At 39.5% G+C, this 144,179-nt stretch overlaps 1 pseudogene; it reads right to left on the bottom strand.

Annotated features, from left to right (window-relative positions):
- Positions 1–7,428: 7,428 nt before the first annotated feature.
- On the bottom strand, positions 7,429–8,904 carry LOC137265006 (calphotin-like; annotated as a pseudogene).
- Between the last annotated feature and the right edge of the window lie 135,275 nt (positions 8,905–144,179).

Here is a 144,179-nt window from a genome sequence, read left to right as displayed (position 1 = left end):
ATACACCTGCTATATTACATCATGACTTGCGTGAAAAGGATTATGCAGCGTTTTCAATCACCGATCGATGGACACCTTTGAATAATGACAGTTTGTTTTCAACTGGTCCTTGTCAAACCGAGGTACAAACGAAAGTGCATAAATGGTGTCTCAGGATTATATTAAAGATATATAACATAAAATGTTTTATTGTGATTCACAGACGTTGAGCACATGTAGCCAAAACACTATTACCAGCAGCTGGGTAAGGTCACTGCTTACATTCTGCTACCGTAACGCCAGACAACAAACAAATAATTTAAAAAATAATGATAACAGCATTTGCAAACGGCGCATATATCCAATCTTGACCTGTTCATAATGCACAAGATGATTATGATGCAGACAACACAAGCTGCTTGTGAGGCACAAGAAGGTTAATGGTTACATGACTTATCCCACCGGGTACCCATGTTCTCTTGGGTGAATTACTTGTATGAGTGTATGAGTGACAATTGTATGAGTGACAGATGCTGGTGGTAAGGGAACACCTGGTGTCTTCACTGATGTTAATGATATTTTCAATAATTTTCAATAGCTGAAATATTGCTGAATGCGACGTAAAGATAAACTCACTCATTCACTCAATGATTTTCACCAGTATTTTGTCCCTTAAAATGTCTGCGGATAATTGAGCCTGATTATTCTATTGCGTTTTACATTTACTCTGAAACTGCTAAATAACTTAGTAATCACACTGAAAAAATCACGTTATAGTCCATGTGAAAAGATACATTTTACTGCGTTACCACTAGGAAATGAAGTAATATTGATTCGTTTCCTCACTAGAAGTGTAGTCGATAGCAATAGGAAGCAAATTATAAGTTGCCGTAGCTACAGAGAGAAGAAAAGAATACTGTTTGGAAAATATAATAGGCTTGAAATCTGATTACCATGATTGAATCCGTGAATTAGCCAAAATACGCAGACACTAAACCTCTCACTAAAATCGTGAGGTGTTAAGAGCTTTTAACGCAATAGTCATAAGTGTATCTACGCATCTCGATAACTGGTTGATTGATTCTAACAGGTTTTAATCACAGTAGAATGCACATGCGCGATGGGAGGTTTTGATGTTATTTCTGTTACTTGTTAGACATATTAAACAAATACAAAATGTGAAGGGAGTGAGTGAGTTTAGCTTTACGCTGCTTTTAGAAAAAATCCAGCACGATCAGAAATAGGCCTCACACATTGTACTCATTTGAGGAATCGAACCCGGACTTCGGCGTGACAAGCGAAAGCTTCAATCACAAGGCTACCCAAGCGCCCCTTATTCATTCTGAAATATTCCCAGAAAATGTTGGACGTTAAAGAAAAGTGGTGATGGAAATTACATGAAGAAATCGCTGATTATTTCTGAGTGGGTCACGAGAAATGGGATTAATATACTATGTCCGTGAGGGGAATGGAACCCGAGTTTTTGGCGTGACGACCAAACGCTTTAACCACTAGGCTAACCAATCGCCCCCTTACTAAAGTACTGATAAAACCAGGTTTTCACGTAAAAATGAGCGTGTCCTGGTCTAAATAGTAAGAGCCAAATTCTTGATTGTCCCGTTTTCGATGACCCTATTTGTGTGGAAGTCATTCGGGCGTTTATTAATATTTACCGAGACACATGGAAGTGAACGAGGCGAACAGTGTAAACAGATGTCTGATAGCCACGTGTCTACCATGAGTTCAGTGTTGTTACTGCGTGTAAGATGATTCTGTCATAGGAAAGGAAAACTATCTCATTTGCTCACCATTGCCGAACTGTTATTCAGGCAATTGAACATGATCTCGCAGACAGATACAGTATCTCCGCGAGTGTTTAACCGTAATTTGATGCAGATGACTGTAATGAAAGCATGTAAATATATGTGTGAGTACATTTAAGGTTTGAAATTTCATGCTTTTCACTGCTAGTGGGCATTCAGATTTGCAGGAAATGTTAACTAAATTGGATCATATCTATGGCATCAACTGCCAGCTACCTTAAACACATATACTCAACAGCAATAAAAACGTAATTTCTCCTATAAGGAGCGAACATATGGTAACAATATAGAAAATTAGAAATGGAACCAAAACATTATTTAGTTGGTCCACAACACGATCTGTGTTACTTCTGTAAAATAAACCTACGTCTGGTCCACAAGAAAGACCCGTAGATATAGCAGCCTTGTGAAACGCGAACCTGATGTACAAAGTCCCCTTACAAGATCACGTCACAATCTACAAGTTAGACTCTAACTGTGAGCATATATTCGAAGCAATATTTTTGAGAGAAACAAGATGGAACGGTTAGCTTACAGTCTTACAGTTGAAGGGGTGCTGAGTGGATGAATCGCTCAGTTATCAAGCATAAAATCCGGGTTCAGTTCTCCACAAGGGCACAATGCATGAAGCCCTATTCTGGTGTCCCTGGGCGTTATTGCTGGAATATTGCTAAAAGTGGAACAAAACTAAACTTACTCATCAACTTACAGCTGGAACATTATCGAGTGCCACAACACACCCAAAGACGTTACCGCACTGGTAGCCCTCAAATCATTTGAGGAGGTAGGTTCTGAGCTGGTGACGTATTAATGGCCGGATACTGCCAGTACAAAACACCGTTGTGTAATGTCAGGACCAGTACAGTTCGAGTTATCCGATGTTCAACACAACCGGAAAACGTACACTAAAGAATAAAACACGCATCGACCAAGGTTTTACTTCAGGATAAGTATAAGTTGGACACAGGAAGTCCTCTCGACTATATACTGAAGGGCAAAGGACATAGTGAGTGAGTGAGTGAGTGAGTGAGTAAGTTAATATTTAACGTCACATCGGCAGTATTGCAGCTGTATCGTGACGACGAATTACAGCAAAACCACCAGAATATCATAATTATAATTAAAACTAACATTACAATAAAACCTGGCTATAGATCGCCAACAATTGAAAATAGAACAAAATACTAGGGACCACGGGTACTTACAGTACCTTCATGGACCCTAGTTGGATTTACACCATCCCGACCACCGCTGGCGATTGTAGGAAATGCTAGCCAAAACTAAAATAACAAGAACACTACGTTAAAAAACTCGAAAGACTTAAATTAACATTGAATGTTTTGGGACATTCGTACCAAATCGAAGACATGAGCACGATCCCTTACTTTTATGAGATATGCGTTTCCTTTGCTGTTCTGTGTATTTGGCAGATGACAGTGAGCTTTCAGAAACATTCCAGATACACCGCGCGGGACTCCATGCACTGCACCCATTTGGGAAACAAACTCGGATATTCCGCGTGGCGTGTGGACAGTTTATCCACCACCCCTTTCCGATTACACGGATATTTATGTACAACGGATTATTATTTCGAAAGAGTTTATTTTAAAATTGAATTCTCCACCAGTAGAACTAACAATGGGACTACATCACATTAATATTCGAACACAAATAATTATTCAGATGATTCAGCATTCAAGTATATGTTGTTACTGCGTTTCAAACCTCATTTTAATTACGCATTGTCATTCGAAACTTTACATTTTCATTGCAGATAGCATTAATTCTATATTCGAACTAATATTTTTATTATCATTCGAAATAGGATTATTTAATTACACGAAGGGAATCCATTTCAAAACGTACATTCGACCAGTGTAACCAAAACAGAAGAATTAATTTTAAGACTACATTCCGTTTCCGTGCGGACTTTATTAAAACAAAAAATTTCAAACCGTAGAATAGGCCACAAGTCATAATATCTTCTTGCCCTACTGTTCTGGTCAAATCGATATGAAGCGACCCATAGTATATCAGTGTACGTGGGCACAAAAAGCACGAAAATACAGGTTACTGATTGCTTCATAGAACCATGTAATAATGTTCTATTTTAGTATTTCGTAAAAAAAAAGATCAATGGAGAAACGGAGAAGGCGCTGACAGGGAAATAACACGGAATCCCAATCGCTGTAGCAATCTTCAAAGTATGCGGGCGTTATTGAAAACAACACTTCCGTTACTAAGGAAAATCCCACTATCCATCAAGACTGTAAAGCATTGATTTTTGCCAGATTGTTATCATTTCAATTACACATTATTAGGGCAACGGTCATGGCACTGTACTTTGAAAGATCACGTGTGAAACAGTTGATCATTAAATACAAACTTAAACCCATCACAGATATAAAAAAGATCAAGAAAAATATGAGTGTCATTTAGTGATACACATAAAGGCAAGAATTGTATGGGATGCAACTTCTTCTTTGTGATGGAGACGACGAAAGATATACTCCTTTATCGGGCGAATGAAAAACATGCAATATTGTTTTTTTGTACAACGAACGCATGAAAATAATGTAGTACTCCTATAATGTTTTTCTATGTCACGCTACCAGGTACAACTCTCAGGGGAGTCGAAATATTAGAAAGAAGTGCCAGCCACGACCATGTTAGTGTCAGTTTAACTGGATATTAAGAGGAGTTAGCGGCGAGCAAAGAGGTCTTCTATTCTCGTCAAATCCATACGATTCAGTCGTGAAGTTACAAGCATTGGCTTTTAACCCCGAAGAATGGAACTGGCAGTCCGTTATTAATAATCCACACACTCCCGACGTGTTACCGTTGTCAGGGGTGACATTGTCTCGCATGGCTAAGGGCTTGTATTGGTTCAATTTGTCCCGGTAGGGAAGCTATCACGTATTCGTGCCACGCTGACTAAACTTGAGACTCACAAATTCAGAGACACCATCCACGTGTCAAAGTCTGCTTTTTGCATGTACCAGTGACCATGCAAATACTGTTAGCTTGTCCGGCGGGCTCCACTACAAGAATTCAATCAGTTTGTTTCAGAACATACCGGGCGATGAACGGGCGTCTAGGCACGTTAACGTTGGTCTGATCTTGGAAAAGTATTCGTTGATGGGATTTCGACGTGAAAAGCATGAAAAACATCATGTAAGCATGTATTAGGTCTTTTTACGGACATCAAATCTTGCACTTTGCCATTGGCTGATGGAGGTACTTTTATCTCAAAAGCCCATACTTAACACCTAATTGTGGAAATATGTTTTGGGTCAAATTCTTAAAAAGATTATACATTAGAATTTGAGTTGTTTTGTCTTTGGCAAAGGTTGCATGTATGAGAAGACGTTCAGTCTTTTCGTACTACGTAAATTATTAACAAACACATCAGCTTAATCTGTGAGTGGAATAGAGGTTACAAGCGTTCTTTCCAAGCTTAAAGTACATCCCAATTTTCAGTGTCGTAATGCAATTTGAAAATGTTGGATTTGTCCAACGTGTTGTCTGTTGCATTTAGATTTTTTTTATTGAAGTAAATAAAAGTCGACATTAGCCTGTTCAACAAACAAAACCTTAAAGGACATATATGCATGCGAGCATCAGTATTTTGAGGTAGTGAAGTGTGATTGCTAGCAGTTGTTGTATATTTTAATGTTATGCAAGATTGAAGGGTGGTATTCATTTACATTGCTTTTAACAATATTCCAGCAAAATCACGGCGGGGGACACCAGAAATGGGCTTCACACATTGTACCTACGTGGAGAATAGACCCCAGACCTTCGGCGTGACGAGCGCACACTTAACGCACTAGGCTATCTCACCGCCCCTATCCTGAAAGACATGATGCAGTGTCTGTATGGTCTGTCCAGTATAGGCAAGCATGTAGCGACAGTTCAGGTGATCCTGGGGCGGGGGTTAAAATGGTTAAAGCATTCGCTCGTAACGTCGAAGAGTCGGGTTCGATTCCCTGTATGGCTACATTGTGTGAGTCTAGAATACGAAGGCGGCAATGGAATTAGAAGGGTCGTCATGGGACTAAGAAACACAGAAAATAAAAATGCTGCCCGGATTAGGTCCATCAGCGGCTCTGGGATCCTGAGCTCATTGCGGCCTTCTGCATCACACAGGGTGCCAGAGAGAGCTCTGTTCCTGGCAGCAAACCTCCATACGTACCAATGTGAGGAAGGAGATTGGGATGTACCACGGTTGAATCACGAAAACAATGCAAAGTCGAAAATGCCCACGTATGATACGTTCAAGACACTTCGTTTACGAGGTTCGCATGCTTGCGATTTGTCCTGCATCTTGTTCATCTCACTTGTGACAAAAACGAGATAGCCAATTCTATGGCACAAGTAATTTGTTGTATTTACCAACCGCAACAAGGTAAGCTTTACTAGCCTGGATAAATCTGCGGCTGTATGACACTATTCCAAAGAATTCCATAATGACCATTTTCCAAGACGTCCGTGTTCTACCACGGATGAAGCTCAAGCACCACAAGAATCCTGCAGATAATGAATAGTTCTACCCACGCCATCATCTGTCAATGCACAGCTCCAGTGTGTCAGATAGTTTCGTCAAAATATATTGCATAATTTGCATGCCATATTTATTGTTTGCTGGAAAATCAATGTGACAGATTGACTGTTCTACATGGGAAACCCCATATCTGATATTTCAGTAGTGCTGTTATTGGCATACGTCCATAGAATAAAATTTCACTTTCCAAAATATTGTCCACTGAAGCTGCGATACGATACGACTTACGATACTAATTTTCTTACTCTAACACCAAAATAAATAAATAAATAAATAAAGAAAGAAAGAAAGAAAGAAAGAAAGAAATAGTACTTCATTACATTCCGCCAGCTATTTTCAATGTTCATTCGGAAACGAGATAATTAAGTTTATACACGGATTTTATGAATGTTAATAACACAAGAGCGCTCTGACAGACAGAGTTCTTCACGGAAACCTTTCTTTGACATATATCGCTATTCACCAATATTCAAAAGTTAAACACCTCTGCATTTCGGCCCATTTGAAGCATCGTATCGAGATATACGACAATGTAAAGGTTTGTAGCGATGCACTCTGTCAGTGGGCCATGACCGATGCATCGATGCATATCTATGAATAGTTATCAATTGTCAGCGTCATCCAAACGATGCGGCTTGTAGTGTGTTTTGTTCTTTCCTACACATTGATACGCAAATCCTATAAAACAGTCGTTCACGGAGCCGTTCCATGAAACAAATGAACCTCTCTGACGTATACTCATGAAAAAAAGTTTCGCAACACGTACAGTATTTACCCTCCATGTAGGAATTTATATTCATATCATGATTATGTTTGTTTTTTATGATTATTGTGACCCTTTAGTGGGAAAAATACGTTGATTTTCGTGCTAGTATTTAAGACGAGTATCATAAGCAACGATTGTACCCGTCATTAAGCAAATATCAACTTTCAGTCAACTGTTCTCGCTCTTCGATAACCTGGAAAATCAATTTATTTCGCTGCTGATACACAAATATATGACCTCCTCTGCTGACAACTGCTCAACGATGGTGAGATATTGGTGTGCACAGCGCTGGCATGTCACTGGGGGCTATTGCAGGGGATATTGGTGTGCACAGCGCTGGCATGTCACTGGGGGCTATTGCAGGAGATATTGGTGTGCACAGCGCTGGCATGTCACTGGGGGCTATTGCAGGGGATATTGGTGTGCACAGCGCTGGCATGTCACTGGGGGCTATTGCAGGGGATATTGGTGTGCACAGCGCTGGCATGTCACTGGGGGCTATTGCAGGGGATATTGGTGTGCACAGCGCTGGCATGTCACTGGGGGCTATTGCAGGAGATATTGGTGTGCACAGCGCTGGCATGTCACTGGGGGCTATTGCAGGAGATATTGGTGTGCACAGCGCTGGCATGTCACTGGGGGCTATTGCAGGAGATATTGGTGTGCACAGCGCTGGCATGTCACTGGGGGCTATTGCAGGAGATATTGGTGTGCACAGCGCTGGCATGTCACTGGGGGCTATTGCAGGAGATATTGGTGTGCACAGCGCTGGCATGTCACTGGGGGCTATTGCAGGAGATATTGGTGTGCACAGCGCTGGCATGTCACTGGGGGCTATTGCAGGAGATATTGGTGTGCACAGCGCTGGCATGTCACTGGGGGCTATTGCAGGAGATATTGGTGTGCACAGCGCTGTCATGTCACTGGGGGCTATTGCAGGAGATATTGGTGTGCACAGCGCTGGCATGTCACTGGGGGCTATTGCAGGAGATATTGGTGTGCACAGCGCTGGCATGTCACTGGGGGCTATTGCAGGAGATATTGGTGTGCACAGCGCTGGCATGTCACTGGGGGCTATTGCAGGAGATATTGGTGTGCACAGCGCTGGCATGTCACTGGGGGCTATTGCAGGAGATATTGGTGTGCACAGCGCTGGCATGTCACTGGGGGCTATTGCAGGAGATATTGGTGTGCACAGCGCTGGCATGTCACTGGGGGCTATTGCAGGAGATATTGGTGTGCACAGCGCTGGCATGTCACTGGGGGCTATTGCAGGAGATATTGGTGTGCACAGCGCTGGCATGTCACTGGGGGCTATTGCAGGAGATATTGGTGTGCACAGCGCTGGCATGTCACTGGGGGCTATTGCAGGAGATATTGGTGTGCACAGCGCTGGCATGTCACTGGGGGCTATTGCAGGAGATATTGGTGTGCACAGCGCTGTCATGCCACTGGGGGCTATTGCAGGAGATATTGGTGTGCACAGCGCTGTCATGCCACTGGGGGCTATTGCAGGAGATATTGGTGTGCACAGCGCTGGCATGTCACTGGGGGCTATTGCAGGAGATATTGGTGTGCACAGCGCTGGCATGTCACTGGGGGCTATTGCAGGAGATATTGGTGTGCACAGCGCTGGCATGTCACTGGGGGCTATTGCAGGAGATATTGGTGTGCACAGCGCTGGCATGTCACTGGGGGCTATTGCAGGAGATATTGGTGTGCACAGCGCTGGCATGTCACTGGGGGCTATTGCAGGAGATACTGGTTGTCATCTACTCACTATCAGCGGAATGGCCAGACAAAAGTCCGGAAACTAGTGACGTTAACCAACGTCAACCTCAATGTCAATCAAGTCACTACCTCAAAAGTATAACTGATAGATGTACTGTGCCATTATGCAAACATTATTATCAAATTAATAGTTAATAGTATGCACTTAGTACGTGTAGTAGCGGTGATTGGGGTAGTAGTCGTCGTCGTAGTAGTAGTCTTAGTCGTAGTAGTAGTAGCAGTAGTCGTAGTCGTCGTCGTCGTAGTAGTAGTCGTCGTACTAGTAGTAGTCGTCGTCGTAGTAGTAGTTGTCGTAGTAGTAGTCGTCGTCGTAGTTGTAGCAGTAGTTGTCGTCGTCGTCGTAGTAGTAGCTGTCGTCGTAGTAGTCGTCGTCGTAGTTGTAGCAGTAGTCGTCGTCGTAGTAGTAGTAGCTGTCGTAGTCGTCGTCGTAGGTGAAGCAGTAGTTGTCGTCGTCGTAGTAGTAGTCGTATTAGTACTAGTCATCGTCGTCGTTGTCGTAGTAGTAGTAGTGGTGGTGGTGGTGCTTGTGCAAGTATTAGGAGTAATAGCAGTAGAGTGAGTGATTAAGAGGGTATGCTTTTACGCCGTTTTAGCAATATTTAAACAATATCACGACGAGAGACACCGGAAATGGGCTTCACATGTTGCGATGTTGCGGGGAATCGAACCTCGGTGCAAAACATGTGAAGCTAACATTGTTTAACCATTAGGCTACCCTACCGCCCCTGGTAGTAGACGTAGTGTTGCAGGTAGTAGTAGTAGTAGCAGCAGCAGCAGCAGCATTAGTAGCAGTAGTAGTAATAGGTGAGTATGTAAAACGAAGTTTCGTTTCGTAACATTGTCTCGCTCTTACTAAAACATGCAACGACAAAGAAACATTATCCCTTGTAGGGCTATGTTAATGAAGCATTCTTTTACCAACTCGAGGCGCCGTTTCCATTCTCGATGGGCCCATTTCCTGTGCAGTAACACTGGCATATTGCCCGCATCCGTGAAAATCCAGCTAACACACAGATTATCTTATGAACAATAAAAACAGACATCTAAATCACGAACTATTTTCACATCACGCCTTTCATTAAAGGCGTGTTAGTTTTATGGTACACCGTAAGTTATTAAATTTCAGTTAATATTTCAAACGCAAAGTTAAATTGGATCAGACTGTAAAAAACGCAACAAAAGCGCCCGATATTGCTCACGTGATTCCGAACTTTTTTAAACAGCATTAACCGGTAATGCGCACTTAATGTGTAACAGAGTATGTTTGACAAGCCTAAGTGCTGTTCTCGCAACCAATTCACGTTGTATTCTCACATGGTCTGTCAGTTAAATGACGGTATTGCATAATGACAAGCCCCTTAAATGACATTTTATCAAGAAAATATTGATAGCGCTATTACTAATATCATTACTTTGTTAATTCCGAAGTTATCCCAACTCCCTTGACGTGTGTCCAGTCGATAAACTGACCACAAATCATCATAAACGGAAATCTTCAGTGTTCGACAAATTGTCAACTGTAACCTTTCCTCAGAAGAGCCCGCTATCGATAGAACGTCAAAGCCAATTATGGCTGATCCTGGGATACGTGTAAGGTCTGGGGGAAGTTTATACCGTCAGTGCAAAGTGGACGGCCGTGGAAGTGATTCTCACTGTATCTGTCACTCTGGTCGCATCTGTGGATGCTCATGGTGGTTTTACTGGAAAACATGGTTGTGAGAAGGTGTTTGGCCTTCAGATCACTATGCCGTGGTTCGATGTGAAAACCATGAGTTCAGGTGACAATTACATTTGATGAAAGTGTCGTTAACAGCGACGTGTTATCCAGCGCGGTGCCTGATGTCGTTTGGATGACGTTACGGAAAGGTCAGGGTCATCATAATCATCTTCAAAATATCATTCATTTCAGGTGGCTGGTTGTTTAACGCCACAATCAGCAATGTGGCGGTGGTCTATAAATAATCGAGTCTGGACCAGGTAATCCGGTGATCTACAGCATGAGCGTCTCAGTAGTGACTACCCCTCAAGTGTGAAACCATGTCTGCTTTTAGAAACTGCCTGTTCAATCGCACCATCTTGAATACATTGGACCATTGTTAGTAGTGCAAAACCCTTTTCCTATTTTCATTTGGATAAGAAATATTTAGAGACGATTTAAAATTATGGCTGTATTATGGACACGTGTTCATGAAACAATAAGACATAGTGATAACAAGCGCTGTTTGAGCATTTTCATCTAGTGCCATATTGATTGCTCATTGTCTATCTAATTTAGTGTGCTTCTGTTTACTGAGAGCCTATATTTAGGTGTGATGAGATCATACACTTGACAGTCTTAGCTCAATGAATTTGTGACTAGATTTAACAAAGCTTTTAACAATATTTCAGCTCTATCGGAGCGGGGGGGGGGGGGGGGGGGGCACCAGAGAGTGAATGAGTGAGTTTTATTTTAAGCCGCTTTATGCGATATTCAAGCAATATTACGGCGGGGGACACCAGATTAGGGCATCAAACCTTGCACCCATTTGGTGAATCGAACCTGGTTTTTCGGTGAGAGGACTGCACGCTTTAGCCAATAGGTTACCTCACCGCCCAAATCTGCAAAGGATTTAACATAATGTACCCATGTAACGAACAGAACCCGGACCTCTGCTTGACGAGCGGACACTTTAACAACTAGCCTACCTCGAAAGACAAGAACTTAAACAACAGTACGTGTATGCCGTAAAACCAAACTTTCTCAACTACTCAGATTCAGTGTTTGTTATAAAAACATTCACACTCCACAATATTTAATTAGTTTCAAATTGCCATTCTTAACTTATTTGGGTGTCACATTTTCAAAATTGCACCTTCCGCGTCTGGGAAATATGAAACTACTTTCCGTATGGTGGTTTTAGTAACTATTTTGTTTGAAAAGAATCTTCATCGAAAGCACAGAGGCGCATGAGTGTCTCCAGACGCTGCTCAAGGACGTTTTCGATGGAGAAGCGAAGTGAATTCCTTTCAATCTCTCGACCGTTATGCAGAAAGTAATAATACGATCACAATTGAGATTTTAAGAGGCATCCATAACTACCTAAACAGCACAATTTCCCCGTCTTCCAGTATCGACTCAAAACAGCAGGATTAAAGATTTTTATGTCATCCCTTATGGTTGATAACCATTCAATATATTGACAGAAATCCACAACCTTATATCGAGTCGGCAGCAATTAGGGCTCACCACACATTTCCCATTCAGAAAATCCTCGGCTAAGTCCGGCGAATGCAGATGTTCTCTGTTACATCCAAGGTATCAAGGTTCGATAAGAAGATTTTGATTACATCACACAAGGCTTGTGGAGCGCTATATTCAGTATCTACACGAAGCAAGAAGTAATTATCGGTGGGTTTTTCAACCCAAGACGGCTCGAAAAGGGAAATGGAATTTTTAATTGCATTTTTTGAATATCTGGAAAGGCAGTTTGTGATAAAGATGGAGTGGTCGCGATGTATGAGACGTGCGTGCTGTGTAAACCCTGAGCATGGTCGTTGTTAAATGACTAACATGACGAACGATGCTGCATATCGCTCAAACTCCTGGGGACGCAGGGGCCAATGGCAATACCTTCCGTGGCCAATCTGTGGCAAGCTTGTGGTGTTAGGCGATAACGAATACAGACTACATCAGAAATATCTTTACAAATACTCTAATGAAAGGCATCCCGTTCGAGCATCGTATCCATGTAATGAATCAAAGCTTGGAAATCGAAATGAGGACGGAAAAATCAGTAATTTAGGCATGAATAAATACCTTTTCGCTGTTATATCACGTCTGTTTGGATGTCTACGAGAAGAACGGAAGACAGAACCATTTCGGTCTCGTTTCTGTTAACACCACACTGCAGGGTCGGAAGCACTGGGATGGGACTAGGGGCATACACTCGGTCCCAAAAGTATCACTGTGCTTTATCCGCTCCATATACACAGTAAACCAGATGGTTTTTACGTCACGATGCCTTTGCTAATTGTGACAAACGATACTCGGTTTCTAAAACCTCTACCACTTTTTGCTCCAGTTCTAAACCTGGCGTTTCAAGTTTCAAGATGATGCAGTGTTATGTTATGCATTAGGGAACAAAACTTGTAATTTCATGTATGAAAAGGTGGACGACATTTGAAAGACCAGCAACATATTCTGAATGTTTGTGACCTGTGGTGATCCGAGGTTAGAATGTGTCTTCAGATCAATCCGAGTTGACATAACATCACACAGGCGGTATTTCTTGTGAAACGTGTTACACGTACAACACCCTACTCCAGATCTAAACATTGCATTAATATGCAAAGCAACGGTAGGGATTCAACTTCTATGATGACCTGATTTCTGGGAGCGGGATCCTTGACGATCCGGGTTAGAATTGATTATCAACAACCCATGTTTGTCGTAAGAGGCGAGTAACGGGATCGGGTGGTCAGGCTCGCTGACTTGGTTGACACATGTCATCGGTTCCCAAGTATGTACATGTATATCGATGTTCATGCCGTTGGTAACTGGATTATCATGTCCAGTCTCGATGATTTACAGACCGTCGTCATATAGCTAGAGTATCGCTGAGTTATTAGAAGTAAACTCACTCAGTGTGACTCAGTCTTTCCCGTGGAGTGTCCAGTGCATATCAAGAAGTCCGTGGAGAACCAGTACCAATACTTCAGTGACGTTAAACAACAAACCGACCATTCCCTGAATCTCTTAGCCGCATGGAATCCTTGCCAACCTTTTGACCTGCCTTGACACAATGAAGCGTTCTTGTGTTCCTGTCCGGAAGATTACATACGTGTGTGTATAACAGTAAACTCCTCACTGTCAGGTTGTGGTTACAGTTTCAGTCAGTGATAATGGGAGGACCACAGGCGGCCTGCCTCAACTTCACACTGCTGACGTTTCAGCTCTAAGGCTTGGTGTTACTGCCACTCCTGATGGTTCTCGAGCCCACCTATTGCTCTGAACTGTCTGGTGTATTGGATAGATATTCTGCTAAAACAGCGGAGATCGGTGGTTCGACCTTATATCTTATAAATATGGGCTTCACGCCTTGTACCCAGCGTGTCTTCAGAGTGACGAGCGAACGCTGAACAACTAGGCTACCCCACCGCCCCACAAAAGACGTTACTGGATAGCGCCTGTTCATCCTAGAACTCGACGTTAAAGTGGATACAACAAGCACTGATTTGTTCTTGTGCTTACGTGTCAGTGCATACATACATACATACGGTTTGTGCTTACCTTTCAGTGGCCAAGCATACAGTCAAGCCAATACACGCTTGTATTAGTACACGCGGACCTGTAAAAACAGGGGCGCACACACAAAAACACAAACATAGACACGCGCGCGCGCAAGCAAAATTACACAGATCTGGGGCGCTCTGGGGCGCGCACACATATTTGCGTGCACCTCGTGAAATTACCTTCAAACTGAAATTCAAAGTGAGTTTCAAAATTTGATCTTATTTGATTTAGCCTAGGAGGACCTTAGAGAGGAACATGTTGTCATACAGTAACCTCGAGAAGTGAAATGATTACAAAATTTTCGGTTTTTTTCCTCTCTCTGAAAAACATAACTTAACATTCCACCTTCGAGAACCATCTGACCCACGCCTTCTCCCTGACGAGAGAACGCTGAAACTATTAGGTTACCGACCGTTAACCTACAAACCTGGAGCAAAATATGCTCAAAACAGATACTCTTGCTTTTCATCACACGTAACTGACATTCATTGAAACAGTCATTGAATCAAAATTGCACAGTTCATGATGCCCAACACGAGGCTCTTTCCACCAGAATGTACCAACCGCCGTGAAATGGGCTTGAATACTGCCGAAACAATCAACTAACAAGTCATTTATCTTGAACTTGACAAGGGCGGATCCAGGAATTTGGGAGGAAGAGGTTTGAGGGGTGGGATGAGGGTGGTAGGGGGCTCGAACCCCGAGAAGCCCCCTCACCTCGTGGCTCCGCCTACACAATTTTATGTTATATAAAATCATTTTCAAAAGGGAACCGAACCACCAGAACTCCCGTTGGATCCGCCCATACCTGATGTAATCTTTGTTACTGATCTTGATGTGTCCCACCCCATGCTGCGATTGCCCATCCTTGATATATGTGTGATTGCCCATCCGTGAATTGATATGTCTGTGACTGCCCATCCTTGATATGAGTGTGATGCATGTCAATCTGGTTGAAGCTCTGCTGACGTATATAACTACATCGTCATCAGTCTTCATACATGCATATAGGATTTGACATTTGGACTTTTATTTCTTAAAGATGAAATAGACGCATTAACAATTATGCATACACACTCAGTGATGCTTAAAAGCTGCGTTGGTCTTTTACGCAGCGCTTGTGGCGACATAATCATTTTCTCGTCAAGCCCGATATGCATACTCAAACTTGAAATGGAATAGAAACACTGTATTGATCTAAATGTAAAATATGGCAAACGAAGAACAGGCTAATGAATGATGATGAAGGAATTCTGGCCAAATCAACGCTCTAAATGCTGAAAAAGAATTTCACTTACAGTTATTGCCCTTAATTCACTGACACGAAAGTACATTGTGTTCGAGGTTTTTCGCTTCTCGGCAAAATCATTCTGATCGCTGAGGATTCAATTTACTGGAAGTTTTTTTGCATATGGGTGATATATCATGGCGGCTGAACAAATGGTTATTCATGCCATAGGTTTGACTCCAAAATGCACGTACAAAACCTTAACCCGTGGCTTCCAGTTGTAAATGTTGGTGGTGATGTAAATCCAATGGATAATGTAAGACTTAAACTAGCATTGAAGGATGAAGGTTACAACGCAAGTGCCGATACCTCTAATTCCAACACGGATAAAAGATGCAGGACATATAATATGTTGACCTCCAATTTAATAACAGCAATTTACAGTATGGTCACCGATAATCTCTTATTTCATAGTGTTTAATGTAGGATTAAACAGAAGTGGGACAAAGCAGTGCGTTTCTCATGAACTCATTGTTCTCACTGTACGACTGAAAGTAAGGACATGGGCCTACATTTCGCAATTCCCATCACAACATGCAATCAATTTTATGATTGGCATGCGTAATTACTCTTGAGACCTGTTGTTGATTTCAAAATAGCGGCACGACTCTAACAGGTCCACAATAGCAATGGCTGTATGATGAAGTGCTGCATCCTGTCATGCGCAATTCAATACCAGCAAATCCTTAAGTGTCAAAATGATAGATGTCTAATTCAGAGGACTTAGGTCTGCTCATCCGGGTCGCTGAGTACAGTGACAGAATATGCCCTTAATGACCAGTAGACTTTCAAGCACGATGCTGGTGCAACTATCCTGACCTTTTCAGAGCAAACATATTTTTGTAAACAGTTCGGCGACACGAAAGGAGGACCATTACTCAAGGTGGTAATTAAAATTCCCCTAATTTTGTCACTTCTTTACAATGCAGTTCGATCCACCAAAATCAGTTCTCCTCTTCCGAGGTGATAGCTATTTCAACCTCGACTCGAAATGCATCGATTGGTGTCGGAGCATTCTTTCGTCATCTCCTTCAGCACCCCATTGGCTAGCAAAGCGAATTAACGAAGTCCTTGTACGATGAGCGGACAGATCTCCAAGCATCTCAACACGAAGGACTCTTTCAAACAGGCCCGTCAGGGTGACAAAGTCTCACAGGGTTCTTAACCACTAGCATCCAGTTTTCAAATTAAAAAAAATCTTTTGCTTCAATTCAGCATGTTTGGATATTAGATACACACCTAATTCTTGAAAAGGCATTTTAAAAGTTCTTTAAAAGTATTTCTTTTTTACCTCATCCGACATGTAAATTGATTTGTAAAAGATGAAAAATTACTCAGTAAGGACCATCCTTACAGAGCCTCAGTCAATCTTCCTCGGTGGTATCTTAGATACATTGTAATTCTCAGCACGTAGCGAACATTACAATATCCCTATTAAATACAATTGTTGAACGTCATATACGGCGGTCTGTCTGGTTTAGCTGATTTATACAACATCGACTAAAAACTAGTTGTTTTTGTTTTTTATGGAACCATTTGCTAAACGTAGAGCCAAAAGCAGCATAAAAAATCCAAAAATGTCGATCAAATCCTGGGAACAAATGAAAGGTATTAATAGAATTCCATTTGAGTAACTCGAAATAGCATCTACATCTCCTAAGGATTCCAAAAGCTGAGCTTCGTTTGAAAAGTAGGGGAAGTCAAAACGTAAAGCAGTTGTGTTTAAAGGATGCGTGATATCGGCTGAAGTGTGGCATGTTGCTATTAGGTCGTGGAACTGAAAAAAGCATTAGTTTCTAAGCGCACAGTTTCTTTTGGTTCAATTTAGAAAGATATTTGAAGGGGTTCCCTCCCAAGCTAAATAAATCTGAACGCTTACAAAGGCTGAAATATCTGCCCGTTTGATATGTATGTATGTATGTATGTATGTATGTATGTATGTATGTATGTATGTATGTATGTATGTATGTATGTATGTATGTATGTATGTATGTATGTATGTATGTATGTATGTATGTAAACTAATTAAACTGGCAGAAACTGATATTTGGAGTGACCGAAGCCCTTTAAATCTCATGTGGTATTCGCAATGGTACCACTGTTGACCGGGGGCTCCTTTATCGAAGCAACCTTTACTAGTTAAGCTTAACTCCCATTCTTTAACTCTGACGCGAACTGGAACCTCCGACGTTTTTATACTGCAAGTACACACTACATCCATAGGACCATAGGTGAGGCTTAGAATGTAATGAAGATATGAGAATGAGAGTGTATGACAAGAATCCACATGACATGAGTATGACATTGTTCATATGACGGAAAACTGATTTGAATGTGACAAGAGCCCGTATGACGGAAAATCGATTTGAGTATGACAAGCGCTGATAAAACGGGAGTGAGCACAAGAGAGCAAATAACGAAACGAAAAACTGATTTGAGTATACCTCGTGTCTATATGACCGAAAACTGGTTTGAGTATGACAAGCACTAATAATAAGGAAAACTGGTTTAAGTATGACAAGGGTTCATAAGACGGAAAACTGGTTTGAGTATCTCAAAGGTTCAGATGACGGAAACTGATCATGATTTGAGTATGGCAAGAGTTTACATGACTGGAAAGTAACATGATTGTCAAATGAGTCCATATGATGTAAAACTGGTTTGAGTATGACAAAGGTTCAGATGACGGAAACTGATCATGATTTGAGTGTGGCAAGAGTTTACATAACTGGAAAGTAACATGATTGTCAAATGAGTCCATATAATGTAAAACTGATTTGAGTATGAAAACAGTTCACGTGACGGCAAACTGATATGACTACGATAAGAATCCATATCACTGAAACCTAACCTTACTCCTTTTAAATACGTGATTGAAATTGTTTCATAGTATCATTATTTCAAGGGGTTCACAGGATTCTTGACAAAATGTTCTTTTTCAGCAACTGACAGCGCAGTCGTAACCAGATTTCCACAAATCTATTAAATTTTAAGAATATTTTCTAAAGTTTGATAAGGTAATGATCGCTGAGTGGTGTATAACTGACAGTTGAGAATACAAATGACTTCAGATACTTTAGTAAAAGCAGAAGCCCAGCTCCCACATTTAAGTAGAGGTCATGTCCTAGACATCTCGAGTTCGACAAAAGCGATGAGGTTGACTGTGAGCTTGATTATACATATCATGTATCAAATGATTTGTTTTGGTTGTTTCACATATTACAACCTGGAGTAAATAATCGATTCTGGACCAGGCATTCCACTGATGAAAAGCATCGATCTACGCAATTGGGATACGATGACAGCTACGTCAATGAGCCTGACCACCAGATCCCGTTAGGTGCCTCTTATAACAAGCATGGTTTGCGGAAGATCTTCACGGGTATTGTACAAAATGTATCACGGAGGGTAATATGCGTTCAGTGTAAGAACCCTTCACATATGGATCATATAATATTTTGACGTCCCATACCTTAAAGTGAAATGTAGTCGTGTTTCAAATAGAAACATTTGTTTTTCTTCTTAAATAAATACATTCGAGAACATGACACTGTTGTACCCTCTGGGTAAAGGTAGAGGCATAACGGTATGTTCCATCCGGATATTTCTGTCCACGTGCTGCACGTACTGTAACAAACTATTTGACCCAGCTTGACATATAGCTGTCATGACATGATCAGCTTTATCTGCCGACTTCTCAGTCATAGAACATGTCCGGGATTGGACGAAACGACGCCTACGGCAGAAATGTGCTCAGTTGACATTTACAACAACAGTCCCGAGAATATTTGCATTCATCTTGCGTCTCCTGTGCGACGCCTGGTTCGGATGAGTCTACGCAAATGATGGTATTTAAAACGTGATGCTTAAAGTATACAGTGCAGTGAGTTCCTACTCCACCTGTTCCAGAGCGTGTATTCTGTGTTTTGTTCATGAGTTTGATGTACAACAGCGATCAGACGAATGAACACATATTTCTTTCTTTTAACAAAATGAATGTCAACTAATCACAGCAAACATTTGTTAATCATTCGCACAATAGCAGATCACAGTCACAACTGTGAGTTTAATTCCATGCCGCTTTTAGCAATGTTCCACCAATATCACGGTGGGTACGCAAGGAATGGATTTCACACATTGTACCCATGTTTGGGCTTCGGCGGGACGACCGAACGCTTTAACTACTAGGCATCATGACAGATGCATAACGTCACCACAACATGTGAGCAAAATGTGACCGGGTTATCATATGTGATATAATCACGAAACGTGATAAAGTTCTTAAAGCAGGAACTCCATGAAATTTGTACGGGATCGGGTGAGATAATTATCTCATCTTTATCGATGACGACTGGTTTGTGCCTGTATTTAAAATCAAAGAACGACCAAGTCAGCTGGCGAATGGACGATTGAGGAGTTCCTACTAATTATCCAAATCCTTTCCATATCATGGACTATTTTACAAATGGTGCAGATAAGCCTTGGCATGCATCTTCTTTGACCTTCGGCAAGGTCAATTTTAATAGGAATACTGACTTCAGGAGGACGATTATCGGGAGGATTTTATCGACCGCAGCTTTCTAGTTGATTTTTCCAGAAAACCTAATTTAAAAATACTCTAGAGCATCATCAGAAGAATAGAGCCACGAGGCTCCGTAGTTGCTTTTTTTCTGGAAGAAACATGGGAATGCGGGAAAAAGAAAATAGGCCTAGCAGCTGAAGTGAAGTGAAGAGCAACGCTGTTTTTAAGATTACTCATATTTCAACTTTGTCTGTCTGTCAGCCTCTCTGTCTGTATGCGCTTGTACCTGTCCGGATTAATGACGTCACAGTGTAACTGAGCACGTTTCTGCCGTAGGCGTCGTTTCATCCAATCCCAGACATGTTCTGTGACGGAGAAGTCTGCAGATAAAGCTGATCATGGCATGACAGTAGTGCAATATTGATATCTCACTCAGACACAGTATGCATCCAACATGGCCCATCCTTGGTTTTATCACGCGAGTGCCACACAGGGTTACAAGTTGTATTCTTTGTATTAGTCCAGCCAGGTGATCGAAAATCTCGTAGATGGTCTTTGCACAGGACGACGGAGGGCACAAATAGTCATCAAGACGAACAATGAGTCAGTTTAGTTTCACGCCGCATCGTGCAATATTTTTAGCAATATCACAGCTTGGGACGTTGTGCCCATTTGAGGAATCGAACCTGGGACTTCAGGGTGACGAGCAAACACCCTACGCACTTGGCTACTTCACGGCCCCGAACCATCAATGAAACGGGGGAAGTGTAGAAAGCACCAAAAGGTAAAACAACATTCTCAATACATGCAAAACAATGAAAACAATCATACTGTTACACGGCTACGTATGTTATCGGCAATATACTGTGCACAAAAGCAATTTTTCATCATGGCCGACCACCGCTATGTCTAAACTAAAAACACCGTTGCTTGTCTAATATATACAAAATTTCAGATTCTGTTTGTTGAACGCTGTGCACAGCAATATTTCTCAAATGTGAAAACGAACCGATAATCGAGTCTGGATCAGACCTGCCGACTAATCCTTACACGAATCTCTGAATAGCGAGGTACATTTGAGCAACTGAAAGCCGTAAAAGCCTTTGATTACATTTGTAAAAGAAATGGACAGAAGGGCGTTTATAGCCTCTTGTAGCTATACCCAACAAACCTTTTCTTTCCGAAACACCATAAAACGATCTATTCACTTTCACTATGGACGCACTGTATTAGCGTTTTGGTGTAAAACATGTCTTGTAGTGATAGTATTCCATATAGTAGCAACTGAAACCACGATCGATGCGATTTTGTTGTTTGAAGAAAATACAGTTATTAAAAACTACATTATAAAGAAGGAATATAGTATTGTCTGTACTGCCAACAAAGTACTGATTTTGCTCAAATGTCCTTGACTATCCCCGTCTCAAACCCGACGTACCCCTTAGGAACACAATGGGTGCTCCCTAAAACCGGAAGTAAGTAATAAAGCTTGCAACAGATGGAACGTACCAAGTCACGCACAGGTAAGCTTTAGTATGAACGTATAAATATAAGTTTATTCTTGACGCTAACGTCAAATGACTTTTTAAAACTAAAACTGCACAGAATGTGAAGTGTTATAAACGGAATTAAGTTAGATCGTGCCCAAGGGACGTTAATATTGGGTGATAGATACCATCCGTTTCAAAACGAAATAAAATCTATGAAAGTGCCATAAGTCATTCCAGCCTAAGGACCAAATTGCATTACCAGTTTATAACATCATGATAAACACCACATCGGAGAAGTCCCAGGCGCTACGATATTTGACAGGTGCGTTTGTTTCGTAGTCTCCTACGAGGGAAATATGTGTTACCAATTCTGTCCAGTTTGTTTTTAGCAAAGTAAACACTTTATGGGAGTAAGGTATTATTCATCTGATTCAAACATTAATATGTTACCCCTTCAACCCTATACGTTAATGTGAAAACGAATCATGGATTCTGTGTGTGGCGGTTCGTATATACTATATCTCAGTTACTGAGATATGTTTACTGTGCTTATAAGCTTTTGTCAATTAAAGGTCACATGCAACGCAAAACACGGCTTTGCAGATTCTGATACCTTTCGGTATGCACTTACTGAAACAAATCGTCAAAAATGCCAATTCAACCTATAAAGTTGAAAAAACGCGATGAAAAAAAAGCCCGTGAAATCTGAGTTCAAACGATACTGTTTAATTATGCTTGATATTTTGGTTACATTTTACCTTTAATATAACATACATAACGCTTGATTGGATGTTGCAGTTTCAACAGGAGATTATTAAGGAGCGATTGGTTATTCCCGGTAAAATCAGTTGAGGACGTCTGCATTTCGCTTATCCCTAATACGTCGGGGCATGTGAAGATCAGGGTTTGAACTGAACTTCTGTAACCCATGCTTGTAATAGGGGGTGGCGATTAGGTTTTGGGTGGTGAGACTCGCTGACTTGGTTGATACATGTCATCGTGTCCCAACTGCGTAGAACGATGCTCATGATGGTGATCACTGGATTGTCTGGTCCAAACGTATTCACAGACCGCTGTCATATAACTGGCCAATCGCTGAGTGCTCTCTCACTTAAATAATTGGGTTTTTTTTAACCTGTGTCCCTTAAGCCGGTCATCATTTCCCAATTGAGTGTGTTGTTGCCGATGACATCAGTCTCTAGATTTTCTGCCAGTCACTGAACTGTTTGTGTTTAGCCACAATGTATCCGAATGAGATGTTAGACAATAAGCTCACTCGTCATCTTCATCATCATCATCATCATCATCATCATCATCATCATCATCATCATCATTATTATATAGGCACATTTATATATTAAACATACAAGATACCTGTTTACTTAAACAGGACGCAGCGGTGGTAATCCCTATCAAATCTCATTAACGTTTTGAAAAACGTACATAAAAGCACTTAGTAGGATATCCAATTAATATTATCCATTCATGCATTTTGTGAACATCTTTTAAGAAGATACCCCAATTGAGAGCCTGTCACTAAGAAACGGGGGAAAAAATCTCAGTCGATGTCACGGCCTTATCTCGCGAGTCTTCTTAACCGTGTCTCAATTTCATTCTATTTTCTCGTCGACAACATCAAAGAGAACACGGTCCATTCTGCGCCAAGCTTGAAGACTTTGAGGGTTTAGACATTTAACATCGAGAGATAAATGGGGCAGATTTAAAGGGGGTTTTCAAAAGAAAGAACATCTTTCCATCATAAATCTAAATTGAAACATTGCTACTGAGAACTGACAAATTCATCCAACGTAAAAATCAACAAAGCATCGATGGATCTTTTGGTAGTTTTCAAACATAATTAGATGCTGAGCAAAATGGAATGTTTTTATAAAAGTCAAGAAACCCCGGAATGAACATAATGATGACACGAAATGAGTAGACAAATAAAACGGGGTCGTATGGGGGATATAACGGCAGTCGACGGTGCCAGATGTTGCTGCGATAAAGCAAATAAGCTTCATTAGCGCTTTGTTAAGTGTCTTCATGGCATTTGAAGATATCGCTCTACCCATGAGGCAACGTTTTACACCTAAGAGCGTCGTTTTGGTTTTTTGGTTTTAAAATGAAAGGTATTGTTAATATAAGGTTAGTTTGATTGAATTACAAAGAAATCATTTATCCATTGTGAACGACGTGATTTAGTTCAAATCCAATTCAGTTAATACGTGCAAGCTGTGATGATATTTGAGGGGCTGACAGCCTTGTGGTTAAAGATCTTGTTTGTCAGGCCAAAGGCAGAGGTTTAATTCTTAATCTTGATATATTCGTGGATCTCCGGGAACTGAGATAGAGGGTGTGGGGATTGATGAAACGATTAAATCATATTCATCTTGTGTGCTAGAATCAAACGCATTAAATAAAGTCACATTCAAATTGTTTCATCACTGGATGAAACCACGTGTTTCTGAGCCTACTGACCTAGATTAATGCTATCCGTCGAACGTTGACTGGTCCACAATTGCTTGTTTCTTTGGAGTTTAAAGCAGTAATTATCAATATTCCAGCTTTATGTCTGTAAATAAGACAGAACCTGAAAGTCCAGTGATCAACAGCATGAGTACACAACTGGCATACGATGGCATGTGTCAACTTGTTAGCAAGCCTGTCCACCCAATCCTCACGATGATGAAGACCGACTCTTACACGGAGACGGATGCGTTCATTTACCAAACGGTCGAATCTTATCAAGACTCGATCACATTAGTCGCCTCTTATCAAAACTACGAAGGATGTACACAACGACCTTCACAGTTTCCACTGCATGCTGCATTTGAAAATTAGACACGACCAGGGAGTGTATCTGAGACATTACAAGGTATTCCTCTCTGGACAAAATCAAATGGATTTGACAACAGAGTTGCCATCAATAATATATAGCACAAAACAATGTGGACATAGTGCCAATGTTTGGTTTGGTTTGGTCTTCATATTTGGGCTTTTGTTTAGCTTTGGACAGCCAAATTGAAGGGATAGGCTCGAAGATGATCCAAAGTCAGGTACACTTTCAAATACAACTGCTATGAATACCTTTCATGACCAACACACGATAATAGATATTGACAACTGATCATTCGTCACAAAGCCTAGAGAACAGGTATCGCTCACGAAAGGGTCGAGCACATTCTGAGAAATGGACGGAGCATAAAGAAGATTTCACGATCAGTTTGGTTCTTAACATTCCTGTTTAAGATCCGAAACGCAATAGGTTCATCGTCACTCTCGTGGAAATTTACGTACTCTTTTAAGTAGATGCAAGTGATTTCGTTAATCGACTTTACATCCATGCATGTATCTAGAGACTAGAGCGTGAAAATAGTGGACCGAGCCAACATATCGGCATTAAACGTCTGTTTAATGTCACCATCGCAATACACGACAGCACCTTTGATAAATTCAAGATCCCGTACGTATCTACTACATATGGACCTTCCATAATTACACTTCTGCCAAAACGTCATAGAACTGTTTGGCAGAGAACTGTGTACAGGACGTCATTGTTGCTGTCAATGACTTTGTGTAAATTTAAAATGAACCTTAGTCAACGGAAAGGTACTACACATACATACATACACAAACACACACACACACACACACACACACACACACACACACACACACACACACACATGTGTGAACGCGACGCTTCACCTCATACATCTTTCTACACGTACTTCTCATTCTCATGATACTCCAGACTTGGTATAATTCAAACAGCGTCATTTGTAAATTAGATTTGTTCTGTAACTCTCTTAAGTGACCAGTAATCATTGATCTTTTCAATATTAACCTACATGACAGTTTCAATATTAACCTGCATGACAGTTCTTTTTCTGTAGCCCACTGACCACACTACACTGCACGGTAGAAGACCCAGAAAGAGAGAAATAGTCCATATTTGGTCAACATCAAGCTTGGTATTATTACATCCATATAAAAGTCTTGTCTTGATGAACTTTGAGCAACCGCCTTGAAGTGTTCTCGGCAATGTCTCCAAGTCATTGGCGCCGTTTCGTCAAGAATAGATTTATCAGTCCGGCCAAGAAATATGACAGACGCCATCAGCAGCGATTCCGCGGTGCCGCGGATGTATCTCATGAGGATGTGACGGAAAGGAGTGTGATAAATGTATTTACTCCTGTTGCACCATCAGAATCTCCTCAACCTCGATTTGCTCTGAAAAATTGCTCTTTAAATTCTTCCGCCATATTTTTGTATGGCGGTATCAGTGTTAGAGATTACTGAAGTTATTCCACCGAGTCTTTGCGTCAAAACTAATTTCATTTATTACTCTAAGGGGAAAAATATTAAGATGGAATTGCGATATATTGCGTCCTCGTTCTTGATAAGAGGCATGAGAATTCGCCCCGTGCAACAAAATCACTGCTGCTAAAAATACATTTAATTTACGTAAAACACTTCGTTAAATCTTCCTGGTGATTTATTAGTACCTGTGTACCTATTGCATGCAATTGCTTTTTCGACACAGCTATAAATTTGAGCAGTTATTGGATAAGGTTTTCGAAACCTTGCAATCCAATTTAAGTCTGATCTTTTTCTCGACTATGCTACCTCTTTGGATCTGAAGACACCTTCATGACAGGTCGTGCAAGACGAACCTTTCTAATCAGCCAATCATCATCAAGGCTTATATATTCTCGATACGAAAAGGGCAAAGCTTTCAAGCAAGAATGTCTTATTTCTGTCGCTCGGAATCGAACTAAAACGGCAGAAACTTGTCGTTTCTGAGCGCTATTACATGTAGATCAAAACGGAAGTACCATCGGTGGCATTGTCTGTGTTCTGTGCTGGGGGAAGGAAGTTTTTTCTTCACCTGAGCAGAAAACATTCGATCAGGCTTCACCTGACAAGCAACCTGATCAACGTCAAATATTCGATCTGACTGTTTGCTTGTTGTTTAACGCTGTACTCGCATATATTTCAGATACGGCAGCGCTCGGTGAGTAATCAAGCATGATCCCGACAATCCAGTGATCAACATCGTGAGCATCGATCTATGCAGTTGGGATACAGTGACATGTCAGGGAGTCAGACCACCCCATCTTGTTAGTCGCCCCTTATAACAAGCCTAGATTGCTAAAAAGCAGTTTTGATCCAGACTTTCATGTGTGTAAGGACAAACAGACAGTTATGAATTTCTGAAAATACATATCTTTAATGATTTGTCCCCAACACATCAATTCCTTATGTGGATTTTCTGGTACACATTTTGAATTTCATATACTGTTTCCATATTCATTTAACAAACGTTTCAAATGTCAAAAGTATATAAATATGAAAGTAGCGATCAGTAGTCCTAGTTTTGTATGCAACCGCTCGGAATCAATGAAAAGTGGAAATTAAGTGCTTATGAATATTCCTATATTCCATCGTCCCAGAATAAGCACTGTATTTATATTGCTTTGCACTGTAAAATGAAACTCTGTAGCATAGACCGGGTTCGGGGACAAACACTCTTAGTTGCTGATGGGATGCATATACTTGTGTAATCTAAACAAAGCGGACATACGGATTTTTTTAATGATCACTGTTCAATTCAGTTCAGGAGCGAAATGGAAATTTTATTTCTTTACACAAAAAACTAAAGATGAGTCCCATATATTTTAAACATATGGAATCCTTTACAAAACCAGCATTCGCTTCACGCTTGATACGTTTATGGAAATATAATTTCTATTCTTCTGAGAGCTAACGCCCTCTTTTTCTCGCGATGCTGTCAAGCTATCCCGTGAAGATTCGGGTTAGAATTGTTCTTTAGTAACCCATGGTTGTCGGAAAAAGTCGATTAACGGGACGGGGTGGTTACGCCCTCTGACCTAGCTGACACATGTGATCGTCTCCCAATTGCATAAATTGATGCTTGTGTCGTTGGACACTAGACTGTCTGGTCCAGACTCGATTATTTACTGACAGCCGCCATATAGCCGGAATATTGCTGAGTGTAAAAATCGCTAACTCACTTACTCACATTTCAAATTAAATACATGTCCTATCACTTGATAGTCAGTTCCTCTTTCCGAAGATACTGACACTTTCTACATCTAGAAAATTTAATAAACTGAATACAAACGTTAACTGTGCGGTATAGACAAGACCGAACTTCCCAGTATTATGTACACTTACCAACAGAGAAATAAGTACTTTTATGAATATGCTTATTACATAAACGTTCTTCCACCTTTGTTCATACAAAAACTGCCATATATTGCATCCATTGATAACCCGTACGAAATGCTTTGAAGTGTCTTTCATCGGAAAGAGCTGCATTCTCACAACCCGTAAAGGTGTTGTCCATGAGAAGAATCTATCACAAGACCATTTACACGCAGAAACGTCCATTCCACAGGGATTTCTACATTTGTGGAATGTTTGCTTAAAACACATTTCTTACATTCGTCCTTAAAAACAACCCAGTACTTCTCAACCCAGGAAGCACGAACATATTCTAAGCATAGAAACATCCGACACTCCTCTAGAACAAGGCACGAAGAAAGCGTTACAAGAATAAGGAACATTATCTCTTACACGCACAAACTGGATACTACATTTAGGGGAATGCTGAACGTATTTGTTTTAAGAAGAAACAGCTTATAGACACGTCAGATCATCGGATCTAATAGTGTTGTTGAAAGCTCCCCCGAATCCGAAGGTCTTTGTGAGAATATTGTACGACCAGATCATAATGAACGCTAGTACAAACAACCACGACCTTTTGGACCTTAAGCTGTATCATTTGGAAGTAAACTAATTTAGTTCGAATGGGTCGTCAGGGAAGCAGTACTATGTAAGTAATCTCCACGTTAACTTAGCAGTAGTCACAGGTGAATATGATTGCTTCCACTCGAAAGGAGTGAGTGAGTGAGTTTAGTTTTACGCCGCTTTTAGCAATATTCCAGCAATATCCAGCGGGGGACACCAGAAAATGGGCTTCACACATTGTACCCATGTGGGAATCGAACGCGGGTCTTCGGCGTGACGAGCGAACGCTTTAACCACTAGGCTACCCCACCGGCCCCTACTCGAAAGGAGCCGTGTACGTTTGGAACAAAACCCGAGAATAAAAACATGCTTTGTAAGAGACGTTTGTGATATTCATGAACGTGTTTCATAAATGAAATGAAATAGTCAAGTCACTTTCACTGACTTATCTGCCTGAATTTAAAATAAAGGAAACGAGTAAGACCGCCTCATGTTTCATATTCAGACCTTTTCATAAAGATTCGGATTCCCTGCTACTCATGGTCGTATGAATAAAGGGATGATTTCGACTGTCCAGATGTCAACTTCCAGTAAACGTCGAGCTATACACAGTCGTTTACATTTCACAATCTGAGATACGATCATGCAAGGAGCGTCATCTGAGTCCACCTGAAAAGTTATTCGTTATTAAGGTTGCAACATTTAAAACCCCTGTAAACCTTTCAAAATGCTGTATGACAATAGAGAAGTATAACACGAATGACAAATATGATGTCCGATGCTATTCTCATTTTCATTTGCACCACAAAATGTTCTGTCATATTGTCATGAAGTCAATCACTAGATTGCCTGATAAAGACTTGATTATTTACAATCCGCCGGCATAGAGCTGTGAAATGGCCGAGTAAAAATTTTAACAAACAAGCAACCAACCAAACAAACAACGCAACAAACAAAGAAACAAACGAACACATGCCGATAATGTGATCCCATCTAACACCTATTGAAGGAGCAGGTATGTATAAAAGCTTGGTGTTCCTCATGCATTACAGACATTGACTTCCATAAATTTGAATTCGCCCCAACTCCCATTATGTCGTTCACGAACTATCTTCATCAGAGTTTAAACATTACACCGCAACACGATTAAAAAGTATTTTCACGCAGAGACTTCATCACTATGTTTTTGATCGGATCAAATCAATAGAACACCTGTTACAACATGATTGGTTTCCAAATTTTGAGGTTTATTTGCTTGCTCGGCTAAATCGATTCCAACTGAAAATAAAAGTCGAAAGGTTAACAAAATATAAATCGTTATTACTGACAGCCGAAGGATGATTCGTGTTTGGCGAAGAAGGTGTCAATATTCAGCGTTAACACAACGGATTCTGTTTGTGCTTTAACGGCGCTCTCGCCAAAATGCCAAATGCATGATCATTGTCCGTAAATACCTAAGTCTGGATCAGACAATCAGATGACAGACAGGATGAGCTGCCCGCTCTTTATGACAAATTTGAGTTTTCAGAACCCATGGGGTTGAGTGAACACGTTGGGCTGAACTAGAATGAATGAATAGAAAATATAAACATTTCCAAAGATTTAATAGATAAAGAGACCCACCGGCAATTTAAGTAATTGTGATTGTGTGTGTGAGTGTGTGCGTACATGGATGTCTATTTGTGTTTTCATGTTCAGTTGGAAAGGGTTTCTCAATTTAATTTTATAATTACGATTCTGAAGTTTCATTTTCAAGAACAGAAATGTGAAACAATAATGTGGATCTGAAAGGAATGTTTGATACCTTACTCCACGTACACTGTACAAGTACTAAGTATAGTTTTACCCCTTTTCAGTGATGTGCCACTAACACCATGCTGATGGACACAAGCTATGGGCTTCACACCAATACCAATCAAAGGAATCGAAGTCGGGTCTTCGATTTGAAGAGTGAGTGAGTTAAGTTTTACGCCGATTTTAGCAATACTCCAGCAATATCACAGCGAGGATACATCAGAAATGGGCTTCACGCAATGTAACCAATTGGTCTATAGAACTCGGGTCATCGGCGTGAAGAGCTAACGCATTAACCACTAGGCTACCCAGGTGCCCCTCGGGTTGACGAGGAAAGCACTAATCACTACGTTACATCACAACTCCTGATGGGGAACCTGGAACGACTATAAGAATATACCACATACTTGTTACAATGCTGACAAGGGGATGTTTGTTTCGAAGAGTACAGTGTTGACAGTAGGCCTTTAAAGATTATCACAGATAAACTGACGATCGCATGAGAGTTCCAAATGAAAAATGCAAACATAAAACAAGACAAAGGCCGATAGCAACATACATTGTGATATATGTACGAGAAAATTGTCGCGTGAGTAAACGTTTCATTCCTTAAGTTCCAAATTCAGTTTGCGCTGTCTATGTAGCCTCAAGTAAATATCCCCATTCCAAGGCTGGATGTATTCAGGTTATCCTTTACTACATGTACAATAACACCTTATGCAGAATATTGAATAATGTAACAATTCACAAAAAATAAAGAAAGTAAGAAAAAAAATAATGTACGTCTGTTTTTCTGCCAAGCCGACATTGTTAACGAACAGTTGGGATCAATGTTACAATTTTCTTCCCAAAGAGTGCTGATTTGAGCGGTCTTTTCTAAGGTAACCTTACGAAAATTGATGTTTCGTGGTTTATATCCACTTTGCCTAGTTACTGCGAATTTAGAATTTCAAATAAATAATTTTTAAAGTATCATGCCGAAACAATGTTTGGGGGCTTTTTATTTGTGCAAAGGATGTTATGTTTCGTTATTATGCAAGTGGTGCCACTTAGAAAAGTCATTTCGTAGGGCAATTGATTATTTCCACAAACACCCAAGGTCCAACACGATCACACTACCTCCACCCACATAATATGAAGCGGTCAGACCGTGACTTAAAGTATGCAAACCATACATGAGAAATTTCGTTTCCATGTATAAATATAATGAGAAGCATATAGCGTTTTCGTTTTGACGTTTTCGGAGGTCAGAATGTCCTGTTCTTTCCACCGGGAACCAATAAGTCTATGTATGATATATTAGTTCAGATCAGACTTCAATAAAACCGAAAATGGAAAATGTCATGCCATTATGTTCGGGATTGACGTCTGGAGAGTTCCTGCAATTGTTATTCACTAGCAACGCTCTGTTTGACGTTGGAACGCGAACGATGGGAACCATGGGGAATATTGAGCTGACGAAACAGAAGCTAAGGTAATCAGGTCTAAATAAAGATTCCATGTTGCATGTCGTTATGTTTCTTAGCTGTACGGGGCGGTGGGTCAGCCGAGTGGACAAAGCGTTCGATAGCCATGCTGAAGACCCGAGTTTGATACCCACATGGACACAATGCGTGAACCCCAATTCTGGTGTCCCCTGCCGTGATATTCCTGGAATGTTGCTAAAAGTGGCGTAAAACCATGCTCACTCATTCCTATTCTTTGTAACTTGCAGCGGTATTGGGTGATTCCCGTTAGCGGCGTAAAACTAAACTCACCCAGTTTCTCTTCTGTGGTTTCAGTGTGCTTATAGGTTACACTTAGCGCTGAACAATAAAATGACATCAACGACACCTGATGTTCTCGGTTACGAACATTTCGAAACATTTTGATTTCACCCTATTAGCAAGTATGGAGCAAGATCTACATACATATATGTACGTAATGGGGTCGGTTATCGGTTTACTATGTAAAGGTAGTGGGGCATCCTTGTGTTATGTAAAGTGTTGGTTTGTCACACAGTAGAATAGGTCCGATTCCGTAAATGGCGCAGTGTGTAAAGCCAGGAGGGTGCTTATGGCTGGAGGACTGCTAAACGCTCCGTCATACCTTTGTCCTCCCAGGTGCAGATGCCTTGATGGAATTGGTAACATTTGCTCAGTCAACGGTACATGTGCAATTATTAGTATGGGAATGGATTTGTTCCGGATATTTACCACTGATCACACGCCCTGAGCATCTCTAGAAAATAACTCTAACGAAGAGATCTCGTTGATTATTGTCTCAAATAAGCCTTCGTTTTATGAACGCAAGACACACGTTCACCGTTATATGGCCGTTCACCGCAAAGCCCAAAGGCTGCTTTCCTAGGTCAACGTGACATGTCAATCTGCTTCTATTTGCTTTAGACAAATTGAATTGATATCAGTATTGTCATGAAACGTATTGTAATGACATCATATCAACCGTCTGGGTCAGATCTACAGAAGATAACATCTGAAAGCCTAGAACGTTTTGAAAACATCTTGAATGCGATTATGAACGTTACCAAAGGTCGACTTGACATTAACACTTTTTTCGAACTAAATTTGTTATTTGGATCATGTTCTGGAGCAACATGCTCAAACATAATCACCTGAAGGAACCTGGGTCTGTCACTGTAAAGACGATTACACTAACAGTGGGCTGTTAAATATATTCCTAACTGAAAAAGCAAAAGACCGCTTGAGGGTTGAAGTTGAAGTTTAGGCTTCACGGCCCTTTTATCATTATTGCATCCTGCATGTGCTGATGTATTGGACAAACATTCTGTTACACCAGGGGTGGTGGGGCAGCCTAGTAGGTAAAGCGTTCGCTCATCACGTCGAAGACCTGGGTTCGATTCCTTCCCCTCATGGGTACAATGTGTGAAGCCAATTTATGGTGTCTGAAGTCATAATTTTATTAACAGCGTCGTAAATAGAAACCTCACCAAGTCACTCATTGTTACACCATCCAGCATGTTAAGTGACACAGTTTGCTGGCCCCAATCTGAAGGATCCTGTTTTATCTACTAATGACATCAACCAGGCAGGGTAACAACAAGTAACATTTTGAATCTCTGTATGACAGATTGAAAAACCGACTCTATCCGCTCTTCGCCACTCAAGACGGACAAAAATCGAATTGAAACCATAAGTTAAAACGTTAGTAAAACCCGAGAGACACCACAGAACCAACAGAGTGTATACTGGGTTCAAAGGGGTCTTATCCAAAGGGGTCTTTTACACCATACTCAGACATACTCGAACAATATCACTGCGGGAACGCCAGATATACAGCACAGTTGAACCTTACAGGGAATCAAACCCTTGGCTAATGCGAGAGGAGGGGACGCTTTACCCACTAAGCTGACCCAAACATGCGGTTCCTATCTGAGCCATATTGTAGACAAAGTAAGAACATACATGTCAATGATATTAAGGAACTGCTAACTGCTAACACCCTGAGTGATGCTTTTATCTTGCGTTTTCTTCTTCACTCTAATGAAGCCAAGCCTTAGGAAAGCTGCACCGAGCCACCAGCTCTTTAACCCAAAGATCATAGTCGCAACGCGTGATGGAGGCCTCGACGTGCAGGATGCAACAGTTTGTCTGCACTAATCACGCCGTTCTGTCAATTGCGCAGTGCGTGGCCGCACAGTTGACGTGTTGCACCATGTATTTACCCACACTGCCAGTTCGTCTCGCGTGTACTCCATCACCGCAGCGCTTCGCCTTTGCTGACACGCTCAGTAAATTTAGTTCTGGAAAAATATTTCAGTTTTCATATAGTTTCAGATTGTATAGGAAATATTATTTGATGTTTGTTTTGTTGGCGTTGGACATGGCCAAATAGTTCATTTTTAGTGAGTTTTATATTGGAATGCTGTATAAGACATGCTCCTCGGTGTGGGCAGTATGACGAAGTACTTGTAAAAAACAACATGCTTTGGTGAGATTATGTCGGAAAATACGAGTATTAAAAGCATTAAAAGACAATAAAATGTCTTGCCGCGAGGACTGTATCGACCCTTATCAACTAACCAGCTCACATGCAAATATATATTACGGGGAATTTGTAACTTGAAATCATTCTAAGGTTTGACTAATGTTTTCTTCACGGTTGACCTGAAAAATATCGTTCCTCTGTTTTGGTGAATGTACTGGATGTCATAAAAAGTATACTATGTGAGACATGATTCTGAGTGTGAGGATTATTAAAAAGTATATGTACAAGATACCATACTTTGGCAAGAATATGTCAGAAAATACGAGTATTTAGAGAAAACATAATTAGCGATTATGTCGACCGTTGTCCACCAATCACCTCACATACAGATACGCTGCTAAAAGAAGCGTACCCGACGCAAAACCATAAACAAAGCTGACACTGTCGTTATAATAAGACAGTCACAGAATAAACACATATACTGCCATATACTGAACATAAACACATATACTGCCATATACTGAACATAAACACATATACTGGCATATACTGGACATAAACACATATACTGACATATACTGAACATGAACACATATAATGACATATACTGAACATAAACACATATTCTGACATATACTGGACATAAACACATACACTGACATATATGAACATAAACACATACACTGACACATACTGAACACAAACACATATTCTGACATATACTGGACATAAACACATACACTGACATATATGAACATAAACACATACACTGACACATACTGAACACAAACACATACACTGACATATACTGAACATAAACACATATACTGAACATAAACACATATACTGGACATAAACACATATACTGACATATACTGGACATAAACACATATACTGACATATACAGTACAGCATAAGATACACAATCTCATAAAAGTAAGCATTTATGTTTATGTCTTCTATTCAAACACTTGACAAAAACATTTTGGGCTGCCTAGATGTCAGTGCTATCCTTCCACAGTCCAAATGCATGTATGTGTTTCTAGAAATGACTGTCAGAGAACTGTTTATTGGATCAGTCTACTAGTATATTCTCGCAATTGTGTTTAGTGAAAGAACCCTAATCATGTGAATCTTAGACAGGTCCAGAATGATTTGGCAAGTCTAGACTGCCTCAGCTTCTCAAATAAAGGATTGTTCTTTTGCCATTTAGACTTGTTTCGTACATAGTAGTGGATTATAGCACATTATGGCACATTATAGCACATTATGGCACATTATAGCACATTATGGCACATTATAGCACATTATTATATAGTACGTTGTTGTCATTATGCTACGTAGTCTCTAACGTTATTCTCTTCCTGATTACACTGACAGTGTGAAACAGGTCAGAATTTTATCTAAGCAAAGGATCTTCAGACTTTTGTCTTGGGTGTGCGTGTGCGTGTGCGTGTGCGTGTACATGTGCGTGTATATATACAAACACAAGACAAAAGTATGAAGATCCTTGGCACAGACATAATTTCTTGATATCTATCTTAAGATGACAGGACTTTATATCCGGATTAATATCAGTCTACCACGGAATGTTCCCAGTTTTCAGTCTGGTTATTCGCAATATTAGCGCACAAGACGATAACGTTCTTCGCTGTCTAGGAAGAGCTATGATATCAGGTTCTGCCGCTATGCATACAGATCCTCAATCAAATAATTTGAGCACGGCTTTGAAAATATTGATCAAATATTAAAGTTTACATTTCCTTACATGACTGAAATAGCTGGTAAACATTCAGCCTGGGCTATACAAGGCTGTGCGTGATAGAAACACGGTCTCAATATGAAAATATTCAACGAGAATCCACGCAAGATTGGTAAAATGAACGGCGCTGTCCCAACCGACGTAATCGCGGGTGATTTCTGTTTGACAAATGTATTTTTCAACATAAATATATTACCAAGGGGTTCTTGGAGCCAATATGTATTAGTCTGCAGCCTTGACATTTGGTTCATTTACAGAAACAATCTGCAAGCGTGACTGTCATCTTTGAACGATCTGTCAACTGGCTGCAAGACTTCTTGTGGTTCGCAGAACTGTATGTATCTTGTCTCGGATAGCTGTAGAGTCATCAATTGTAGAGACAATATCTGTCTTTTCCCGACTGAAACCATGTTTATCAGATTGAGCGGGCTGTTCCGAATATGTTTGAGAGAGTCGTATGGGATAAAGAATGGAGAACTGGAAACACGAGCCCAGGAGTAATCGATTCAATCTTTTGTTGCATTTCCACAAGAGCTCTACGATTTATCAACACGACAATTTCATTCTATAATATATATAATCATAAATAGTTCCGTATATAATATGTTATATACAACTTCATATTGCTGCAGAAATGTTGGAAAGGGTTCTATTAAAACATGAATCATTGATGAGTATGGTTTCAAAAGCGAAATATTTAAAAAAATCATTTTAGAGAAGTCAAATTTAGTTTCTTTCGCAACACAACTGAAAGTTCATCACGGAACTAGTTCTGAGCGACAAGCCCTCGAGGGTACTTTCAGTTAAACCTGTGGCAAATATCACTCACTATACATTGACGTAGATAGGTTATACCCTTTATATAGAAACTTTTCCGTAAGTAAGTGAGCGAGGTTAGTTTTACACAATTGTGAAAGTAAAGCGCAGTTATTTCATACAGATCACCTTGGAACACAAGCCCCTTTTTGGAAGAACGCCAAGCTTACCCACCGACATACACACACATACATACACATGCACACACAAACACACACAGACTAAATAGTTGTTCCAAATTCACAGTATTGTTTCACATAAGAATTTTGTTTAATTAGACATGGCACAATAGCAGACTTATGGAAAGCTTAAATTTCACAAAATACTAAAGAACCTAAGAAGACGAGATCTGAAGTCCATATGTCTCAAACAATTCATAAACACCAGCATTTGCAAAGGATATACACGTTCCGAAATATGACATCCAACTTCTTCTTTTTTCTAAAATAAAGGAGCCTGACTTCAATGGTTTCCAACTTCAAACACTCAGTATTAAGAATTAAAGAGTGAGTGAGTGACTGAATGAATAAAAGCAAAATGGAAAGCAAGAATGAATGAATGACAAAATGAATAATACATTTGATACGAGACTGACTATTTGACAAATATCCGAAAATACGTAATGTTTTATCATGTTATTGGTTTTGTTTCATTGTGCAATCACTTCGTGAAAGTTAAAGGGACTGTCTCTATGAATTATAATTGGTTTTGTGTCATTGTGCAATCACTTCGTGAAAGTTAAAGGGACTGTCTCTATGAATTATAATTGGTTTTGTTTCATTGTGCAATCACTTCGTGAAAGTTAAAGGGACTGTCTCTATGAATTATAATTGGTTTTGTTTCATTGTGCAATCACTTCGTGAAAGTTAAAGGGACTGTCTCTATGAATTACAATTGGTTTTGTTTCATTGTGCAATCACTTCGTGAAAGTTAAAGGGACTGTCTCTATGAATTACAATTGGTTTTGTTTCATTCTGCAATCACTTCGTGAAAGTTAAAGGGACTGTCTCTATGAATTATAATTGGTTTTGTTTCATTCTGCAATCACTTCGTGAAAGTTAAAGGGACTGTCTCTATGAATTACAATTGGTTTTGTTTCATTCTGCAATCACTTCGTGAAAGTTAAAGGGACTGTCTCTATGAATTATAATTGGTTTTGTTTCATTGTGCAATCACTTCGTGAAAGTTAAAGGGACTGTCTCTATGAATTATAATTGGTTTTGTTTCATTGTGCAATCACTTCGTGAAAGTTAAAGGGACTGTCTCTATGAATTACAATTGGTTTTGTTTCATTCTGCAATCACTTCGTGAAAGTTAAAGGGACTGTCTCTATGAATTATAATTCTCCTTTGTTATCGGAGAGTATGTTCGGTAGAGTCGGTCTCAAATTACGCTGACTTTCATGTCTTTTGCCTACTCCGGAGCAGACTGCTGGTCCACTTTTTTGAATTTTAAAGATTTCTGAACTAATGACCATGAAATAGGACGGAAACTGACAGAACTTAACTGCAGAGAAAAGTGATAGTAGTAGAGATTAAATTCCTGTGTTTCCACGGTGTGCTATTTACGTGATTTCTAAACCCAACGGTTAAAGCGTTCGCTTGTCACGCCGAAGGCCAGGGTTCGATTCCCAACTTGGGTACCTTGTGCGAGGCCAATTTCTGGTGTTCCTGTCGTGATATTGATGGAATATTGCTAAAAGCGGTGTAAAACTACGCTCACTCACTCTGTATAGTTAACGTTTTACGTGTACCTTTGACGTTTTGCTTCCATTGCAAAATTCTCTCACGCACCAACTCAGTGGTGAAAGTTTACTAAATTTAATTATTATTGATTATTAAAGTTTTTCCAGGTTTCACGTACTTATAATACGTCTGTGTTGGTCAAATATGGTTCTTGTTCAAGTCACGAGATGTCCATTAACGTTAACATACTAAATAAAACCTTCGGTCACAATCCTAATAATCACTCAACGAAAATATCATATCACTTAAAGTCAACCACGTCGTATAAGAAACACTAAATTTCATTCCAAACCACTTGAAAACTTTTTTTCTGGCTATTATTATCAACCAAGGAAGCAATAACGAGCCTGGTGAAAGATTTACTTTCACTGCGTAAACAGCTGAACAGTTATTAGATCAGGAGTACGCATGCGCCAGTATAAAGCCCAAAACAGCTGATAAGCGTTAACGGCCTCGCGCACCTTGCAGACAAAGGTCACGGGCCGAAACGTAAACATACGAACCTCGCCGAGCTGCGCCAAAAGATAAGCACGTGCCTTCGTGTACTTCACCTCAGAACCCTACAGCTATCGGAGATCATAGCTAATGGGTAACGCTTCTTCTAAGCGATTTTTAGGAGTCTGTTAACGATGTTTTGATCGTTAATGCCTTTTCCAGGATTGTCCATGCAAACGAGATATGATCTCGTAGAAGATATGTATTGCTGTCAATAATTACTTGAATTTGTGTTGATGTAGGGTATTCGCTGAGTAGCGAAGACTTATAAACATGAATTATTTCGTTGTGTGTTGTCTACACTTCTACAGTGATGGGTTGATAAATGAAAGGGTTTGTCATGCGGAGTTAAATTTAAATATGCAATGTAGCCCCAAAGAAACTATATCCGTTGCATTTAGAAGGCAAAGAATGATGGATCAGTTAAAATAGGCAATGAAATCTGGAAAGTGTTAGATATTTATACATGGTGGTACAGAATTACATATACTCGTATATTACAGTCACAGACGTTTGCTACAATGTTAAATCAACAGGAATGGTCCCTAAAAACCAAGGATCATTGACATATGGAATAATAAGGAGCGAAAACTTAAATTACCAAATTACCGAAGTTGTAAATGGTTGTTGGTTAAAATTGATAGAATATTGAATGAATGAAAGGGTGAAAGAACGAATTAAGCAAGAAAAAACAAACGTAAATTAACGAATGGATGGATGGATAGATGGATGAAAGAATGAATAGAGACAGAAAAGCGAAAAATGAATTAATATGCTATCGAACGAACGAAAGTATGAATGAAAGGATGGATGAATGAAAGACGGAATTAAGAAGGGAAACGAACATGAACGAATGAATGTATGGCGAACGAATATACGAATCAATGAGTGAATGAATAAAACTCCAAAGGACAACCATGAGCAGACTAAATAACCTGCAAATACCAAAGCAGATCAAGGAGAAAATGGGATATGAGGTACTACTATGTTTATCTTATGATTAAAGGCTCCAAAGCCGTTCATGACTTCTTGTGTCAATCGAGTGGGAGGGGCACCGGATATCCCCTGTCGCGAACAGCATGCAAGAGATGATAGTATTCTCTCATGCTGCCGTTATCTACCGCAATAAACCCAAGCATCAGACAGCGGCCTGTACACACCACATTTGCCATTAAGCTCTCTTTATGTGAAGCAATAAATCAATCAATTTCCGCTTTAGGTAAGCGGAAGTACTTCTTTTTGTCGCGGTGACATCAAAACAGAAAATGAATATTTTGGTTAACGCAGAAAATTAAGATTTGCGAAATATGAAACGCCTAGATTGATGTCCTGCTTGTTCCTTTCTTAAGATAAATTGAGGTTACTTTACAATTCGGCGGTTTCAAAGAATCTACGATCTGCAAGACACATTTATGATGAAACATGAACGTAAATAACGATAGATCTCTTTCATAATGTTTTCGGTGCATACCTTAAGCCGAGAAAATGTGAGGAACGACTGGGTATTTTGATTCGGAAAGAACACACAATGCTATTTCCTTCAGTCATTTAGTATCAAGAGTCCTGTAAACATTTATGCCAATTTGGTCGCCGCAAAGGATTATTTTCAAGAATAAAAAATCCCTCGTTCTTTAGTATATTTTTAAAATGTGTATATCGCTCTACTGTATTTATCGTTCTATTGCATAATAATTGGCACTACTGGCGTTTTTACCTTTGATGTGACTCCTTTAGTATCTATTTGCCTGCACCCTTTCATGCTAGGATCTTTTTAGAGTATCACACACCCCGCCTCCAATGTACATATACTAAATCCCAAAAGATACGCATCTATGGGTTTCAGCAGGCTGAATTCACTCTGTGACTTATACATGGCTTTAAAAGCCATAGGCAGACCTACGTGTGTTTATATATCACGTAGGGAAACATAAAACTATAAGGGAGGAGTCCAAGCATGTGCCCGTGACGTCACTTCCTGTACAACCAAATATCCCGTACAGCGTGTGGTCTGCGCAGTTTCCTCCAAGCGGAACCAGGAATCTTCTTTCTGAACACCTTACGATAATCCCTGCCGATTCTATTGCCCTGATAAAAGTTCACGTAGACGTCTGTGTTGCTCGTCCCACAGATGCTCAAATGGAAAGAGATTCGCTAACCTTGACGGCCAGGGCGATACGGTAATGGCGTCCTGAGGTCCCAGGAAATCAGTACCGATCCGAGCTGCGTCAGGGCAAGGATTTGGAATACTGGAATTTGTGCCAAATCTGACTTAATCAATTCATCTCATTAATTCGCAGTAATTATGCTAATAGTCTGAAAAGTATTTGGCCGGTAGTCAATGGTAGTCCATTTCTTGTCCATTGTCGGTGTTCAAACGCCTTGTCACAGTAAGCACTGCCAAAGACAAAACTTTTCATGTCGGTGATCAAATGAGAATTAGAAAATTGGGAAATGTTTTTTTAAGACGTTTAGTTGTCAGAGACTAGTTGTTAGTCTATACGGAGTGAGTGAGTGACTCACTAAGTGAGTGAATGAATATGGCTTTACGCCAACATTCCAGAAGTGTCACGGGGGTACACCAAAACTTGACACATTGTATCCATCGAACCCAGGCCGAACTACCATGTTACCGCACCTGCTATGCGGAGACCGGATTAACAGTGAAGACACAAGACTTAATTAAATAACTCCCTTATCATGTGCCCCATAAATTAAAGCATTCTCATGTATTCTCGCTATTCCAACATTACACAAAAATCCAACATCACAACGAAGCTCTCTTCATGCATCATCAGTAGTAGGTCCAAGTTCAGAAATGAAAGAAATCATTTGATTATGTCTCACTCGCATATTAACGGAGACGACTGCAATGGCGAACAACTGCATCCTGAAACATTTCTGTATTGTATAACGAAACATTCAGACAGTCAGTCTTAATACTAAAGAGTTATATAAGGTTGATGAAGTCTTGTTAGATATCATGTTGCCGATGTATAACAGTAAGGAAATACGGTCAAAGAATGCTACTAATCAAATTAATCTTGAAAATTGCTATATTACAGACACAGATCAGTTTAACATATTTAATCAGGCAATTATAATTCTTGGTAAAGGTCATCGTATCAGGTTCAAACTCATTACAGTGTCCACGTAGTGGTTTTAGATTACAAGAGTTCTGGTGAGCAACTTCAAAGCGTAATTGGGAATATAGGTGAAATGAGAATTGATGGAGAATTTTGGAGGGAATCCCAAAAGAATCCTAAGTTGACCGAAAGAAGCCATCAAACTGATTGGTTGGTTGCCTCAATAGCTTGTCATCGTAACCCAGTGGTGTGGATAGTCATTCATAATATCGATCACCGGATTACGATTAGTTACAGGTTGACACTATATACTGCTGATCATCGCTGCAAACGACAAAGAAAAGGAGTGAGTGAGTGAGTGAGTATGGTTTTAGTCTGCTTTTAGCAATATTCCAGCATTATATAGGCGGTGGACACATTGTACATCCGGCACATACCATTAATTTTCTCCACCTTAACATGGGACGAACAAATATCGACAAACTCATCACATGAAGAAACTATTGTAGTTGCTGTCACTTCGTTCTTACAAGACCTGACACTTCGATATGATGGTTCGATATCCTAGTACACTGATTAACCAAAATATACATGAATAAAAATACGTTGTTGTCTGCCATATAAACACCGCTGCAAACCTAGAACATACTGCCTACACATGTCTGGATACTGCAGTTTAAATCTGTCAAATTCACATGAAAGGATAAACGCACAACCCATTGTGCTGTTATGATATATGAAATGTTTATGTAAATGCAAATGTTCGAGAATTGGTCATAAACACATGCACAAGCTAGTTAATTGCATCCTGCTCACATGTCACGCATGGACATCCTAATGTAGGAAATCAATTAAGGTACAATGGAAGCACTAGGAATTTGTAACGCAAATACCTCACGTTTTTAGGCGAAACAAAATCACTTCAACCACAACCCAACGCATGATGAAATGTGTGTTATTAATGAATAGTTCATGAATGCTTGATTGATTTCATATGCAAAGGATAACGATCAATATGAATTAGTCGTTCGCTCTCATCTCAAAACGGTTGCTATCAATTCCTTTGGTTTTTATGAGCTACGTGTGAAGAGAGGGAAGAAAGAGGATTTGTAACGCCTTGGGGTGTAGGAATCGTTAACCCTGTCATCAGCTTCTGAGAGAATGGTCCCTCAAAGAGTCGACACTTCAGAATCACAGGCCTGTGTGTTAACGTCTTGTATGTGAGAGTATCGCACAGCGGCGGCAAAAGGAACAGTTTCTTTGATCTGCGCAGTGCCATGTGTGATATTACCGTCCAGGTAATGAGTGATTTGTTTTCTTATAGAGGATTCAACGGGCAAATTGGTTCCTTGCTTCCGAAATGTTTGCAAATGTCGAATATTCTCATAGAAGAACTAAGATTCGAGCTATTATCAGATGACATCTGTTCTGTTTGTGAAGTAAATTTACACTGAACAACAAAACAGTTTTTTGTCAAGTTTTTAATAGAAGGCATAAACATGAATGCTTACTTTCATAAGATTTCATTTGTTTTCGAAACTTGCGTTTCTTTTGCCGTTCAGCATAGTATTTTTACATTTCGATTGATGAAGCCATTTATAGGTGATCTTTCCTATTCATGAATATTCGCGTATTGCACTATGGTTTTTTTTTTACATTAAACAACGTGTGAAACTAACACGTTTTAAATGAACTGACTGACGAATGAACTGTTGTTTTCGTCCGGGTCAGTTTCTCTAATAGTATTTTTTAAGTTGAAATGCTTATGACGAACTAGATCAGTGGACATCTGATTCGTGGTCATTTGGAGCCAGAGATTTGATAGAATATATTTTATTTATAGCCAATCGGATTGCTGGCTCCTTTTAATGCGAGGCATGCCGAGGCGTGTGTCGTCAATGGCGTTCGGGCACGACACAGACCTGTTTGCGATGACTTAATGTACGTGAACTCATTATGGGTTAGGAGTAAGTGGCTGCGAAGGAACAACAATTAGCGCGCTGACAGGTGCCATCAGTTCGGCATGTTTTGGTGCGTGTCGTTTGTATATGTGATGAAATAAACACTGTTCCCACGTATCAGTGAGTGACTTGGGTTTAACGCCCCTTTGAATATTATAACGGTAATTTCATCTCGTGTCTGTTAAATGTGTCCGATGCCTGCATCAGACGGTTATCGCGGTTATCGCTTTGTCGAATCCCACTATGGTTATGGTGCTGGCAAAGCTAGAAACCTAATCTGAGCGCGCAAGGGATCAAATCCATGCTCATAGGTTCCTGGCTTGCCCAAGGGGCGTAACGTTTTCTTGTGGTATCGAGCGTCATTGGCATGACTTAATGTTTACATTTCACCATGCACGTGAGGAGACAACGAGGAAGGACTGCATGTTGAGTGTTCGCTCTTAAAGACTTCAAGGCTAGTGGGGTACCCTAGTGGTAAAGAGTTCGCTTGTCACGCCGATGATCCAGGGTTCGAGTCCCCACACATGGGTACAATGCGTGAAACTTATTTCTTGTGTCTCGCCCCGTCATAATGATTGAATCTTGCTAAACGCGGTGTAAAACCTTACTCACACACTCACTCCTTGAAGTTCGTACTCAAGGTTCTACTTACGTCACAGTTACGGTAAAATCCGTTTCTCATGTCCGACTATCGGCATATTTCTGAAATACACCATATGCCCATGAACAACAAGCTCTGTCATTTATGTATTGCAGAAATAGACCAATCAAGCATTATAAATTAAATGCCATGCAGATATTTATTATCCATATAGAATCCACCAATTGAGAACGACATATATAAACCGAGGGGTCAAAAAGTGTTCCGAGTCTGTTTTTAATGTCCCTGCAATGGAACAGTTGTTACATTTGGTTTTCTGTATTCATCAATCATTGTTGTCCGGTCAATGCTCTCAAACACACGCAAACTGCCATTCCTTTTCTTTTCCAAGGCATATTCTTGCAAGGACACAGAATCATTCAGTTCAAAGAGAAACGTATATCTTTGCGTAATATTTGTTTCTGTAACATATAAATTTTTAAACTTCAGATCATACTCAACCTCCCCTTCCCAGGCAAGGAATATCAGGTGATCGTTTTTGCGCCTATATTTCATGGGAATTTGTTAAAAATATACCATATGTTACATCAAAGAGAAACGAAAGCATTAACCTTGTTTACTGTCGATATCCAAAGCCTTCATTGCTTAGCTGACAAGGAAAACAGCTTTGGAACAAAAAAAACCCCTTAGTACTAACATACGCATTGTAAAGAAGAGCCGCTGACGGAACTGAACCAGTTGTTGGTTTATCTGATTAGGTTTATGGATTGTAATGTAGAGAAGTAGGACGACTTCCCGTCAATAGTCGTGAGGTCTCATAAACGTAAGGGCTTATCGCTGCCAAAGCGTCTGGCAGACTTTTTTTTACGAAGAGCAAACTCACGATGACCAGTGGCTTGAGCGTGCGCAGCAACAAAAGATATCCAGCCAGAAAACCTATTATGGGGTTTGGCCGATACAATTGCAAGGTTCTTTTTAAACTGAATAGAGAACTGGTGTCCTGTCTTGTGTCAATGAGATGAAAGATTGTTGACACGATATAGTGCAGTTTTCCTCCATATGTCTAGCCGTGTTGGATGAAAGACGTCTATATAAGATCTACCCTACTGATTATGGTAACAGAAAAATAGAGCTGAAGGAGACAGGTGAGTTTGTTTGGATGAAGGATCAGACATATTTGATAAAATCTGAGACGAACCTGATCCGCTTGGGATGCCACGAGGAATTTTATCTTCAAACGATTTGGTAAAATGATTTGCGTAAGGTATCATAATTAACATAAGCCGTAGAAATCGTCAACACAGATATCTGATGAAGGTAATATTCAACATGAAACGGGACTTTTAGATAAGTGTTAAATATGATGTACGTTATAATGTACTTAAAGATTGTGTTTCTTTAGCTCAGAAATACCGACAACAGCAGTCATTCTATTAAGGAATGTGATGGTGTGCTTTTAGTATAATCCTCAGGGAATGTCTTATCAGACATCCTGGACCTTCTCCGTCCATTATATATTTGGCTGTGATATCCTCTTACGGTCAAAGATAACGTTGGTTTTGATGGTCGGGGTGACTTGGAGGTGAATGGCATTATAGGACCATTTTTCAAGGTAATACTTGCAGGAACAGCAGAAATAGCTTTTGATCCGACGGGCTGCCCGTGACAGCTTGTTCGCCGACGCAGTTGGAACAGGTGGTGCTGATCAACTGGTGTGCTAAACGTGTAGATTGGTGAGTGTAAACAAATATTGACGCTAGCACGTTTTCGTTTCTTGACTCAATAAACTCGATAGCGTTAATTGAGGAGGTGGCAATCTGTTGGATAGGTAATGCTTGACCCACCAGCAATTTGCGACATTGTACTGCCAATTAGATGGACGCATGGAGTTAATCTGGTGATGATTAGCAGAACATTAATGAATGGCTAAAGGGCGACTGAATTGTGAGAGGAATGGTATAGTTCACTGACACATTGAGGGTGGAGGAATTTGTCCATACCCTTCTGACCATCGTAATACAAATATGCGTTGAAATGAAAATAAATCATGACGCACCATGATAACAAAACGCCCTGGATTGCTATGGAAGTCGTGCAAGCCCCAAATACTATCTAAATATGAAACTATGCAACATGTCGGGCATAAACGAAAAGATGCATGGGTTGCTACGCAAATGTGTATATGTGTGACTCCTTAAGATACTATTGGATGATTGAGTGAGTGGTTGGATTAAGTTTATGAGTTGGTATTAGTTTAGAGGAAGTTGTGTGATTAGTGATTGCCGATTGGGTGGAGGAATGAGTAATGAATTGTGGGAGAGAGAAGTTTTTGTTCAGAGAGTTTTGGTTGAGTGTGTAAGTGAATGCATTTTGGGCGAGTGAGCGAGTATTGAGCGAGTAGGTGAGTGAGCATGGGCGAGTTCGAGTACGTTTTGGGCGACTGTCAGTGTCAGTAGTAGGCGAGTATTTGAATATCGGGGATCAACGTGAGCATTGTGTAAGTGCTTAATTAAACTGGGCGACTGACTGAGTGAGTGTTTGAGTGATCGAGTATTGGATCAGTGTAGACTCTGAAATGAACATATTTTACGTCCATAGTGAAGAAAAGTAATATAATGAAATGGAGCCCTGAGACTTTCTTCATTTTCAGAAGCTATGGAAATCTAGACTTGCCACATTTTCTAGACTTGCGTGGGCTTTCTCGGATATATATACTTCAGGGTCTGTACGACAGGGTCAGTGAGTCACGACGCGTTAGGGAGGGAGTTAAAGAGCAATTTATCACAATTAATTCATCCTTGACATTTACAAAAAAATAAAACAAAGACAAAAAAACACTGGTAAGACCTTTCACAAAGACACTTATCGAATATTACCCCAATACAATAAAAACATCATAAGCAAAGTCTGCATTGCTCTCAAAGATGCAAGTCAGTTGAGCGTAGGATCGGCTTTTTCATGACAGATCGTGTCTGAAATAATCAGAACTTATTATAGTTCTTCTGGGGCTAAAATCGATTCTTAATAGCACATCTACTCTTAACTGACATTTAGATCGTTATTAGGGCACATTAAGAAAGAAATTTCAAATTTAATGACCCCGTAAGAGACGCGTTATTGTCTCGTTCGACAGAAATACATAAACGGTATCGTATGAGAGCAAATGTGGTGATTTTGGCAATTACACTGAGATAGTTATTGGAACTGAAAGAGCTCATCAAGTTTGACAATACCTTTAATATCTGTGATTGCAAATTGTTTACCTTTTTAGTTGATTGTGCCGGCCAAAGAATAATATGTAACGGTTGTTAATCATTGTAGAGCATTACGGGGATACCTTAAAAGGCATGCAAAAACTGAATTCTGTATCTTGGATCATCATCGATTTATGTCTTTACGTTAAACTACTGAAGAATAACACAAAAATGAGACAGTATTCACTTTACGAGTAGAGCGATAAGGTCGTTATGGCTTCATGTAGGTGAAACAGACATAAATCTTCTATAAATGTTTATTTTTAAGTCTATGTAAGAAAAGAATCAAATTTGTTTTATATATTCTTTGTGAAGAGATCATTAACTTCATATGTGGGAGGGAAGGAAGTCTGATGAAAAGCGAAAACATCAAAGGCGACTTTTGTACAGGATTTAATTTGTGAAAATATTTCAAAATACAAACAGTATTTTTTAACTTATGTGGGAAGCTGGGACATAATTGCTTTCGAGTTCATATTTACATGGAGATATTGTTATGTCTTTTTCGTATCGCCTAACTTTCAGTTGTGTAAAAGGCCAATCTATAACAACACGGTGTCGATGTTTTTACATGTAGCCTCCGCGTGTATGAGTTCAGAATTATCTCGTTTGATCTGGACATAACCGGAGACAAGTGTCGAACCAATTTCCCACCGGATACGATTCGACCAATTCGCGCCGGACCGGCACATGCAATAATAGATCTCGTAGACAAGCCTGTCACGTGGTTGCACTTATTGCCTCCGTTTCGAGTTCAACGAGAAGGAATAAAATACAAGCTTAGGGTTGGTATTAAAACAAAGACCTTTTTCAAATCAGTTCACGCCATTTTGTGAGACGTATTTCGAAATTGTCAGATTACAGCATTTCTCAACGGATGTAAGTGTCTGTCATTGTGTTATATGTAATCCCTGAAGTCAGAGATATTTTCCTGACTGTGAAAAGATACCAAGAAATGGAGAAATTAAATCATCTGAAAGTAGGGATTTGATACCAAAACTATAAAGGATAAAATACGCGAAGGAGTGTGTGAGTTTAGTTTTACGCCGTATTTAGCAATACTCCGCAATACCACCGTTTGTAGAAACAACAAAACGGCTTTACACATTGTACACGTTGGGAATCAGACCTGGGCATTCGGTGTGACAAGTGAACATTTGCTTGCTTCTCACTTTGCAGTTCAGCAGCTATACCTGTGGCCTGTAGGAAATCAAAGCGGGAGAGTTCACACCAGTGGTTGATATAGTGAGCCTCAGTCCATATAAGATGCAATGACCTACTACCGCCCGCTCCACACTTTGGAATTACTTGGATGGAGGCACGGAGGGCAATATCATCTAATTCAGTGTGTTTGTGGGTTCGAGTCAGTGGATGTGCCTATGTTCGTTAGCATAATACTGTTGCTCCTGTTGGAAAGATTACACCAGCTCGTCACTCCAAGACAGATACATTTGACATATTGTCCAAATCTCCGGTATATCAAATACACAATGTTTTTAACCACCTAAGGCATGCTTGTATTTTGTGTCAGGATTACGTGAACAGTGCAGCATTCTCTCGAAGGGTTTTGGGTTGTATTATCAATGTGAGTGAGTGAGTGAGGTTGGTTTTACGCCGCTTTTAGCAATATTCCAGCAACATCACGGCGGGGGACACCAGAAAATGGGCCTCACACATTGTACCCATGTGGGGAATCGAACGCGGGTCTTCGGCGTGACGAGCGAACGCTTTAACCACTAGGTTACCCCACCGCCCCGTATTATCAATGTTAAATACGGGTAGTAAAACCGTTCTGTACAATATCCATTGCATAATATCACAATCACGTCTTTATGAAGCACTATCAAATTCTGGGGAAAGTCAGAGGCGTCTGTCGAACCAGTCTAACTCGTCACAAACACATGCAAAGGTCAGTCAATTACCCGTCTAAAAGGAACAACACCTCATTAAACCACATAACACGTTAAATCGGTAATTGCGTTGAAATCACATTTGTAATGGATCGGTCAGATTTGGAAATGTCTCAAATCTCTAAAATTCGTCATGTCTTGCGAAAAGTATGTTCTGACAAGAAATTCCAGGAATTGCTTATTAATCAGCCAGTACTGCAATCCACGTCAAGGTATAGTGGTAACAGGTGAGTCGCTGTGTGTTTTGTCAATTACCAGAGTGGCTGTGTGGTGCCACTCAATCATTCCACGTTCCCTGCCCTCGTTACCGGAACATCCTGACCCAATTTTCCACGAAGAGATCGTAACTTCTGTACCCAAATATCTCCTGGTTACGCATCTTCATGTCGTCTTAAGAGAAGAAACCGCTTTCGAAAACCATCTGATAAAGTAAAGTTCAAAATATTATTTCAATAATCCTATTTATTCAATTTCGGAACATGTTCCTTCTAAATGTGGTCATAGCCTGAAGCCAGATTCACGAACAATGAATATTTTCTTCGATATATGCTTACGAAGCAATGTTCAAAAAGGAGTCTAGGTTCCTGTTCATTGATCTTCAATATTAATAATGGAATACAAATATTTCTCCACCCTGAAATAGATTTACCGAAGTCTGGGAACGCTTTGTGGAACTTAGGAATGATCTATAGTCCTGGGACTTAAATCTTCTTGAGGTAATCCCGTACAGCACGGCGTAGTTGACAGAGCGTTTACACCTTGTGCAGATAGTTGGTGGTTTAATTTCATCCTACCAAACGTTATATCAAACGACGTTTAAATCATTGTACCTGTGTTTTGCCGTGCCTATGTATTAGTGAGGTGAATGGAGTATAAAGTCGTTCTGGAGAATACTTCGCATATATATGATGATGTTCATGCGTCTTTATGTGTGAGCGCTTGTACCCGACTCAAGCTGGTTTTATAGTGCCAGCTCAGTGAGACACCATGCCACAGTTAAGCATGAATACCTCACTCAGAAACATTATACTAAGGCTGCATAGAAATAATGAAACATTTCCCGCGCACATAAAGTGACGAGGGAGGTAGCACTTTGATTTGTATTTTTTTATAGAAAAAGAGTGACAAAGGAGGAACACATTTGTTTTCTCTCAGAAATACAGTTTGGAAAATTTAGCATGTGTTAATGAGTAGATTCAGTCACACTCATTCTTACGGACAATCACTCTTTTAGTGGACAAATGGATGATCGGGACGCGGCAAAGTCACAATTATTTTTTTAAAATGGCCATAAAAAATGTTACACGCACAAATAAAAGTGACGCGCCGATGCCTGAGAGACGTTTCACTTTTTTATTTAGCCTACGTCAGAGTTGACCAGTCCTTGTTGATTAATTAAAGCCATCAATGCCAAGCGTCAGACAGGAACCAACAAGTATCATATTTTAAGGCCTTTTGGTATGACCCAGCCGCGGATCGAACCCGCGACCTCCTGTTCTCCAGGCGAACGCTCTAACTACTACACCATGGGTGCGGTCCTAAGTGCTATAATCATTAACACGGGTTAAGGTGTTTCACCTATGGATTTATACATCTTTACAAGTTACAAGATAGCGATTACATTACGGACCTTTCAATGCGTATTTTCACTGAAACTAATAGCATTCTACAGTATCTGAAAACAAACGCTTTGTTTCGTTTCCGAAACTGATACGCTCATATTGAATTACATCGTAAAAGACATCTTTTGACGCGCTTAAGCATAGTGCATTACGCTTCTTTGGACAATATTTTTATATTATATTACAATACCTCTCAGCCACCTGTGTTCATGGACAAAGGAATCATATATCAGTGGGATAAAAACGATACCAGCGCCAGTGATGATATTTTGTGATGGGCAATGAAAACTCGAAATATACTTAATGTAACTACCGCTTCTTTCGTCTGTTAAAATGAAGTTAATGATAATGAAATAGGTTTATATGCCGTACACATTTAAACACATAACGATCATGACCTTCGTAAGTCTATTTGGGTTCATATTAGGGTTAAGATCGCTTTGTGGAACGGAGTCCAGTTAGATAATTCTGAATTACAACTGTTCAGGAGGGGAGATCTCGATACGTGGAGGCAAGGAGGGACGTTTTGGATTTAGATTTGTTTTACAACGTATTTGGGTGTAAGTTTCAGGTATCGGACCAAACATATCTTTTACTGTTGACTTTAATACTTTAATGTGCTCGGAAGTTAATGATGAATATCTAGGGAAAATATCATGATAAGTAACTTTCTGTGTTCAGTATATATATATATCACTACATTTAGTCATCCCATCAGTCCGTGAAGATCCCGGCTAGAATTGATCTTCGGCACCCGTGTCGTAAGATCCGACTAACGGGATCGGATGGTCCGTCTCGCTGATTTTATAGAAGCATTATCAAAATGCGCAGATCGATGTTCATGATATCAGTCATTAGACTGTCTGCTTCAATCTCGATTATGTACAGACCACCCCTAGATATCTGATATATTGCTGTGAGTGACGTTAAGCGCAAACAATAAACAAAACAAAATAATTATTCTGTCACGACTTGACAGATAAACCACAGTTATACAAAACAAACGGTGTTCCTTAACTTCTTGTGTTAAGTACACGCAGAGGTTTCGTTCATGGTCTGTAATGCATCATACTAAGCATTAACAAGACAAATGTTAACGTCAGGAAAGGTTAAAAGACCTGTTTACTCATGGCCATATTGCCGGCTGTCTATGAACACGTATAATTACGAGTAAACACATGTTTCATATGTATACTGACTGTCGTAATGGGGTCGAGCGTCTCAACATACGGTTACGACAGGGAATCAGCGAGACAAGACCGAATACCACCTTTCAGACTGTCACACCAGCAATCAAGTCGATTCAGAGACCATTGACGTTCTATACGACCATAATCTATGAAACAGCTTGATGAGTGCCTGATAATGTAATATGGCGATATATAACAATGTGGCAAGGAATGCACCACGAGCTGTTTGTAAGGCTTAAATATATTAGGAACCAATGGTAATTCATTTCGGCTTATAGTCAGAATAATTGTTGTTATGATAATGATAATGACAGTAAGACCTTTGATATGTTTGTAATATGGTCAGAGTTAGAATAGTTCACGATGAATGTTACAGAGCTGTCTGAGCAGGTGTCTGTTGTGAGGAAATGAGGTTATGACATATCAGTCTGAACATCTGGATACGCTTCAGACATTTTAGGCCGTACGTAACATGTAGGTTACAATGATGATGATGATGATGATGATGATGATGACGACGAAAGCACATGTGTACATTTAATGATGATGGTGTAGTTGTTGTTGTTGTTGTTGTTGTTGATGATGATGATGACGACGACGACGACTGTGTTTGTGTTTTGGTTCCGACAACAACAACCCCAAAACATGAACACAATACTTTTACATGATTTAAGTCAAAATACTTTACATGATGAAAATTTATAATACTAAATGAGAAAAGCATATAAAATATGTTTGCATGATGAAAATGTAAAGTACTGTTATAAGATCAGAAATGCTTGTGTATGGTGACACGAGAAGTGGAACTTTGATCAATGCCCGTTTCCAATAATTATCTGGACGTCGTGAACAATACCGTCTATCGTATTTATACCATTTATGTTATTAATAATGGATAAACGTGCAATCATAAATAATAGGAAAACACAGTCTTGACTAAAGGGAATCAAACACGCTACGACGGCCTGTTTCCCAGAATCTGGCCCACACTATGATATAGTGTAAGAGGCCCATCGGTAACGTGTTCGTCCATTATTTCAAATACGCAAGTCCGATTCCTAAATTTACGATGTGTTGGATTAACCTACCATCGGTTGTAATGTCGCTAAAATTCTAGCAGGGGAGATGTACAGCCATTTTCACATATTGTCTTTTCGTGAGGACTTGATTGTGTCCTGGGCCCCGTTCCTTGAAGCGATTGTACCCGGAGGTGATCGTAACTCCCATACTTTAAGACAGACTTACGACTTTCGTAGCGCTGAGATCGCTGTGAGGAACGGGGCCCTGGACGTAGTTGCACAAAGCGATCACAGTATTAAGGTGATCCTAGATCCCATTCCTTAAAACAGACTTACGGCAGCTGAAGCGTAGGACAACGTGGTAATAGGGCTAAGATGATTGTAACTCCCATAGACTTTTCACTGTGGTAGCGCTGAGTTTTTTTGTACAACGGCACCAACAGTCCATTTCTACAAAATAAATCTTAGCATTAAGATTATATTAACGCCTATTTGTTACACTTAAGACATCCGTAGCACTCAGACAACGGTCCCACTTCACAAAGTCATAGCACTGATCGTAACTCCCATACTTTAACATAGACTTACGACATTCGTAGCGATACGGTGATCGTAACTCACATACTATAAGACAGACTTACGACTAGCGCTATTTTTCGCTTTGTGAAACGGGCTCCTGGTCTGTGGTGTGTGTGCTTGTCGCAAGCTTTGTGGCCGGTATACAGTTGAGGGATTATTCCTTCAATTGTTATTGAGTTTACAGATAACAACTGGTCTAATTCGTACTTTTTATATGAAATCGCTTAGCATTATGAGGTTTTCTAATCTGAATTTGACACATCAGTTCAGTGTTCCATATCAAAGTCCCAGCCAACAACAATAAATGATGTCACTTTCAATTATGGCGACAATGCAGACAGACGACGTCATCACGTTATGTGCCTCTTTGCAAACACTGAACACTATGGGGACGAACTAGTCAATTAACATAAAGCAAAAATAATAATGCCACGAGGGAATCATTGAAAAGAATTCACCGCTATGTAATTTACTGTTGTCATATTAGGGTTACCGCGCGGTACGAATAGTCAGATCCTAAATCAAACTGGGTTAATATGTATGTAGGTCACCCACATGTTGCAGAAACACAATGTCAGCTTGACGATCAGTGCGTCAGCAAAGGTGCTGATTAAGCGACAGATGCAGTTCTGCAACTTTTGCAGCTCAGCAACTGTCACAGTCTGGCGATTACTTTCCAGCGGTTGGAATAACATAACTAGACTCTGACTAACGGGCTAGTTTATTGTAGCATGAATTATGGAATCGTCAATCCATGAAAACCATACGTGAATGCAGAGTGAATATGTTACCGCTAAATTAGAAAATATAGATTCGTATTGTATGTTTGTCCCAATACAAAATAACGAATAATGCAATAAAACTCATAAAGTGATAAAATATCAGAATACTTAAAAACCAACAAGTATCACCACAAATGCGTCTTGGCACATGCTGCTTTGCAAGACCATTGTCAATGTCAAGGCCGGCTACTGCACGTAACTAATGTATGACTAAGATTTAGAAAGCAAATGCCTCGAAACTACAGTATTATTGCGCAACAGAAAGGTGAGACAAATCTGATGCTACGACTTAACATGGTATTTCAATCGCGTAGATCTTTGCTAATCTTGTCGATCACTGGATTGTCTGATCCAGACTCGAATATTTACAATATTGGAATATTGCGGCGTAGGATTAAACTCACCCATGTACATGGATGCCTAAACACTTTTATTTTAAGGAATAGGGTACATACCTGTGTACTATTAATTGTTATTGCAAAGAAGGGGTTTCATTGTATGGTTGTGTTTGCACGCATAAGAATAAGTGAGTGAGTATGGTTTAACGCCGCTTTCAGCAATAATCCAGCAATATCACGACGGAAGACACCACAAATGGGCTTCACACATTGTACCAATATGGGGAATCAAACCCGGGTCGATGGTGTGACGAGCCAACGCTTTAACCATTAAGCTACCCCACACAGGAATAAAGATTTGAAGTACTGTACAGATCACTATGAAACATGTCAAAACTACTTAGCTCAACCCGATGAATGTCGTGTTAAACAACATCCCAGCAACATGGCGACTGGGAATCATTAAGTATTTGTAGGTTAGATAACTGCACGACATCATAAGGTGGTTTTACAAAACCGATCACTTTTGAGAAACCGAACCCGGTTCGTCTGTGTGATTGAAGGCTTTAGCCATTAGCCTGTCATTCAATACACAATACATTAAGAGTATAACGCCATTTTAGCTTCCTAATTCAGCAGCTCTTTAGAATCTATAAATAGTGAAACACATATTCATCGCCATTGTCAACGTTAGCACTATAATTGCACATCACTACACCACCTTTGCTGAAGGATATTTCGGATTGTTTGTTTATTCAGTAAGATGCACAATGAAATGTCTAAGCAATCTGCCGAGAGAGGATATGGTTCCAATCTGAAAAATGATGCTCTTATCTGGCACTACTGCGGGCCGGTGGGGTAGCCTAGTGGTTAAAGCGTTCGATTCCCAAAAATGCAATGAATGAAACCCATTTCTGGGGTCCCCGCCATGAAATTGCTGTAATAATGAAACCTAGCTGGGTCACTCACTCACTCACTCACTCACTCACTCACTCACTCACTCACTCACTCACTGTTCCAGTAAACAGCATTACCACATAGATGCCACGTATGTGCCAATGTTATGTTTCCAGAAATAGGCATCTGCCATCAACTCACTGATAAAGTCCTTTTTCAGGCTCCGTTATATATACAGCTGCAAGATTGGTAAACGAAGCATTAAACAGCAAACAAACACAATTACGTGATTTCAATGTGAAGTAACATCCTGCGTAGCAAGATCTATTAAACGATACATGTATTTCAAAGCACCTCGTGAAGAATAGATTATCACCTTAAACATACAATATCAATCGTTCAGCAATATAATGTACAAGTGACATATTTCATATTAAATTCAAAGCTCCAAGGTAAACTCAAACTCGCAAACAACGGCGTGTTTTTTGGGTTTTTTTTTCATTATTTATATGCTTCATTATTACGCTTCATTTAAAAAATAGACATGCCGCTTGTCCAGGCGTTGTATTGTGCAATACCAGGTTGGTGTACACGTATTAACAACATTCATCACAATCTGTCGATAATATTCACCAGTTAAACTGTCAGACATATTCCGTGCTTTAAATAATTGAAAATTGGACACTTTGTTTAAGAATAAACCTTTCTAGGATATATCGTACGTTATGATATCAAAACAAATGGAATTGTTTACGCAACAGGAAACAGAAACTTGCAATACTGTTGAAACGAATTGTGCTCTTCAGAACTCTTTAGGGTTATCTACTTTAATTTACTATGCTTTTATTACATCCGGTTTAAAATGACACCATATTTAAGCTTCGTTTAATATCATACGAATTGAAGAACTTAATGAACATTCTAAATGCGTTACCCTCTGTTCTGACACCCGTGAAGATCTGCGCTGATATTTAGTAGCCCATGCTTGTTGTAAGAGTCGAATAAGGAAGCGGTCCGCCAATGATCGAGTCTGGACCAGACAATTCAGAGATTAACATTATGAGCATCGATCTACGAGATTAGGATACGATGACATGTGTCAAACACACCAAACATGAGCACTCATCTCGCCTGTTAGTCGCCTCTTACGACAAACATGGTTTACTGAAGAATAGTTCTCACCGGATCTTTACGGGTTATAGTCACATAGCATAGATGTTTTTGAATACGGCGATAAATAATAAACATAGCCTTAAGTAAGTAAACGCATCTCATCCACTAATTAATCGAAACATTGCCCAAATATCCCCTACCTCTCCCCATCAATGAAACAAACAACATTCATTTGGATCGTGCGCCTGTCTTGACGAAACCGATACTGTCAATACGATAGCAATTAAAAGCTATAATTTCAAATGTCATATGAAGACCTGTTAATAACAAACAGCAGGCATGATAAAAACCTATTAATATATTAGGAGGATGGATGGTTTTCACGCTTGTGCTAATAAGGAATTTGTGACAGGTTGATTCAGAATGAATTCTGTCAGAATATCATCACCATCACCATCAGCAGCAGATATATGTCAGTATGTCACAAAAACGTATACATATTTCAAGAAATGATACAAAGAAACATGTCAGATTTGGATTCCAGGTAACCGTTTAAACTTTCGAAAACAGAAGGGGGTTTCATGTTTCACTTCAAAGACCTACCATCAAGAATCTGTGCACCGTTACAATGAGGACACCCATTGTTTCATAATATGTTCATGCAACTCTTTACTTTGGGAAACTTAATCGGTTTGTAAAATGTTAAAGTGCATCTTTGAGAATTCAATGTAACCGTGTTCGAGTCTGCGGAAGTCGAAATAACAGTTATTTGAGTTTGTTGTGGTCTAAAATATACTTGTCATTACGAAATCAAACACAGTGCTATATTATGTTCAAATATTTCTACATCATTGGTAATACATTTGGCAATATGGTAAACACAATAATTGCTTTAACAGTACATTCTCTATGACCTCAAACAAAAATACATCATAAATCTTAAACAATCATGACAACCCAAAATATCAGTATAAATTCTTTTCCAATCATTGTCATTGCAAATGAATTCATTACATTGGTAATATAACACGTGAAAAAATCAAATCACATTAAATGACTTAAATGGTCCAAATCCATCACACACAACCTAAATCCAATTCAAAAAGTAAAAACATCAAAACACACTCATCAAGGATCACTCCACAAGCATCAAAACCGCTTCAAAATCCAGCCCCGGTATGAAGCAACAAGGATGGAAGATGTACCTACCTAATTCACACAGCGATCACATCCTTTCCATGATGAAGAGCAGGAAATTCAACGTCTTCAGACTTGTCAGGACTCAGATGTACGTCCGTGTGTGACGAATTCAGATCAATGGTCTTATGCAGCAAGATCGCTGAACGTCTATCGAGGCAGAGCAGAAACGCTCTCTGACGCTGGTCAGTGCTCGATGAGTTAAAGGTGCCTCGCCCGTCGGTCTACACCTCACGGAGGCAAAGCTTACTAGGAGCAGGTGCTCGGGTGATTGTAAGTTTAATTACTTCCAGGGATTCTTGCTTGGGTTGTAACTCCGTATGCCTGGTTTCTTGCTGAAACAGTGAGTTGGTCATTTTCAAACTGTTCTGTCACCGCTGGGGTTAAGCTACGACCAAGAGGAAATGATTTCAGACCATCGTTATCTTTTCGGTTGGATGTCTATATGTTTAACTTGTGGTATCTGTTGCGTACAGCCACCATTCGGCGTACTCACAGAAGAATCAATAATGATTTGGAATCTACAGTTGAAAAAGAAACTGAATGTGATGTTATATATAACATATATATATAACATTATTTTGGAAAAATGGTTGTTTCTGTAGACAGTTTTTACAATAACTCTCTATTGACGGATCTGTTTGTGTGGTATTGAAATTCACAAGAGAACGTACGTACAGCGCTTTAGCATCACAAGGCGCTGGCACCATTCTGTTCAAATTCACCATAAATAACATAACGAGTTTTCGACATGCTCAGGCAAGCAATACCAAGTTAATAGTCCTGTGACCATATGTTAGAGACTATATATAATAGTGTATAAACGATCATATTCGACACACAAATGGCGCTGGACAATCCTCGCTGCCATCAATTAAGGCGATGATTGGAAAACTAAGTCAACTCCACTTCGCTAGTTTTTTTTCACAGCGTGTGTATGCAGTTAAGCGATATACAAGCTTTTATCGATCTCGGAACGACACCGCGCTGTTCTATCAATGTTAATGCTATCAGAAGGGTACAGACCAAGCGGCAGGTAAATGAAAAAATCAGAGCATGTTTAGCCAGTGATGAAAAGGTTTCAAGAAGCAAAATGAGCGTATGTGAGGGACAGTAATTATGTTAACAGCTGAGGATTGGAAATGTATCTGAATTTATTTTTGTTTTCGAGCAATCATAAAAACATGTCATTTGCAAGTTTCTGTTCATGAAATGAAGTGTTTTTACTGTTTTTCTCTGATTTTAGAACATGGCGCTAATAAGTTGAGAACGTACAATGAAGTCTCGTCATAATCAACTACACCAACTGTCAAGATCATCATCATCATCATCATCATTATCATCAACAACATCGTCATCATTTTCTTCTTCTTCTTCGACTTTATCATCATCATTTGAAAAAAATATAAAAAGGTTCCATAATACACATTCCTGCAGAGTGCGTGTCCAAAGCGCAACACATGTAAGCGTTACTCTGCTAAAGTGATCAGAAACAGATGGATTTCCAATCAAGATTTAAAGACAGAAATAATTTGTTGATATTGTGTCTATGGTTACCGGGAGATTGTATTTTATGTTTCAGTATTTAGGAACTAATATGCAGTGTGATGCCTTTTGGTATGCTTTCAGAATGAAGTAATCCGGATTATAGGAGTTTCCGCTTTATAAGTGTTTCAGACAAATTATGGCGATCTTACGGTATTAAGTGTGACTGGAGTGAAATATCTGGATCTGACTGCATACATAATCAAACTCCCATGCTTTCAATATAATCTTGGAAATATACAAATATCGACAGGTAACGCACAGTGAAAACGCTCAAGCGAATAGTACAAGGCGGATGACATATCAATGGTTCATGGTGACTCAATAAAGTGGAGAATCCCGATAACGGATGATATTTAGAAAACATCATGTAAATAAACATGAATCTAGTCAGATTTGCTTAATAACATAATTTTAAAGTCATAACGTTGCATAGTACGGTGCGATTGGGTAGCCCAGTGGTTAAAGCGTTCGCTCGTCACGCCGAAGACCCGTGTTCGATTATCCACATGAGTACAACGTGTGAACCCCATTTCTGGTGCATTATTGTCATTGACTTCCGTTTATAAATACGCAACGCAAAATTCAGGATATTTCTTTGCAGACTTGTAGCAGCATTGAGTTAATATTTAACTGTTTTCTTGATCTGGGTTGCAACTTTCAAAAGTTATTAAAACAGACTCAATTATTTTCAAACGAGACAATGTAAGGTGAGAGAAAATATTGCAATAACACTGCAATAACTAGTCGCAATGGACTATCGCTATTGTAGTAGTTGTTTCCCCTTCAACAGGCAGTCCTAGATACTACCTTTAGACGTGTTATAAAACGACGCTTAGTTTTCATCGTTCACCTTAAAAGCCGTTGAACGGTGTATAAATATATACGAATATAATGATCTATATAAATACACATGTTGTGACACTTCAGTGAGCAAACGTAGACGTTTCCAGTCTACAGAGACATATTCAAGCCATAACTGCCTTTATGTCGGAGATAGACGTAAAGCATCTCCGACGCGTCAACATTTACCATTTGTCATAAATGAACACTAAAGTATGCCAAATGACAAAAAGGCATAACAATGAGATCTGTTTCCGACATGAGAATATAAATCATATCCTTACGCTATTCGTCACTGCCGATCTTCAAAGACTGGCAATCGTTGGCGTTGTCGAGTCAGTATTTGAAGTGTTTCAAGGGACCACGATTTTACTTCACGATTTTCTTCATAAACATCCGCAATTGAGAACGTTTTGAAATGGGTTATTATATATTTTGTGCATTATTTACATGTCATATAACGCATGAGTGAGTGTAGCATTATGCCGCACTCAGCAATAGGGCGGCGGTCTGGACCAGACAATCTAGTGATCAACAGCATGAGCGATCTCCGCAAATGAGAACCGATGACAAGTGTCAACCATGTATGTATGTATGGGGGAGGGAGGGGTGGATGGATGGATGGATTAATGAATGTGCACATGTGTGTGTCTGTTACGAAAAAAACCGGGAGACAAATGTGATACACAGATTTGTGTTTGGTGTGAGTCACCAGTTGAAATGTTTCAGGTTCTTCTTATAGCATATTTGAAATCTTTTATGACAGTCTGGCAAGTAATTTTTAATTCTCAGCCTACTATTCTCGCATCTGGTCGAATATCCTCATTAAAGCATGACATCACTCGGCGGGGGCGATTCCCAACTCCTACAGCTTCTGGTGCAAAAACGGCAAGCTATCACTTATTCCAATCTCCAAGAATAGACATACATAAACTATCGTCCTTGGTGCCAGCAAATATCTTAATTACAATTTAAATCCCGTCGCTGATCTTGCGTCTCGAGCTCGCCCAACTAATGTATATGCGACGCATCACGAATCATCTTCCATTTCAAGTAACAACTAAAATTACTGCGGACAGTTGCTAATGCGAATATGTGTTATATGTCTCGGAGATGCTTAACGTTCACGCTTTTCCAAGCTTTTCATCATGTCTTCATGTGTAATAAAGGTTACAATGTCATCGTTTTACGGGTCAAGTGTCGCCTTGATTAGGGCTTGCAGCCACTGAACATGATACATCGCGTAGAGAGTCTTGTATAGTGGTGAGTCATTCCTTCAGTACTTGTGATACGTGTAGAACTGACTCTAAATTTAAAGGGGTTATTTAGACGTAATTAAATCATGTAGCTAACAGGTATGCCATTACGTCTCTCAGGAGCGCAACGGAAAACAGTCTGATTGTAACAGCGCTCCATCACTCCCAAAATAGTGGACGGCGTGGTATGCTTAAATACGGTTTAGGAGGACTAAATCACTCGTCGCCGTCATCATCGTCGCCGACATCATCACCATCACCACCACCCCTCCATCATCGTCGTTGTCGTCGTCGTCGTCATTGACGTCCCATCATCATCATCATCATCATCATCATCATCATCATCATCATCACCACCACCGCCACCACCAACACCATCATCATCATCACCATCATCATCGTCGTCGTCATTGACGTCACATCATCATCATCATCATCATCATCATCATCATCATCATCACCACCACCACCACCACCACCATCACCACCATCCCACCATCATCATCGTCGTCGTCGTCATTGACGTCCCATCATCATCATCATCATCATCATCATCACCACCACCACCACCATCACCACCACCCCACCACCATCATCATCATCGTCGTCGTCGTCGTCGTCGTCATTGACGTCCCATCATCATCGTCATCATCATCATCATCACCACCACCACCACCACCCCACCATCATCGTCGTTGTCGTCGTCATTGACTTCCCATCATCATCATCATCATCATCATCATCACCACCACCACCACCATCATCACCATCATCATCACCATCATCATCGACGTCACCATCATTAACATTATAATGATCAATGGCATCATTATCATCATAATCTGGTTAACGGCGGGGTAGTCTAGTGGTTCATTCGTCAGGCGAAAGCCCCGAGTTCGATTCCCTGCATGGGTACAGTTTTTACCAATTTCTGGTGTTCCCAATTCTGCTGTCCTCCGCCGCGAAATTGCTGGAATGTTGCTAAAAGCGGCGTTAAACCACACTCACTCACTCATGACCATCGTGATCTGTTAGATGCAAATTTACAGTTATTGATGACAAATTCTTTATTTTATTATAATGCAATGTTTCGGTATGGATCCCAATGCACAAAAGTATCTCAACTTCATCTGACCTGGCAAGCCAATTGGTCCAAGCGTTCGCTAGTCACGCTGAATATCTGGGTTCTATTCCCAAAAAGGGGACAACATGGGGTCCCATTTCTGGTGTCCCGTGCCATTATAATGGAACAGTACTGCTAGAGAAATACTCAATAACATTCACGTACTCACCATAATTACCACCACCACCACAGTCATTATAACTGACGTCAAAGAAACCCAGATGTTTACTCTGATATGTTGTTACATCTCCTTTCCAAATAATAATCTCGTCGACCACCTGTGTACTATTCGCAGTATTTTATCGTACGGCTAATACATAACTTCAATGCGGCGAGTGTTCTTGCCAACAGAGCACACACGGTCAAGCGGGTCGTTATGTTCCCATTTTAAGCCACATAAATACCAAGACCATAAAACATGGACTTTTTTTTGACTTACCATTCTGAGATTCCTGAAGTTTAGTCCTTAAATGAGACCTGAAGTCCAATAGGGGTTCTGTATCGGTTCTGCTTTTGTTGTTGTTTTTTCTGAACCATAAGATGGATTGAATTTATCACGGTACTGACTTGATACAATCAGTATGTATCAGGTATCGTAAGAAGAAGTGTGAGCTTTTGGTTCCAGCTTACCATCCATAAAAGAAATATGAACAGAACTGCACGGACAGTCTTCTTCACACCGCAGCACTGAGACAACTCTAGATACACTCAGGAAGGCATGGGCAAGGTGGCGCCAAAATACCTTTTCAGAGTTGTGTCCCCTTTGATATCATAAACTATTGATCTTTGTTCGAATCAAGGATGCCCTGATCAGGATTCAGCATCTACGAGCATGCCCGTGAGCTTGTTTTAAGTTTTAAACATCTGATATCTGCATTGCATCCCTCATTTCTCCCACATGCCGACATGCAATCATGTAACGGTATATTCTTCAAGGAGGCGATATAACCACTGACGCAATCCAACTAAATGAACCTTCTTGATGCGGAGAAGCTCACTATAACATGATGCATTTGGATCAACTCGGGTGTATTCAGACACAGAATGTGACTATGTATAGTGTCAGGTGGTAAGGTAATTCTGACGTATGATCGAAGTAATCAGTAAGGGCAATCTTGAGTCTTTAAACTTGTGCTATGAAAAGACAGAATTCTGGAAGGTACTACGGCGTGATAGATCCCTACAGGCCTTTGTGATCAGGGAGGTGGTGAATCTTCTGGAGTCTTTATCTTATAAGGAAAGGTTTATATGGAGAGCTAGCCTCACATCTAACAAAACATGTTTAATTACAAGGAGGTCGGCATTGTGAGGTGATCATTCGTATACTAAATGCTCGGCCTATTTTGGAAACTTGACCATTCTTGTAGTGAGGTAAATATCACCATCTATGTCTATATTACTATAAAACTGCTTTTGTACTACACGGACTGAGTTTGGTTTATAACACTCCACTGCAAATCAAATCCTTTGTGGTGATTTATGTGAATTTGTAACCTTAGTTAATGTTTTTAATCACTTAATTTCTTTTTTTTTCACTTTGTTTTGCAATCTATTGTGCCACACAGTACATACATACGTCACAGACATAACTGTACAAGACAGCATGTTTAGGTAAAAGACTTTGGCATGATGACCAAAAGGTAAGTGAGTGAGTGTGTAAGGTGGCTTTTGTGGTGCTTTTTGCAATGTTCCAGCAATATCACGGTACAGGGCAACCCAAAGGATGGTTCACAATGTCGTGAATCTCGGCTACCTCACCACCCCAGGCAGTAATTTTTCATTCTCACATTTGCGACACAGATTTAGTGATAGTTTTTAGCTTTTATTTTTAGGGAGTTGTTTTTGATTGAATATTTATTTGCATTCACGTAAAGTTTTGTTGTAAATTAAATGCGGGACATCTTTAGATTTTTCTATCCAAAACGTGTTGTTTGTGATTCTTATCTACATTCATATTAGTACTATTTTTATTCTTCATTTACGTTGTGTTTTCACATGTGTGCAATCAAATTAAAATGGACGATATTTTCAGTTTCAGGATTGATGAAAGAATATTGTGAAGATGTAATATGATTTTATATGGGAAGAAGCCTTTGTTCATAGTTGTATGAATAAGACGATATTGGAGCTGTTTTACTATTGTGCTATTGGCTTTTCCAAACTGTAAAAATTGTTCGTTCTCCTATTTCTATCCCATAGTTCTGTATCAACGTCATTTCCCCATTTAATTGATTCCGGATTTGTTCCATAAAGTGACTTAGATTAGTTTTCCCTCTCTAATAGAGTTCAGAAATAACATGGAATAAATGGTTCCCCAGTGTCCCACAATGATACAGATGTATACTCCCTTTATGTTTTTCTTATAGATTTGATCAAACCTGCATGTTCTAAAAATATTGTTTAGTAATTTCTCTGAATGTAAACAGTGCATCATCAGGTTTTTACAGATCAGCAATGAATATTATATTTGTGTTCAGGTAATGCTTGTGGATACTGGGTTCATGCTAAAGCTGGATATTAATGTTTGCCTGTGTTGGTAATTGCACACTACGGATTGGTTGTAAAGACGTTATTTTAGACAATTTGAATTGATTTCTTCATACAATTGATAATTACATCGAACTGCTTCAAAGTTGTCGGTTGTACATTGAGGTCTTTCACTGACGGATCCAGGTTAACCTGTAGCTTGAGAATCAACATGAAACAATAGACAGTTGCTGCGTTTACAGGCGAGTGGTGATAAATGTAGCATCGGTATGTCTCGCCTGGCCCAGACAAGATATTTACTGGCCATCCTGATATGCCAGGAATATTTTAACGCCACATGCGCACAATAAAAAAACAAAATCTGGAGCGTCCGGGGATGAATTATATAACGCTTTAAAATAAACCCCATAATTAGCTACATCTGCAGATTTATTTACACCTGCATCGGCAAGTAAGGTCGGCAACTGGGTGAGAAGATCAAAGCAAGATCAAACGTGCCGACCATAACGGTATTCCAAACACCACGCTCAATGCAGACAGCAGCTGGTGATAAGCACTTCATAATCCCCATGAACCGAGAGAGTAGAGATGCTAGTTAGCCTTGGTATGATGTTATGAAATGAAAAGGCTATTAAACACAGGGGGTGTACATGGTGCATGTGCTCATGTACGTGTGTGTTTCTTCATGTAGCTGCGGATGTGTGTAATTATTTCAAAGATATATTATGACCTCAGAAGCTTTAGGGATATTGCGTCTACGTGCATGAGTTTAGTCGAGTAATTCAAACTTATGCATATGTATATAGATGTTATACAGCACTTGTCTGCACTTATAATGCAATGTCTTTTTAACTCTCTTTCATTGGTACTCTTCTGTAAATTTTCGGACAGTTTCTTTCCAGACGTGCATGAAAATGACCGATGTTTTCTTGGGTTCCCTGCTGGGTGAGTGACTGAATGAGTCACTTGTTGGGTGGGTGAGTGAGCTGAGAATGTTCCCTGAGAATAATTCCACATATAGTAAAACCTGGCCATCGCACACACACTTTTTTAACGTTGACAACTGATAGAAAAAAATATCGTCCGATTTCATATTTACAGTCCAGCTGCTGTATTGATCCTTGTTCATTCCCTTCCAAATTCAACAATTTCATGATAAATACAAAATACAGTATGACCAAGAACGTTTCAAGTAAGATTTTCATGGTAGATACATATACATGATATCGTGGTGTTGTGTTGTGGTGAGGGCTTGGTTTCAACAATGAACTCTCATGAATAATGTAACGGACAGTCAACGTTACCATGCTTGCATGAACGACAGTGGATTATTACATTGTTCAGAACACCTTGTGCAACAATCATGTTTCTATTTTCGGCAGTGTATATCAGTGTTAGCGTCTCGACCCTGTCCGTTGTATCCTCTTTTACGTTGCTTCATCTTTCGTTTTCACCGGTGTCTCACACAAATTTGCATCACCAAAAATCTAAAAAAGGAATTAATTCTTGTTAAATCGAAAGCAAAAAAGAGACTCAATTTCGGCAAGATGAATTCCAAACGCCCCCAGGTCTTGCAATTTATCAGATGAAGAATAACGCGCATGGCATTGAGATTCATTGTTCAGTCAACAGGTTGATTGTATCGTGTTGTGGACTTCCCGAGGGTAACGCAAGATTTTTACCGTTACTGCACCATCTTCCAAAGCTATTAACCATTTGCCTCAGATGTTATCTTATTGCAAGATATTTCTTTTTGTTAGTAACGGGTTCTGTCATAGTCAAGCATGGTTAAACGTGCAGTGCAGTCCGGCATTATTGTTGGAGTGTGCTTTCAGGAGACACATTTTATGTAATCCATTGTGTATAGAATCCATTGACCGATAAAATCACCAAACAAAATCATTACGTAAAGGAAAATAGTCCCAATTTAAATAAAAAATGCTAAATTTGCAATTATTGATAATGCCTGGTGATTATGCTGACACTAATATTAAATTGACAAACACTGAAACATTAGCTTTATAAGGCTGTTCTACTGTCGAAATGAACGAAATATTAGACATATTTAGTTTCTCCCTAGTGTTTGAACGTTTTCATGTTGCAGCGAGAAAACACTCTTGCAGAATTTGAAAAGTGGGTATTCAGTACACTGAACAAAATGTTACTTGTTGTTTCCCTGCAGGACGTTAGGTGCATTAGCAAGTGCAGTTATCTCATAGACATACACGATTTTATAAGATTAGATTGTAAAATAAATGAGGACAAAATGAAGTACACTAAGAATAAGACGCGAATTTGTTACCATGCCATGCATTAATGGAATCAAACAAAGATAGGTCGGATTAAAGGCTTAAAGATCTAGAGTTTGTGTTATACATGGTAACCTATGGTCTGGCACTGTACGAAAAGCTACACAACACTTATCACACTCTTAAGAAATCTCTGCTAAAAGGAGTCTCAAGTCTACAATTTTCACTATATCGTGATCATATATTTGTCTCGTCAGTATTACAGCTTTACAATGTTCCCGGAAGTTACGTGAGCAAGAACGTTGCTATATATTGTACATCATTTTGAAGGAGATCACCTGGAAGGAGCTAGCAGGTCATATTAAACACAAGGTGTTAATTTCAAATACAACACTTCAACTTTCATATGCTTAAATACTGTTCAGACATCAAGCTATGTACAAGAAGCATTTAGTTAACAAATTAAACGGTCACGACTGTTGTGGAGTGCGTGAATTGTGTTTCACATCTCTGTCACTGGAACAGTTTTACCTTGATATTTCTATGGAGTTGATGAGTAAACTTAAAGACAAGGTGTTAGATGTCTGATACAACACTCTCTTTAGCATTGGTTTACATGTACTGAAATATTGACTAGACTTCAAACTATAAATATATAAAGTCATGACTGCAAGGGAGGGAGTGAATAGTGTTTTATGCCTCTGTAATTGAACCGTCTTACATTTACATTACAACGTGAGAAAAGCTTGATAAGAGGTACTCGCAAACGTTCAGCAATTCATTGAAAACAAACTAATGACCTTTCATTATCAACACGAATCTGGGAAATATATGATCCTGGCACGCTTAAGATAGACAACTCTATCACAGTGGAACAAAACATCTTCTACGAGAGATTGCTGTTTGTAAACTCTCACCTCAGCAGTTATGGTCATATGGATCTACTGAACTTGCTATGGGCGAACTAATGGGAGGCTACTTTGTGTGTACTTACTCATATTAGGCATGCGTTTTTGAGACAATATTTATCAGGCACCTGAATACACATATCGATCAGCAAGCACTGGGAAAAGTTCAGGTTATATTTACACAAACATACTGAAGAAACCTGACATTTTTTTTTCATTTACCAATCTTCATTTGGACTTAAGACAAACCAAGAGCACAATGCATGTATGCTATACGAAATTTGAGAAAACGTTTCCAACAGGTTTCAGGTTTGTGAAGACCCAAAGCATATTTACATTTATTAATCGCTCTGACCCGTGAAGGTCCCGTTCTAGAATAGGCCTCCAGCAACCCATGTTTGCCATAAAAGGCGACGATGCTTGTCGTAAGAGGCGACAAACGGGATCGGGTGGTCAGACTTGCTGACTTGGTTGGCACATGTCATCGGTTCCCAATTGCGCAGATCGATGCTCATATTCTGGATCACTGGATTGTCTGGTCCAGACTCGATTATTTACATATAGCTGGAATATTGCTGAGTGCGACGTAAAGCTATACTCACTCCCTCACTATTAATAGCTCTTTAGAACAACCACTCTACCCGTGAGACATCAGGGGTAAGGTTTGCGAGTAAAGGCCGTTTGTTGTTTGTAGTGAGTAATATTCCAGTTACAGGGCAGCGGTTTGTAAATGATCGGGTCTATACCTGACAATCCAGTGATCATCTGTATGAGTCTAGATCTGCGTATTAGGCTACGTTGAGATGTGTCAACCAAGTCAGAGAGCCTTGACGTCCTATTCCGTTAGTCGCCGCTCCAACCAGATCAGTTCTCGCCCGAATCTTGAGAATGGTTGGTGGGTCGTACAGTCAGTGAAACATGTTAAGACATTTTGTTTTTTCCCTGCCTGGTGTTTAGCGTCGAAGGGACAAAACAGGTTTGACGGGATTCCGTAAATCTTACGTTAGCACATGTTGGTTGTGACCTTTACCGAAGACTGAATTCTTTCAAACTGGATACATAAAATAGACTTGAACGAATGCACACTTTGAGAAGAAAAGTCCGTAATAGACATGCACATATTTCTGTCTTCTTTTAATTCTTAACAATCGAACTCATTGCCAATAACTGGCGATTTCCATATTATACATAATATAAAGTGGTTAGAACTCTGTTTTTCTGGTTCAGTTAATATTTCCAGACGGAGTCACGTTGTTTTCCGAATTGATAGTACTTACCGTGCGATTTTACCATATAAAATAGCGTACCTTTTCTCCCCTGACTTACACAAACAAAGCATGATGTTGTTTGATAAAAACTAAAATGCCGCAATTTTATGACCCAGGTGCAAAGCGTGAAAGACATATGACCACATACTTGCCTCTGTGAAAACAAATATAGTATATACTTCACCTTTGAGACAGAATATTTTTTTTCCTTCATAACTTTCGAAGTTTGAAGGTCTTCACACCAAGCAAGCTAAAGTATGGCAAAACATGATGAATACAGCATTTTTCTTGGCTTGGTGTAGCAGTACCTAAGTTAGAGATATGTTCAACAAAACCGATTGTACACAAAGAACTGGGTTTATATAAAGTTCCATCGAATCTCAAAGAGTGGAGAAAAGGATTAGAGTAAGGTGATTAAGCTATGAAGGTTTATGCTGAAATTGCGGTTAAAGTTACAAGATACACACTCTGGGGTCTGAAAGACAAGTTACACCCCTGCGTCATCACAGAAGAGTAATGATGTTAGTAACGGACTTTAAAGTACACTTTGAGTAGCTAACAGGTTGGTAGACGTGTCTACTACCAATCCACGTGTGATCTGGGGAACGTCTGTGTCAGTTCAACTACCTATGGTTTATTTAGCTCGATCTTACTTATCAATCAACCAACTTTAGATAAAAATTACTTGAAGACATAATTGTTTTGGGAACCCGCACAGGACGGAGGAATCTATCTCCCTCTTCAGCTCAGAGGCGTGACAAGGTGCACGTGGATATTATGCTACATGTGAAGTCGTCAATGCCTTTTTCTATATTTACTGTTGTCCACAAACCAACCTTCATCTCCAGGTGACTTCACACATCCTTGGGTCGAGCAGGGCACCCTGTTCAGCGAAGTTCAGACTTCTGTGGCCACATGTTATCATGTTTAATTGTTTGTTGACCACAACATTCTAGCTATATGACATCGGTCTGTAATATAGTCTGGACATGCCAATCAAGTGAATGAAATCATGAACATAGAGGAATAGAGATACGGCGACGTGCATGAACCAAATCAGTCAGTCTGGCCACCAGGTCCCTTTGTCACCTCCCTTTATTTGCTAAAATTCAAGTGTTCATGGGTCTTGTCATGCTATCTAATGAGGTATGTCTCTACAAATGGCTGTTCCATGTCAGCAACTCTTGGTAGTCCCTTTGTACAAGGACCAGAATTACGACCAGACAGTGCCAGTCTGTCTCACAGACCCTAGAGAATACATAAAAATGTGATAATCAAGAATGACAGTAACGTTTAAGTTACCTCAGTAAGACATTGGTTTGTGTTCATTCCTGGATTCTATTCATTGTTATTTGTAGATTTATGATTTGGAAATGGAATGACAAATTAATAACAATCCAAACGCTTACAATAGGTCTCCCTGCCTAGTTGCATGAAGCCCAAATGAAATAATACTATTTCAGGGACTTGATGCGAGTTAATGTGAATACACATGGCAGGGTGGCGCACTGAAAAGAAACTCACACTGGTCGGCCACTTTCCATTTGGTACCCTGTTTCTCAAACCACACTTTGATTGAGTGGAACCGTTTTCGGGATAGAGCACGGAGGTATTTATTGACATTCTGACATGAGATATAATTCGTACACAGCTGTGTCTATATCACACCTGGATTAAATCAACAGCTAAGAGGTAATGACCTAGTCAATAAAAATAAAACATCCAGAATCTAGAGATTTGGCAACAGCCAGTTTAATTATAACAGCCCTGCGTCGAATTGTGTTTATCTTGCTTATCAATAATAACTATTTTCATATAAATATTGTCACAGTGTTCTGGTTGGGTTCAGATTTCTTTATGTCTGTTAATTAACAGGCAACACAACTAACCACAAGATAAACAATTGCATGTCAATGAAGCACACATTCATGGGAAGTGTTCCGTTTTCTGACAAAATCATCGTCTCTTCTAACATGCATGTAATACACGAAATGAGAAAGATCTATATATTCCTACATTTTACAGTTAGTACATGTTATCAATATGTGATAGTTTCATCTGCACTAGGTCCTAATCAGATCACTGAAGGTACTCCTTTCGTCATGTCAACATTGATACTACGTTATCACAACTGAATCGTTGATTACATGAAAAAGCTACATTATTATAGCTTCTTCTGTCTCATTGTTTTCCGACATGTCTCCAAAACAGACGTCTTTGTGTTGTCTGGTTTTTCAGTGTTTAACACTCAAAGATTTGTAGATAGATCACCTTGCCTCATCTGACAAGACGAAGTGAAACTGTACTTATTGTCTTTCTATCGTGCAGTCGGAACCATACAACGTTTCCTGCAAAGTGTGGATTGGAGAACAAACGACCTTGTACGAAAATATCATTAATCACACTCTCAGGATTTGTCGGTGTTTTGAAAACAGTATATTTTCAGTGGTCTCGTACAGAGCCCAATCCAAGTGAAGTTTACCCGACCAGACGATGATCCAGGTCACTCGGACCAGTTTACCTCGTTTGAACTCCAAGTGTCACCAGTGACGGACAGTGATTTACGTGAACCTCCTGTTTATCTTTAACTCCAGCAGAGACCAGCCTCGTTGGCTGTTTAGCCAAAACAGTCAATAAGAACATTCCGATAACACAATCAGAATGAGCTGGCTCACTTGGGCTATCTCGGATCGTATAAATACGCTTCTGTCAACAATTAACATAATTCATTTTACCTTTCCATGTGACTCATATTGTTTATCTGTGTATCTGTCTGTCAGATATTTGATAATGGTAATCGGTTGCCTGGTAATATGTTTTTCCAATGTGTCCGACTGACCCAAACTGTCTGGTCGTCCTTATCCTGAAATCTTCTCACTCTGGATATTTTACTATAGACACATTTGGGGTTTTCTGTATTACCCGGTTAAGAAAATGTAATGTACATTCTGATTGGCAGAACTGCTGTATCGAATGTGTTAACCCTGAAAACAGGTGTCTGCTCTGTGCAGTAATCATGAAAATTGCTATAGTTCATTTGCAGTTTACATGATCGGGTCGACTTCTCGTTTGTATAGGGGTACAAGTAGCTCGCCATCTAATGTACCCTATTCCTTGTGCAGAGTTGGGTGTACCGGGAACCAGAATTCGTCCGGAATATGTTTTTGGGTTTTAAAGGGTTGTGCAAGAAGTAACATCGTTTTCATATACTAACTGACACGCATCTAAATATCTAAGATTCGTGACGACACATGCAAAATTATACCACCTTTCAAGGCATGTTTCATCTACAGGAAACCTGATGATTCTTTATCATCTCGCTTGCCTGCATAAAGGTCACCCCGCCCTAAACGAAGTGGTTCCTTAATGTTTACTGGATTCATTCATTTCACCAGTTCATGCGATTATCTTTAACAAACTCATAACCCTACAGTGAATGAGTTAATGACTGTTTCCTCAATAAGTAAGTGGGTGGTTGGTTTCGTGATTAGATTTGTGAGTGAGGAGGCTAGATCATGAATTGGGTTTTGGGTGAGTGTGTCAAGTTCAATAAACAATTTTGCAGTTAGCAGTAAACAGAGTGTACACGCTTGCTGCAAAGATAAGTTCGCAAAAGTCGCCTCACTGATAGTTTCAAATCAGTCTCCTGATACTGATAACTTATTTTGTGTCATCTGTTCCCGCGACCTCCACACAGAGTAAAAGCTCTATAATGCGGTCCCATTTGAAACTGGAAATCATGCTTTTTGAAACATGAACGCGTAAGTGTATGGGCACAAGTAATCTTTATCACCAGACGGGGAACCATGCCGTCGAGGTTCAGGGGATCTCTTTATAGTCCTCATGCTGTTCCTGGTATTTTCACCCTCAATATATATATGTGATGTAAACGACTTGATGTTTATTGAAAAGTGGATAATTGTGGTCAAGATGTGTTTTCCAAGAAAGGGTGTATTGGCTGTGATAGATACATAGATACAACATATCGTGAATTGTGCTTTTGTGAGAACTTGGTGTCATCAATTAGACGCATGCGCTATATAACGGACACTTAAAAGACACCCTGCTTGCACGAACGAGAGCAGAGGAATACATTGTTAAAAACACCTTGTGCAACAATCATGTTTTATTTTCGGCAGTGTATATCACTGTTAGCGTCTCGACCCTGTCCGTTGTATCCCCATTTATTTTGCTTCATTTCTCGTTTCCATCGGTGTCACACGCTATTATCATATGGCATTATGAAATATCTGCGGAAAAATCCCATTAATACCTATAAAACCGAAAGCAAAAAAGACCTAATTCCGTCAAGATGAATTCCAAACGCCCCCAAGTCTTGTAACACATCAGATGAAGAACAACGACATTGCATTGACATTCATTGTTCACTCGACAGGTTGACTGTATATTCCAAAACTATTGCCTCATATATAATCTTATTGCAAGATATTTCTGTCTTACAGTAACCGGTTGGGTCATAGTCAAAGCATGGTTTAACGTGCAACAGTCGGAATGAGCATTGTCGGAATGAGCCTTCAGGAGACACATTTTACACAGTCCATTGTGTATAGAATCCATTGACCGATAACTCCACGAAAAATAAATTAATTAAAAAATGAAAAAATAAATCATTTCCCGAAGGAAATGTTAAATTTGCAATCATTTATAATGCCTGCAGATAATGATGATATTCAACTGACAAATATATAAACTTTAGCTTCATAATCCTGTTGTTCAGACATTTCATAAACTAAATACTGGATATATTTATTTTCTCTCTGACGTTTGAGCGTTTTCGTGTAGCAGCGAGAAAACACCCTTGCAGAATTGGAAATCTTGGTATTCAATCCGCTGCCCGACGTCAAAATGTTATTTGTTGTTTCTCTGCAGGTTGTTAGGAGAATTAACAAGTGCGGTTTCATAATAAATTCAGATACTAAAATAAATGAGGACAGAAATGGAATTAAATACGTTTAAAAATACGACGTGAACTTGCAATCTTGCCATGCATTAATTAAACAAGGACGCGTCGGCTTGAAGAGGTTGTGTAAACATGGCACCTCAATGGTTTAGCAATGTACTAAAAGCTACAAAACCGCTGTCACATTTATAAGAAATCCCTGTTAAAAGCAGTCAGTTTCTACAATTGTCACTATATCGTGAGCATATATTTGTGTCGTCAGTATTACAGCTCTACGATGTTCCCGTACGTTACGCAAGCAAGAACGTTGCTATATACTGTATATCATTTTGAAGGAGATCACCTGGAAGAAGCTAATGGGTCATCTTAAACACGAGGTGTTAATTTCAAATTCAACACTTCAACTTTCATATGCTTAAATGCTGTTCAGACTTTTTGTACAAGAAGCATTTAGTTAACAAATTAAACAGTCATGACTGTTAAGGAGTGCGTGAATTGTGTTTCACATCTCTGTCACTGGACAGTTTTACATTGATATATAGATGTGAGAAAAGCTTGATAATAGGCACACATAAACGTTCAGCAACTCAACCATTCACTGTCCACAAACCAATGAGCATTCAGTATCAACGTGAATGTGGGAATACAGGATCCTGGCACGCTTAAGATATGCAACTCTCTCACAGTGGAACAAAACATCTTCAACAAGAGAATGCTGTTTGAAAACTTTCTCCTTCTTCGATATTTCGGAACATGGATCTACTTAACCTACGGCCGGCATGCTGATGGAAAGTTAACTAATGTGTACTTACTTATATTAGGCATGCGTTTTAAGATAATATTTATCAGACACCTGAACATACATATCGATCACTATGCACCTGGGAAAGTTTCAACTTCAGGTTTGATCTACTAGCTTAAGGTTATATTAAAGAAACATCTTTGTCATTTATCAGTCTTCATTTGGACTAAAGACAAATCAAGACAACAATGCATGTATGCTGAATGAAATGTGAGAAAACGTTTCCAACAGGTTTCACTTCTGTTAATAGACAAAGTACATTCAAATTTATCAATCTCTCTTTATACAAATAATTCGCTGATGAACAATGATCTGTCTACCCGTGAGGAATTAGGGGTAAGGTTAGTGAGTACATCACTCGAGTCGTTTGTTTGTTGTTTTTTGTTTGTTTGTTATTTGTTCTCAGAAATATTTCAGCTACATCTGTAAATGATCAGGTTAGGACCAGACGATCTAGTGATCATCCGTATGAGCCTGGATCTGTGCATTAGGCCACGTTGGGATTTGTCAACCAAGTCAGCGAGTCTTGACACTCGACCCCGTAAGTGTTGTCGCTTTCAACCAGCGTGGGTTACTGAAGATCACTTTTCGTCCGGATCTTTACGGGTAGCCTCGAGTCGAACTTGTGAGTGGTTGGTGGGTCATCCAGTCACTGAAACATATCAAGACTTCTTGTTGTTTCCCTGCCTGGCGAAAAGGGGCAAAACACGGTTTGACGGGACTTCTATTAACTTCGTAAAGCTTACTTTTAACCTTTATTGCTTGTCGTGGGTAGTGCAGTCAGTGAGACATATTAAGGCTTTTGGCAGGATTTCTATTAACCTCGTAAATATTAGTTTTAGCTTATATTGGTTGTGACCTCAGGTGAGGATTTAATTTTTTCAAATTTGATTAACAGACAGGCATTTGAAAGAATGCATGCTTTCGCGAAAAGGGCATAAGAGATAAGCATACATTTTGCCTCCTTTTAATACTTAATCGAATTTTTCGGTGATAATTGTCGATTGACATAATACACAAAATATTTGAGTTATGTGATCGCTAATGATCTCATTTCATTGCCTCGTTTGTTAGAACTCGCTTTTGAGTTCAGTCAGTATTTGCAGAAGGAATGAAGTTGTGTTCCAAATTGATTGTTCTTACCTCGCGATTTTATCAAACAAAATAGCGTATCTTTTTTCCATAATTAATATTCATTAGAAAAGAACAAAGTTTTTCTTTGAAAAATAAGAAATTAAAATGATGAAAGTTATGGCGCACGTATATATGCTGGGAAACTGTTTCAAAACGAAAAAGCAATATGCCCACAAGTTAGCCGCTATAGAAAAAAAAATAATATATTTTTTTTTACTTTTGAGGCAGGACAAATTTGACGTTTGAACGTCTTAACAGTACAAGAACCCAAAAGTATGGCAAAACACAATGAACGCTAACTTGTACTTAACTTGATAAAGCAAAATATAGTACCCGAGCTAAAAATATGTACCAGAAATATGGTTAAATTCCAAAATTGGAGTTATATAAGCTCCGTCGAATCTCAAAGAGTGAACAAGAGCATGAGACTAAGCTGCTTAAGTTAAGAAGGGGTGAGGGGAAAACTGGGGTAAACGTTACAAAATATTCAATCAAGGGTCTGTGGGAGAGGAAAGTTACACCCCTGCGTCATCACAGAAGCGTAAGGATGTTAGTAACGGACTTTTATGTACACATTGAGTACCTAACAGGTTGGTAGACGAATCTGCTACCAATCCACGTGTGATCTGGGGAGCGTCTTTGTCAGTTCAGATACCTATGATTATACGGCTTTTATTATCTCAATCTTACTTATCAATCAACCAACCTTCAGCCCCTGTTGTTAGCTTCAGCACAGACTTTGCAGATCCCTGGTTTAACATCCTGTTCAGATTTCTGTGGTGTCATGACACCACACTATTTGTTTGTTGTTTAAATGGGTTCAGCAATATTCTTGCTATATGACATCTTTCTGTAATGTAGCCTGGACAAGTGAATGAAATCATGAGCATCGATCCACGAAATAGGGAAACGGCGACATACATCAGCCAAATCAGTCAGTCTGGCCACCAGATCCCTTTGTCGCTTCTTTTGCCATTCGTAGGTGTGCTAAAATCCAATTGCAAATGTTCATGGGTCCTTCAGATACTATTTAATGAACTTTACCGCCACAAATGGCAGGCCCATGTCAGCAACTCTTGGTATCCACATTTGTAAAACGACCAGAATTACGACCTGAGAGTACCAGTCTTCTCACAAACCCGAGATAATACATTGAAAAATGGTAGTCCAGTGTACAAAAATGACAGGAAAGTCTAAACTGCCTCAGTTCTGGAAAGTTAAACATTGGTATGTGTTCTTTCCGGGATATCATTTATTGTTATTTTTAAGATTTTTTTATTCAAATAATACTATTTAGGGGAGTTAATATGAGTCTATGTGATTAAAACCGTCAGGGTGGCGCACTAAAAGGAAACTTACACTGGTCGGCCACTTTTCATTTGGTACCATGTTTCTAAAAAAGCACATTCACTGAGTGGAACATTTACAGGATACAGCACACAGCTATTTATTGACATTCTGACATAGCCTATCATTCGAACAGCTGTGTCTATAGGACGCCTTGGTTAAATCAACAGCTCAGAGGTAAAAGGCCTAGTCAATAGAAAAGAAAAACCCAGAATCTCCAGATTAAGCAGTAAACAGTCCTGCGTTGATATGTGTTTATCTAGTTTATCAACAATAACTACTGTGATTTCAATATTGTCAAAGGGTTCTGGAAGATATGGTGGGTTCAGATTTTTTTTCGTTAATTAACAAGCAAAACAAATAATCACAAGATATACGATTACACACCAATGAAACACACGTGTATGACACGTTTTCCGTTTTCCTTCATGTGGCAAACAATGAATCGTTGATTACAAGAAAATGTCCTTTATTACTAAAGTTTCTGATATTTCATTTTTGCCTGAATATTTAAAAAATAACCGTTTCTCTGTGTTTCCTGGCTTTCCAGTCTTAAGCAACAGAGTGAAGTGGTAAGATTCCCATGTCCCGTCTCACAAGATGTCAGATTGGTCTGCAAACTTCATACAAAGCGTGGAATGGAAAAGAAACGATTTATGCATACAGTCTTGGGATTTGTCGATGTTTTTAAACAATGGCCTCACATAGAACTCGATCCAAGTTTACTCCGACCTGACAATGATCATGACGACCAGCGGACCAGTTTCCCATCCGTGAACACCAGGTGTTAAGAGTGACAGATAGTGATTTGTGTGAACCACCTGTTCATAACTCCTTCTGCCAACAATTAACATAATTCCGTATCCCCTTCCCTGTTGCTCAACCTGTTTATCTGCCTAGCTGTCTGTCAATCAAACTATCCGGTAATCTTTTTTCCACAGGTGCCCGACTGACCCAAACTGTCTGGACGCCCTTATCCTGAAATCTTCACAGTCAGGATATTGCTGTAGTTGCTTTACTTGCTGTAGTTGCTGCAGTTGGGCTTCCTGTATTTCCCTCGTGAACATTTGTAATCTACATTCCGATACGCAGAACAGATGTATCAAATATATTGAGCCACGATTCTGTGTAGTAATGACCAGAGCAAAGACGAAAATCAGCTTACATGTATCTGCAGTTTCCGTCATCGTGTTGAGTAGTATGGGTACAAGTAGCCCGCCATCTTAATTGCACAATTTTTGCGCAGCGTTACCTCTCTTTGGCGTACCTAGAAGTGGAATTCGTCCTGATTGTGTTTCATGGTTTTCCACGGCTGTGCAAGTGAGTGAGTGAGTGAGTTTAGTTTTACGCCGCACTCAGCAATATTCCAGCTATATGGCGGCAGTCTGTAAATAATCCAGTCTGGACCAGACTATCCAGTGATCAACAACATGAGCATCGATCTGCGCAATTGGGAACCGATGACATGTGTCAACCAAGTCAGCGAGCCTGACCACCCGATCCCGTCAGTCTCCTCTTACGACAAGCTGAGTCGCACGGCTGTGCAAGACATTCAGATACAAAACTGTTTAATCGTGTCCTAAAACCAAACTCACCAGCCGCGTGTGAACGAAGGCACTTAAAGTTAACTATAGTATTCCATAATTTTGGCTCACTTAAATATTATGATTCGCGACGACAAATGCATCAGTATACCACCTCTCGCGGCATATTGTATCTGCAGGACTGTAAACTGATGATAAATGTGCACCATTTGTAGAAAATGAACTTGGTGATTCTTTATTATCTCACTCTGGAACGACGTTTCTTACTGAACAGGGTGGTTCTTTAATGTTTTCTACATTCACTCACTGCTCATTGTGGCTAGCCCTAATCCTAATGTGATTGACGAAACCTTTCGTAAGTGAGTGAGTAAGAGAGTGAGTAATTAGTGAGTCAGAGAAATGAGTAGGGTTTGGGTGAGTCATGTTCAATAAGCAGTTTTGCAGTTGAGTAATATCATGTTTCCTGCAAAAATAAGTTAACAAAAGCATCTCCTTATTCGACAAATCTTACTCGCTTCAGTGATAGTTTGAAATTAATCTCCTGAAGCTGACAACTTTATGATGTCATATAGAACAGGGTTGGTTGCTTTTTCTGGATATGATATTGTTTTGTTTTGCAACCATTCTGTGCAAAATTTGGTTTTGTTGCAATTATTAGATTTTGTATTAGTGAGCAATTCATCGGTCTCAAATGGAATCAAACGGACTGTAACTACAGATTTGAAACATCAGCCCCCTAAGTATAAGGACATACATTTTTCACACAAGACGCCAGACGTGGAACCGCACCGTCGGGATTCACGGGGCGTCTCTATAATAATAGTGCTTCTGTCGTATAGTTCCGTGTTGCCTTGTTTTATACTTTCAGTATATATGTTATGCATGCGGTTGGGTGTTTATTGAAAATGGGATAAATGTAATCAGGAACCTCTTTTCCAGTAAATGTTTCATGGCTTTGATGTATGTAGTGTGGTGAGTGAGGTTAAATATACCGTCATATCGACAATATATCAGCCATATCGTAACGAGAACAATTTATACAACAGAGATAAAAACATTCTGAGTGAGTTTAATTTTACGCCGTACTCAGCAATAACCCAGCTATGTGGCGGCGGTCTGTAAATAATCGAGTCTGGACCAGACGTTCCTAAGATGAAAACATTCTGACGAGTAAAACATGTCACGAAATGACAGTAAAAACACTGGAGTATCACAGACATGAATATAAAACTAGAACGTAGACCTAAAACATGAAGACGACAATACAATATAGAACAAGGGCTTTTGGTCGCCAAGAACTGAGGGTAGATCACATACTAGGAACCAGGGGACGTACAACATTTTTGCTGCGTGCATGGAAACCAGCTGGATGTACATCATCCCGTCAGCAGCTGGCGATTGTAGTCAAGTTTTGTCAGAATTAAAAATCTCAAAAACACTTCTCTTGAAATCCTGGTAAATTCTAAATTTACTGTTAAGTTTTGAGGACTTAACCCCTCTTGAGGGAACAGCCATTAGTCTACGTTACTAATTTAACCTTCCAGTCATTGCAAAAATATCTACAAATTATATCAATCAAAATTTAATTAATTCAATTATAATTAACTTTTTAAAAACAACTTTAACCGTTTAAACACTGAAATATTCATCCTATGTGAGTGCACTGTGGTGAAAACTCAGGATTTCATGACTTATTTTCATGATAGATACATATACAAGATATCTTGATGTTGTGTTGTGGTGAGTGCTTGGTTTCAGCAATGAAATCTCATGAATAATGTAACGGACAGTTAAACGTTACCATGCTTGCATGGACGACAGTGGATTATTACATTGTTCAAAACACCTTGTGCAACAATCATGTTTCTATTTTCGGCAGTGTATACGTATATCAGTGTTAGCGTCTCGACCCTGTCCGTTGTATCCTCATTTACTTTGCTTCATCTCTCGTTTTCACCGGTGTCTCAAACAAATTTGCATCACCAAATATCTGCGACAAAAACCATTAATTCCTATAAAACCGAAAGTAATAAGGACTTAATTTCAGCAAGATGACTTCCAAGTGTCCCCTAGTCTTGTAATTTATCAGACGAAGAATAGCAGCATTGCATTGAGATTCATTGTTTACTCAACAGGTTGATTGTATCGTGTTGCGGAGTCCCCGAGGGTAATGGAAGATTTGTACCGTTATTGCGCCATTTTTCAAAGCTATTAACCATTTGCCTCAGATATTATTTCATCGCAATATATTTCTTTGTCATATTAGCAGTTTGGGTTATGGGCAGGCATGGTTAAACGTGCAGTGCAGTCTGGCATTATTGTTTCTATGGACCCACGGGGACACGTTTTTAGAATTATAGAATCCATTGAGCGATAAATTCAGTGTAAAAAACAACAGTCACAAAAACAGTTTTCATGGCCTGGAGAAAACTAGCGCAAATTTAAATGGCAACTGCTCAATTTGATATTGCCTGCAGATAATCATCGGATTGATATTCTGTAGACAAACATTGAAACATTCAGTTTTTAATGTTGTTCTTCAGACAGTTCATAAATGAAACAAAAGTTATATATAGGGGATAGGGCGCATGTCAGGCAATTCCGTACTTTGGTAGTTTGATCCACTGACCTATTATAAATAGATACTTGTAGTTCACCCTGGATGTCTGGAAATGGCAATCCAGTGATCAACATCATGAACATCGATTTACGCAATTTTGATACGAGGACATGTGTCAATCAATTACGACAAGCATGGGTTACTGAAGATTAAAACCAAATCGTCACGGGTTGCCCCAAGTCGAGGGCACATTAACAAGGACGCCGTGTTGTTTCCCAGGGCAAAGACAGGGGATAACAAGATGGCTAAAATTTCTTTCTATCCTTTGCTTTACACCTAGCAAGATGAGCTATAGCAAAACATAATGAATAGAAAATTAAACTCTCTTGGTACAGCAAAATATAGTTCCCCAGTTCACGAGATGTACTACAAAAATTGTTAAAGTGGAAGTACTGGATTTATATCAGATCCATCGAATCTCATAGAGCGGACAATGGGATTAGAATAAGCCGCGCGAGCTTAGAAGGGGTGCGTTGGTAACTGGGGTAAACGTTTATAAAATATACAATCTGGGGTCTGTAAGAAAGACAAATTACACCCCAGCGTCATTATAGAAACGAACGGACTTTCAAGTATGATTTAACTACCTAACAAATTGGTAAACCTGTTTCTAAACAGCTCACGTGTGATCTGGAGAACGTCTTGGTCAGTACAGCTACCACTATTCATGGATGGCTTCAATTATCTTGATCTTATCGCTTAAGTAACGGTGGCTAGAGCTTAAGGACATTGTTTTTGAACAAGATGCGTTCTTTGCACGATGGAAGAATCTATTATTAGCGACTGCGTGGAGTAAGTACATGTCAGGGTTGAAGAGGTCAGCCGTGCCTATTCAGTAATGCAAAATTCAGGGTCTAGGGCGTCATGTCGACTTGTCGTAGCCAGTACGTAACGCGCCTGGATCCGACAACCCAGTGATTGACTGACTGATCATGAATTCAGAATGATTGCTTCAGAACCTGAAACTGTTCTGAACTGCTCCTTTTGGATATCATCTTGTTTTATTTGTAGAATAAACGAAAAACAATGCTTCTGGGACAAAGAACTGGGTGATGCACTGAAAAGAACGTGACATCAGTCGACAACTTTTTATTTGGTAATTTGTTTTTCAGAAAACACTTTCGCCGAGAGGAACAATTCTCGTGATAGAGCACGATTCTGTTCATTGATATTCTGACATGGGATAACATTCGATCACAGCTGTGTCTATATGGAACTACTGTTAAATCAACACCTCGAAGGTAAAGAGATAGTCAATGGGAAATCAAAGCCTCCACGAACTCCGCAAAAGGTTAACGACAAGCCGCCCGTGCTAGCGAAATTTGTCAGCTTTTCCTTGAATTGAGCGGATTTAGCCCAAGAAAAATACATAATGTTATATTATAACATAATACTGTTATATCAGTATTTCACATTGTCATGGAAGCAGGCTGTGTCAACTTCAGATTGATTTATTTCCGTTTAATGAATAGCTTTACAAATAACCACAAATTATAACCACAAAATATACGATTATTTTCGTCACTTAGACAAATATAACGATATTCCAACCGACCATCTCTTTTGTGTAGGTTTCCAAATTGGTCAATGGTTTCGAAAGGGGTCAAAGTTTTGTTGGATTCTCTTGCCATGTCTGACCAAACTTGTGCCTTGAACCAAAGAAGCCATACGATATTTCGTACAAAAAGTGGAATGTAAAATAACCTATTTAAGCTTAAGGACATGTTATGTATCATGCTCTCATGGCTGGTCGGTGTTTTTGAAAACAGAATATTTTCAGATTCCTCACACAAAGCTCGATCAAAGTGAAATTAACACCGACCAGACTATAATCATGGCAACCACGTTTACCTCCCGTGAACACCAGGTGTCATCACCAACAGACAGGAAATAATGTGCACTTCCTGCACTCGTGATGTTTATCTCTTAGTCCAGCGGAAATCCGACTAGTCCGAGACTAAACAGTCAATTAGAACATTCCGATAACACAATCAGACTGAAAGGGCTGGCTCACTCGGGCTATCTCGGATCCTATAATTCCCCTTCTGTCAACAATCGGCATAATCCCAGTTGTTCAACCCGTTTATCGGTCTATCTGTCTGTCCATCAAGCTGTCTGGTAATCTGCTTTCCAAAATGTGTCCGACTGACCCAAACTGTCTGGCTTTCTTTATCCTGAAATCTTCACACTCTGGATACTTCTGTACATTCCCATCATGCCATAAATGTTTTAGTGGACATTAGGATTGACAGAACAGCTGTATGGAATCTGCTAAGCTTGAAAACAGGAGGTTGTGCACTATGACTAACGACAGTCAATGGACTCATCTTATCTGCTGTTTTCGTAATCAGTTCGATGTCCTATGATTACACAATGCCATTTAGAAAGTGGTCAAATGCGACATGTACATGTGTCATATTTGGGATTTCACTTTCTTAGTAAAGTACAAATTCTAGTACTTTTTTGGGTTGAGTCTCATCCAGGATTCGAACCTGCACCCTCAGAGTCAGGCACCTAATCGCCAGCACAAAGTCGCGGTGGCTGAGCGGGCTAGGCGGCTGACTTTGTGTGCGAGTTCGAATCCCGGTGGGACTCAACCCCCAAAAATATTAGAAAATAGATTATTTGTACTTTGCTAAGAAAGTGAAATCCCAAATATGAGATATGTCGAGTTCGATGTTCTGTTCGTATAAGGCACAAGAAGCTAGGAGTACAGTGACCAGAATTCTTCTTTAGTATGTTTCTGTGTTTTCCAAAGTTGTGCAAGATGTACGAACCATCTCAGACTTCATAAATATCCACACTTCTGTTTCCCTGCTACAAATATGACATTATATAATTTTCAAGGACTAATTCTATCAGTAGATTGATGAATCGATGAAACACCTGCACAATGTGATTATGTCACATTATATCAAAAACGTGGCAAGATTTCAATCTGTCATTTTCAATTTTCCTGACATGTCATTCCAATGCCGTGGATTTTTTTATATTAAGAGTTTGGGGCATAATCCAGCCTGGTGAAAACATGTACTGCAGGCCACCATGACTGCCGTTATAGGCCTTCAGGGGACACATTTTAAAAGCGTATAGAATCGATTAACCAATAAATCCAATTTTCAATTGCCGGAGACAAAAAAAGCCCCAGTCTAAATGAGAAATGCGCAATTTGCAATATTTTGCCTCAAAAATGCTAAATAGAAATGCACATTTTTTTCTTTGAATACTTAGCAGCGAAAAATATAATCCAAAACAGCTACAATAGTTCACAGAATGTACAAGCTCTATGACTTTAAGGTGTCCCATTCCAACGGTTCTTTTTGACAGACATAAAACATATATGACATAAAATTTTCGTTTGGTGTCTTAAAGTGTTAAGTACATGTATTTTGGGTAACTCAGCTTTTGCGAAATTAACGAAGGCATTGACAAAAAATGCTTCTAGTTTTAATGCGAACCATGGTGGGTCAGAAAACGAAAAGTTTTTAGGTGTAAGATACAAGTGAAGATATGAATGGTTGCGTTTGTCTGACCTAAGGAGTAAATATCGAAGGAGTATTTCCTTAATTGCTTATTGCACTATGCACGATCATAGTGTTATATGACATTTCGTTCTGATACACATAACTGAAGTCTTAAGGCAGATAAGTGGAGATATAGAATGTATTTGTGATGTATTGGTAATTTTGCAATATAGGTTTAGGGTATCGCCCGGTAGCGTTCTCTAATATTGTGCAGTTTGTCCAAGGCGAAGAAGTAGTCAGTCTGGTAAGACTTTGTTCCCTGAAGAGCTATACATGGGACGGCAGAGAGTTACACGTACACGTCAGAATATAATGACATTTTTGCATACCACGAGTGTCAGATAAGTACAGCGCCTCGAAAACTGACCCACTGCACTGGCCAAAAATCCCAATCTATAACGGTTCCAGACACCATTTCAAGTGCCATTTACTCACTCGTTGAGACCTCATTATGAAAGATCTCGTGAGATAAGCTTACTGTAGGACATCTGTAAATGGATAAAAATAAGATCCCTGCATATCTGGAGAACTTCAAATCGTCAGATTAATAAGAATTCACGTTTTCTTAAGTTCATGTTGTAAGCCGAATGCAATTATATAAAATGTTCCGTAAGCTATATTACTGTGCTATCTTTATCTTTACGACGATGTTAATAATGATTATGATTATTTCCTAAGCATAATAAATACCACAAACTGTTTGACCCAAGCAAATATAAAGGTCGCACAAGCGCTTCTCAAGTTATCAAATTCACAATTCAAACTTTTACACATGTTCTCTAAGTGGTCTTGGACAGATTATGGATATTTCAGCTTTGATGTTGCATAATGTAACACTAAGGATTTCTCTGATTTCATTATATTTACATAATGCACTGTCAGTTAGTCAAGTGCGGCGTCCTGAAAATTAGACATCCGGGTCTTTTCTGAAGGACATTGTGATGTGTGCTGCTAGTTCTGAGTAGCATGGCATCATTCAAGAAGATAAAAGCCAGCGGGTAGATTACTGGAAAGACAGAAATCAAGTAATACAAGAACAAAATAATGGGTCATTTGAAAAAGTAAAGCGAACAGCTGTAATTGATTAATTGAAACCTCGGTTTTATTGCTGGAGATTAAATTGAACGGACGCGATAAAGATCATTACATGAGGAAGCCTTGTAAGAGTTAACGAGAAGGGCAACGAATGATGGCCCCTCGTAGGGAGGCGTCATTAAACTCGTGAATGTGAGAGATTATGAATAAATAGTTTAATGTTTCTAGCGACGCCAGTGGGGTGAAACGTTTCACATTTAAGAAAGATCACTACCGTACTGGTAAGATTTAACGAGAAACTGCGAATGCAGTTCAGTTATTCCTAACTGTGGGTAATTTCTCTTGATGGAAAAGGTTCCAACATAACCTCATTGTCTCTACACAATAATATCACCTTTAAGTGCGTGCTGCTTTCCTTAGCTCTAAAGGGGATTTTATAGAAACATTTGTCCTGTCAATTTGCAATCGTTTTATATGTGATAAGTGTTATTAAGCTACGTTTAGGAAATAGAGACAAATTTTAAAATGATCTTTGAAATAGACTGTCATATAAAAGAAAGTGTGCACCAGTGTTCAAATACCCGATGGTTCTTTTATCGCAACGAAAATTGCAAAACGTCACGAGAAAACAAATATGTCCACAAAAATGAAGATTTCGGGATAAGGTAGGTCAGACATTTAAACCCGGTTGGGCACATTTGGAAAACAGGCCAGCAGACAGTTTGATTGACACACAGATGGACAGGTAAACAAGCTGAAAACGGGGAAGGGGACAGAGAATTATGTTGTTGACAGAAGATGAATTATAGGATCCGGGATCAGGTGAGTCAGGTCAAGTCAAGTCAAAAAGGTTTATTGTACAAAAGGCCTCCGACCGATATACAATAGAGTATGTGTATAACATAAAGTTACACACAGCGGGAAACACGTTCTTTAAATAATCCATTCCTTTAAACTAATGCATGTGTAATATATAGTGAAAGGTTTAATATTTGAGATTCGTTCTTAGCAGATAAAACATATACGAAAACTTGCGATGGCGGCATCTACAACCAATGATCTTTAATATATTTCTCTCGAAGGTCGCTATAAAACGGACAGACGAACACAAAGTGAATTTCATTCTCTATTTCTATATTGCATAACTGACAAATTCGTTTCGATTTTGCAGTTGACATGTTTCTTCCCTTATTTTCGACAAGGTCTAATAAACCTAGTCAATATTTAATAAAATGGTTCCTTAAAGTTTCAGTCGTGAGTATTGATAAATAAAATTCTGGTTAGAGTAACGTCTTGAAAGTTCTGCAATAAGCATAACGTGAGCTATCTTCTAAAGTTGATTGCAATTCCTGGTAAAACATATTTGCAGACCACGTTCTAAATTACCTAAGAAACATGTCTACACCTCCAACTGACTGACATAACCATATGAAATCATAAACATGGGAAAATAGAAGATTCCTTATATGCGTTACTCACGTAATTTTCCCCATGTTATCTACATGTAAAAGCATATGCATTTGGATGCCATGTTTACCATCTGAAGCTGTTTCAAGATATAATTCATTAATGAAAAGTGAAAATAAGATGGGACTCAGAATACAGGCTTGTCTTAAACTCAAAGGGCAATCAAAGAGATCTGTCACACCTTCCCTGCAACGAACACATGATCTCACATTACAGTATATTGCTTTCATAAAAGCAAATGTTTCCATCCGTAGTCCAGCTTTCCGAAGACGTTTTCATAACTTGGGGCGGTCAACTGAATCAAACGCTTTTTTTGAAATCTACAAATGCTACAAACACTTTATGTTTTCGACGTCTTTTCGATAAGTGCATAAAGAGTAAATATAAGATCTGATGTAGAATAATTCTTCCTAAAGCCTGCTTGAAATTCAGGAATTTTATCACGCATGTTTACCCATTTAGAAATTCTATTATTTAGTATTGAAGCAAACACTTTTCCCAGTATGTTCATCAGTGAAATACGCCTGTAGCTATCTGGGTCATTACGGTCATCTTTTTTTATGCAGGGCAATTATTATGGAACATGACCAACAGTTGGGGAAAACACCTTTTTCAAATAACTTATTAAATCATTTGCGTAGGAAAGGCATAAATGCAAATCTGGAACACTTTAGCATTTCAATAATTATATCATCCGGGCCTTCTGCTTTCCCCCATTTTAGGTGATACCTCTTAAACTGACTAAGCCACTGTGTTTTGGATATTTTGTCTTTAGCATGGGCTCCATATTCCAGAAGGATGACGCGTTGTTCATAGAATTCACCAGTTGGTCTTGCTTACACCTACGCAAACTGACTTTGAATTTCCGACAAGAATTCTTATATTTGTTTCTACTTTCACAAAATGTCTTCTGGTCAAGACTAGTACGAGTCACCCTAAATCTTCGCAGTGCCTTGCGGGCGTTTCCTCTCAATCCGATTGTGTTATCGGAATTTTTCATTTGACTGGTCTCAACATCCTACGAGTCTGGCTAGCTATTCTCGAAACGTTCGTAGCCCTACGAACTTCTTAAGTCCATTCTTAGCACACTGGCTACGGTCAAAGTTAAGAATTCTTAGGGTTACGAACGTTTCGAGAATAATGGTTCTGGTCTCTGCTAAACCAAGAGATAAATATCATAAGAATAGGATGTCCCCATATCACTTCCCACCGCTGAAGACACCTGGTATTAACGGGAGGGAAACTGGTTCGAGGCAGCTGGTCGTCATGATCATTGTCTGACCGGAGTTACCTTGGAGCGAGCTCTGTTTGAGGTCCTTGAATAAGTAGTTTTCAAAACATTTGCAAATCCTGAGAGTGTGTCGATAATGCTTTCGTACGTTTAAGTAAGTACTTAGCTCATTCCACACTTTGCACTGAAACGTGTATGGCATAACCCTAGCCCAGGAAAAAGCAAGAACAAAGGGATCTTGGCTTTTCTGGAAAAGCCCGGCAAACCATACAACAAAGAGGGCTGGTTTGGAAATCAGCCCAAAAACAACAAAGCATCACAAACTTTAATATCTGAGTGCGGTGTAAAACTAAACTCACTCACTTCCTCACCCAAAGGCAATAGAAATATATTTAATGATCTGATTAGAATACTGTGCATACAGAACTATTACGTATTCTGTATATATAATAACATTGTATTTCAGGAGTTTATGGACCGTTTTCATTTACGGATAAGTGCATCAATGCTAATGTTAGAAGACCCTAGGATTTTGTCAGATGAGGGAGAACGGAACACCTGTCATGCACGTCCGTTTCACCTGCATGTAATCGTATATATTATGGTTGTTTGTGTTGCTTGTCAATTAACGGATATAAATAAATCTGAACCCAACACACCTTCCTGGGAAATGAGACTATATTGACATAACAGTAGTAACTTACGATCTGAACAAACATCGTTTATTATTAATGACTATTTAAACACAATTCAGCGTAGGGCTGTTTAACTGGCTGTTGCGGAATCTAGAGAGACTTTGAATTCACACTGACTAGGTCTTTACCTGTGGCGTTGATTTAATCGAGCTGTCTTATAAACACTGTTGTGTATAAATTATGTGGTTGTCAGAATATCAAAGAACAGTCTTTTGCTCTATACCGATAAAAGTTACTCTCAATGAAAGTGTATTTTGAGGAACAGGGCACAAAAGTGGCCGGCAAGTCGAACTTTCTTTTGAGTGCGCCAAACTGTTCGCGTGCTATCACATACTCACAGACGTCTTTTCATTTAAAATAATAAATCTCCAAATAAATCATGTCCAAACCAGAACACGCACATTTTTTTTACTTTCAGGATCAGATACAATGTGCCGGTTACTGTCTTTCTGGACTCTGGACTAACACTTGCTTACACATCCCCCAGTATTGTGAGGCAGACTCATGTTTTTGTATTCACAGGTCAAAATTCTGGACGCTTTATAAAGGATACAAAGAACGTGTAACATGTGGTATCTATATGTTGCAAACCTTATAAGACAGTATGATGAGACATTAAAGCACGTTAACAACCCTATGATTACCGAAAGAGACTACCAAAAGCATCAGGTGGCAATGCTTACTGATTTGGTTGATGAATATCGTCGTATTCCATTTGCGTAGGTCGATGCTCATGATTTCATCCACTTGACTCTCTGGTCCAGACTATACTTTATACAGAACGCCATCATATAGCTAGAATGGTGCATACACCATGACATCTACAGACTTCTGAAAGCCGCATTGCTGAACAGGGAAGAATAACCTCTTCAGACCGGGGGAAGAAAGCGAAATCCCAAATATGACATATGTTGGATCTAGAAAACCCATACTGGGGCTAACAATACCCATACATTGGCTGAAGATTTGTTTGTGGGCGACAATGAACTTGTCGCAATGACGAATGCACCTGCAACATGAAATCCACGTGCTCACTGACGCACCTCAGCCCCTCGCGAGCATGATCGAGGAAGGAAGTCTTCCGTGGTACACGGAACGCCTGCTTCCATAACATTGTTTTCAAGACCATCTTATCTGAAGTTGGTTAAGCGATAAGATCCATGTACAAAATAAAGTCGTGCAAAACCAGAGGTAGGTGTTCTGACCAAGACAACACCCAGATTACACGTGAATTGAATGTAAACAGTTATATTGTTGATAAACAATTATGTTGTAAACATATACTTCAGAGTACGTTACTGACATTATTACGCTTCTTTATGACAGATTGTTGTCTCCTTTCTCTTTCTTAACGACAAAAAAGTGTATATTTTGTAAACGTGTGCCTCTTCCCCCACCCTCCTTTTAGCCCATTCAGCTTATTCTAATCCTCGTATCCTCTCCTTATATACATTTAATTCTTCCAGAGACCGTCTTCACAATGAACATGACGACGTATAGCCGAAAGAGATGAACACAAACTACGAATTGGATTGATATAATTTTGGTAACACCAGCATATAGTCCCTGAAAAATGTTTATGATAATTCTGCTTAAAGATATTATACACTTATTCTGAAAATTTGAAAACATTCAACATTGAATATCAAGGAGCCAAAAGGCAGATGAGTCATGGCTACTGGAGCTGAAATAAGACGAGAAAAAAATAGGGCGAATCCTTTCTTAAATATATGTTTGGATGTAAGAGAGACACGTTACACCCCTGGGCCGTTATAGAAGTGTACTGACGTCAGAAACGGACCTTAAAGTACAATTTGACTTCCTAACAAATTGGAACAATTGCTCTTTAACACTCGACTTGTGATCTGGGGAACATCTTGTTCAATAGAACGACTACCTCTGGATTTGTGCAGCCTCAATTATCTCGATCCTATTGCTCAACCCACTTTAGATGTATTCATCTTGAAGACATTGTTGTGGAACAGTAGGCGTTCCATGTAAGGCAGGAGCTTTCATTTTCTTTCATCAGACACTGGGTATGTGTGTTTGTATGTCACGTATGGCGCTTGAAGTTCATACTCCTCATGAATGTGCCTATGTACCATTTTGATTGTGGTCTACAGACCAGCCTTCAACCCCCTGTTGAAATAACCATCTGCCTGGATTGTGCAAATCCCTGGGTTCAGTTGGTCATTCCCTCTGGACATCACGTCATCAACTCGTCACCTGACAAGACGGGACTGAACATTTGAATAACGCACAAAATAACCTCTCCGCGACCACCGTTGCAAAATGAAGAAATTCATTTGTCTCTCACACAGACAAAAGAAATTAAAAATACAATGGGGAACGATCCTTGTCTAGAATGATAGAAAAATCGTGATTGCCTCAACTGAGACTTCTTGTCTTTATTCCGATTTTCATCTTTCACATGTGTGAATACAAGACCCATGTGTATGAAACGAAATGCCAATATGTAGACTTACAACGGAATTTCCTATGCTCTGAACATGAAGGACACAGTATTTCTGTTTGGTAGAAGTGGTGTGACGATTCATCATTTATTGTTTGATAACTCTAATATATGCTTACTTATTTTCCCTTCATAAGAAAACGGTTTCTCGGAAATTCTTGCGTCAAAACAGAGCGTTCCTATGTCATTAACATCCACAAAGCCCATATATAAACTTAACTACCTCGTTACCGAAAGAACATTGAGCAACGGCGAAATACTTTATAATAGTTTTGTTTGATCTTGAGGAGTTTTGTGGTTGCGTTAGAATCACTTATCATATTGCCACCGTTATAGAGGGATTCGTATCGTGTCGCAGCTTCAGTGCACAATACTTTGGCAATATGTCATTGTGGCTAAATTTTATTGTTCTGTTATCGCAGGTTGTATGCGTATACCAGCGCTATTTGGCACCGGTTTTCTCATGAAACACTTTTATTGAATGGAACCGTTGGATATACATTGACATAGGATATCTTTCGATCAGAACTGTGGCAATATGAAACCTTGTAAAATCAACACCTTGAAGATAAAGAGCTAATTAATAGGAAATCAAAGCCACTCTGGACTCGACAACAGGTTAATGACACGCCTACCGTTCCAGCGAAGTGTTTTCAGCTGTACGTTGAACTGTGTTTATCTAGTAAACGAGAATTACATGACGTACTTCCAGATCCTGAGATATTACTATTATGTCAATAGTTGCACATTGATCTTGACAGAGTGATGGGTTTATATTCATCTGCTTTCGTTATTTGACTGCCCATACAAATAACTACTTGATATCTGATTACATGTAATCAAACCAAGCTTACGTGGCAGGTGTTCCGTTTTCTATGATCTGTGAACACATGTACAGTTTTGAACAAGGATTCAATGCATTTAGAAAGAAGTTAGAGCGGTTCATAAACTGAATAATTATATTATTAAGTATATATTGTGAATTCATTCTATTTCGATGTTCATAATATTATAATCAAACATAATCTTTAAACATACACATATCATTACAATAAATATATTGGTATTCAATATTTCAGTGCCTTGATACATATTAATAATAAAAAATATTCATAAATGTAAAACAATTCAAAGGTGAAAGCATCACATCATGTAATCATTGGCCTCTTGACAGAATGCCGCCATAGTAAACAGGTAGTTCAGTACCTTCAAGAATACAGAATTCCTCCAAGCCATCTGAAAAACACCTTACTTCTCTTTCCTATAGTTTTCAGTATATATTTATTTTCCTAAACATCACTGTGATAGACAAGAACAAATGTTTGCCCAAAGAGTGAAAAGGTTGTAGTTCTATTCCCTGATGTTAAGATGACGCAACATAAAAGATGTGAAATGAAAATTATTTCTAAAATGAGGAACCATTACCAAAACAAGCATTCTAGAATGTCATATAAACAGGCGTTTCTGAGATCTGTGGCTGATAAAACAATAAATAATCAATTGCCTAGCGTAAATGTCCATCAAAGTGACGTTAACGCTGACCTGACAATGATTATGATCACTAGCTGACTGGGACGAGTTCACCTTCCCGTGAACAACAGGTGTTAGCAAAGGCAGACAGTGATTTATGTGAACATCCTGTTCTATTCTAAGACCAACAGAGATAAGACTCCTCAGATGTTGAGACTATACACTCAATTAGATCATTCCAATAACACAATCGGGCTGAAAGGGCGCACTTGAACAATCTCCGATCCTACAAATCTCTTCTCAACAATCGATATAATTCTTCATCTTCTACCGTGATACCCAACCCGTCTCTCTGTCCATCTGTGTATCAGTCCGTCGGTTTATCTGTCTGTTAATCACAATATTAAGTGTTAATCTGTTTTCAAAACGTGCCCGAGTTACCTAAATTGTCTGGCCTTCTTATCATGAAAATCTTCAGCTAGCGTTTCCTGTCGATATTTCCTTCATGACATTTGTATAGCTCAGTTCAGTTCTTATTGGCTAAACAGTTTTATCAAACCCATTAAACTTCAGTGCGCAATAATGACCACATAAATAGTAACTAGAATCAGTTTCCATGTATATTACGTGATCGATCCTACTCTTTCATCAGGCGTCTCAGGAACCTGTGTTCGAGAACCGTACCTCTTGGTTCTTCAGCACATGCCAAGTGCATATACTTACTTTGAACTGCTTACTTTCTCCACAATCAGACAGGAATATAGTATGCTTTGTTTAACTGGGTAGCGCGTTTTGATAAATATATCATCCGGGATATAGTTCCTGAATTTGTCTTTCTTCAGTAAATGTTATCAGTAAATGATACAATTAAAACGTATGTCAATTAAAAAGATCAGATGTCAAGATGAAATATCCATCAAAAGCCAAAACAAGCATCTGGTGTTGCTGCACAGAGTCAGGAAGGTGAGATCCAGAATAAGGAAAAACTTTTCAGCATTCACAATTTCTCCTCCGTTGTGTCTTTTTTAAAATAATATAAACCTATTTACCCCACTGGCTTCACTTCAAACATTAATACATTTGGTCATAATCTTCCAGATTCACAACTTTAACGATGCCTCCCATCAAGATGTCATAATGCAATCGCCCTTATGATAACTCGTTAACTCTTTCAGGCTTCCAGATGTTATGATCTTCATCGCAGCCATACAATGTGATACGGAGCAATGAAACCGAGGTATCTAATCAATTTACCTGTTCAATTTATTTCTTTTACATTTCGCAATATGTTGTGCCTTCTTTACTTTATTTCTGCGTTTCTAGTACTGTCTTCACTGAAGTGTTTTTTGTATATAATGAAGAGTTACCCAAAATGAGCAGTGGACACCATGATGCCCTTTGGAAGTGACCTAGGTGAAATATATTTGCTTCATTGGCAGGAAACGGCCAATGAATAAGTATCTATGCATTATGTACATACAATTAAATCAGAGAAGTGTTTTCTGTCAACAAATTCAGCAACATCAAAGCTGGGATATTCATCACAATTCAAAAGACGAGCCAATGATCATGCGAAAGAGCTGCTTCACTGACCAAAGACCAAGTATGCCGTCACATACTTCCTGAACATGATGTGAGATTCCGGCAAAATGTTTCAAAATGCTGTGTTGACGATTATGAGAAGAGAGTTAATGAAATCAGAAATTCTTCAGCAGTATTTTGGAATCATATTAAGAATTGAAATTACCAATTCAAACATGACTGCACTTCGTATGGAACGTTGCTGTCAAGTGGGTGACGTCAATGTCACAGCGCTTGTACGACCCTTTTGTTTGCCAGAGTCAAGCAGTTTGGGGTATACTTTACCCAATCGACAGCAGTGTAAGGAACGTAAAAGCATATAGAATTATCCGATCAGCTGAGTCGCATGTCCATGTTATTGAAACGTATATCATAACGAAATCCAGTTACGTTTGGTTTGATTGATTTGTTGTTTAATGTCGTCCCAATATTCCAGTTATTTGGTGACGGTCTGTAAATAATAAAGCGTGGACCAGACAATCCAGTGATCAACAGCATGGGCGCCAATATACGCAATGGGGATGCGAAATCTAGTTACGCATGGAGGGAAATGTTCCAGACAGTAAGCCTGCATGAGTTTTTCTCCGATCCTGCTTAATGAGGTTTGACGATCAACTGAATGAATGAGTTAGACGTGAACAGAAATTGAAAGGGACTGGAGTTGGTTGCGTTACGAGAGTGTTTTTGTTTGTTTGTTTTTGTTTGTTTGTTTTTGTTTTGTTTTTGTTTTTTTGTTTGTTTTTTGTTGTTGTTGTTGTTGTTTTGTTTTTCTTGTTTTTCTTTTTTTTGTAATTTGTATAATCACTGATTAGGTGTTAGTTATTGTGGATCGCATTTCGCATCATGCATGTTCAATGACAATTGTATTTTAGTGGCACGCCTTTTGATAGCGCTCCAGCGTTGCATCCCTTGACTGGTTGTTTATCTTGTTGACTTCCGGCTTTCAAAAAAGTTCTAAGTGAATGGTGATACAGACACGCTATGCTCGAATGTTCCTGAGACTGTGTCAGTGTGTATAAAGGCTGGTTGTTGTGTTTACGGACACACACTGAGTTTCATTCGGAATTATACTGGAGCTGTGTGCCTCTGCCTATCAAAGTCTGCCTGTCAACAACATCATCTACATTTAAGATTGACACTTCATGCCTTAACTCCTTTCTGTTGAAACTAGCTTCATTTAGTATATTGGGTCTCATTAAAAATGCCAAATTCTGGTGAGTTAATATTTGGTATTTGTGACCCATTACCTGAGACTTGTGTCTCAATTGCATTGTGCTAGAAATCTGTATTGTGATTCAATGTAACTTGCTCATTGTTTGCTCAATATATTATTGAATATTTTAGACTTGTCTGTGTTATAATTTTGCTGGTTCAGACGTGATTTCTTATACCTTTTGTCACAGTGACAATTTATTCACCGTAACAGTTGCTAGTAACATGTTACTGAGGTGTATTTCGATATACCATACGTTCCTAGTGTATAGAGAAATTATTCTTTTGTGACGACTTTCAGTCACGTGTTACTTTACGACTTCCGGCGGTAGAGTAACGCTCGATGACCTCATTTTCTATCACTAGCGGTGTCCTACTACAGAGCCGAAAACATTGTTCAGGACAAAGTATTCGAGCTGTAAGATATGCAACGTGTGATTCTCAAAACATTTAATTCAAAACAAGACCCAAGTACACCACAGACACATTCCGTTTCTGCCCTCTTGTGTCAAGACCTCAGGTACGAAGGTATAGAAATTAATGGAAACAGCACGAAAACAGGCTGATAAGTTTGGGCGATTAAGGAAATGGCCCTTTGATGTGTACTTATAAGAGGATCATCTTGGATAAGTATATAGTCGGACTAAGCTGATAATGTCTAGCTGAGTATGTTTCGGCAGTATCATATCAGTTTAAATCCTTTGTGGAACACGAACAGGTTTATATCAGATACCAATGTAAATTTACAGAAAGGTCGGTCATGCCAAAAGATTGCCAGACGTGTAAATAATCAGAACAGACTTGGAAAGATCCAATCATTATTAAAATCCCACATTCCCATCTTAACCCAAAACATTTACAGGCTTTGTCTTCAGTGATGTTAGCAAAGAAGTGTTTTTGTCAATATCAGTCTGAGCTGCATCAAATCACTTCCTCCAACGAAAAAAACCCCTGTCAACTAAACATTAGCTGTTCAGTCCAAGCAGAACTCAGAAATGACGTATTAATCTGACTTTGTATCCACCCAGGAAAGGAAAGAAATTTTTATCCTTTAGTATTCATGGATTTATGGATGTTTTCATAAGACAAGGTATCCGTTCTACTGGCAAACAAGGATAAGTTGGACGGCGCAGAGAACACACTTAAGAGAAGCAGGTGGTACACGGCAATGAACAAACCCACTTGGTTTGGGAGAGCAGATGTAGATGAAATTGATTCCGTGCGTAGCTGCACACCACTTGGTCATAAGACTCTCGCGTTATCGGTGTAGCAAGCCGGTAATTTTATTACATGGGTCTCTTTCGCAAGTGGCAAGCGTCAGTGGGAGGCACTCATTCACGCTAATACGGGTCAGTTGTCAGGTCAGCGCTCAACCTATCCTTGTTTGCCAGTAGTGTGAATACATCCAGTGGACGTCTATCACATACTTAGTCAGGGAATGAGTTTAGCTCTATGTCGACCACATACTTGAAGGAAATAGGACAACATGTGGGAAAGCTTCGGAAATATTTTTCACGTGATGCTGAACTGGGTCTCAGATTGATATAAGGCAAATTTTGAACGACCTCAACCAACAGATCAATAGAGCATTTCCACCAGAAATAGCTAAATAAGAGTAAGACAACTGGATTGATGTCATATTGGGTGTACCATTATATAGTCCAAAAATACGTTTGGGATACTTTTGTTGAAACAGAAACAAATTATGATTTTTTAAAGAAATCTTTGAGTATTACGGAGCTGAAAAGTAGATAGCAATTGGCTGGTGGAGATGAAAGCTGGATTACTACTGTTATATACACGGATGACGTCTTCGCGATCCTGTTGCATAACAGACTTTTGATATACACCTGTGAAGACATTGTCTTTTGGGCACCGACCGTGCATAACAGACTTTTGATATACACCTGTGAAGACATTGCCTTTGGGGCACCGACCGTTTCTTTTGATCAGACATGTGATTGGTTCGCGTGTGACATGTTGCACGTGAAGTACATGTTCGTCAATACTCCACCTCAATTGTGACCTATAATCCTGGGGAATCGATCCCTGTTTTTATCCTCTGCCGGGATTATGAATATCTGTGGGTTCAAAAGGTCATTCGTGTTTGCATCGAGCTGATCTTCGCGACCTCATATTAGATCGTCAAACTAAATGACAGGGTTCGACTCATATGTAACTACCCCGTCCTAAAATGGTTAGAATTATAATCTGGGACCTTCAGTCTGCCTCCAGGAGTAAAGTGAATAAATTTACCAAGGATTCGAACTCAAGTCTAGAAATATAGCCAAGATTACATTCCCCAAACTCCTGAAATTAAGAAATTGTTCTGATAACACTGCGGATGTCGACACATCAGATACTATATGCTAACTAAGACGAATTCATCTCCCTGTAAACACCAGGTGTTTTCAGTGAAAGACACTACGTGCTATGTGAACCTTGTGTTCGCATGACGTTTATCAGAACAGGCTCGTCAGTTGCTGAAACTCGTCAGATAGTCAGTTGCAACATTCCTTTTTTTACAGTACACACTGTGGCACTGGGATACATCAAGTCTCCCTGTCAACAATCGACATATCTTTTGAATCTTGTTTCAGTGTTGCTCAACTGTCTATCTGTCCCTCCATCCATCAGTGTGTCATTCAGACATCTGCACATTTAGCATATTTCTGTTGAAATATTGTTACTTACCCTCTCTGCATTTTAATTGGACCAACACTTGAATCAAACTAATAAAAGCATTAAGAAGGTTGGTTAAAAAACCCAAATCTCAAGAAATTGCTAAATTTGGTATCATAGTGCAGAAAAGTGTGTGTTATGTAACGAAAATAGTCACCACAAGTTTGATACGTGCACCCCGTGTGGAACCGTTCGTTAAAAGTAATATGTCAATAAAAGTTCTCTTAAAAGTAAGTTGTCTACTTTATTATTCAATTTGTGTTTCTGACAAAGATATCTGACTTTTGAAAGTCAACTTTCAAGACAGTATGTAAGATTTGGCACGTTAATTAACTTCTAAAAGACAAATTAATCAACTAATATTCACAATATCGAACAACAATTCAGCATTCACACATTTCTCTTCGGAAAACGATATTTGGCCATAATCTCCCATTCTCAAGAGTTTAAGAATGCTTCCCATCAAGATGCCACAATGTTTTTTTTCCGATATTTGGCCATAATCTCCCATTCTCAAGAGTTTAAGAATGCTTCCCATCAAGATGCCACAATGTACACTTCCGTACAATATCTCTTTTACTCATTCATGATATTTACAACGTAACGCAACATTACTTATCGCATTAAAAACGTTTGACAAATAACAGATCAGATGTTTCGATAAAGTCCCCTTCAGAACCAACAAAGGCACGGTGCACTGAAAAGTGATATTACTGCGCAGAAGCTATGCGTTCAGACCATTTTGCATCCAGACAAATTGCTTAGGATAACAAATAACTGTTTATTATTCATATGTTCACCTTAAATGTTTCAAGTGCACATGCTTTTTCTTCATTTTGGAACGTTTCACCCAACTGGCGTCGCGTGAAATATTAAACTATTTGGTCATACTCTCTAACATTTATGAGCTAAAGCAATATAACGTCATTATGTTACCTCTTACAAGGCTTGGGGATATAATGATTTCCATTTTTGTTTTCCAACAATAAAAATAAATCAATAGCAGCTGTTTGCTTTTCTTTTTGACATATTATGGAAATGAGCAACGGGGGACGATCAAGCCTTTCAGAAAAAAAACAACACTGAGAAAAATGAGTGAGTTTAGTTTTACGCCGCACTCAGCAATATTACAGCTATATGGCGGCGGTCTGTAAATAATCGAGTCAATCCAGTGATCAACAACATGAGCATCGATCTGCACAATTGGGAACCGATGACATGCGTCAACCAAGTCAGCGAGCCTGACCACCCGATCCCGTTAGTCGCCTCTTACGACAAGCTGAGTCGCCTTTTATGGCAAGCATGGGTTGCTGAAGGCCTATTCTACCCCGGGACCTTCACGGGTCACACTGAGGAAAAGGTTACGCCAGTTGCACAAAGGTACCTTTAGCAATCTTAACTTCGTGGCTGGATACTTCACCCCAACCTCAAATGAGTTTGAAAACTTCTGTGTCGGAAACTTAATCCTGTTCGTAGTTACGGCTGTGTGTGTTCCAGTCTGATAAAAAAAACCCAAACAATTAATGGTTTTACTGTGTGTCTTAATGTGGACAATACGCACACTTTTCTGGTATGATATTACTAAAAATGAAAAATGATATTTCAAAACACACGAATATATGCTTCCGGATGTGACTTTGTCCCTTGTTTATGATCATGTGGCTATTTCTCTCCACTGGTATACACGTAAAGATGCAAAAACATAGCCCTTGTATACACAAATATAATAATATCACCAACTCACCAGGCACCTTCCCCTTCCTGACATCAACCAGAATGCAGCCATGTTAAACTTATTTGAAACGTCATCCATAGTAACGCTGAGGACGGAGAGAGAGACACAGAGAGAGAGACAGAGAGAGAGACAGAGAGAGAGAGAGATCAAGCATTTATCAAGTTTACATTACCAAACAAATATTTTTGCACCATATGTTTATAGATAGGCCATGTTAAAATCACATGAAACACAAATAGTGTTAGTCAGAATACACAAATACAACAGAAAATACAATAAACGTTGATTTAAATATATTCATGGAAGCTCGTCAGACATGTATATATTCAGACCAGACGAATAAAAACCTCAATCATCATTAAAATCTCGCAGTTTTAATCTACAGATCTTTACACGCTGCTGTAACCTCACGCTTCCACACATCGATGTCAAATATGCGTATCAGTCAAAACTGAAAGAAAACATTTCCATCTTTCAAAAGCTAGAAATGGCTGTGCATAAAGCACAGGGAACACGTACAAAATTAAACAAATGCAACGTAGAAATAGAGCAAAGGTCGATCTTGCTATCCCCTTCGGAGCAGGTGCTTTCAGACACATTCAGTTGAACACGCGGTATGGAAGTCTGTATGTGCTAGACTGGGGACCAGCCATAAATTTTACATTTTACCAAGGATTTGGAAACCATCTATCCAACTGCAAACTGCCACAGCTAAGTGTTTTGCACTCTGTCTTGACATGTAATCATTTATTCGTCTGCGCATTAAGTACGCTGTTATTAGAATATATCTCCATGGCACCCACTGGCACGATAAAAACTGTGACGTTTTATTCACATGGCCAGCAAGATCGATCACGTTTACCCACTGGAAAAATATGTAGTAATGACGTTTTGATATATTGTTAAGTCATTGCAAATAATGTGAGGGTTTTATGTTTAGTGGTCTCGTGAGAAATGGTGAGGAGAGTTACTTGCCCTTTGCTGCCGACATTTTCGACAGGGGAGTCATTCAATAACTGAACTTTACATTAGTGCGGGTGGTCTGTTGTTGGAGACTTCCCCGAGGACGCATGTTCATGGTGCTTGTGGAGTTGTCACACTGGCTGATGTTAAATTGTACTTGATTTACAGCTGTGTGTTTTGCAGGAGTCCAGCAAGATCTTGGATTCCGACTCGAGATGTGCATCACGTTAAGATAACTTTGAATCGCAAAAAGGGAGTTTGGGTCCCGACGCGGGTTATGCATCAAGAAATGATACCGTGGGACCTGGGTCCCGACTTGAGTGCATGCATCATAAGAGGTCATGACGTTGACTTTGGTATTGCATCATCAAAAAAATCTTATATCGTGTGCAGGGAGCAGCCGCGGATGGGGAGAGTAGCAAAGGACATCTTGTATGTTAACATTTCGTTAATTTCGAGCATCGTTAAGGTCCAAATACGCATTTCTGAACCTCCAGAAGATCTTTCATCATGACACAAATATTTGATCGTTGTCATGTTTTGTGATCGAGAAAACTCTCTGATCCAACCAAATCGGTCAAGAATAAACGCAACCTGGGTTGTTGCCAGACTGACCAGCAATCGATGAAATCACTCGATGATCCGACCAAGTCGACAAGTGGTAAGGAACAGGCAATTCCTAGATCGTCATTAAAATGTCGAGGCATCGAGAACACAATTTGTCTCTGATCGCGACCGAATCCAAACGTGGTAAAAAGTGCACTGATAGTGATCAGACTGATCACAGAAGAATTTGGTCAAATAAGACCTTGACCAACTGACCAAACAGCAGAGTACTTAAATCAACAGTTCATCGCGACTGTCTCCTTTCGATTGTCTCGAAATCAACTTTTGAATCAGCTGGCATTGTACTCGAGGTTTCGAGGTTAAGGGCTCGCTTTATCAAAGTCAACTGGTGAAATTCCCATACGCATTATATATTTTGTCATGAAACATTATATATTTTTAAAATTGAAATCAAATCTACAGTGACGGCAATTTGAGTGACAGGCAGTTCGCTTGTCTCCTCATGTATCGAACACTTTGTGTGACAAAACGCAGCTTTTATCCTCCCTTTTTAACACCCTGTGTTTCTGGAAAACATGGCGCGTGCCACCAGGTGTCAGACAGCAAGGGACATGACCAAATGCAGTGTGTGATCAATTCTACATGTCAGTGCAATGTGGTGGTCAAATTCATTTGACAGAAAGATAGATTCCTGTCATCATTGCACTGTCATTAACCGACTGACTAATGGAAATACAATATCGTTTAGCTTTAGTTCATGAGTGATGCAGATGTGTATGAGATGAATTTCACCAGCGCGGACATAGTGCTACCAAATCTAGGGAAGTAAGTGTCACTCACTGAACCACTGAAGTGGCAGATCTTTTAGCTGTATTTCCTGAGTGAAAGAGTGGTAGAGAGCTGTATAGCATGTTTGATGTTGTCAAACCTCGGAGTCTAACCATCACTGACCCTGGATTCGAACCATGTTTTTCTGACGCAAGTCACAACGACGAAGAACAATTACATCTGTTTGTAGCATTTATTACACTATTTCTAAACAGTATTCTGTTTTGTCAAGTACGTGTACAATTTGTCTAATCAGAGTGGGCTACGTTTATAATGAACGTCACAAATAGACCGCAGTTGAATACAATTCTTGCCGTTGACGACTTGTCGTTGCATTGGACACCATTACACAACCGCTAATGACAAGTACAACAGTTCTCGTCTGTCCTAGAAAGTAGCTCTTTGTGACGTGGTAATTTCATTATGAATAATCACATCAGTCATCACTGGTTAGTCCAGCAGAAAGAATTGGGGAAATCAGAGAGTTGGTTTCATATTATAATCATAGACGAATCGCCCGCACGATGACACTAATATGTAATATGTATTATTTAGCTCCATTCTGTGTATGTATTCGCTGTAATACATTAATGAAGTTCCAATTGTTACATGAACATGCCCCTTTGACATTAGGCATAACTGCGGTGATTCCTCGCCAAACTGCCAAATGTCTTATGCTCTACCATGCACTAACTAATAGGACTATGTCATACCATGTCTTATGCTCTACCATGCACTAACTAATAGGACTATGTCATACCATGTCTTATGTTCTACCATGTACCAACTAATAGGACTATGTCATACCATGTCTTATGTTCTACCATGCACTAACTAATAGGACTATGTCATACCATGTCTTATGCTCTACCATGCACTAACTAATAGGACTATGTCATACCATGTCTTATGTTCTACCATGTACCAACTAATAGGACCATGTTCTACAATGCCTTATGTGCTACCTCGTACCAAATTTTTTTACATTTCCCTGGAGCAGTTACATTTTTAGTATTTACAGATAAATGATTTGGTTGTATTATCTAGCTAGCAGTTGTATCGTAGCAGGGTGCATTGCATCCACACTTTCACAAAGGATTGGTTTCGTAGACCCTTTATGCTTAGGTGTTGTGTTGGCATGTGACGGGACATTACATCTTGTATGTCTACCCCAGCGTCCTTTGGAACCCTCAAATAAAACCACAGAGCTGAAAGTTATCTGAGTGTTGGCTGGCAGAGCTACAAAAGGCATGGCAGGGAATTGGATGCGTCTTGGTTGAAAGAGAAACGAATAATAGGCATACAGACTTGAGAGTGCAGTTTGAAAACCTAACGACACACTCAGAAATACTTCAGCTTTACCATAATCCATTTTACCATACAATCCAGTGATCAACATCATGAGCATCGTTCCATGTATTTGGGATACGGTGACATTTGCCAAGCAGGTCATCGAGTCGATGGTCACTGAGCCTCTCAGGACAAGCATGGGTTACTGAAGACCAGTTCCTACCTGGTGCAGACTGAATTATTTGCGTTAAACAGCAAATAAATGAACTTCGCCATGTTTCATTGTAGCAACAGTTCCATGCCGGTATTGGTGTGCCTGTTGAGCTTGCGGTTGGTTATAATGTCCTTCTGTGACACTGTATCTTCATGGCATGCTCGATAGGAACATTACAAAAAAGGACTCGATGCCAGAGAACAGTCTCCAGGAGAACCGCGAGTCTGGTCAGAACTGCTTTCAAGAGTATAAGGAGAATAAGTTGGAGGATGTACGGGTTATATTATAGTCTGGACCCTTCCCTTAGAAATCAGTTGTATTTAGTGTGCGACGAGAGACCCCTTGCCGCATAAGTGTGAATTAGACAAGATGTGTCATCAAGGTTTGGTCTGGCAGAGGGCAGGATTTTTCTGGGGAATTCTGAAGTGCATGGTCCTGCAGCGAGACCATTCGTTATTGACTGTTGTACAAACCTCATCAATCACGGAAACAAATTCTGAAAATTTATGAAATGGACAACGATTCGGACACCTCGCGCGATAACAAGCACCATTCAGAGCTACGACAATGATTGGTAGCCGATTACTGCAAATATTGACTCTTCCGTGTGCCTCTCTCGTGGCCACGAGATTTCAGTGAGACGAGATGGCTGAACCGGGTTATCAGTGAGCTGTTCTTCAGTTGGTCAAGCACGACGTCCATTGGGCAGTATATAATTGGTGTCTAGCCAGTTAACAAGTCAGGCAAACTTGTTTATGGGTATCGTGTCATTAGCGCACGGTCATCTTACAACAAAATAAATGTCCGATATCGCCAAACAATCTTATCAATTTGACCTGGCGATCGATGCTGCTGTGAGGACTCCATTCACCCGATGAAGTCGCAAGTGCGCCAGTGTTACTTTAAGTGGACAGCTGTGTAGACAGAACAAACGCAGTATGTCATTCTGCTCTGGTGACACCATTGCATTGTACGTGACAGGCTGTTGTTTGTTGTTCTTGACCCAGCACCTGTTATGACTCATATATATCGAACTCATGTAAATATCCACCAAGAATCCATTTATATTGCTGACAGCGTAGGCTTGAATTGTACGTGGTTGTGAGGCATTCACAATTTATTCATATCATGAAAATATGTATCATCGCGGTGACAGATGAACGTTGCATCATCCATCTTGAAAAATGACATTCAATTGTACATAAAACGTGGACGCCAGGGTCCCGACCCAGAAAGCATTCACAGCGCTACGATATCCGTAAGTCTATGATAAAGTAATGAGTTACGACAGGTCGCAACGTTACGAATGCGTTGTGGATCGGTACCTAGTTCTACACATGCACTGTTTGCCTCCTGCACTTGTACCCGTTTGGTCGGTATATAGTTTATCGCCGTACTCCGCTATATTCCAGCTGAGTAAATAACTGCGGCTGGACCAGACAATCCAGTAATCAACAGCGTGACCATCGATCTACACAACTGAGATACAATGACGTGTGTCAACCAAATCAGCGAGCCTCACCACCCGATTTCGTTGCTCTTTGGTAACAAGCACGGGATCTAAAAGACGTTCTGAAAGCAATTACAGACAGAGGGTTTATGTGGAGCTTGGAGCGAAATAGTGCCTCTGCCTATCACGGAGAAGGCCCGGGTTTGATCCCCGGTCAATTCGTCTAGGTTGGGGTCCCGAACATTTGAATATTATCCTTGGACAAGGTACTTAGATCGACATTGTCTTAGTTCACCCAGCTGTAAAATGGGTACCCGTGAGGGTGTACTGGCAATGTAAGTATTCAGTTCATAGTGCCTGACACGGAGTTGAAAAAGGTATTGAAAAGTACGATAGTGTCCTATGGCCGGAGATAGTAATGAACGCAGTGCCTTGGATTTGGATAGGATCACATACACCAGCTAATTCAGCAAATCTGAATCCCCAACATGTGTACAGTGTGAGAAGCTCATTTCAGGTGTCCTCTACCGTAGCGTTGCTGGCATATTGCCAAAAGCGGCGTAAAACACAGCTCGCTTACTCATAGATTTGTGTCAAGATTAGTGAGTGAGTTTACTTTTAAGCCTCACTCAGCAATATTCCAGCTATATGGCGGCGGTCTGTAAATAATCGAGTCTGGACCAGACAATCTAGTGATCAACAACATAAGCATGGATCTGCGCAATTGGGAACCGATGACATGTGTCAACCAAGTCAGCGAGCCTGACCACCCGATCACGTTAGCCGCCTCAAAACAGGCATAGTCGCCTTTATGGCAAGCATGGGTTGCTGAAGGCCTATTCTGAACATATTTAAACTCTCCCCAATTCTAAAAGTAGCAATTTGTACATTGTGTGAAACGTAGCTACTGTGACACTTACGCTGACTCATCCATTTAAAATATCTCCTTTGATATTTCATATGATCTGCTGTGCTCAGAAGCGTAAATAACATATGGTTTCTTCTATCATCTAGTCCAGTTAAATCTAACTATAACTTTATTTTGCCCTGACAAAAGGACATGGAACATTCTTTGTATTTTCCTCACAACATGAGAAAGATGCTAAAATTAAACGATACACACTGGACACATAAAAACGTATTTTCTATTTATTTCGTTGTCTGAAAGGTCGCTATATTTTGAGTTCTCTGAATTGTTAAGCAACCCTGTTTGTGAACGTCTTTTATTTATCGCATTGCTACTTTGATGTCTGAATTTTACTTTAATGTCTCTCATGGTGAAAAAATCGATACACGAAAATAAGTCACGATATGTGAAATCCATTCGGAATCCATTAGGAAATGGTGAGTCGCCGTGTTAGCCGAGTTCACCTATAACTTTTTCACCCTATTCTGATTTGCAGAACTCAGACCTGGAATAATTTGGCAACTCTTGAAAGCCCTACCTTTAAAAGCACGGTCTGTACTCGACTTAGATTTGTTTTATTTCTGCATATTTTTAAAATATTTATGAAAAATAACTTTATTTCTGGGGATAAATGTCTGCGTGGGTTTACGATGTTACTGCTTCAAAAGATGTTGAGTGAAATAACTACATTTTGATAACATCCGTTTTCCGTAACATATCATTCCGTAAAACAGAGGTGGCCAATCTGATTAAAAACCTGGACTGTCACCTGAAAAAATAAAAGATCAATAATCAGATTCCACGCCAGAACGACATGACGGTGAAAACAAAATATCACCAAGCCATATTTGCGTGGTGACAACCCTTGGCTGGGTGAATGTGTGAGTAAACGGGTGAGTGAGTGACTGCGCGAGCTCCATGGCTGTCTGGTGCTACAGTATGGAGACATATCATCTACGATCATCGTAGTATGACTTTCACCTACGAGCAAGACATATTTCTCCACCTTGATGATAATTTCATTTACGTACATATTGTAATACTCTACTACGAGAGAGGATAACATCTAGAATCAAATTATCGGCTTTGATAACATTTATGCTTCGAGTAATTATGTTTTGGGCATGCCATTTTGTGGATTTCTTTAAATACTATATTTATACAAGCTATGTACAGCACGCATCGCAGTTTCGTAAAACAATTATCACGGCGTGAGTGATAAATGAGTGAGTTAGTGAGTAAGTTTAGTTTGACATTTAGCAATAGAGTTATGTCACTGTGGGGAACACCAGAAATGGGTTTCACACACTGAACCAGTGTGGGGAATCGAACCTGGTCTTCGGCGTGACAAACGAACACTTTAGGCTAGGCCACCCCCGCCCCCTTGAATAACGATGCGCATGTTTACAATATATATGGAGATAAAACAAATCATGTAAATATATAAACGTTTCATCTTAGATGATGAAACTGCTGAGGCAATAATGCGGTTTCATAGCTAAACTACTGGACAAAAGCGTGTTATCACATACTTTACTTGTCAAAACACTGGAGGTTACAGCTATCAGATTGTTCATTCTCAGAAGAGCCCACTAGCAACCTATGTGAGATTTATGATAATTATTTTAAAATCAGAAATCATTTTCCAGTAATTCCAACATTCATTGTAATGCTACTTTTGCACTTACCGCAATTATTCTTTAACATTGAGACAAGTGGTCATTTTATTCAAAATTACGCAAATCTATGTTCTTTCAAAATATGCATAACGAGTCATAAGCAGTTGGGGACACGTCATCAGAAGCCGGTGTGACCACCATGGGCATCCATATACGCTAACTCACGCCTCATTGACGTCGTCAGTCGACTGAAGAATCCTGTTCCATAAGTCCAAAGGGGCTGTTCAAGTTCCCGTCGGTTAGATGGAGGTGGTTCGCTTTCCACCGAAATGGTGGTAGATTCATTTACCAGCAATATGACGTCGTAGAGTGACTGTTCGTCTGTAGATGGCGTGTGTTACTGCTGTCGCTGTCACAAATCTGTTCCGGGTGTGTGTGAGTGGGTGAGTTTGGGTTTGCGCCGCTTTTTAGCAATATTCCAGCAATATCGGGGGACGCTAGAAATTGGGCTTCACACATTGTACCGATGTGGGAAACAACCGGGGTCTTCGGCGTGACGCTTTAACCACTAGGCTGCCTCACCGCCCCTGTTCCGGAGGTGGACATGGAGGATGTATATGGGCAGCCTTGGGACGATGTCATGATTCTTGGTGTTCCCAATCGTAGGCGGTCATGGGACTGGCTTCTTTGCTGATAGAGGTTGAGTTTGGTTGGTGGCGTGGCTGAAGCTGAATGTTCTTGCCAGTCACCTTTTTGGCCATACCGATCTCCCTGTCTCTTTGACAGTAAGCGTAAGTCCTCGTATATCCGTGGTGGTCCTTTTATTACTGCCTGCTTGTTCCGTCCAACGTACGTACCTATGCTACAGTTATGAACGTGCATTCGGACCACTCTCTCGCAAGGTTTCTAACAACTGCGCTGTTATGGGCACGATGAAGCGTTTTTCTACTTTGGTTTAAACTGTCCCAGCGCGTTTTTGTGTTTACTTTTGTTTCGCACAATTATCTTATAAGTGATAACTTCCTTTTAGTTTACGGCACATTATAATGTAGTTAACATAATAAAGTGTTTCTGAAACAGAAAGTTTTAGTTTAGCTGGGACAAAGTATTGGATAAAGACTTCGGTGATTTTGACTGTACGAACAGTTTTAACTCATCGCTCTGTATTATCGAGACGATGACAACAACAGTTGAGGTGGAGGGTTCACAGGCAGGCAACATCTTGTGTGGAGTCGACTTGGTGGATTGACGAAAACACGTTCGGCACGGATTTCACGTGCATCTCGCGCTGCTTCTGGTTCAAAGGAAATTGATTCTTCCGTTGCAGGCGGAAGACGTGTTGTTCCAAGACGAGACCACCACGTCGTGCGTGTGCAGTTTATTTAAAAACAGTCGTTGAATTGGTTAATGGGAAGAGTTCAAGAGCGTACCGCCAAGATGTGCATGGAATTTACATCAGGCGGAACGCGTGCTGAAACATGTGGTGTCGTTGGAAAGTGCACGGGATTCACGAGCAACATCGGAGCACGTGACGCTCCCACGCGGCTTCTGAGAATCACGGCGTCAATCACTCATACAGGAAAATCGTTACAAAATATTATTATATTCCGTCTGAATATCGAACAATATTCTGTGCTTGCGTTCTGGTGGCTGTGTTTCTGGGCCCCGGCAAATTACACGTCTAGATGACAAGTATCGCATACGCTAATCTATAGCCACCTCTGAAACGTAGTGGATTATGCCAAGCGTAATAGTTCATCTGAGCAAGGCCCAAAAGAAAATATTCTTGTTTCACATCACTTTCTTTTTAGAACAAAATGGGTCAGGCAGATTTTATAATGTTTTTTTATCTTATGTCCCTTTCATTTTTTGTGGAAATTTACACATTTTCTCCGACAGAAATGTAATTCTTGAAAATGGAAAATATTCATGCACTATTTTGAGAGTAAAAGTTGCATTTTCTCTCGTGTAGAACAATATATGAGTATCTAAGGGTCGGGGTGTTAATGTGAAACAAGAATATTTTTATATGTAGCCTAACCAGCCAGGTGAAGGTTAATCACTTCATTGTCATATTTGTCTTTGGGGCCGTAGGGGTCAGTTTGTTTCCTAATCAAGTACGTGAAATGTTTTCACTTAACACTGGTGTAATTACCGTATCATTACGCGATATATAATAATTAGATGCTCAATTACAAATAAGCATTATGTCGAGCTGATACACAGTAAGTCGTGAAATATGTACCTGTAGAGAGTCGTAAAACGTTACTTGTTACTTTTATCAAAAAAGAATAACCGTTGAGAGGCATCGCCATTGCTACATGTATGTCACACCAACGTTTAGGGTGACGACATGCCATTACGACAACACTTTGGTGACATATTAATGGAAACTGCTTATAATCTAGTTTATGTAAAACGCGAAATGTATATGTACAAAAGACAAAATGCTATTCTTAAGTGTACCACCCTTTGTGTGTCTTGTTTTGGATTTTTTCTTGAACGAAACTGTTCATTTAGCTTCCTGCGTAGTTCGGTGATCATGTTGTTGATCACTGGATTGTATGGCCCAGACGCGATTAATTACAGTCAACTGCCATATAAGTTGGAGCATTGTTGTGTTGTGTTATACGAACACAAAACAAGCAAAGTATATCCTCCAGGTATGAACATCAATGTAGTATTCTCATTGACCGACTGTTATATTCTTAAATAACACAAAGATTAAACCAGTATGTGAGTAAATAAACAGAGACTCGTCAAATTTACGCTGTCACGCATTTGACCCTGGGTTCGATTCTCCACATGTGTAGAATGTTTAAAGTCCTTTTCTGGTATCCCCCTGCCGCAATATTGCTGAAATATTGCTAAATGCGGCGTAAAAGCTCACTCACTCACCCACCCATATATTACACAGACATTGCGATGTGAGAGTGTTATTAGTTGAGATGCTCAATTGATTCATTTGATCCAAATAATGTTAAATGAATCAGTAAATGTGGGACCACTTTCACTTTCGTCATGTCTTTTACAAAGTTGATACCATAAACCAATCTGGTGTCTATTTCGGACCATATCATAAGTAGATCCAATTCGGTGAAATGCATAATATTTTCAAATCGGTCACTGCGTAGCGTCCGCTTCATGACTTTTAAATTATTTTTTAATCAACCGCAAAAATAATTCGTTCCTGTGATCGAAAATATCTCGAACTACACCTGATACGCAACGAGATCCGCGACTATTGACCGAAACCTTTTAGTACTTGTTGTGGAAGTGAGCTCCCAGAGGTATTGTTCCCCCTACGATGTCATCGTTTTGCCGTTGTGTTAATGAATCTATTACACGGGTGTGACGTACATTGAAATATATGGCTGGAATACGCTAATCCAATCTGATGCATCTTCCGAAGTCGGGATTAGATGCAGTCAATCTGCTGCCGTTTATGCTGAACACATTTCAAGACATCGGCCTTGGATGTTTTAAGTCAGAGAGTCCATCGGTGCCACGAGAGTTAAACTTCATCAACTGCCATGTTTTCTCCATTAAAATCCTAGAGATCTTTGAATAGTCTTACTATTGATTAAATGTAATAGTTGCACTGGAATTGATTTTTATCTGATCGAATCTTCCGTTAAATGACATAATCTCAAAAACTGGTTACCGAAACAGTAGCCGACCTGTGTGGTATAAGATTGTGTTGAGAAAATAATTATATGAAGTGGAGGAACTTTATTGAAACAGATATTTTTTTCAAAGAAATGAAAATGAGTTTTAGCCGACGACCATGTAAGATCGCACACTGAAAGGCAAGTATATTGATGACGATTAGCCATTGAAGCAAGCAATTATTTCAAACACCTTGTTGAATGAGGACAAAATACGCTATATTTTACAGATGTAACTACTCATAGTTAAACTTCGCTAGTCGGAAACCTCTACTATCAGACCGATTATTCTTTGTTGGAAATGTCTCTATACAGCGGAACTTACATGATTGGTTAGCTAGGGGTGGCGGTAAGGAAGTGGGCTACGTGTTCGATTGAAACCATGCGAAAACAGTCACGTATGACGCGGACGAAATGTTTCGTAAATATAGCTTAAAGCAAAATCATATACTCGACCTTTGTCATATATGAATTCCATAGATCCCTTTAATCCTTCTGGACCCGTGAAGATCCGGGTTAGAATTGATCCTCAGTAACCCATTCTTGTCGGAAGAGGCGACTAACGGTATTGGGTGATCAGGCTCTCTGATCTGGTTGACACATGTCATCGTGTCCCAGCTCCGTAAAACGATGCTCATGATCTTGATCACCGGATTGTCTGGACCAGACCACTGTTTACAGACCGTCACAATACAGCTGGAAAATCATTGGGTGCAGCGGGAAACAAAGAGCCAACCTCTTCATCCTTTGGTGAAGCCCGCGCCACCAGGGTTTCCATACACTACACAAAAGAATTAGAGAACATCTAGCATATTTCAAAATTCTGACACGTCATGACTGTACCTGGAGTCATATGAAAAAATCTTTACCTCTGCCAAGTAGAATTTAGCTGGTAATATTATGTCAAACACAGATTAACTGCAGGCGTTCTTCTGAAATGGGCTCCACCAATCTTCATTGGAAAGGCAATTTCCGAAACAGAGTGTTCATCGGAACAATCATCCAAGTTTTTGCTCTGATATCAGTTCCTTAGATCATGAATTCATTCATTGTTTTTCCACTTGACCTGATAGTCGAGGGAAGAGCAGCTGATGACTCTGATAGGGTTACCTTCTCTTGACACAGATAACCGCAAACCTGCCGCTGATATAGCACATCTAACTCGATACGACACGCTATAAATATTTCAGCAATACAAACAGTAAAATCAATTGACCCTCATATAAATGGTTCTCATGCTCGGTCCTAATAACAGGCCGTGATACTTGGAGGTCCATTCAGCTACACCATTAGGGTACAATGGATTTACATCGTTAATGATTGTTTCAGAAACAGGATCAGTCAGTGCCAGAGAATAACCAGTCTCGAATGTCCAAGGAAAAAGATTCATTTGGAGCTACAGGAATCCCCAATAAGGAAGACATAACCTCGGTGCCCGTATGAACTACATCAGCATAATATTTTACATAATCATTTACATATTTTTACATAATCGGGGCATACCGCGTCCTACCCCGAAACTAGGTATTTTCCTCATCACAGTGGCCCAAATGCAAGAGAATAACACGTTCAGTCATATGCATTTGCCTTTGAGTTTGAAGCACCCGACTCCCTTGGCTGTTCTTTACTACCACCATGGCCGACTTGAGATTTCCTTTGACAGAGATTCACCACATTGGGGAGGCTAGGGGTGCATGTTAACATGAACCATTGTCATATATTAATAAAATCATATGAATCATAACACAATAAATTATGATGTGTTCGACAGTGAAAAAAAGTATCGGCCAAATAACACAACATGCACACAGACTCTTTATATTTGTCACGACTCTGTAACGTTTAACGGATACTGCATGCTCTTTCATCAAGGTTGCGCACAAGACGTCGTGACGGGAGGAGTTATCTTTAGAAGTTTCACGTCTGTAACATATTCACAGTACGCAAATAAGGACAAAGTCACATTTGTTAGGGAGCATGAGGTTTGAATTCGCCTCTTGGGTCTCTATTGAAATTCGTATTTCCATAAGCATGCATTCAACTGAGTTACGGCCCTTTAGTCGTTCGGATTCGGCCTCGTTGGTCCTCTCGGGTTGTCCATTTACATACAGTATCATCAAGTGAATCAAAAATTAATGAGGCAACTCGGTTTATAGATGGCACCGAGATCAGTGTAGATAATCAAAAACTCAATGAGACCTTTTGTACAAACTGTAACTGAAGGAGTTCTATAGAGGTTAAGAAAACGACAGAAAATAAATAAGTCTCCTTTGACGAAGTAGATTGAGATGGGTGGAATGACAAGATGTGGTGGAAATAATATGGGTGAGTCAATAAATATTGTCAGCAGATGTTTGTTTTCGATAATCATATTCCACCAATGTCTTCGCGATGAAGATATTAACAAAACACACCTCAGTATAGGACAATATCTCTCATAAAATGTTTACACAACATCAATCATTGCATAAATAGAATACACTACACTCAAGTTTGCCAATATCTTTTATTAATCCCTAGAGGAAAGCAACCCTGTTCCTCAACTAGCGTATGCATTGACCAGGACGTATTTTCATCAATACCCACTAAATGAAACTGATGGCGTTGTCCTGTTAACGAAGTGCTCTTTGTTGTAAGCCTCAATAGCTATTACACTACTCATCTATACAAATTATTGTGTCATTAAACGACATCTAATTCCACAATGATAAGGGTTTGTATGATTGCTCCAGAACATGAAAAATACCAAAATAGCTATAAAACAAAAGTACTGCGCCCGCTTAATCTCTATTCTTTATCAGTTTACCCCTTGAAACAATATACTGAAGTTTATTGTTCATGTGATAGATACATTCATGAAAGTGTCAAATGATTTATGGTTATAGAATATAGAATATAGAATAAATAGAATTGATGTCTTATTAATGAGAGCAAATCTCTATAAAAAATATATCATTTATGGTACCGTTTTTCGTTGACATGTTTTGTGTTATGTTGATGATAAAGTGCATTGCAATGACTGGTAAACCCTCTTGTCTGACGGAAGTAAACCTCGTTGGACAAGCACTTCGCAGCCGCCTAAACAAACACACTGCAAGTAAAATACCTGTCATCATAACAGGATTGTCTGCCCTTGTCAGTCTGAAGAGGTCTTCAGAGAAAAGTCTTTATCAATATCTTACCGCCTGCAATGCTGTAGGTATTAGGGCTCCCGCCTGAGGGATTACACAAACACAATGTCTGTGATAGGACCTGACAACCAAATGACCATGACTGAGCGATATAGTCGCTATGTGAAAAGAGTTTGTTATTTTAATAAAACATATCTACGTGTGTGCAGTCATATTAACACACATGTCAAGCTAAAGCATGGCGACATGAACAGTCTTACCTTATAGATATATAAAGTTTGAATGTTCCTATATATTTCGTTGGTTGTATATGTCAGTGTATACAGAGTCTGGCAACTTAAGAAAATTATTGTTCACAACTCTTCTATTTGTATCCATGTTTTGTTATATTCCTTAAGACTGACACGTATATAAGCACATATTTGGCTTTAACGCGTTAGCCAGTATCTTTTTAAGCAATTCGTTTACGAAATGTCGAAACGTTCAAGGAGAAAATATAGTAACTGTACTTGAAATTCATACTAATATAAGTCCATAAATTCTGGTGTAAAACTGAAAGGACTGTTCCAGCAATATGGATGGCAAGACAAACTGGTCTTCATCTATTGTTCTTGGGGAATAGAAGAGGAGCTTTGGACGTAACGAGCAAACGCTTGTGCCAATAACCTCCCCGTTGACTTCCCAAACTCGACAAAACCCTGTATATATCAGGTGCCATTAGTTAACAGGCTTACCCTCCTCCGATGGAACCATCACTAAACTGTGAATGTGCGTATCTTTACCTTTGGCATATGTATAAGGGAACATTCAAGTGGATCTATTGCAGAGCAAACAACTTCATCTCTGTATGGTCATCTCTGTCAAGTCTGGACCCCCCAATTTAATCGGTGCATTCAGACGATATAAAGATTTTCAGGACTTCACATGATACTGAGCTCAAGGCCCTCTGACGTTCGAGATTCTCTTTTTGTGATTTGATAGATTAAGAGGGATTTTTAGATCGAATGTGTTTCCTGCTGGGACTCAGAGGTTTCATTGCATTGTCCCCTCGTTTCTTTTATAATCTATCTTAATCTAGTTTTATGTCTATATGATGGAACCTGTCTCGGCTCAGGATTGAGAAATACTTCTATTCCATCATCCCCTGTCGTATTTTGTAATGCAGGGTGTTGTATGTTGATGCGAGCCGATGTTTACCAGCCTCAAATATATAAGGTTCAAAGGATGCCACATTGAAACAAGCCATCGCTGCTGTTTAATACTGAGAGAATATGGTCCATCCGATTCTTTCCATGAACCAGTTTTATAATCCTCCCTAGCATGCTAATTGCACTATTGTAATACGAAAGACTCATGGCAAGCTAGATTAGTTTTAGTCATACGAAAGTCTCGTGGCATGTCCGATTGGCTGTAGCAGCATGAAAGACCCTTAGTAAGACACATTAGTTTAGTGTTACGAAAGACTCGTATCATGTTAGATTAGCTTCTGTGACGTGAAAGACTGATGGTATGTTAGACCAGCATTAGTAACGTGAAAGACATATGGCATGTCAGATTAGTTTCAGTAATATGAAAGAATCTTGGCATGTTGGATTAGATCAAATAATATGAAAGTCTCATGGCATGTCAGATTTACTTAAAAACATGAAAGCCTCACGGCAGTTCTGAACAGCTTTTGTAATATGAAAGACTTATGGCACTTTAGATTTGCTTTAGTATTACAAAAGACTTTTCGTATGTCAGATTTGCTTTAGTATTATGAAAGACCAGGGCACATCAGATCAACTTTAGTAATATCAACGTCTCATAGCATGTTAGATTAGCTTTAGTAAATATGAAAGAACCATGACACGTTAGATTAGCTTTAGTAATACGAGAGGCACATGGTATGTCAGATTAACTTTAGTCATTAGTCAGTTCATATTTCGAAAGATAATCTGACATGTCAGGAGACTTTTTTGTTCATTACATGTATACGAAAGACTCATGGCATCTCAGGTTCGCTTCAGCAATATGAAAGACTCATGGCATGTCCGATTAACTTCAGTGACGGTACATTACTAACTCAAAACATGTTACTAAAGATAATCTGACATACCTTGAGACTTTCATGTTACTAATACGAAAGACTTATGGCACGTCAGACTAGCTTTAGTAACATGAGAGACTCAAGGCACGTAAGTCAAATTAGCTTAGGTAATATGAAAGAATAACGGCATGTTGGATTTAATATTGTAATACCAAGGATTTGTAGCATGTTAGATTAACTATTTCAGCATGAAAGACTCCAGGCATGTCAGATAACTTTCTGAAGACTTAAGGCGCGTGATTTTTTTTATTGTAATATGAAAAAATGGAATGTCGGGTAAGCGTCAATAGTATCAAAGAATCACAGCATGTGAGATTACTATTCATATTATTAATATGAAAATCTGTTCTTAAGTAGTTTCAGTATTATCTAATGTGAAAACATTGTCAGCTATACGGAACTTCACGTTATTCAGTTCCATAAAATAGTAAATATTCTATAAATGTCTTCGTTTGATTTGTTCTTCGAAACGTATTTGTTTTCTGTATAATATTTACAATGTTTAATCCTACACTTTGTACTTTCGGCTCTGTTTAAAGATAAAATATTTAATATAGCGAATTTTGCAAATGTGTCATACTTACATCACGAAAGAGATGTGATAATGGGTATTGCCATTGTTGTTGTTGTTTGCAGAATGCTTACAAAATCACGCCACACATATGTCAGTTATGTCACGTCTATAATTCCGCACCAGTTTCCTTACACGGATGCCTTAATTGCTATTGTAGCACAGGTAATACCAAGTGTCGCTGTGAAATCAAGCGAAATACATCAGATGTGAAGAAAACTAACGCCCAGCTCCGAAAAGAGCACCTGCTTCAAGTCGTGACAAAACAATGCCAAGGTCAGATTGTAGGTATTTCTCATATTGTGAAAGATGCTTTCGCCTACTCATTGCATATACTTGCGAATACGTTTTTAATCCTGCGTGGGAAGAGCATGTAGGTAGAATCAGAAAAGTAGAGAAATGTGTATTTCAATGATATGCCACATTTAACATAAGTATATAGTACTGGATTATTGCTGCTATTCGTAGTGTGAAGGTTTTTATGATAGTATGGACTTTTAGGCTTGTGCACCTGTTCCAAAATACTTCATGTAAATGTAAGTCTACACCTATAAACAATATTTTAAAATTTTAGAAAAATACTTAAAAAGAAAAATACAAATTTAGTGTATTGAAAGAACAGAATACATATTTTCTGGCCTAATGGTTACGTTCACGCGACAGCATAAACAGAACTGTTTCACAAATCGATCGTAACGTAGCGACTACGATTCAAGCATACTTACGACAGTCGTAGCGCTACGGTCGCTCAGTGAAACGGGGATCAGCGCCACAATCGCTGACCGACACCGTGGTCGTACAGACGAAACTTCTGCCCCTGAGACGTGAGGAGTGCGGGTAATGTCCGTGGTCGTGTAATACCAAAAGACATAAAAAGAAGGTACTCTTTATGACTTGCCTGGCGTACAGTATTAAAAGCATAAGACAAACGCTTGGTAGGTTCGGCTTCAGGGTTATATGTTTGGATATCCGTGTTACATTTCGGTGGTATATCGAGTTCTAGAACCATACCACCATCGTTAGGTCGCGCAAATGCAAGAAGTCACACAAGTGCATTTTTCTCATTATGGAACATTATTGAATAATCATGAGAATGAACTGACTCTAAACGGGATCTAATCAGTTTATTGTAACCTAAATAGCTAGTTAAGGTAATTTAGATCCAACCATGTAGAGATCATGCAATCACTACAAACGCATGTACTTAAAATTGATTTACACTACCTATAATTACATTATGGATTAAATTTTATAATCGCCAAAATCTTTCAAAGTATAGCTGACAGGAAATAGCGAGGCACGAGATCTTAATGCAAAATCAACATTGATAGCGCATCGATCAGCATTTAAAAGTGCAGGTAACCTTTGAAGCTACTTGATACTTCGATTAACAATTTAAATTTAAAATGCCTCTCTCACTACTTAAATGTCAAGACCAACCTGACATTTAATACAAACAAACACCCCTACCTTATTCCGGGAGTAATGTTAGCGGAACTCTGCGATCTACACAGTGAGAAGCCTTGTCGATGGTGTTGCCAATTGCCAAGAAGATGTAGAGGATCCGTCGAAGGACGCCGTTTCCAATGGTGCTGGGTCAAGAGATCAGAAAGAAATGGACTCTTATCCTGATCCACCAGACCTCAGACTCTGACCGCCTGCTAAAGGAGCTTGTGGCGTGGTGATTTTCCCCTGGGCAAATCCATTGGTACGAGATCACGGTCAATGGACACTATGAAGAGTAACAAGTGCCCTTTAATTGAATCTTCCCTCCCGCCTGATTTGGTCCTTTTGAACGGAAGATAATGATCAAACTCGGACAGGACGAAAGCTGTCCGCCACTATCATATCGCCTGTATATTTTCACTTGACAGACTCACGATAACTTTTCGGACAAACTGTTTTTGTTAAGTGCTGTTACTAAACGCTGATGGTACACATATTGTTTTCGTTGAGTTTTGTTGCCTCAATGCTGATGGAATACCGTCATATAATACGAGAATGATTTTCGAATTATGGAAATACGTATTTGAAATGAATTTGGTTGGCATTTCCCGTCAGTTCATTCTTGTGATACCAGTTGAAGATTTGTTCCATCAGTTAGCTGTGCTTGTTGGTAAGACCATTATGCGTTGTTTCCCCAACGCATCGTTAATATTGGGTATGCATTTATGCCTAAGTCCTTACTTGGGTAAACACTGGGATCTGATTTCTTCTAGGGGGTTATGATACTCGAACTGACGTCCCCGTTTGGTACTTCAAGACATGCACGGTCATTGTGATTACCTACTATTTGTATTGCATGGGTCCTCTTTCACCCTTAGGATTAATAAATGGGCAATGTAAGCTGATTGGTCGTATCAGTTACGAACATTATCTATGAAGTGTCCAGTTGTGGTGTGATGGCGTGACCAAATTTGATATGTCAGTAGAGAGTGAATGGTCATATGTTGTTGTAAGTAACATTCCCTCAACATAGCGGTAAGTAGCACAATATATGTCAATGGGTTAAATAACTCGGAAATAATATCTCGTTTGAAAATTAAACTATTGTTATACGGTTAAAAATTTGCCGTGGAAAAAAGTGTAAGAAATCTCATCGGAACCAGTAATCTAACACTGACAAGTGTAAAATGTTCAATATTATGCATTGAGCAGTCTAACAGCACGATACAAAGATTCACAATAGAGGTTTCATGCACAATGCAACTGAGTCCAATCTAAAGTAATAGGTCACACAAAAATATTATCAACTTACCAAAGTCTTGGTTGGAGAATGAGAAACAGTTATACTGAATGTAACACGGCCAGCAGTCAGGTAGCAGGCATGTAAGTCAAGCGTTAACAAAGGCAGGCAGTTTAATCTACTTCTGTTATTTGTGTGTTCGTGTCCAACACAATAACCAGCCTTTATATGCAAAGCCACTGATTACTGAACCTTCAAGTAGGATACGACCATCGCCATTAACGTAGACTTTTCTCGTAGTCTCCCAGAAGTAAACACAACTAGTCAAAGAATTCAACTGTAGTGTACTTCCTGCAGCTAAAATACTAATAGCACTAAACATTTATGATACGAAATGTGATCCATAATAACTATCACTGAAAATTCTAAACATTGTGACCCAATAATAATTCGAAAATCCGATTTGGGTGCTTTCTTTTACACACAATGACCATTATACATCGCTTTGTCAATTGGGAGTTAGTGCGTATAATTTTTTGCTGTTTTAATATATCGCGGTATTTTTGGGTGGTATTTTTATTTAGTATGCAGTTTGAGCGTTGTGATGTGAAGTAGTGTTTAAGGTTGTTTTAAGACGGTTTCTCTAATACGGGCGTACATCACCTTAGAGTGTCTGCGTGACCTAGACACGAGCCAGATGTTTTGTGCCGGTCGGTATAGACAGGATGCTGCAGTTTTAAATGGACAACCAACATTCTTTTCGACACATTATACTCCAGGATACCGGACAGACCAGACAGCAATCACAGAAATATGTGAATTCGCCTCTCACGTTAGTTGGTTGAGTTTAATTTTACGCCGCATTTAGTAATGTTCCAGCAACATCAGGACAGGGACACCAGAAATAGGCTCAACACGTTGTGCCCATGTCCGGAATCAAACCCGGTTTTCGACGTGACGAGCGAACGCTTTAACCACTAGGCTACCCTGCCGCCACCTGTGTTTCTTAAGAATGGGTATAACATGACCTTTGGTCACGTTTTGGTGAGCACCTTTACGACTTTAATGAGACCGTGTACTCATGCCGTCTATACTGAGTTTCGTCCATCAGTCGGCTCACGAACCTGATATCGAGGGTTCGAATCCTACCTAAAATGAGTTGGTTGCATGTTTGTTAGCATTCTAATCGTTCTTGTCGGAATTAATTTAGTTTCCTCCAAGCTCGATTTCTCAAAATTACACTGTTGTCTGTGTGGAAGCATCATTATTGTCATACAACAGTGTATATAAATATGTTAGTCATGATTTCAATAAAAATAATAATGAGAAATATTATAATGCGATAACCTCCACGCAACAAAACATGTCCAAAGCCTAACACACTGATTAGTAATCTGATGAACCTTGATCACCCAAGGTGTCTGTCAGCGCTAGAAGGGTGTTACCATGGTACTTCCCTCGACGCAGAATTCTAAAAACATTGGAGTGCGCTTGTGGGGTATTAAATTCAAGACGATAAAGGCTCTGTGATAAGAAAAGTTGAAGTGGAAAAGAAACGAAAAAGGTCTAAACTGATATCTGACATTTCATGACATAAGTTACTAGTATTTGGTGTTACCACCATTAATCACAAGATAAGAACGTATCATTTTTGAAATATCAATTTATCAAGTATTGCACCAAATATAATTAATTACAAATATGTATTCTATGAAAATGTTCCATTCAATTCTGACTGTTGATTACTTCATATTACATAATTCATATTACACACATTACATTATTTTAAGCAAGTTTATATGACATATAAACCTATAAAAGTAATACAACATATCAATAATGCCAACCTTTAGTCTATGTTCGAGGGTAAACAGTTCTCTCTGGATGTCTTGATTTTCTTTTTTCTTTGATGGCAATCTCTGCGAGGCACTATATTGCAGCATTTTCATTAAATTACTTTATGACTCCTCCAAAAGGAATTTTAATATTTCGAGAACGCTGGAGTGGGCCTTGCCAACAATAGTCTTCAACCATCCATGCCAACCCTTTAAGCTGTTATTTGTTCTGGGCACGTTAGTGTCATGGTGGCTTCATTTTCCACGTTATTGCTAAGTTATGTTAATTATATTTCTGTGACAAGTTAAAGTGTTGTGTCGTGATGATGAAATCGTGGACGGATTAAAATATTTCTGGTTTTCACATTGAGTAACTTCTTTGTGTCCGTTCAAAATGGTATACCATGTCATAAAATTTAGTATAAAATACACGTTAGTTCCCGTAGTAATCCCAAGTGAAACAATAGTGTAGGTCGTTTTCACTTTAATATCCCCAAGAGCAACGTGGACCGTTCATATAAATGCCCGATATACTTACGGGGTGTAGGTTCAAAAACTTGCAATCGAATTCTCTTAACTGTGATTTTTGTAATTTGGTGTTTTTTATACAATATGTAAGGCATATATGTAGTATTTGGCGCTGACTGAGTGAACACATTAATCATTATCATTATTACCTCAATGAGCTAAACTGGAATTGAAGTCATATTCCACAACATAGTTCAGAATTTCAGGGCACCCAGTGGCATGATCCCTTAAAAGAAACAATATCGCCACAACATCAAGGAGACTATACAGTAACAACTTCGGGGACTACCCCATCGTAGCATGACTTTATCCACGCGGGTACCCATTTTCTCCTAGATGAACAGAGGCAACTATTGAAAAAATTCTCTATGCATCACATGCGCGTCGTTTTAATGGGAACCAGATTAGGTTCCCTCAATCATCATAAGCAATTGTGTAAACCCAAATACCCCTCGATCATCGTGATCACAACAAACGTCAGTTGTGTCAACTGTATAAACCCAAATACCCCTCGATCACCGTGATGACAACAAACGTCAGTAATGTCAATTGTATAAACTCAAATACCCCTCGATCATCGTGATGACAACAAACGTTGGCGTCAGTAATGTCAATTGTGTAAACCCAAATACCCCTCGATCATCGTGTTCACAACAAACGTCAGTTGTGTCAACTGTGTAAATCCAAATACCTCTCATGCATATATTGACCTTGAGCATAATGTTGAGTATCATTTGTTTAATGACGGTGTTGGGGTCTACACTGAAACGCCGCATCTATTACAATAAAGAAACGTCATCGTGGCAGCTTCTCAACAGAAAAAAAGTGTAAAATATTGAACTATATGGAATCAAAATGGAGAAGTGCAAGAAGTTAGCCCCATCATTAAAATGCTCACATTCAATAAGCTACGAATGCTTAGGAATGACAAGTCTTTATGGATGATCAACATCTTTAGTTGTACAGTGGCGACGTTTCGGTACAGATACTTACAACAAAGACTTATTTCGTCCCAAAGCAATATTATACTGATACTTCAGTACATTTTAAGTACGCACCACTGGCTCCCGTTATATAACTGAAATGTCACAGGTGTGGTCAAATTACAAAAATCAACATATTTAATCGTGAGAAACAGCATTTGACGTATTCATTCCAGAGAACATTACACTGCAAGACACCTTGCTACATAGCGCACATTTGGTACACTGACACTATTAGTCGCAGTTTTTGATCTAGTGCACTAGAACGGTTGCATAATTGCAGCCGTTGAGCCTAAAATATCACCGACATATCTCGAGGTCATGAACTTCACAAAAACATCGAGACACGTTTTAATCATTTTTCCCGAGCTTGAAGAGCATATTATTGCAAACGACCCCACGTAAGTGTAAATAGCTTGCAAAAGTCACGGCCACGCAGGCTTGTGAAAGACGTCAATAGTCATCGCTTACACAAAAGCCAAATGATCCATTCATTAATGTGGCAGCGATGGCGTCAAGTCTGCTGGCCTAAATTAAACCAGAGTCTTCTGTTATCTGTCAATATTGGCCACCTGATTGCAACTTTTAAGATCAGAATGTAGAACCGGCATCGATTATTTGGCGTTGGTGGTCAAACTTAGAGATAGCTAATTTGGATCAAGCGCCACTGACCAGTACGTGTATTAGCTGTTATTGATAAGCCCAACTAAATGTTAGAAATTTCCATTTATCACTGGTATCATCGTTATCGAGCTATCGATATTCCGCTATTTAATAAAGAGTTTTGCTAAGCATAGCAAAATCATGTTCAGTCCTCGCAAGCAATAATCAATCGAATTTGATATCATTCGATGTGATCGATTAGTTGTTTTTGTTGTCTGTAATGATCGTTTTCTACAATCAGAATTGGTATGATTTTTCTGGAATGTGGAATTGGAACGTGGACGTTTTCTACAATCAGAATTGGTATGAATTTCTGGAATGTGAAATTGGGACGTGGACGTTTTCTACAGTCAGAATTAGTATGAATTTCTGGAATGTGGAATTGGAACGTGGACGTTTTCTACAATCAGAATTAGTATGAATTTCTGGAATGTGGAATTGGAACGTGGACGTTTTCTAGAATGTGGATTTGGGACGTGGACGCTTTCTACAATCAGAATTAGTTTGAATTTCTGGAATGTGGAATTGGGACGTGGACGTTTTCTACAATCAGAATTAGTGTGAAGTTTTGGAATGTAGAATTGGGACGGTGAATACAATCTGTTTACTAGTTTGTAAAGAGTTTACAGTTAGGTTTGCTGCAGCTATATTGAGTTGAATATGGAGCTGAAGCAACTGTTGTCGGGTCGTTAACTAGCTATGAGTCACTCGTCATTTTTGAACCGATTGTTCAGTTCCCGTCGGTTCGGCGTCGTCTGAATTGGGAAATCGATGCGGATAATGTATGGTTCAGTGAATCCGGCTCCCATAACTGTTTGGGTTGTGGGCTAGCCTCATGGTTAAAGTGTTCATTCGCCACGGCGAAGTCACCGTTCGATTCCGAATATGGGTATACTCGTATATGGTGTGTGAAAACCATGTATTTCCCATAATATTGCTGCAAAATTGCGAAAATACGGATAAAACAGCAGTCGCAGAATTGTGGACTCACTCACACCCTTGTCATACACGATATGTTGTGTTGTGTAAAGCTTGTTCTGTGATATGCCCATGACGTTCTTGGCTTGTGGCAATCCATCTCACTCACACAACCGACCCTTCTCCACAGTGAGCATAGAAATCGGAACTTTGTCTTTAATAAAAACACAATGATTGGATAACGTTTCGTCCTTACTCAAGACACACAGATGCTCGAGAAACATCACTTGGTGTTTGTCTGAATCATATGGTCTTACAGCGAGAGAGCACTACATACATGATATGGTAAGCAGGGTTGGTGGCAAATTAATAGATACAAAACAACTGCCTCGAAATAATATAAGTTGTTCACTGGTCACGAGGGATTCTTGGGCTCATGTGCCCTCGAGGGCGAGGGGAACCAGTGAACAACGTATTTATCTTACCAAACACCTGAATTTTAATTTTGAACTGTTGAAATGTCTTCTGAATCTGTGACACGAATCGTTTCGTCGCCCTTGTCCAGACGACACAGGGAAAACAAATTTAGAGTTATCTCCCTTCCATTCACCTTCAATCGCAAAACATCGGTAATTTCCGTGCATCATGCGTGATTGAATGTTATTCGAGATAAAGAAGTACTACCTTGAAGAACCAATTGAGTTCGGCATTCCCAGCGGAGTACATTGAAAAAATATACATCGTCTTTAAGCGGGGTACATTGAAATAAAATGCAAGGGCGCTTAGCCAATCAGAAAGCGACATACATGTGTGAGGTAAGATAATAACTATAGTCTCGTATGCACATTGTCATTGTTACATGTTGTTTCCCAAGTTAAATCTAAATAAAACTCGGTTCATAAAAATATGTGTGCAACAAAAAGAGGACAAAACAAAGACAAAAACAAAAACGATAAAGAAATGTACTGTGATTAACAATTATATTCTAGAATATATCTCAAACCACTCAAAGGAAGTATCACTATGGCAGGACACATTAGGTGGCAGCAAGAATTCAGAGGAAGTATGTCACGTATACAGTCGTTATGACTATAACAACAATGATGGTAATATTCATTTTTCAGCAACTTGCACTAGAGAGGGAATGATCTTTTCGTAATACAGACTGGTCGGTTGATACGATAGGCAACGTGGACTTAGTATCCCCTACGTAGGACTTAGTGTCTCCTACGTAGGACTTACTATCTCCTACGTAGGACTTATTATAACCTATGTAGGACTAACTATCACTTACGTAGGACTTACTATCTCCTACGTAGGACTTACTATCTCCTACGTAGGACTTACTATCTCCTACGCAGGACTTAGTATCCCCTACGTAGGACTTAGTATCCCCAACGTAGGACTTACTATCTCCTACGTAGGACTTACTATCTCCTACGTAGGACTAACAATCTCCTACGTAGGGCTTATTATAACCTATGTAGGACTAACTATCACTTACGTAGGACTTACTATCTCCTACGTAGGACTTACTATCTCCTACGTAGGACTTACTATCTCCTACGTAGGACTTAGTATCCCCAACGTAGGACTTACTATCTCCTACGTAGGACTTACTATCTCCTACGTAGGACTAAGTATCTCCTACGTAGGACTTATTATAACCTATGTAGGACTAACTATATCTCCTACGTAGGACTTACTATCTCCTATGTAGGACTTATTATAACTTATGTAGGACTTACTATCTCCTACGTAGGAATAACTATCTCCTACGTAGGACTTACTATCTCCTACGTAGGACTTACTATCTCCTACGTAGGACTTAGTATCCCCTACGTAGGACTTACTATCTCCTACGTAGGACTTACTATCTCCTACGTAGGACTTAGTATCCCCTACGTAGGACTAACTATCTCCTACGTAGGACTTACTATCTCCTATGTAGGACTTATTATCACCTGTTGAAGATGCTCGATACATGTTAATATACATTAATCTGAAATAGTCAACTTAGTTCCCCCAGACACGGAAACCATTTCCATTTGACTGTTTACCATTAGAGTCTACCATCATGTGTTTCATTTACTCTAAGAGTCTACTGTTTCCTTCACCTTTAGACTCTTCTGTTCAGCTATACTAACCATCAAAGGTTTAGGCTCACTAGTGTAAATGTAGTCGCATACTTCACTCAACTGATTTTGCAAAATATTCCATACTGTTTAAAGGTACTGTTCACACATGAACTGAAGTATAACAAAACAAATGCGTAACGTTGACAAGATTATTGTCATGCGTTCAGTACATGATTCAGCTCGGTGAAAAATGGCAACTTCTTATCAAAACTTTACACCAAAACGCAGCAGTTCACATGCACGATATTTGCACATGCTTTTCAGCAATTTGATGAATCATCCTCATGCAATTAATCTGCATGAGTTTTGCAGTTGTTTCCCCAAAGTTGGTGGAGAAATTCATCTTCGTTGTATACATATATAACATATAGTGGGTGTTTTAAGTGAGTCTAGACTTTTGATGGGTAGCATACTTGTTGCATATTACTTTCATGTGTTGGACCGACTATTGTACTTTACTGCCTCGCGTTCAGTCTGCCCTATTGTTACGCGTTGCAGTTACATTTTTCTACTATGCGCTGGATATTTCAGAGGTCGTTGCGCATTAGTCATAATCTGCGTGCACAGACGTGTCTATCGGTGGCAATCCACGTGTACTTATATCCTTATACTTATACAAGCAACTATAATGACAATCTTTTGCCTTCTTTCAATTCCGTATTGCTTTACGCCGCATTCAACACTTTTCCACTCGAGTCACGTCACCTTGTAAACGATTACGAAAAAACAAAAGGCAAACGAGCGTTATATCTGATTATATAGCCTTATATGAAGACAAGAAATATTTTCAGAGGACGTGTCATAACGAGAATTTCATATCGGAAACTGTTCCCCCCTCCTATGTGTGTGTGCGTGCGTGAGTGCGTGTGTGTATACCCATAACTGCAATTAGATCAAGGTCCACGTCACTCAAATGTAACACACACACACGTACACACACACCCCACACACAATAACACTGTGTAGTAACACTGCGTTAGTGTCATAAGCATGCATTGACGTGCATTTCTAATATCTAACGTCCTGCATAACCAAACATTTCTCATTAACCACACTTCATATAATCCGAACCTTTAAAAGGATATATACTCTTCAAAATAAGTAAGGGAACCTGAACTTTCAATTTGGATAGGAACTTACTGTAAACGTTAACAAACGTTTCAAGGACAGACATCTTATGAACGCACCACCATTTCCTTCTGTTACCACTCCTAAACACAACGCATGGTATGCACGTGCACAACGAAGGTAGCCCCATACACGTGCATGGGGTCCCATTCTTGATTTTAACGTTTTTTCAAGAAGGTCGAGAAATCAATTTGAACATTGAATTTGACACTCATCTTGCATCGCACAATTGCTAGTGTTTGTTTCTAGTGTTTTTTCACAAATTACATGCCATCCACCAATTATCTTTGAAAATATATTCCAAATAACTATGGTTGTTATGGAGGTGCAAATGGTGATGCACTCTCAAAACATTCAATAATAACTTATCAACATTGATTGAATCTTGAAGTTCTAAATATGTTTAATCGTAAATAAAAAAAATGAAGATCCCCTGCTTTTTTTTGAAGAGTATATTAAGTACTACATGGCAGATAGTATGTCCTACATAGGAGAAAGTAAGTCCTACGTAGGAGATAGTATGTCATACGTAGGAGATAGTGACACCAAAAACATTTTCACCGTCGCATTACAGAATACGCTGGCATTACAGAAACATTCTCACATTTATGGTAGCAACCAGCCAGTCCCAGAAATTGTGCAATTCTTTCTTAGTGCTGGGTAACTGGGAATTTCTCAATCGATCCCGCCTTTTCTTGAGTATCTAAGTGAAAAACTTCAGAAATCGCCAGCTAAGTGCTAACGTAGCCAGCAACTCTATCAAAGGTTTGTGTACATCGTATTTGTCATCAGGGTCACCATCCGATATTTAATCTAAAGGAACAACAGTGGCAACACACTGAATAGGTACGTTGTCATTTCTTTTATGAACTGACACAAGGTTGTGTCAGTTACGACAGCCTGGCTACAACAGAACATAGTATCCCTGACTTTCCTAACAATAACACATGGCCCTGGGTACTTATAGTTGACAAGCGATTCTAAACATATTAACACTGAAATGTGTTTCCTGAAAATTCTTGTCATAATATAACACTGCTGAATCAAGTATACTCATTGTATAGTCAGAAGTGTATAATCGAATCTTATGGACATAGAAAGGGTCTATCTCTTTTGTTTCAGCATGTCATGTTTTGGGATTTTTTGGTTGTTTGGTTGTTTTGTTTCGAGGGGTTCAAACGTATTGCTTAAGACAAGGTCAAAATGGCTGATATCATGAACTGACTCCCTCGTTTGTTTTTAATTATACACAGCATTTCACAAGCGTCTGGGTCAGAAATCATGAAACATGATCCAACACACTCGTTTCAGACCTACCATTGAAGTGACTATATGGCTTCTGTTTCAGCATGTCATGTTTTGGGATTTTTTGGTTGTTTTGTTTCCAGGGGTTCAAACACAAGGTCAAAATGGCTGCAAACCGAGGACTCATGAACTGACTCTCTTGAAGGAAACATCAAGAAATGCCCTATGGTTCTGTACATATAGATCAGGTAACAGATTAGCTGCAGTTAATAAACTTTGGACGGGGAGTATCCCTTGGGTGAGTATCCCTGCTTGGCAGCCTGACCCCCGGGATTTTCTAGGACATCAGTCCTGCCCCACAGCCATGCTGAAGTGATTCATGTGCTCTCACCTTACGCTAGTGATTTTGTTTAAAAAATGCCTCATCCACCAGAAAATGGGTACCCGACGTGACAAGTCACGTGACTATAACCTTCCAACGCCTCAAAGGTAGCTTGGGTTATCCAGGGTTATAATGAACTGTCTGCGCTTAGAGCAGTTCCCTCAGGGATGTGGATGAGGGGCTATAAAAGTACTGTCAATATTATTAAACGAATGCGTTCTCAGGCCTACTTAGTTTCAGGATATAGTCTCTCTTGCGCTCGTTAAGATTCGGGACAGTGTGCATTAGATTTAACCAGAGTTAAGACTAACTGATGAAAAGTTTGTTGGAACACACCTAACAAGAAACTGGATCATTGATCTGATTGAATACTGTTAGACAAACCAAACACGGTGACGATCTTCACTAAAGTTCTGATACTGACCTGAGCCTTACTTTTACATCAGTGAATGGCCTTTGAAACGCTTGTGGAAGCACACACGATAGTAAACACGTACATGCCTGACCGAGTTTTAGGCAAAGGACCAAAAGAATCAATGATGACTCAGCTGAAATGTTCTGAGTTGGAATGAGATCGACCTTCTAGTAATTTTTGTATTTGGTTTGCCAGTCATTTGACATACATAGCAAGTCTTGCAAAATGCAGTCACACCATACTGGACAAAGAAACAGGGCCAAATTTGGCCGCAACCCAAATCAATATTGAAGGAGTTTCATGGGTCAAAGTCAAAAAGTATTTTCCATAGGAATTTAAAAAAATTCCTTTCATTTTCAACTGGTAGATCTGTTGTCTCCACCTTCTCATCAAGACGATGTTCTTGAAATGATAGCAAACTGATAGCCACTGTCCCACTGACAACAAATGGGTTTTCTCCCCGTGACTTTATGAACAGTTCCCAGAACTGGTGCCACAACCGCCAGCTTGTCAGAGTGTTGAGTACTCTACCTCGAACATTTAGACAGGCCAAGAGTATAATCTATGAAATTGACAGCCAAATTGTAACAATCAATCTAAGAAGAAATGTATCTAACTAAACACGATTACCTAAACAGGGAAAGCGTGAGTTTCTGATGATAATTTCTTTCCCGAATCTTCACGGATTCACAAGAAGCGTGTCATAATCATTTGACAGCATTGACAAATAATTTAATTGTTGCCATTGGGTCAATCACAAACATGTTATGTCATCACCAAGTTGGGTGTCTGTAATTAAAGGATTATTAATTTTGTGAACACAGTTAATTAAAACTGTAAAACGTGTACACGTTCGGGAACGTCATTGTAAGTGCGTGAAAAATCTGCAATCTTCACAGTTAAATCTGTTTGATCTGGGCTTACTACAAGTGATTTATTACTAATTATGCACGGAAGTCGGTACTGGGGTGGTCAGTATCTTTACATGTGTATAAATTCCATGCAGCAAATCCAAAACAATAATGCGAAAGAAGAAACAGTGTTGACTATTATCAGAAACAGATCATTACTAATTGTGAACAAAAGCTATGGAAAACTGAAACAGCGATGGACATGACACACTCTCATCCGTACACATTCCATGCTACTGCTTATTTTTTGTTTTAACAACAAAATTACCAATACTTTCAGAGCATACATCCTCAGCTATCAGGGGCCCATTTGGCATAACGGAAACAGACCGTGAAGATCTGGGTTAGAATTGATCTTCAGCAACCCATGTTACTGTATACCAATTGCGCAGATCGATGCTCATGCTGCTGACCACTGGATCTCATTTTGCTGATCACTGGATTGTCTGATCCAATCTCGATTATTTACAAACAACAGTAACATGCCTGCCACTGGGCAGTTTAGGCACGTGCCTACACTTTTTAGGCGATTCATCATGGTGCTAGAGACATCAGCATCAAGTAAGAGGTCTTACGGTGTAATGAGGAGGAAAATGACGTACTTTAGGTCCAGCATGGGTGATGTCCGTATGTCTTATCCACTTGGACCTATCCATGTCCGCTGAAAAATCCCAGTGAACCCACACCGTGTCACTGTACTGAGCACCTTGCAAGCCTGTACCTACCACGATGTCAGCAAAGTTCACTCTTCCGACTACCAACTTTCTCTGCTTGCTGATCCACACACCTGTCATTTGTACAGATTATGTATTTATTTATTTATTTATTTATTTATTTATTGTATTTTTAACTCGAAATCTCCTACTCATGCCCAGTTGCGTCAACACTGCATTTCTTTATAGGATGCAACCCTGAACAAGCACCCCAGTGATACATTTTGCTAAATGTTGAATGTTTGGGTTCGTGCCTTTAACATTTCACCGATGCTGCATCATCATTGCCATGGCGACCTAACGGCCTACATGTTCAGAAGTCTCATACATACAGTGTAGGTCGTAGTGTGTAGGTCTATGTCGATGACGTCTACCCTGAAACGTTTGGACAAAGAGCAGATTGGGAAATGAAGCATAATATTATACGGTCATAAAATATACATTTATCAGTACAACATTTGGCAAACCTCATTAGATTTGATTTCACGGAGGCGGGATGATCGTTTTGTTGTTAAGTGGTTCAGTGTTTCTCCTAGTGACTTTTTAACAGACAAAATGTCAAGTTTACCGAAACATACATAGTTAAAGAACGTAGGCATGGTGTCTTGTCGCCTTTTGCGTTAGTGGTACGTTTATGGCGTTGCGAGCCTTGGTTTCATAGGGATTAGTTGATCAGGGGTTGGAATCCTTGATTCGTCCAAAATACCGTTCATTGTCACCGGACGGCCGGATAGCCTTAAAGCGTTCGCTCGTCACGCCAAAGGCCCGGGTTCGATTCACCACATGGATGCAATGTGTGAAGCCCTTTCTGGTGTCCCCCGCCGTGGTATTGATGAAATTTTGCTTAAAGCGCTCTCTCTATGATGGGATTTTGCTAAAACCTCTCTCACTCTTTGTCACCATGAACATGTTCTGTTATGCCGTTCTAACAACAAACATCAACGACATAATTTGGCGTTATTTGCGTAATTTGGAGATATGAAGCTACAAATACTGAAAAGAAGTTATAATGGTATGTGGAACTTAATTGCTCTTTCAATGCGACGTGTGTCTGTGCGTGTGCATTAGCGTTTGTGTTTGCGTTTGCTCTTGCATATTCCGCTCTTATGCTCGCTTTATATATCTACAGACATTCAGACATTCCCATGTAAGAATCACACTCAATCTCCTGCACCAACCTGCGGTATCTTACAAACAGCGTTTGAACGTTACATGTCTACAGAAAGCGATACAATATCCTACATGTTTTGAGAACAATCAATAAAAATATTCCACTTTTACTTTCAGTTATTGACTGAGTTCTGTGTGCATCAGAATCAGCAACCATGGGGAATTGTTTCAATATTTACGTTGTTACAACTTAACTCCATTCCAGGATTATTGCCCCACTCTGCATAAAAGACACACACCTCACCTCTATTCCCCAGCGACCCATGCTTGAATCTCTTCTCTCTCAAGACCTTGACTTAATGCAACCTTTCTGCTTATTCGTGTGCTGGCATCTGTCAGAGTATATATTCGCCCTGGATCGCCCTGAGCAATCACTTTAAGTGAAAACCTCTCCAGCCAGGGGACTTTTCCAAATGGATTCTAGGTTTTGAGGCAGAATCATTGAGGCCATATAAAGCACGCAGCCCAGCAGTGAGACCTAACTCTACATTCTTTGGTTAGAAAGTAAACAAAAACCGTCAACGGGAATAATACCTCGCATGATCATATAGGTTGGTATTGTCACATCGTGTAGCATGACCACATGAATTAACACGGGAGATGGGTTATCATGGTTAGGTTGGTTATCATAGACAGATGGATTAACAAAATCAGATGGATTAACATGGTCAGGTTGGCTATCATAGTCTGGTGGGCTAACATGGTCAGGTTGGTTATCGTTTTCTGATAGGTTATCATGATGAGATGAATTAACATGGGTCATTATGGCGAGATGGGTTAACATGTTCAGATTGGTTATCATGGCAAAATGGGTTCACATTTCCAGATGAGTCAGATTGTGTTCACATGAACAGATGTGTTGACATGGTCATAACTGTTATCACAGACAGATGGGTTAACATGGTCCGATATAGCAACATGTACAGATGGGTTAACATGGTCCGATACAGATGGGTTAACATCAGCAGACGGGTTAACATGGCCTGAATCGTTAACACGAGCATATATGGGCAAATGATTTAACATAGACTTATGGATTAACGTGATCAGATGGGTTGACACGTTAGTTAACGTGGTCCGATAGAGCTACACGTCCAGACTGCCTACCATTGTCAGATTGTTAACATTGTAGAATTGTTAACATTGTCAGATTGTTACCATTGTCAGATTGTTAACATTGTCATTTTGTTTAGTTTGGACAGAGGGTTTTACAAGGTCAGATTGCCTCACAAGGTGAGATGGGCAAATGAAACAACATGGGAAGATGACAACATAGTCTGTTGGTTTAAAATGGTCGGATGGTTTGAATGATCAAACAGTTTACCAAAGTCATGGTTTAAAATGGTCGGATGGTTTGAATGATCAAACAGTTTGCCAAAGTCATGGTTTAAAATGTCTAGAAGACTTAACAACGTCAGATGGTCTTACTAATATTGATAATGCTCGGATTCGCATGGCCTTGTCAAGAGGGCGAATACAGCACAATGAGTTAATCCGAAAACAGTGGATCCTTTTCACTTACTCGATACACGTAGCCCAACACAGTGCGTGTATGGTAACACCGAGTCACCTATTCCAATACTAGATACATTTCGCACTTCAGTGCCCACCCAATAACCACCCGGTGTCATTACAACCCGTTCTGGAAACATATTGAAGTAATAAATCATTCAAGAAACTGTGGTTGGTCGTTAATAACAGTTTGACATTTTGGGTTAAGTAGCACTGCCAAGCAATAAGTTAGCCAATTCGACCAGCTGCTCGGTAACTGGGTCATCACAATATTAATACTGAAGTAACGCCGATTTTCAGAGAGGTCACGATAACGAATATTCCTGCAACGAATTAAATCCCTCGTCTGTGATCGAATCAATGTATGCTGATCGGAAACCAGATCAGCAATCATGGTGTTTCTGTTCGTGAACGATAATTGTGTCTGACCCAGTATTTCTATATGAATAGTTTATGGTCCCCTTTTTATATGATTTTGAACCATCGTGACAGATGTTTAACGAAGAATACTAACCTCGTTCTACCTAGTTTATGTACAGCGTAAGTAAAAAACAAAAAATTACGTTTTCATGCAAAAATTGTGGGAGAGAACAGTGATACTTGTAAGAAGGACTTGAGTTTTTCCGCGAACACATTGTGTCATTACGGGTTTCAGAGAACCAATAAGGTTTTACGCCGTTCATATCAATATTTCAGTAAATTCAGGGACACAAGAAATGGACTTTACATTTTGTACCCACGTATGGAAAAAAACTGGGATCGACGTGACAGGAAAACGCATGAACCATTAGCTACCCCTTGGAAAGGACGTTGGTCAACACCGCTGATGCTGGTGTTGGTGCTGGTGCTGGTGCTGGTGCTGGTGCTGGTGCTGGTGCTGGTGCTAACATTTTTAATGTTCAAAAGCAAGATTCTGACCAAGATACTCAGCAAAAGAAGACACGCAAAAGGAGCACGGGTTCAGCTGATACTCATAAAAAATGAATACCAAACACGAACCTCTCACAGACTGATGGACGGTCAAACATCTGCCATGTCTAACAGAGGCTCAACGCAACAACGCCATTTCCCGAGTGCAGACGACGAGTTAAGCTATAGACTGGGTTTTTTTTCAAGGATCGTCTTGTACTTGTACCATAACAAGACTATAGAACCGTTTTCAGACACAGGGTAAACACTTGACCTGTTAAGATCCAGTCAACTGTAGTCACAACAGCATCACAGAACAGAATCACACTAGTTCGTCACTTTGGCCTATATAGGTATTGGAGACGAACAACTCAGGGCGTCCATCGGTCTGAACGGCTTCGGCGTGAGTGGCATTAGGGACACGGAGTATTTGGTTCCGAGTACGGTTATATGTTTTTTTGTCGTTGTGGAAAACGTTGCCCTCAAAAGATTGGTAATGATGCGGGGTGCCATCTCCCATACCGATACAACAGACTGAATAAACGTCAAGGGCAATTTAACAACATTACACAGGTGAAATTGTGTGCACGTCCTTTCTGTTGTGCAACAATGAAATGTCATTTGTAAGGCATGACAACGCCCGATCTCGCTCAGCAAGACTGACAATGGCTTCTTTGAGGATGTACAACATCTAAATGCTGCCATGACCCAGAAATCATCGAGCGGTATATGATCTCATCAACGTCTGGGGTTGGCACAAACACAGCAAGAAGAAAGGGTGAATATTCCTCAGGTCACAAATCCTGGTCTCACTGGTTCGATGGGGAGATGGTGCCAAGCATTTCTGGACTCTCGTGGGAAAAATGATAATGACAACAGATAAGCTTCATTTTGACATGCGACTGTGTCATGATGAACATCGTTAGAATTTGAAGTAGTATGGTATGCCTATAGTTGTTGATTATTCATAAGAAAGCAGTTCGGCGTTTCTGTTTTTTTAAGAGAATACATATGACACTTTTAGACAGAGCACTCTAGATTTTAACTTAAATATGAAGTGTTGATGCGAAAACCTGAAGATGCTCATTTTGACAAAGGTTCCTGTTGATGTAGAATAAAAGCGAGAAACTGTCTATCTGAAATACTGTTATGTTAAGGGACAACAAAAACCAAACGGCAGTATTCGAACTACATGTATATGGCAGCGAACTGTAACAATCGAGTGTGGACCAAGTAATCCCGTGAACTACGTACTTGGATAAATCAGCGAGCCTTACCACAAAATCACATTAGTCAAAAAGACATTATACAGAGATGCTGCTCTGGTCACACCACGCCTCATCAGCATTGTTTTAATTCCTAACCATGCGATCCTAATGGTCTCTTCCGGGAATAGTCTTATGAGTAATAAATGTACACAGATATATGACTTTGTTTAACGCTATATTCATAATAACTGACAGTAAATGGACACAGCAGCGGGCAAAGGTTCATGTTCTTGGCCATCATTAATTGATGGGATAATGAGACAGCATGGGAATAAAGCTTCCGAATGGAATATAAGCCTTCTCCCATCTGCCCTGCTGAAAATGATAACAGCAAGACATGCCATAAATGTACAACAGAGCATGTTTATGTAGTCTGCTAATGGATTGTAACGGGACAAACTGAAGATAATGGGCAACTGGCATGAGAATCAGCCTTGATTGATTCAAAACGATGAAGAAAACCTTCATTTTGACGTATCGAAACCAAGATCGCTGCGTACATGATTCCCACTTACCTATCGATTTCATACCTCTGTTATAGAACCCCGGAACTGTGGTCAGCAATGGCGGCTTCTTGACCACTCTGTGGCTTGGACTTGCCATTGATGCAGTGAGTGATTACAATCCCATTATACAACAATAATAAATCAAACCATATTACCAATATCTGATCAACCTCAGGAACGGCTACTCGGTAAATAAGGGTCGTTCGTCGATAGCGATACTGCAATTACCGCAGATTATTAGAGTAAATTTGTCGCCTTTATCAGCCAGCAATGCCGATATGCGATAGCTGTGTGTTTAATGTCGTCTATGAGTGTTAATTTCAGATTCAACGTAATCTATTGCAGCTGAGGAAACAGATAAAGAGGTAGTGGATATGCAGTTAATCATTTTCGTTTACGATTTGTCGTCTGATGGCTAGACGTTGTTAAATAGATTTACTTTGGTATAAAATTGATTAGGTCATGGTTAATTTGTCACCTCATAATGATGATAGGTGCCGTTTGGATGGGTTGTGCATTAAACCTATGATGTTGACTGTGCGACGCATGCGAAGAGTGTATTTCTCTAAGAGAGATAACTCCTGAACAAACTTTGTGAAAGTGCAAAAGTCTCATTCGCGTGTAATATACTCTTGCCTAGACAGAACTTGCCTGGGTGGCTGTCTTGTGTCAGCGATTACTCCGATATGGATTTCTTGTCTACAATGCATTCCCAAAGGCATAACTAATGAATGTTTCCATATATACAGTTCAGTATTTCAGTTTCCACCATGAGGAATCAATAATTTCCACTGACGAGATTCTGCTGTTCCCGGTATGTTTTATATACTGAAACTAGGAGATACCTAAGAATTAAGAAAGAAAACAGAATCTGTTAAATTTGCACCTTAAATGATGTCGATGATGAATTTCGACACAAATTCTTTCCTTATCCTTATCCTTATTTTGCTTATCCTTATCGTAAGAAATACGTATATAAAACATATTACTGTGTACATCCTGAAACTCGTAACTTTATAGAATTGGTGAATAATTCCAGTAAAACACATTTAGAAAGTTTGTAGATATATATTCACAAAGCTTTTACTGTAATAAAGAATGCACTGCTATCCGTACATGAATATTTGCATTGTAAGAAATAGAGATTCATTGGTTGATTAATTGTCCTTGTATGCGCACATGGGCATATATGCATGACTTGCCTTGTATTCATGATTTATCGTTTATGCATGAACTGAATTGGAATGCATGCATTCATTCATGTTCATGACTTATACTGTGTTCACGATTTGCCTTGTTTGCATGCGTAGCCTCGTTGTCATGTCCAATTTGTCCAAAATGCAGGTCCTTTTTCACATGCAAGGAGTACTTTGTATGTAGATACGGGATCAGGTAACAGGCTTGGTAACATGTTTGAAACATGTCATGTTGCAGTTGCTCTAACAATCACTGAATTATCAGGTCCAGACTTTATATCGCTGTCACATAGCTGGAAAAGTGCTGAGTGAATTAATAATGTCTATGTCAAGATTACGGTGATTTTGCTAGATGATATTTATTGAATAAATATTTTGGAATAATGCTGAATACGGCAAGAAACTCTACGTCTACGCTTGCAGTGACTCGAGACCTACCATTTGGCAGTTCTGTGTATTTTATGGAAAGCAGTTTGTTTCAGATAATCATTGAGAAACAACATTGCCCCCCCTCCCCCCCCCCCCCCCGTCTCTCTCTCTCACACACACACACACACACACACACACAGACAGACCAATATAATGTTTGCTACACAGTTTAAATGCATGTTAACAACGCATGTGAAAGTGTGATAGTTCTGTCCCTTAGGGTGTTCCATACTTCTGCACACAGACAAGAAACATACTCCTCGAAGTTCTCGTCGAATAAATGTTTGTCTCTTGTTCCAGTCGTACCTATGATTTGTGTTTAAAGTTAATGATATATTGAATCAAGAAGGCGTGTGTGTTTCTGAATATGTTTAACCTCAAAATTATTTATTCACCCTACTAATTCACAATTTTCCGCCAACATTGTAGCATTAACACTGACGTTGACACCACGTGTGGGAGGAACGATATTTGAGGGCTAGCAGAGGGATAAGATTAACCCAGAAGTGACATGGGCGGGAAACCTTGCCTGTCCGTGGTGTTGGCTGCTGACGAAGTATACTTATTTTCTTCCATTTTCTGTTTCTTGAGTGTAATGTACATATGTCACGTGGTGTAGTGATACCTTATATGGAAATGGTGTAGGTGTGACTATTGACGGGAAGGAAAACATTTTGCGACAGAGATAGTCTATTGAGACCAACTATTGAAATGATCTTTCTCTCTTTTAATTGTTTTTTCTCTCTCTCAAATGAATGTATAGTTTAAATGAAATACAAACATACTGAGAAGGTTTCAGTTCCGATTACTAAATAACAAGAAACTTGAACCTCAGATCAAGAAAAAATTTCAAATATAACTTATTGTTATTCACAATTTCAACCTCTGAGTCACACGCCGTGTTACCGCCATACTTGTTTAAGAGGTAACAGGGGTCGATAACTCTAAATCAAAGTAAACGAATCTAAATCTGTAGTTTGCGCTGCGCATTTGTCAACCGAAGTCAGTTACTAAACTATCGATAGCCACACATACTACCGATGCATCGATAGTTTTCCGTCCTCCCATCCATTTATTAATATCAGGGACTCAACAATTGCAATCCATCAATGCACTGATGCATCGTTATAGCATTAACATTGAATGCATTCTTAATCGTTGTTAAGTGACAAACCAAACTCAAACATTTCAGAACTTGATGGGATCAAAGCCCAAAACAAGCAGAAATACCGTTGATGATCCCTCTGTTTCAGACAAAAACATTTAAAGATAGGTCGTGTTCTTTGAAAGTTCGGAAATATATTGAGTAAACCATTTTGTATTATCTATAAACATTCGGAGCATCTCAATTCTCTAACAGTGCCCCCCCCCCCAAAAAAAAAAAAAAAAGAAGAAAAAAAACAAATAAAAAAATAAATAATAGAAAAAAAATATAAATAAATAAATACATAAATAAATACATAAATAAATAAATAAATAAATAAATAAATAAATAAATAAATAAATAATAATAATTCTGTGCTATCTGTTGCTTCTGAAATGTTGTGATCAAAAAGCGCTGTTGTTCTCGCAGACCACGTGAGCAGTCTCTCTTCTTTACAAGCTGCTGCTCATGATATAGAGAGAATCTCACCCAAGTGTCTACTGATATGAAATATATCAACACGAGTTGATAAAGTATAAAATATCCAAGGTTTGCCGAGGATATTTTACCTTTATCAACGAGTGTTGATATAACTGATATTAATAAACACACGGGTGAGATTCTATTTATCATTCCAAATCATTCTTCATTAGTTTTCACTGAAAAATGTATATGTCTGAACACAACACTGTCATTAGATTTGCAATGCAGCGATGTCATAGCATTGTGATGTCATCAAGTTCATGACATCATAGCATTGTCAGGGCATTGCGCAAAATCGTCTGTCAAAACACAAACGATATCTCCTGTACAACGCCGTTTGGGGTGATAAACTGCAAAGCTATACTCCGTATAACTGCTATTAGCATTGAAGTCAACGCAAGGGTCTTTGTTTTAGGTGTCTCAAAAGTACTGGATGATGGGAATTCCCTCAAATTCTAACCAGGGATTCGAAAACCAAATCATGTCAAGTCACATATATATCTCCAGTACGTTTTAACCTGAGGATAAAATTGTGTTGCTGTAGGGGAAATACTGTCGCTGCCAGCAAAATAGATGTCAAGCATTCAGTTCCAGTTGTGGGAACTCTGTAATGCACCATTAAAACAATAGCCCGGTGGGTAGCCTTGTAGTTATGGCGTCTGCTCGTCACACCGAAGACAAGGTTTCGATTCTCCACATGGTTGCAATGTGTGAAGCCCATTTCTGGTGTCTCCCGCCGTGATATTGCTGGGACGTTGCTAGTAGTGGCGTAAAACCATACGCAGTCACTCAGTCACTTGTCTTTGCGCATGACAAAATTCTCAATCTTCTGAACGCTAACCAGCCAAGATCTTGAGCTAGTTCACATGGACACACGTTTCCATAATTCTCATATTACTACTATTTATTGCTAAAATCGGCTTAAAACTAAACTCACCTACTCACTCACTCACTCGTTCATAAAAACAATAACAGCTGTTGTATTCAATAAGACCTGTTTCGAAATACATTTACAGACATGGCAAGATAGAATTATGTGTCTACTGTATTATCCAAGAATCCTGAAACCTGTTCTTATTCCATTAAATATGTGTCGATGTTTTATTCATTGTCGTTATGTTTTATTCATGTATAAACGTCGCATCGTATTAGTGATTAACTGGTCGTTACCATACTAAACCTCTCTGTTATTACCATTATCTCTGCTGTCCCATTTATGTTGTTGACCTAATGAAAAAACATATAGCTTTCGAAGAGTCTGGAAAGTTGGTCTGGAAGAATCCAATTTAAGTTTAAATGACGTCTAGATATTTTATTATTTTTAAAGTACCTTTATTACCGGAAGGCACAGGTCAACACGTGGAGCCAGGAAGGCATAAGTACCTTTGCATATTGGAAACGTATTACCCAGAGTGAATGGGTGAGTTAAAATTTATCGTCACAGTATTAACCGGAAACAGGGCAATTAAACATTTAACGTGAAAAAAACCGTTACATTAAAATCACAAATGAATGGTATGTGGGTGATTTAAAAAGCGTATAAGGCAGATTTTATTTGTATATAATCAACCTGACGAGGATAGTCAGTTACTATGCTTAGTTTGTTAATTGTTTAACGCCACACTCAGCCATAATTCAGCTATATGACGCCGGGCTGCAAATAATGGACTCTAGACCAGACAGTCCAGTGACCAACAGCATAATCATCCTTCTAATCGGGATACGATGACACGTGCCATCCAAGTCAGCGATCCTGACTACCCATTCCCGTTAGTCAGATCTTACGACAGACATAGGTTACCAATTCCAACACAGAGTTGTGGTGAGACAATTATACTGGAAAGTTTCTACCACTTTAGTTGTCCCTCAGTCTAACATCAGTGTTGTTTCTCACAGATCAGCAGTTCCAGATCAAAATTCTGGATTCAAATGCACATCCAATAACACCTGACAAACCAGCAACGCAACTTTTAAAGACCATGAAAATAATTCCTTGCAGACCGGAGACATTCTTCCCGACAGACCAGGAATCAGCCTCTTGCAGTTAGAAAAACCGTTCTTCGTAGACCAGTGGTGTAGCTCCTTGAAGACCAGAAATACTGCTCTTGTAGGCCCGTAAGGTCGATTTTTGTAGACCAGAGAGCGGTCTCCATGCCGATCACTCGTTTCATTGAAAACAATGGAAACGGC

Source organism: Haliotis asinina, chromosome 15 (genome assembly GCF_037392515.1).
Source record: "Haliotis asinina isolate JCU_RB_2024 chromosome 15, JCU_Hal_asi_v2, whole genome shotgun sequence".
NCBI classification, from domain to species: Eukaryota; Metazoa; Mollusca; class Gastropoda; order Lepetellida; family Haliotidae; genus Haliotis; species Haliotis asinina.
Note: the sequence above shows the minus strand (reverse complement) of the source record. Positions and strands in the feature narration are given on the sequence as shown.